Source organism: Dendrobates tinctorius, unplaced genomic scaffold (genome assembly GCF_039654945.1).
Source record: "Dendrobates tinctorius isolate UK_male_01 unplaced genomic scaffold, ASM3965494v1 ptg000034l, whole genome shotgun sequence".
Taxonomy (NCBI): domain Eukaryota; kingdom Metazoa; phylum Chordata; class Amphibia; order Anura; family Dendrobatidae; genus Dendrobates; species Dendrobates tinctorius.
In genome coordinates this window covers 22,588,475-22,732,653 of record NW_027361702.1, presented here as the reverse complement: position 1 = coordinate 22,732,653, position 144,179 = coordinate 22,588,475, and the positions used below count along the sequence as shown (strand labels likewise).

The window sequence follows — 144,179 nt, the reverse complement described above, 5'->3', positions numbered from 1 at the left end:
GATCCCTGTATTTCCCGTACAATATACACTATATACAGAGCTCTTGTGTATAATGTCACTGGTGGTCACTGTATTACCTGTACACTATATACATAGCTCCTGTGTATAATGTCACTGTTGATCACTATTACCTGTACACTAACACTATATACCGAGCTCCTGTGTATAATTTCACTGGAGATCACTGTATTACCTGTATAATGACACTACAGACAGAGCTCCTGTGTACAATGTCACTGGAGATCACTGTATTACCTGTATAATGACAATATAAACAGAACTCTTGTGTATAATATCACTGGTGATCCCTGTATTACCTGTACACTATACACTATATACAGAGCTCCTGTGTATAATGTCACTGGTGATCCTTGTATTATTTGTGCAGTAACACTATATACAGAGCTCCTGTTTATAATGTCACTGGTGGTCACTGTATTACCTGTACACTGACACTATATACAAAGCTCCTGTGTATAATGTCACTGGTGATACCACAATGTGGTGGTAATATGTGGTCTGGTCATGATGTGGTGGTATATGTCACTTATACATGGTATTATTCGATCACTATATGGTGATAATATGTGGTCTGGTCATGGTGTCACGGTATTTGCCTCTTGTATATGGTAATTGTCACGTGGACCTGTCCTGTGTGACACGACCTGCAGGTCGGTAACTGAAACAACAAGACAAGGCATGTGTAACTGTCCTGTGTGACACGACCCGCAGGCCGGTAACTAAAACAACAAGACACGGGGGAAGGGGAAACAGTTACAATGGTGGGCCCTGCGATAGGGAACGGGGACGTGGAGACCTCCTGCACTCCCCTGAGTCAGTGTCCCTCCACTCCTAACAATCCCTAGGCAGGTTCTGCACCGGGCAACGATCAGGATACCTGTCACCCTAGCACACCCTACACCTATCCCTTGCAAAGGAGCTAGGTGGTGCAGGCACTGGCCCCACCACTGTACTAATACACACCAGGGAAAAATACAAACAGGGGAAACGCAAAAAGACTTATCTTGCTCTGCTGCAGCACCAGGCAGCAGAGTGCATCACCAGATTAACTTTTCGCAGTGGCTCGACACCTCAGAGCCAACTGCCACCTTCACCATCTCACTCTGCTGCGGACACCGGGCAGCCAGAGTTCAACACTAGTTTCAGCAGTGGCTCCAACCTTCAAGCCAGCTGCTAACTTCACCAGGTTTCTGCTGTGGCTTCACACCTCAGCCAGCTGCTCCCTTCACCGTGGTTGGAATCCCAAAAAGACGCTATCACCAACACCTGCTCATGACCATGTGACCCTATATAGGAAAAGGGAATGGTCAAATGATCAGGGGCCAAAAACTGCTATAACCACAGTGACCACTGCGGGCTAAAGGCAAAGCAAAGATAACATCAAGTGCAATGACCCTAATGGCCACCGGGGTCAAAATTAGAACTGAAACCACCTCAGTGCAAGAAAAAAGGTTACTAGTGCTTTTATCGGTCATGATTCAGCATGGATCATGACAGTATTATTCGGTCACTATGTGATGCTAATATGTGGTCTGGTCATGGTGTTGTGGTATTTGTCACTTGTATGTGGTGTTATTTGGACACTATGCGGTGGTAATATGTGGTTTGGTCATAGTGTGGTGGTATTTGTCACTTGTATGCGTTATTATTTGATCACTATGTGGTGGTAATATGTGGTCTGGCCATGAGAGACAGTATTTGTTCCTTGTACGTGATATTACTCAGTCACTATGTGGCAGTAATATGTGGTCCGGCCATGGTGTGACGGTATTTCCGTTTGTATGTGGCATTATTGGCCATTTACAAAAAACGTATGTCACATATTCCCTTAACTAAAAATAAATAAAAATAGAATTGGATGTTTAAAGAAATGTTAATAGGTTAGAGTAGGGCCCGGGCCAAAAGCGTCTACATTGTCATGTTGGCAGATTAAAAAATCTTTTGTTCAAAACATAAGCTTATGGCTATGTAAGTGATCTGGCGAACTTGAATTATTGACAAAAAGAAGAATATTGCATTTTACCCTTTATTCACATCATCTTACAGTAGCATTTTTAGAGATAGGCAAGTTATCTTTTTCTTTTGCTTGTGGGTAAAGAAATAGAGTAGATTATCTATTATAGTAAGTGCTGGTAAAAAGCAGTCCTGTTGGAACTACAACAGTTTGGACTTTAAAATTGTTCTCCAAATCGTTTCTTTATGGTCTATTCTATGGATATCTGGTGCACCCCACAGGGCCTTAGGTTACTCGGTACTGGGCCGGTCAGGTTCTTTAAAGGGGGATGTGTCACGGTGGCAGTGACCCGGTCCGTGGCCCTGGGCATCTAGTAAAGATGGATGTTCAATGGGGGGATGATGATGGGAAAATCGTAAGAAAAGGGGAATCATGATGCCACTCGTGATATTCGGCAAGTGTAGCCGACGCTGCAATGAAGATCCACTGGGACGGTGTTAGGGCAGCAGAGATGGTAAAGCTCTCCACGGGTAGAGCTGTGTCCCAGGGCCCCCAATCATATATTGTCGGTGAGACAAGATGAAACACAAACGCAGGCAGAAAATAGACTGAGCAAATGATGGGGCCCGAAACTAACTAGATAGGATAGGAAAGGAAAGACACTATCTGCAATCACGCAAAAACCCTAAAAAATCCAACACGACTGATGTACCAAAAAATACTGAGGTCTCACGACCTCGCCCCCACTATATCAGCATTCTGGTATGAACTGGCAGCAAAGCAAAAGAGACTAATATATCAGGGGACTGAACAAATTGACACAAGCCGCAACACATGGAGCGGGGTCCAGCACTGCCCCCAGCAAGGAGCACGCTGAACCCTCAGAACAAGCAGAAAGAGGCAAAACCAGATCAGATGCAAAGGATTAGCAAATGAACAACTTAACTGAAAAATGCAGAATCAGGGCAGGAGACATCAGACCTCAGAATGCACAGGAAAACTAAGAACCAGCAGGGATTGAAGGAAGCCTGCTGTCTTAAATACTCCAATCAGTAACCCCAGATCTCCAATCATCCTCATCAGGTAGCAGACCTCCGCCAATCCGGCCAGCTCCACCACCCACAGCAACCACCAGAGGGAGCCCTGACTCAGAAGTAAGAATTCACAACAGTACCCCCCCTTGAGGAGGGGTCACCGAACCCTCATCCACACCCCCAGGCCGATCTGGGAGGGCCCGGTGAAAAGCACAAACCAATCTCTCGGCATGAATGTCAGAAGCAGAGACCCAAGAATTATCCTCCTGGCCATAACCTTTCCACTTGACCAAGTACTGGAGTCTCCATCTAGCCAATGAGAATCCAATATCTTCTCTACCTCATACTCCAAATTACCCTTAACCAATACAGGATCAGGGGGCGCCGCCATGGGAACTACTGACTCCACAAACCTCTTCAACAAAGATTTATGAAAAACGTTATGAATCTTAAACATAACTGGAAGAGCCAAACAGAAAGAAACGGTGTTAAGGATTTCCAAAATGTTATAAGGTCCAATAAACCTTGGCTTGAATTTTGGAGATGCAACCTTCATAGGAATATTTTTTGAAGACAACCAAACCATATCACCCACTTTAAACCAGGGACCAATGGTCCTATGCCTGTTGGAAAACCGTTGGGCCTTTTCCTGAGAGTGGGACAACTTATCCACTACTTGGTCCCAAATCTGCTGCATTCTCTCTACCACAGAATCCACACTTGGGCAGGCCAAAGCTTCCACCTGCCCTGAAGAAAATCGAGGATGAAACCCAAAGTTACAGAAAAAAGGACACATCAAAGTGGCAGAACTAGCCCTGTTGTTTAGCGAAAATTCGGCCAAGGGCAAAAATGAGACCCAGTCATCCTGATCAGCAGAAATGAAACATCTCAAATAGGATTCCAAAGTCTGGTTTGTTCTCTCAGTTTGTCCATTGGTCTGAGGATGAAATGCAGAGGAGAAAGATAACTGAATTCCCAGTTTGGAACATAAAGCTCTCCAAAATCTGGAAACAAACTGGACTCCTCTGTCCGACACAATGTTCTCAGGAATCCCGTGCAACCGAACCACCTGTTGTAAAAACAAGGGCACCAACTCAGAAGAAGATGGCAACTTTGGGAGTGGTACAAGATGGACCATCTTAGAAAATCTATCACAGATCACCCAGATAACAGTCATTCTCTGAGAGACAGGGAGATCAGAAATAAAATCCATTGAGATATGGGTCCATGGCCTCCTGGGCACCGGCAGAGGCATCAACAAACCACTAGAACGAGAACAGGGTTTGGACTGAGAACAAGTCCCACAGGACTGCACAAAATTACTGACATCATAAGATAAGGCAGGCCACCAAAAAGACCGACTCACCAAATCTCTAGTACCAAAAATACCTGGATGACTAGCTAATGCGGAGCAATGAATTTCAGACATTACTCTTCTCCTCCGCTGGTCAGGGACATACAGTTGTGGCCAAAAGTATTGACACCCCTGCAATTCTGTCAGATAATACTCAGTTTCTTCCTGAAAATGTTTGCGAACACAAATTCTTTGTTATTATTATCTTCTCAGTAATTCACTTGTAATCTAGCCTGATGAAGGGGCCTTTTGAGCCCTGAAAGCTTGCAAATATAATTTCTCTGGTTAGCCAATAAAGGTATCACACCTTGAATACTTTTCTCAATTTTTTGGGGGGGACATAAGTATTTACGTCTTAAATGAAAAAACACAAAAAGAATTGTCCTAAAGCCAAATTGGATATAATTCCACACCAAACATAAAAAAGAGGGTGGACAAAAGTATTGGCACTGTTCGAAAAATCATGTGATGCTTCTCTAATTTGTGTAATTAACAGCACCTGTAACTTACCTGTGGCACCTAACAGGTGTTGGCAATAACTAAATCACACTTGCAGCCAGTTGACATGGATTAAAGTTGACTCAACCTCTGTCCTGTGTCCTTGTGTGTACCACATTGAGCATGGAGAAAAGGTGACCAAAGAACTGTCTGAGGACTTGAGAAACCAAATTGTGAGGAAGCATGAGCAATCTCAAGGATACAAGTCCATCTCCAAAGACCTGAATGTTCCTGTGTCGTGCGCAGTGTCATCTAGAAGTTTAAAGCCCATGGCACTGTGACTAACCTCCCTAGATGTGGACGGAAAAGAAAAATTGACAAGAGATTTCAACGCAAGATTGTGCGGATGTTGTATAAAGAACCTTGACTAACATCCAAACAAGTTCAAGCTGCCCTGCAGTCCGAGGGTACAACAGTGTCAACCCATACTATCCGTCGGCGTCTGAATGAAAAGGGACTGTATGATAGGAGACCCAGGAAGACCCCACTTCTTACCCCGAGACATATAAAAGCCAGGCTGGAGTTTGCCAAAACTTACCTGAAAAAGCCTAAAACGTTTTGGAAGAATGTTCTCTGGTCTGATGAGACAAAAGTAGAGCTTTTTGGGCAAAGGCATCAACATAGAGTTTACAGGAGAAAAAAAGAGGCAATCAAAGAAAATAACACGGTCCCTACAGTCAAACATGGCGGAGGTTCCCTGATGCTTTGGGGTTGCTTTGCTGCCTCTGGCACTGGACTGCTTGACCGTGTGCATGGCATTATGAAGTCTGAAGACTACTAACAAATTTTGCAGCATAATGTAGGGCCCAGTGTAAGAAATCTGGGTCTCCCTCAGAGGTCATGGGTCTTCCAGCAGAACAATGACCCAAAACACACTTCAAAAAGCACTAGAAAATGGTTTGAGAGAAAGCACTGGAGACTTCTAAGGTGGCCAGCAATGAGTCCAGACCTGAATCCCATAGAACACCTGTGGAGAGATCTAAAAATGGCAGTTTGGAGAAGGCACCCTTCAAATATCAGGGACCTGGAGCAGTTTGCCAAAGAAGAATGGTCTAAAATTCCAGCAGAGCATTGTAAGAAACTCATTGATGGTTACCGGAAGTGGTTGGTCGCAGTTATTTTTGCTAAAGGTTGTGCAACCAAGTATTAGGCTGAGGGTGCCAATACTTTTGTGTGGCCCATTTTTGGAGTTTTCTGTGAAATGATCAATGTTTTGCTTTTTGCTTCATTCTCTTTTGTGTTTTTTCATTTAAGACAAATTAAATGAAGATAATAATACCAAAGAATTTGTGATTGCAATCATTTTCAGGAAGAAACTGAGTATTATCTGACAGAATTGCAGGGGTGTCAATACTTTTGGCCACAACTGTACAATTTTCCCATAGGGCATCGTTCAGGTTTGTCCTCCTAAAATTCCCCCAGGGCACGTCTCAAATCGGGTGAGATGGCGGAAAGAACTACACCCTCATTCAGAATGGCAGTAGGCTCGGTCACATCCAGAGAATCCGCAAATAAACTCCTAGAAAGGGCGTCCGCCTTAACATTCCTAGTGCCCGGAAGAAAGGAGACCACAAAACTAAAACGCGTGAAAAACAAGGCCCACCTAGCCTGTCTAGGATTCAAGCGCATGGCTGATTCAAGATAAATCAAATTCTTGTGGTCGGTGAGGACCACAATTTGGTGTCTAGCTCCCTCCAACCAATGTCTCCACTCTTCAAATGCCTACTTCATGGCCAACAATTCCCGATACCCCATGTCATAGTTACGGTCAGATGGGGAAAATTTTCGAGAAAAGAAGGCACAGGGATTCATCTTAGAGGTTACCGGATCTCTTTGGGACAAAACCTGCACCAATCTCAGAAGCATCTATCTCCACCTGAAATGGGAGTGAAACATCAGGCTGCTGTAGAACCGGAGCAGAAGTGAATCTCCGCTTAAGCTCCTGAAATGCCGAGGCCGCCTCTGGAGACCAATTCACAACATCAGCGCCCTTTTTGGTCAAATCCGTCAGTGGTTTAACAATACCAGAAAAATTACTTATAAATTTATGGTAGAAATTAGCAAAACCCAAAAACCTCTGGAGAGCCTTCAGAGAAGTGGGCTGAACCCAATCATAAATGGCTTGTACCTTGGCCGGGTCCATTTCAATAGCAGACAGGGGCAAAATGAATCCCAAAAATGAAATCCTCTGTACACCAGACATTTCGATCCCTTAACACAGGGTTCCCCAACTCCAGTCCTCAAGGCCCACCAACAGAACATGTTTTCATTATTTCCTTAGTATTGCTTAGGTGATAATTGCTTCATCTGTGCAATACAAAGGAAATCCAGAAAACATGATCTGTTGGTGGGCCTTGAGGACTGGAGTTGGGGAACCCTGCCTTAACATGCAAAATCCGGAACACAGTCCAGACATGTTCCACATGAGAATCCCAATCACTGGAAAAGATCAAAATATCATCCAGATAAATGATCAAAAACTTATCCACAAAGTCCCGGAAAATATCGTTCATAAAAGATTGGAAGACAGAAGGGGCATTAGTGAGCCCAAAAGGCATCACCAGGTACTCAAAATGTCCCTCCGGAGTATTAACCCCTTTCCTACAATGGACGTACTATTCCGTCCATCTGACCTGGGTCCTAAGTCCCAAGGACGGAATAGTACGTCTAGTGCGATCAGCGGCGCTCACGTGGCCGGGTGTCAGCTGATTATCACAGCTGACACCCAGCACAATGTGTCAGGGGCGGTTACGGACCGCCCCCGACACGTTAACCCCTTGCACACTGCGATCAAACACGATCGCGGTGTACTGGGGGTTAAAGGGAAGCATCGGCAGGGAGGGGGCTCCCTCCGTGCTTCCCTGAGCCCCCCACAGCAGCGCAATGTGCAGCACTGCTGCGGGGGTCTCTATCCCTGCAGGTCCCCGAATCCAAGATGGCGATGGGGACCTTTGGGTCCTGCAGGGAGCTGACTTCCTCAGTGCCTGCAAAGCGCAGGCATGAGGAAGTCTGCGTCTATGCCTGTGACAGATCGCGATCTGTGACAGAGTGATCTGTGATGTGACAGATCAGCGATCTGTCACAGGACAGTGATGTCCCCCCTGGGACAACCTAATAAAGTTAAAAAAAAAAAAGTGCAAAAATAATTTTAAAAAAATCGCTAAATAAATTAAAAAAAAAAAAATATTCCCTAATAAATTCATTTTTTGGAAATAAAAAAAAAAATAATAAAAGTGCACATATTTGGTATCGCCGTGTCCGTAACGACCCACCCTTTAAAACTGTCCCATTAGTTAACCCCTTTAGCAAACCCCTTAAAAAATAAAAATAAAAACGAAGTAAAAAATAATGATTTATTATCATACTGCCAAACAAAAAGTGCAACAACGCACGATCAAAAAGACGCATATAAATATCCATGGTACCGTTGAAAACGTCATCTTGTCCCGCAAAAAACGAGCTGCCACACAGCTTCATCAGCGAAAAAATAAAAAAGTTATAGCTCGCAGAATAAAGTGATGCAAAAATAATTATTTTTTATATAAAATTGTTTTCATTGCATAAAAGCGCTAAAACATAAAAAACGACATAAATGAGGTATCGCTGTAACTGTACTGACCCGAAGAATAAAACTGCTTTATCAATTTTACCGCACGCAGAACGGTGTAAACGCACCCCCCAAAAGAAATTCATGAAACGCTGGTTTTTGTTCATTCTGCGTCCCAAAAATCGGAATAAAAAGCGATCAAAAGATGTCACGTGCCCGAAAATGGTACCAATAAAAACGTCAACTTGTCCCGCAAAAAATAAGACCCCACATGACTCGGTCGGTCAAAATATGGAAAAATTATAGCTCTCAATATGTGGTGACTGGTGATGCAAAAACTATTTTTACAATAAAAAGCGTCTTTTAGCGTGTGACAGCTGCCAAATATAAAAACCGCCATAAATAGTAAATCAAACCCCCCCCCCCGTTATCACCCCCTTAGTTAGGGAAAAATAATAAAATTAAAAAAATGTATTTATTTCCATTTTCCCATTAGGGCTAGGGCTAGGGTTAGGGCTAGGGTTAGGGCTGAGATTAGGGTTAGGGGTGTGTTGGGGTTAGGGCTGGAGTTAGAATTGAGGGTTTTCCACTGTTTGGGCACATCAGGTGCTCTCCAAACGCAACATGGTATCTGATCTCAATTCCAGCCAATTCTGCGTTGAAAAAGTCACATGGTGCTCCTTCCCTTCCAGGCTCTGCCATGCGCCCAAACAGTGTTTCACCCCCATACATGGGGTATCAGCCTATTCAGGACCAATTGCAAAACAACTTTTGGGGTCCAATTTCTCCTGTTGCCCTTACGAAATTGGGGGTAAAAATATCTTTTTTTGTGGAAAAAAATATGATTTTTTTATTTTCACGCCCAGGCGTTATAAACTTCTGTGAAGCACTTGGGGGTTCAAAGTGCTCACCACACATCTAGATAAGTTCCGTGGGGGGGGTCTAGTTTCCAAAATGGGGTCACTTGTGGGGAGTTTGAATAGTTTAGGCACATCAGGGGCTCTCCAAACGCACATGACACCCGCAGACCATCCCATCAAAGTCTGCATTCCAAAACGTCACTACTTCCCTTCCAAGCCCCGACGTGTGCCCATACAGTAGTTTTCTCCCACATATGAGGTATCAGCATACTCAGGATAAATTGGACAACAAATTTTGGGGTCCAATTTCTCCTGGTACCATTGGGAAAATAAAAAAAATTGGGGACTAAATGATCATGTTTGTGGAAAAAATACAATTTTTTTTATTTTCACGCCCGGGCATTATAAACTTCTGTGAAGCCCTTGGGGGTTCAAAGTGCTCACCACACATCTAGATAAGTTCCTTAGGGGGTCTAGTTTCCAAAATGGTGTCATTTGTGGGGCGCTTTCGCTGTTTTGGTATATCAGAGGCTTTCCAAACGCGACATGGTGTCCAATCTCAATTCCAGCCCAAACCGTCAAATGGCGCTGCTTCCCTTCCGAGCTCTGCCATGCGCCCAAATAGTCGTTAACACCTACATATGGGGTATCAGCGTACTCAGGACAAATTGCACAATAACTTTTAGGGTCCTGTTACCCTTGGAAAAATAAGAATTGAGAGTGAAAAGATAATTTTTGTGGAAAAAATATGATTTTTTAATTGTACGGCTGTACGTTATAAACTTCTGTGAAGCCCTTGGGGTTCAAAGTTCTCACCACACATCTAGATAAGTTCCTTGGGGGGGTCTAGTTTCCAAAATGGTGTCATTTGTGGGGAGTTTCCACTGTTTTGGTACATCAGGGGCTTTCCAAACGCGACATGGAGTCCGATCTCAATTCCAGCCAAAAACGTCATATGGCGCTGCTTCCCTTCCGAGCTCTGCCATGCGCCCAAATAGTCGTTTACACCTACATATGGGGTATCAGCGTACTCAGAACAAATTGCACAATGACTTTTAGGGTCCTGTTACCCTTGGAAAAATAAGAATTGAGGGTGAAAAGATCACTGTTTAGGTACATCAGGGTCTCTCCAAACGTGGCATGTAGTTGTTGAGCGATACATTCCGATATAGAGAAATATCGGATCGGATTGGATTGGCCCGATACAAAAAAAGTATCGGGTATCGCCGATTCCGATACCAGAAGTCCCATTCAAGTCAATGGGACAAATAGGATACCTACCTCACGTCATTGGATTCCTGGAGCCCCGTAGAGAGCGGTCGCATCAGCTGATGCTGCTGTTCTCCACGGGAAATCGGCGTGGGACACGTGGATTTCTGCGGATCAGGGAGTATATGGCTTGTTTGTTATTTTCATATTTTTTCATAGATGATGCTGGCTTCGGGGAACAATGTGACAAGTATTGGTGAGTATGTACTCTATGTTATATGTACTGTACTGTATGTCTATATGTATGTATTGTATGAATGTTTTGTATGTAGTATGTATGTATTGTATGAATGTATGTATGTTGTATGTAGTATGTATGTTGTATGTCTGTAGCATGTTGTATGTATGTTGTGTGAATGTAGGATATATGTATGTTGTATGAATGTAGTATATATGTAGTATGTATGTAGTATGAATGTAGTATATATGTAGTATGTATGTAGTATGTACTGTGTCTGTAGCATGTTGTATGTATGTAGTATGTATGTAGTATATATGTAGTATGTATGTATGTATGTTGTATGAATGTAGTATATATGTAGTATGTATGTAGTATGTAGTATGAATGTAGTATATATGTAGTATGTATATATATATATATATTTTTTGCTTTACATTCAACACATTAGCCGGATGATGGGACTACTACTGTCCCATCATTGGCTAATGTGTCAATCACTGTCATTGTAGCAGGCATCGCCCGATGGGACTTGTAGTCCCATCGGACGATGCCTGCACACACACAAGACCCCCGGCAGGCCCGCACAGACCCCCGGCAGCTGGCACAGGCACCCGGCAGGCCCGTACAGACCCCCGGCAGCCGGCACAAGCCCCCGGCAGGCACGTACAGACCCCTGCACTTTCATCTGCACCTTCCTCTTTGTCACTGTGTAAGGTGGTATAGCATGCGGGAAGGGGAACCTGAGTTTCATCAGGGTCAGATTCTGGCTGTGTAGAGTGCGAGCGGAATGTAGTGGTCTGGGTCAGTGTACCAGCAGAATCATCTAGCAGTGGCTGGGCATCAGTGCACTTGTGGCGCCCTCAGGAGTACGGTCGCCACAGTGTCATTACCTTCCACCTAGGGAGTGTGATGTCATGCTTGGGAGCAACGAAGGATCTCTCTAGCAGTTAAACCAACACACAACACAGTTCCCACTCCAGGCCAGCAGGGAGACCTCTGAACCTGACTGCTGAGGAGCTGCTCTCTGTGGTCAGGAGGAGGGAAGTTAGGGCAGTCTGTGAAGGGAAGGGGAATTGTGTGGACATGAGAAGGGGAGCTGGACTTGTAGTCCCATCGGACGATGCCTGCACACACACAAGACCCCCGGCAGGCCCGCACAGACCCCGGCAGCTGGCACAGGCACCCGGCAGGCCCGTACAGACCCCCGGCAGCCGGCACAAGCCCCCGGCAGGCCCGTACAGACCCCCGGCGGCCAGCACAAGCCCCTGGCAGGCCCGCACAGACCCCTGGCAGCCGGCACAAGCCCCTGGCAGGCCCCCCCGCAGTCGGTACAGGCCCCAGCAGTCGGCACAGACCGCGCATCATGATGCGCACAGGCCGCGCATCATGATGACATTATTTCAGCAGCCAATCACAGCCACAACAGTGGCTTATTGCATTATGGGGACTTCTGATTCCGGTATCCGATATTGAAAAAATATCGGTACTCGGTATCGGAATTCCGATACAGTGAATATCGGCCGATACCCGATATTTGCATTATCGGAATGCTCAACACTAGTGACATGGTGTCTGATCTGAATTCCAGCCAATTTTGCATTGAAAAAGTCAAACGGCGCTCCTTCCCTTCTCAGCTCTGCCATGCACCGAAACAGTGGTTCCCCCCCACATATCAGGTATTAACGTACTCAGGACAAATTGCACAATAACTTTTGCAGTCCAATTTCTCCTGTTACCCTTGGTAAAATAAAAAAATTGAACCTGAAGTATTTTTTTTGTGAAAAAAAGTTAAATGTTCATTTTTTTTTTAAATATTCAAAAAATTCCTGTGAAGCACCTGAAGGGTTAATAAACGTCTTGAATGTGGTTTTGAGCACCTTAAGGGGTGCAGTTTTTAGAATGGTGTCACTTTTGGGTATTTTCTATAATATAGACCCCTCAAAGTGGCTTCAAATGTGATGTGGTCCGTAAAAATAAAATGGTGTTGCAAAAATGAGAAATCGCTGGTCAACTTTTAACCCTTATAACTTCCTAACAAAAAAAAATTTTGGTTCCAAAATTGTGCTGATGTAAAGTAAATATGTGGGAAATGTTACTTATTAAGTTTTTTGTGTGCCATATCTCTGTGATTTAACAGCATAAAAATTAAAATTTGGAAAATTGCAAAATTTTCAAAATTTTCGCCAAATTTCTGTTTTTTCACAAATAAACACAAGTTATTTGAATGAAATTTTACCACTACCATGAAGTACAATATATCATGAGAAAACCTTTGTCAGAATCACCGGGATCCATGGAAGCGTTTCAGAGTTATTACCTCATAAATGGACAGTGGTCAGAATTGTAAAAATTGGCCTGGTCATGAATGTGCAAACCACCCTTGGGGTGAAGGGGTTAAATGCCGTCTTCCATTCATCCCCGTGCTTGATGCGAATAAGATTATACGCCCCCCTGAGGTCAAGTTTGGTAACCAACAAGCACTTTTAACTCTGGAAAATAAATCAGAAATCAAGGGTAATGGTTACTGATTAGAGATGAGCGACTTTGCCTTTTTTCGGGTTGAGTAGGGTTTCATGAAACCCGACTTTCTCAAAAGTCGGGTCGAACGCAATTGGCCGACTATAGGGAAAAGTCGAAGGCCGACTGATACACGAAACCCAATGCAAGTCAATGGGGAACCAAGGTCGGCAGTGAGTGGAGGACAGGAAACACACCTACAGTGCCCATTTTAATGCCAAAAACATCAATTCTTATTACTGAAGCTTGTCAACCTTAATTTACTTTATAATAATAGTTAGGCATTGAAAACTGGGGGTTATTTGGCTAAAGTTGTGTGTGTGTGTGGGGGGGGGTATGGCTGGATCCAGATTTTCGTGGGCCCTGGGCCAAAGAGTGTCGCTGGGCTCCTTTAACACATGCCACAATTCATGATCCTCTGATACGGCAGAGAAATAGCGGTATAGTACAATGAAAAATACTTCACTTCTTACATCTCATGACTGATATCCATTTTAAATTCTCCAATAGCTCCAAAAACGGACATTATATTACTCCATACAGTGTTATGGCCACTGCATAGTGCGCTATACAGAGTTATGAGTCCCATATATTTCTCCATACAGAATCATTGGTCCCATATAATGGTCCATACAGTATATGATGAGCTCCACATAATGCTACAGTATATGTTGGTCCCCATGGATGAAGCTCCACTGTCTTATGGGCCAAAATAATGCTCCATATATAATTTGCCCCAATTTCTAATGCTCCAGTGTATAATGGGCCCTGTAAATGCTGCTCCAGTGTCTGATGTCCACCTTTGGAATGCTCCAGTGTATGGTGGGCCTCATATATCATTCTCCAGAGTATAGTGCTCCCCAAAAATAGCTGTCCCAACATTGAAAACAATTAAATAAGTCTCCTCGCTAGGGAATCCCTGTACTCTGGACACCTCATCGTCCCCATCTTCCATCTCTCTGCACTTGGACTGTTTAGGCAGAGGGCGTACAGTCGTGATGTCATCGCGCTCTTTGACCAGAATGTCACTGTCAGGAAAGGCGGAAGACGTCACGGCGGTGGAGCAGGGAGAGGTATTTCAACTTTGCAAGTGCTGTGATCCTGAGCAAGCAGGAAGGGCCCTCTTGTTGGCGACGGCTCTGGCACAGGGCCCCTCATAGTACGGCGGTGTGTCTGACGGCAGGTGGGCCCTCCCACCGGCAGAGACACTTTTGCGTACTATGAGGGGCCCTGTGCCAGTGCCATCGCCCATGAGTATGCCCCCCCACCTGCTCAAGGAACCTGCACTTTCATCTGCACCTTCCTCTTTGTCACTGTGTAAGGTGGTATAGCATGCGGGAAGGGGAACCTGAGTTTCATCAGGGTCAGATTCTGGCTGTGTAGAGTGTGAGCAGAATGTAGTGGTCTGGGTCAATTTACCAGCAGAATCATCTAGCAGTGGCTGGGCATCAGTGCACTTGTGGCGCCCCCAGGAGTACGGTCGCCACTGTGGCATTACCTTCCACCTAGGGAGTGTGATGTCATGCTTGGGAGCAACGAAGGATCTCTCTAGCAGTTAAACCAACACACAACACAGTTCCCACTCCAGGCCAGCAGGGAGACCTCTGAACATGACTGCTGAGGAGCTGCTCTCTGTGGTCGGGAGGAGGGAAGTTAGGGCAGTCTGTGAAGGGAAGAGGAATTGTATGGACATGAGAAGGGGAGCTGGAGAATGAGCAGCGTTAAGGCTCACTCCTAGCCGGAGAGCATGGTCCGGATTCCGGTCTCCGAGTTTGTAGGGACACTGACGGTCCTGCAGCAGAAACCGGAGGAAGTAGCAGCTGTAAATGCTCTGTTCCCAACTAAGGCTCGGAGGCCCCAGCAGCGACGTGTGTGAGCCAGAAGGAAAAGGCTATGGCTGCCTGCCATACGAGAAAGTTAAAAAAGAGAGTCAACTGGGGGAACTTCAGTGAACTCAGTACTGCGAGTACCTCAGATAAGCGCTAGAACGGAGGCCACACTACCTATCTGCAGAGAGAGAATTCCAAATTGGCTTCCAGGCTGACCAACTCCTTCTCCATCGGTACTCTGGGTCCAGGATGGCACTTACCAAGTACAGGTAAAGGAACTGCACGCCTGTGTCTGTCATATTTCTCCTGCGGCTGGCGCACGGCTCTGCTACATCCTGCACTGCACACCATCTACCAACTCTTTCATCTGCCCTGTGACTATGGCCCTACCTGTGCAGGGCTTCTATATCTTAGCTGCACCACAACATCTGTCCCAGAGAAGCGACACTGCAGAGCTGGTCAATCTAATCAGAAACCACAGGTGGCATCACGTATCATTCACCTATAAATGTTATTCACCCCTTTGCATGGACGCCCAGGGCCACGGAACGGGTCATCACCACCAACGTGACACATCCCTCTGAGACACCGGCCCGGTACCGATTAACCCCACTGCCCTGGCTGGCCACCCACACTCCGTGTCAGATTCATCTTGGACTGGGGAATTCACGATTTTACTTGATAACCCAGGCATGGTATGATAGAAAGAGCTACATGGACTAATGTGAAGTATGGCCGGCTGCATCATTCACTTTTGGTGGGGGTGAAGGACACAAGGAAAGGGATTCTTCCTGACCAGGAGCCAGCACTTGACAACTCAGTGCTTGAATTTTTTGAAACTTCAGAAGAGGAGGGCATATTTGCTGGAGTCTGTTTCGGTAATGTAAGCCAAAACCAGTTCCTGATGCTCCGGCTTTAAAAGCGGTTAACCTACTCCCAGAAAAGGTAGCCTTCCAGGCGTTCCAGAGCCAGACCATGACGCAGGCTCAACACCTCCTGTCTTAGCTGCTATTGTGCTTTTGCCACTACCAGAAGATGCACCACCACCATCAGCACCAGCTGGCCCCCCGCACCCACGCCCGCGGCCTCTTCCACCAAACTTCAAAATTTTGCAGAAAATGAACCCAAAATAACACCAGATATATGGTACTGTATCAGAAGCGTACAGCTCTATACAGTCAAAGGATAATTGTCAATCTCCCTATATATTCCATCAGTCACACAGACACTCACAGGCTCAGTATGGATTAGACAAGAATATAAAAAGTAGAAAAAGTGTGCAGTATCATCAGATAGCAGGTATATATAGTATAGTTTAAACATTCTAAATCTCCGTAGATACTTCAGGAGGCAGACACAGATGCTCTCAGGGTCAGTATGGATTACAACACAATATAAAAAGCCGTAAAACGGTAATGGATCTGAAGAGTACAGCTGTACACAGTGTAGTGGTCATTGTTGTCAATCTAAGTATTTATTTCCACAGTCAGAAAATAACTCTCACTTGGTCAGTTTGGATTAGACCAGAATATAAAAAGCAGGAAATGGGTAATGTATCACAAACATAGAGCTGTATACACTAGTGTTGGGGTAATTTTTAAATGTACATTTAAATTGCAGGAGTAACCCACAGACTGTCTCACACTCAGGATGGATCACACCACAGTATAACAAGAAGATCCGCAAGAAATAATCGTACATGTGGGACAATGTTCCAGGTGTCAATGATACACTTAGAGTGGTGGGTGGAGGAGGACTTCCTGGCAGAAAGGGTACAGTATCACCAGATACCAGGTATATATAGCATAGTTTAAACATTAAAAATGTACGTCTATATATCAGGAGTAGTGTTGAGCCACCCCGCTAGTGTTTGAGTTCGTTTTGGTTCGTCGAACAGGAGGCAAGATCGTCGAATGTTCGTCGAACACGTCGAACACCATTGAAAACAATGGCAGGCAAACACAAACACATACTAACACATAGAAAACAATTACAAAACACCTTAAAAGGTGTCTCAAAGCAGACAAAATGCTCAGAATACAAAAATAACATAAGGAAAAGGGCAACTAAATATAGAAAAGAGGTGGAGGAATAAAAGGAGGAGGAGGAGACACAGATATAGGCATGTCATGCCTTTATGAAGTCCAGAAAGGCTGGAATAAAAATGTAAAATACAAAAAAAAAATAAAAATCTGAAATCGAAGACGATCAAATACCGTCGGACTTTCAACCATAAATTATGCCAACTGCTGATTGGGCGGCGTTATTCCCACGAACCTTCGAACAGCGTCCATGAAGGCATAGTGTTTGGTTTCCGGGGGCAGTATGGTTGCAAAGCTGAACCTTAAAGGATTGTCCACTCCTGGTGGTGCCTGCGGCTTAATTCGACTCCACCCGGGAAATCTCAACCTTGCCAACTACAGAAAAGATGGACAGATTGCAAGCTTTGTCAATTCAGTGGGTGGTGGTGGATGTCCGTTTTTAGTTGTGCTAGCGATTTGTCAGCTTAATTCCGTTAACGAACGAGACTCCAGCATGCCCCCGCGGTACGCGTGAAGCTTACTAGAGGGACACGCGAGGCTCTGGCATGCGAGATGGAGCAATAACAGGTCTGTCATGCCCTTACATGTCTGGGGCTGCATACGTGCTACACTGAAAGGACCAGCGTGTGTCGCTTATAGGTGCAGATAACCCACTGAACCCCGTTAGTGATGGGGATCTGGGATTCCAATTCTTCCCCGTGAACGAGGATTTCCCAGTAAGAGCAGGTCAACCGGAATTCCGGAATTAGGCCTAACCGGCATTCCAGAAAGAATGAAAAAATTAAGTGTCCAAACCACAGGTGCTGTAGCTTACTTAACAGCTGGGCTCCTCTGCTGAGTAGACAGACAGTGCTTACATAAACAGGTGGCACAGCTTGGTTCACGGGTGGGCTCCTCTGATGAGTAGCAGACACAGTTACTAGGTCCAAAGTATTAACTGTGCTAAATGCAGTCAAAAACTGCTTCTTTCATAAACAGGCGGCATAGCTAGGTTCACTGGTGGGCTCCTCTGCTGAGCAGCAGACAGTGCTACAAGGCCCTAAAGGATTTTCTGGACAAGATGTGGTAAAAAATTATTAGAAACACACACGGTGTAGCTCCTTGACAGGTGCACTACACCGCTTGCTACCACACAACGCTACTATGCCATGAAACAGTCTATTAACATTGAAAACCATTATTGATGTGAAAATGAAGTTATGCTTTTGGTGAACGAACCGTTCTCGAACGGAACCTCGAACAGCCGAATTTTAAGCAAAGTGTTCGAGTTCGACGAACGGCTCGAACACCGCCCAAAACCGCTGGAATTTTAACTTGGCGAACAGGTCGACTCGAACGCTGCTCATCTCTAATCAGTAGGCAGACTCAGACGTTCTCAGGCCCAGTATGGATTCAACAAGATTGTAGAAAGTTGAGAAAGGGTACAGTATCACCGGATAACAGGTATATATAGCATAGTTTAAACATTAAAAATCTGCGTGTATATTTCCGGAGTCCGACAAAGACACTCACAGCCTCAGTTTAGATTAGACAAGAATATAAAAAGTAGAAAAAGGGTTATGCATTCGAAGCGTACACCAGTATACACTGTTGGGATATTTTTCAATCTTCATATATATTTCAGTCTCAGTAAGACAGTCCAGACTCTCCGCAAGAGGAAGTGAGATGGATACAAGTACAGACAGAAAGTCAAGTGATTGCAGAAATTTTGGAATTACTAATCACGGTAAAAACTCCCGGGAGAATTCTCAGAGGTGATGCTGACCCTCAATTACTTTGTCTGTGGAGACAGCAAAACAGTTCTTGTGAAGAAATGTTAGCTGTATCGCAGTACCGTGGAACCCATCACCATTACTCATCTCCATCAAATTGTGATCACAGGGAGAGATGTAGACATTGTCCTCACTGCCTATCATGATCTGTCAGGTAACTTTGGAGTGCAAAAGACACAAGACACAGGCCGTAGGCGATTCTAATGGATTGGCATGAGAGGACACATTTAACGGTCGGAAAACCGTGAAAGCTGATGATAAATCACCACTGCATCTCATTGTGAGTCGACATCCATAACAAATGGAAGCCATTGATCATCTGAAAATAGAGACCAGCAGGACAGGGCGTAGCTACGTCTTAACCATCATCTATCATTTCACCAAATTTGTATTGGCAGTCCCAGTGAAGTATTTAACAGGCCAGACTACACAGTGGTGGAGCAGGGAGAGGTAAGTATTGCAAGTGCTGGTGCCCTGAGCAAGCGGGGGGGCCCACTCGTGGCCGGCGGTACTGGCACAGGGCCCCTCATAGTACGCCGGTGTGTCTGATGGCGGGTGTGCACCCCCACCGTCAGAGACACTTGATTGTACTGTGAGGGACCCTGTGCTAGTGCCGTTGTGGGGGGAGGCAGCCCAGTTACGAAGGTGGAAAAAATGGCATATGTTGATGTTGGACATTCAGCAGCTGCAAATGGAGTAATTGGAGAAGTCCGCGGGAAGAAGGACAAAAGCGAGCCAATTTTCTGGCAACCTACGTGTCAGCAGGGGAGGGTAGGACAAAATCCTTTGAAACCCATGGATGGTTCATTTTAATGAAGGTTAGATCATCAACATTTTGGGTCGACAGATGGGTCCTTTTTTCTGTCAGGATTGATCCAGCAGCACTGAAGACTCGTTCAGATAACACACTAGCGGCAGGGCAAGCGAGCTCCTGTAAGGCATATTGTACCAATTCAGGCCAGGTGTCAAGTTTACTGGCCCAATAGTCAAAGGGGAATGACCGGTGAGGGAGAACATCGATATGGGAGGAGAAGTAGTTTGTTACCATAGTTGACAACTGCTGTCTCCTGTCACTTTCAATCGATGCAGTATTACCAGTCGTGTGAGCGGTACTTGAAAAATCAGTCCACAACATGGTCATGAAACCCCTGTGTCCAATGCCACTTCGGCTGTGTGCACCACAAACACCTCTTCCATGTTGCCCCTACGGCTCGTGGGAGAAACATCACCGCTGCTGTGTGCTGGGAATGCTTCTAACAAACGGTTTATCAGAGTTGCTTGTTTGTTATCCAATATAAGCTCTAGGTTCTCGTGTGGCATGATGTTTGGAATTTGCCTTTATAGTGTGGATCCAGGATGCTGGCCAACCAGTAGTCGTCATCGTTCATCATTTTGGCAATGCGGGGGTCCCTTTTTAGGATCTGCAAGGCATAATCAGACATGTGGGCCAATGTTCCAGGTATCAATGAGGCACTGCGAGTGCTGGGTGGAGGAGCACTTTCTGACAAATCAACATCCCTCCAGTCACGCACAAACCCTGTACCTGAGCTTGCCACGCCAACATTTTTTCTTGCCCCCTGAAAAGCATCCTCCTCCCCAAAATAATCATCCCCAACCTCCTCCTCCTCTTCATCTTCTTCCTCCACCTCGCCCAAGAGACTTCCCTGAGCAGACAATGGCTGACTGTCATCAAGGCTTCCCTCCTCCTCTTCCTCCTCGGCTGCAGATGCCTGCTCCTTAATGTGCTTCAAAGTTTGCATGAGCAGACGCATAAGTGGGATACTCATGCTTATGATGGCGTCGTCTGCGCTTACCAGCCGTGCGCATTCCTCAAAACACTGAAGGACTTTACAGAGGTCTTTCAGCTCGACCACTGCACACCAGACAACCCCATGTCTGCCCGCAAACTGCCTGACCGTGTATCCTCCCATAAATGAATTACAGCCTGCCTCTGTTCACACAGCCTCTGAACCATGTGCAGGGTGGAGTTCCACCTTGTTGCAACGTCGATAATTAGGCGGTGCTTGGGAAGGTGGAGCAATCGCTGCAACTTCTGCATACGACTGGAGTGTACGGGCGACCAGCGGATGTGCGAGCACAATCTTCACACCTTATGGAGCAGGGATGTTAACTCCGGATAATTATTGAGGAAGCACTGCACCACCAGGTTCAAGGTGTGAGCCAGGCAAGGTATGTGTCTGAGTTTTGCAAGGGCTATGGCTGCCACAAAATTCCAGCCGTTATCACTAACTACCTTGCCTGCCTCAAGATGTAGACTGCCCAGCCATGACTCTGTTTGTTGCTGCAAGTAGTCGGCCAGTACCTCCGCGGTGTGTCTGTTGTCGCCCAAACACATTATCTTCAACACAGCCTGCTGACGCTTACCACTAGCTGTTCGATAGTGGGACACCTCGTGAGCAACACTGGCAGCTGCGGATGGAGTGCGAGTGCGCTCTGTGGACGAGCTTTCGCTTCTGGAGGAGGAGGAGGGTCGAACGCCTACAGCCAACTGCTTCCTATACCATGGGCTAGGCAGCACTGTCCCACCACCGCTGTCCCCTGTGGACCCTGCATCCACCACATTAACCCAGTGCGCAGTGATGGACACGTAACGGCCCTGGCCATGCATACTGGACCATCCATCTGTTGTGAGGTGCACCTTTCCACTCACTGATTGCTTGAGTGCATAGACTATGCGGTCTTTCACATGCACGTGGAGGGCTGGTATGGCTTTTTGCGAAAAGAAGTGCCGACTGGGTAGGTCATAGCATGGTACTGCGTAGGCCATGAGCTCGCGGAAAGCTTTGCTTTCAACCAACTGGTAGGGCATCATCTCTAACGAGATTAGTTTGGCAATGTGGGCGTTCAAAGCCAGTGTACGCGGATGAGAAGATGAGTACTTTCTTGTCCTACTCAGAGTCTCTGGTAGGGTGAGCTGGACTTGAGAGCTGCATATGGTGGAACTAGCGGTGGACATGGCGGACTGAGAGAGTTTTGGTGATGGTGATGGTGGTGTTGCTGATGGCCTAGATTCTGTCTTTCGTAGCAAAAAAAGACATGGTGATTCCATGACTGCTTTGCCCTTGCGACGACACCTTGACATTTGCTGCTGGTGATGTGCTAGCTGGTGGGCTTACAGTGGGGGAAGTGATGTAGCGTTGCTGGCTACCTTCATTCGGAGCAGGTGCACATGTGGTACGTGAGGTTTGGTAGTCCGTCCACGCTTGCAAGTGCATGGTGGTTAAATGTCTAAGCATGCAACTGGTATTCAAATTTCTCAGATTTTTCCCTCGGCTAAAGGTCTTTGTGCACTTCTTACAGATAACCTTTGCCTGATCATTAGGATTTTGTTCAAAAAAGTGCCACACTGCACTCTTCCTACTATGGAAGACATTTTGAGGCCTTGCACGCTGTGCTAATTTGACCGTCTGGCCAAGCTGTCCTGCAACTCTTGGTTTTTGTAACCCATTTTTGGACTGCTACGGTCCTGCCAGATAACAGCTGTTGCGATGTCGTTGCCTGCTGCGGATCCTCCTCCTCCTCTTTTGAGCTATTGGCAGCGGCACCCTCTTCCCCCAATGGATGCCAATCTGGGTCAACAACTGCGTCATCCATCACCTCCTCTTCAATTTCATGTGCACCTTCCTCTGTGTCACCGTGTAAGGTGGTATAGTATGCGGGAAGGGGCACCTGAGTTTCTTCAGGGTCTGATTCTGCCTCAGTACACTGCAAGGACAATGTAGTGCTTTGAGTGAATGTACCAGCAGAAAAATCCAGCAGTGGCTGTGCATCAGTGCACTCCATGTCAGATTCATCTTGGACTTTGGAATTCACGATTTGACTTGATAACCCAGGCATGGTATGTGAAAAGAGCTCCATGGAGTAATCTGTAGTGTGGCCTGCCAAAGTCGCGTTTCAAAAGTTTGTTTTGCGCTCTTTTTCAGCCAATCAGGATCCACGGACACTGTGGGCAACGTGATGACATAGGCACGGGTCACCACCATCTTTCAGAAGGGCATGCAAGTGATTAGCTTGCTTTGGGGGGCGTCACAGGGGGTATAAAAGGGCGTGCACGCCGACCGCCATGTTACTCATGCTGATCTCAGAATAGGGAGAGCTGCTGCTGCTGATGATTTTGTAGGGAGAGCGTTAGGCAGGGAAGAAGACACCAAAAACTGCTTCTGCTGCTAGCGATTTTGCCTGTACAACACACCAGTCACTGTGCAGTGCAAGGGGAGGCTATATAGTGGTGTATCAGTGGTGTTGGTTGTTGGGCTGCCTTTTAAGGCTTCCTGACATTCCTGCATTGCTGTTTACCCACTGCTCCGCAAACTGCTTTTTTAAAAGCAATCACAATTTTTTTTTTTGTCCTGCTGAGAAGAAGAAAAAAAAACTGCTTCTGCTGCTAGCGATTTTGCCTGTACAACACAGCAGTCACTGTGCAGTGCAAGGGGAGGCTATATAGTGGTGTATCAGTGGTGTTGGTTGTTGGGCTGCCTTCTAAGGCTTCCTGACATTCCTGCATTGCTGTTTACCCACTGCTCCGCAAACTGCTTTTTTAAAAGCAATCACAATTTTTTTTTTTGTCCTGCTGAGGTACTGAGCGTGCATTTTTTCACACCATACAGCGGTGTACGCTCCTCACACAGTACCGTGTAACGGCTGTTATCACAGCCACAGTGAAGCTATCAGTGAGTCACTCTGTGAGAATAAGTCGAGGACATGTTCCGTTCTTACAGACCTGCACTCTAGGGAGATTCCAATTCTGCCCAATTCTACATACACCTTGTAGTTTGTGATACACTAGCCAATTTCTGCCTGTGACATAGCGCTCAGATATTCAGTGGGCCTCACACAATCCATAAGTGTCCAGTGTCCACAAGTGTGTGCAGAAATTCAAAATCTCCCTTATCCTCTAGTCACTTTGGTCACAGCTCTGCCATCGAGCCTGTGACAGAGCGCTCAGATACTCAGTGGGCCTCACACAATCCATAAGTGTACAGTGTCCACAAGTGTGTGCAGAAATTCAAAATCTCCCTTATCCTCTAGTCAATTTGGTCACAGCTCTGCCATCGAGCCTGTGATAGAGCGCTCAGATACTAGTCAGTGGGCCTCACACAATCCATAAGTGTCCAGTGTCCACAAGTGTGTGCAGAAATTCAAAATCTCCCTTATCCTCTAGTCACTTTGGTCACAGCTCTGCCATCGAGCCTGTGACAGAGCACTCAGATACTAGTCAGTGGGCCTCACACAATCCATAAGTGTCCACAAGTGTGTGCAGAAATTCAAAATCTCCCTTATCCTCTAGTCACTTTGGTCACAGCTCTGCCATCGAGCCTGTGACAGAGCGCTCAGATACTAGTCAGTGGGCCTCACATAATCCATAAGTGTCCAGTGTCCACAAGTGTGTGCAGAAATTCAAAATCTCCCTTATCCTCTAGTCACTTTGGTCACAGCTCTGCCATCTAGCCTGTGACAGAGCGCTCAGATACTAGTCAGTGGGCCTCACACAATCCATAAGTGTCCACAAGTGTGTGCAGAAATTCAAAATCTCCCTTATCCTCTAGTCACTTTGGTCACAGCTCTGCCATCGAGCCTGTGACAGAGCGCTCAGATACTAGTCAGTGGGCCTCACACAATCCATAAGTGTCCACAAGTGTGTGCAGAAATTCAAAATCTCCCTTATGCTCTAGTCACTTTGGTCACAGCTCTGCCATCGAGCCTGTGACAGAGCGCTCAGATACTAGTCAGTGGGCCTCACACAATCCATAAGTGTCCACAAGTGTGTGCAGAAATTCAAAATCTCCCTTATCCTCTAGTCACTTTGGTCACAGCTCTGCCATCGAGCCTGTGACAGAGCGCTCAGATACTAGTCAGTGGGCCTCACACAATCCATAAGTGTCCAGTGTCCACAAGTGTGTGCAGAAATTCAAAATCTCCCTTATCCTCTAGTCACTTTGGTCACAGCTCTGCCATCGAGCCTGTGACAGAGCGCTCAGATACTAGTCAGTGGGCCTCACACAATCCATAAGTGTCCACAAGTGTGTGCAGAAATTCAAAATCTCCCTTATCCTCTAGTCACTTTGGTCACAGCTCTGCCATCGAGCCTGTGACAGAGCGCTCAGATACTAGTCAGTGGGCCTCACACAATCCATAAGTGTCCACAAGTGTGTGCAGAAATTCAAAATCTCCCCTTTCCTATAGACACCTTGTACCTTGTTTTACATTACTATATAGTTTGTTGGATTTTGTCTACATTTCTACCAAAAATGAGGAAGGCTGGTGGAAGAGGCCATGGAATTGGGCGGGGGTTGGCAGCTGGTAATGATGGTGTTGGTGGTGGATCTGATGGTAGTGGCAAGAGCAAAATAGGACCGAATGCAGGAGGTGTTGAGCCTGCGTCATCGTCTGGCTACATAAGGCCTCGAACGCTTAGTTTTCTGGGAGTTGGCAAACCGCTTTTAAAGCCAGAGCATCAGGAAAAAGTTTTGTCTTACATTGCTGACTCAGCCTCCAGCTCTATCGCCTCCTCTTCTTCAGTTGTAAAAAGTAAAAGCACTGAGTCGTCATTGGAGGCTCATGTTCATGAACCACACCTTTCCTTGTGTCCTTCACCCCAACCAAGATTGAAGGATGACGCAGGCCATACTACTGATTACTCCATGGAGCTGTTTTCACATACCATGCCTGGATTATCAAGTGAAATGGTGAATTACCCAGGCCAAGATGAATCTGACATGGAGTGCACTGATGCACAGCCGCTGATGGATGATTCTGCTGGTACTTTCACTCAGAGCACTACATTGTCCTCGCAGTGTACAGAGCCAGATTCTGACCCTGATGAGACTCAGGTGCCCCTTCCCGCACACTATACCACCATACACGGTGACACAGAGGAAGGTGCACATGACATAGAAGAGGAGGTGATGGATGACCCAGTTGTTGACCCAGATTGGCATCCATTGGGGGAAGAGGGTGCTGCTTCCAATAGCTCAGATGAGGAGCATCCACAGAAGACATCGACATCGCAACAGCTGTTATCTGGCAGGCCCGGAGCACTCCAAAGACAGGTTCCAAACATCAAAAGAGTTGCTGGACAGCTTGTCCAGAGGGTCAAAAGATCACAGTGTGCTAGGCCGCAAAATGTCTGCCAAAGTAGGAAGAGTGCAGTGTGGCACTTTTTTGAACAAAATCCTCATGATCAGGCCAAGGTTATCTGTAAGAAGTGCGCAAAGACCTTTAGCCGAGGGAAAAATCTGAATAATTTGAATACCAGTTGCATGCTTAGACATTTAACCAGCACGCACTTGCAAGCGTGGACACAACACCAAACCTCAAGTGCCACACGTGCAACTGATCACAACGAAGGTATTCAGCAACGCTACATTGTTTCCCCCACTGTAAGCCCACCGGTTAGCACAGCAGCAAATGTTGAGGTGTCGGTGCAATGCCACAGCAGTCAGGGAATCCCACTGTTATATCAACGAAAGACTGATTCTAGGCCATCAGAAAGAACAACAACTCCATCACCATCATCAACCCTCTCTCAGTCCGCCATGTCCACCGCTACTTCCACCATATGCAGCTCTCAAGTCCAGCTCACCCTCCCAGACACTATGAGTAGGTCAAGAAAGTACTCAGTCTCTCATCCGCGTACACTGGGTTTGAACGCCCACATTGCCAAACTAATCTCGTTTGAGATGATGCCCTTTTGGTTGGTGGAAAGCGCAGCTTTCCGCGAACTCATGGCCTATGCAGTACCACGCTATGACCTACCCAGTTGCCACTTCTTCTCTCGCAAAGCCATCCCAGCCCTCCACCATCATGTGAAAGACCGCATTGTCCATGCACTCAAGCAGTCAGTGAGCGGAAAGATGCACCTCACAACTGATGCATGGTCCAGTCGGCATGGCCAGGGCCGTTACGTGTCCATCACTGCGCACTGGGTTAATGTGGTGGATGCAGGGTCCACAGGGGACAGCGGTGGTGGGACAGTGCTGCCTAGCCCACGGTATAGGAAACAGTTGGCTGTAGGCGTTCGACCCTCCTCCTCCTCCTCCAGAAGCGAAAGCTCGTCCACAGAGCGCAGTCGTACGAGCACTCCATCTGCAGCTGCCACTGTTGCACACGATGTGTCCCCCTATCGAGCAGCTAGTGGAAAGCGTCAGCAGACTGTGTTGCAGATGATGTGTTTGGGCGACAGACACACCGACGAGGTACTGGCCGAGTACTTGAAGCGACAAACTGAGTCATGGCTGGGCAGTGTACATCTTGAGGCAGGCAAGGTAGTTAGTGATAACGGCCGTAATTTTGTGGCAGCCATAGCCCTTTCAAAACTCAGCCACATACCTTGCTTGGCTCACACCTTGAACCTGGTGGTGCAGTGCTTCCTCAAAAATTATCCGGAGTTAACAGCCCTGCTCCAGAAGGTGCGAAGACTGTGCGCGCACATCCGCCGGTCGCCTGTACACTCCGTTCGTATGCAGAAGCTGCAGCGATTGCTCCACCTTCCCAACCACCGCCTCATTATCGACATTGCAACAAGGTGGAACTCCACCCTGCACATGGTGGAGCGGCTGTGCGAGCAGAGGCAGGCCATAATGCATTTGTGGGAGGATACACGGCCAGGCACTTTGAGAGCAGACATGGAGTTGACAGGTGTGCAGTGGTCGAAGCTGAAAGACCTCTGTAAAGTCCTTCAGTGTTTTGAGGAATGCACACGGCTGGTAAGTGCAGACGACGCCATCCTAAGCATGAGCATCCCACTTATGCGTCTGCTCATGCAAACTTTGACGCACCTTAAGGAGCAGGCGTCTGCAGCCAATGTTGATGAGGGGGAAGAGGAGGAGGGAATCCTTGATGACATTCAGCCATTGTCTGCTCAGGGACCTCTCCTGGACGAGGTGGAGGAAGAAGAGGAGGAGGAGGATGATGATGGGGATGATTACTTAGGGGAGAAGGATGCATCTCGTGGGGCAAGTGAAAATGTTGGTGTGGCAAGGTCTGGTACAGGGTTTGTGCGTGACTGGAGGGATGTGAATTTGCCAGAAAGTGCTCCTCCAACCAGCACTCGCAGTGCATCATTGACACCGGGAACATTGGCCCACATGTCAGATTATGCCTTGCGGATCCTAAAAAGGGACCCCCGCATTGCCAAAATGATGAACGATGATGACTACTGGTTGGCCAGCATCCTGGATCCACGCTATAAAGGCAAATTACAAAACATCATGCCACAGGAGAACCTTGACCTAATATTGGCTAATAAACAAGCAACTCTGGTAAATCGGTTGCTTGAGGCATTCCCAGCACACAGCAGCGGTGATGGTTCTCACATGAGCCGTACGGGCCAGGGGCAGCTTGGCAGAGGTGTTCGTGGTGCACACAGCAGAAGTGGCGTTGGAGACAGGGGTTTCATGACAATGTTGTGGACTGATTTTTCAAATACCGCTCACACAACTGGTAATACTGCATCGATGGAAAGTGACAGGAGACAGCGGTTGTCAACTATGGTTACAAACTACTTTTCCTCCCATATCGATGTTCTCCCACACAGGTCATTCCCCTTTGACTATTGGGCCGCTAAACTGGACACCTGGCCTGAATTGGCCCAATATGCCTTACAGGAGCTCGCTTGCCCAGCTGCAAGTGTGCTATCGGAAAGAGTCTTCAGTGCAGCTGGATCAATCCTGACAGAAAAAAGGACCCGTCTGTCAACCCAAAATGTGGATGATCTAACCTTCATTAAAATGAACCATGCATGGGTTTCCAAGGATTTTGACCCACCTTCCCCTGATGACACATAGGGTGACAGAAAAATGGCTTGCTTTGGTCCACCTCTTCCTGGGACTTCACCTATTTTGCCTTTTGCATCAGCTGAATGTCCAACATCAACATATGCCACTTTCTAAAACTCCCTAACTGTGCTGCCTCCCCCCCCATGGCCGGGGTCACCACCTAGTGCACGACACCGTGCGAGTGCCGTTGCCCTGGACAGGTGGGTAGGCCGACTCTTGGGCGCGGGCACTGGCACAGGGTCCCTCATAGTGCAATCAAGTGTCTCTGACAGTGGTGGTGCACACCCGCCGTCAGACACACCGCTGTACTATGAGGGGCCCAGTGCCAGTACCGACGCCCACGAGTGGGCCCCCCTTGCTTGGGCAGGGCCCCAGCATTTGCAATCTTTACCTCTCCCTGCTCCTCCGCTGTGTAATCTGGGCCGTCAAATCCATACTGTGCCTGACACCGTCTGAGCCTGCCTCCTGATGTATAGACATATTTTGAATGTGTACGCTATCCATACATGTTATCTGGGGATACGGTACCCTTTCTAACCTTTGTGCAATCACGTGCAATCCATACTGGGCCTAACACCGTCTGAGCCTGCCTCCTGATGTATAGACATATATTTTGAATGTGTACGCTATCCATACATGTTATCCGGGGATACGGTACCCTTTCTCACCTTTGTGCAATCACGTGCAATCCATACTGGGCCTAACACCGTCTGAGCCTGCCTCCTGATGTATAGACATATATTTTGAATGTGTACGCTATCCATACATGTTATCCGGGGATACGGTACCCTTTCTAACCTTTTTGCAATCACGTGCAATCCATACTGGGCCTAACACCGTCTGAGCCTGCCTCCTGATGTATAGACATATATTTTGAATGTGTACGCTATCCATACATGTTATCCGGGGATACGGTACCCTTTCTAACCTTTGTGCAATCACGTGCAATGCATACTGGGCCTAACACCGTCTGAGCCTGCCTCCTGATGTATAGACATATATTTTGAATGTGTACGCTATCCATACATGTTATCCGGGGATACGGTACCCTTTCTAACCTTTGTGCAATCACGTGCAATCCATACTGGGCCTAACACCGTCTGAGCCTGCCTCCTGATGTATAGACATATATTTTGAATGTGTACGCTATCCATACATGTTATCTGGGGATACGGTACCCTTTCTAACCTTTGTGCAATCACGTGCAATCCATACTGGGCCTAACACCGTCTGAGCCTGCCTCCTGATGTATAGACATATATTTTGAATGTGTACGCTATCCATACATGTTATCTGGGGATACGGTACCCTTTCTAACCTTTGTGCAATCACGTGCAATCCATACTGGGCCTAACACCGTCTGAGCCTGCCTCCTGATGTATAGACATATATTTTGAATGTGTACGCTATCCCTACATGTTATCTGGGGATACGGTAAACTTTCTCACCTTTGTGCAATCACGTGTAATCCATACTGGGCGTGAGAACGGCTGGCGAGCTGTTAAGCAAGCTACAGCACCTGTGGTTTGCACACGTAAGTTTTTAATTTTTTCAGGAATGACGGTTAGGCCTAATTCCGGAACTGCGGTTGACCTGCACTTACTGGGAAATCATCGTTCGCGGGTAATAATTGTAATCAGTGATCCCCATCACTAACGTTGTTCAGCGGGTTATCTGCACCTGTAAGCGACAAACGCTGGCCTTTTCAGTGTAGCGCACATGCAGCCACGGACATGTAAGGGCATGACACACCAGTTATTGGCCAATCTCATGTGCCAGAGCCTCACGTGTCCCTCTAGTAAGCCGGACTCGGACCGCGGGGCATGACGGAGTCTCGTTCGTTAACGGAATTAAGCTTGCAATGTGTGCATCTGTTCTGTAGCTGGCATGGTTGAGGTTTCCCAGGTGGAGTCGAATTTAACCGTAGGCTCCACTCCTAGTGGTGCCCTTCTGGACATTCCTTTAAGGTTCAGCTTTGCAACCATACTGCCCACGTAAAACAAACACTTTGCCTTCATGAACGCTGTTTGGATTGTCATGATTAGTGGGAATAACGCCGCCCAATCAGTTAACCTGCTAGAGAGATCCTTCGTTGCTCCCAAGCATGACATCACACTCCCTAGGAGGAAGGTAATGCCACTGTGGCGACCGTACTCCTGGGGGCGACACAAGTGCACTGATGCCCAGCCACTGCTCGATGAATCTGCTGGTACATTGACCCAGACCACTACATTCCCCTCGCACGCTACACGGCCTGAATCTGACCCTGATGAAACTCAGGTTACCCTTCCCATATACAGTTCCATCTTACACGATGACAAAGAGGAAGCTGCAGATGAAAGTGCAGGTTCGGCCCACCCGCCATCAGACACACCACCGTACTATCAGGGGCCCTGTGCCAGTGCCGTCGCCAACGAGTGGGCCCCCCCTGCTTGCTCAGGATCACAGCACTTGCAAGGTTGAAATACTGTGCAGTGAGATGGAAGATGGGGACGACGAGGAGTCCAGACTAGTCCAGGGATTCCCTAGCAAGGAGACTTATTTGATTGTTTTCAATGTTGGGACAGCAATTTTTGGGGAGCACTATACTCTGGAGAATGATAGATGGGGCCCACCATACACTGGAACATTCCAAAGGTGGACATCAGACACTGGAGCAGCATTTACAGGGCCCATTATACACTAGAGCATTAGAAATGGGTCCCATTATGTTTGGAGCATTATTTGGGCCCATAAGACAGTGGAGCTTCATCCATGGGGACCAACATATACTGTAGCATTATGTGGAGCTCATCATATACTGTTTCAAACATTATATGGGACCAATGATTCTGTATGGAGAAATAGATGGGCCTCGTCATGAGATGTAAAAAGTGAAGTATTTTTCATTGTACTATACCGCTATTTCTCTGCCGTATCGGAGCATGATGAGTTTTGGTATGTGTTAAAGGGGTGCTCTTTCGCCCAGGGCACATGAAAACCTGGAGCCAGCACCCCCCCCCACAACTTTAGCCAAATAACCCCCATTTTTCAGTGCGTAACTTGTATTATGAAGTTAATTAAGGTTGACAAGCTTAAGTAAGAAGAATTGATGCTTTTGGCATTCAAATGGGCACTGTAGGTGTGTTTCCTGTCTTCCTCTCACTGCCGACTTTTATTCCCCATTGACTTACATTGGGTTTCGTGTTTCGGGACGACCCCGACTTTTCCCTATAATCGGACGATCTTGCTCGACCCGACTTTTGGAAAAGTCGGGTTTCACGAAACGAAACTCGACCCTAAAAAAACAAAAGTCGCTCAACTCTACTGTAAGCCAAAACTTGTTCCTGAAGCTCCGGCTTTAAAAGCGGTTTACCTACTCCAAAAAAGGGAGCCTTCAAGGCCTTGTGGAGCCAGACGATGACGCAGGCTCAACACCTCCTGCCTTGTGCTTTTGCCACTACCAACAGATGCACCACCAACACCACCACCATCAGGACCAGCAGGCAACCCCTGCCCACTTCCACGGCCTCGTTCACCATACTTCCTCATTTTTGTGAAAATGTATCCAAAATACCACCAGCTATATGGTACTGTTAAACAAGGTAGAAGGTGTATATAGTATTGGTGAGAATTTGAATCTCACTAGAGATTTGAGGACGCTGAACTAGTATCTCAGCGCCAGTAGAGATTACACCTGAATGTAACAGGCTGAAATTGGATGGTGTATGACAAGGTGGAGGGTGTCTATAGGATTGGTGAGAATTTGAATCTCACTATAGATTTGAGGATGCTGAACTATTGTCTCAGGCCCAGTAGAGATTACACCTCAATGTAACAGGCTGAAATTGGATGGTGTGTGACAAGGTGGAGGGTGTATATAGTATTGGTGAGAATTTGGATCTCTAGAGATTTTAGGAGGCAGAGAATGATGTTCTCAGTCCAGGTATGGACGCAGGCAGCCTAATAAGCAGGACTGTTGCACACAAAAGGGTGGAAAAATGAACGCTTGGTAACTGTTCAGAAAAGAGGAAGAAAAGTATTTTTGCTTTTAAAAAAGCAGTTTGCACAGCAGTGTGCAAACAGCAATGCAGCTATCAGGGAGCCTTATAAGGCAGCCTAATAACCAACAGAGCTGATGCACAAAAATATAGCCTCCCCTGTCACTGCACACAAACTGTTGTGTTGTACAGTGGAAATCGCTAACAGCAGAAGCAGTTTTTTGGTTCTTCTTCCCTGCCTAACGCTCTCCCTTATTCGGAATCAGCAGCTGAAACCTCTCCCTAATGCTAAGATCGGCAGAAGTAAGATGGCAGTCGGCATGCATGCCCTTTTATATCCCCTGTGATGCCACACAAAGCCAGCCAATCACTTACATGCCCTTCTCAAAGATGGTGGTGACCGATGCCTATGTCATCGCGTTGCCGACAGTGTGCGTCCTCCATCATTGGCCAAAAAAGGGCGCTGGAAGCATAATTTGAAACGCGACTTTGGCGCTCAGGTCGACGACCTTGTGGCCGACCTCACGCTATGGTCGGGTTTCGTTTCATGAAACCCAACTTCAGCGAAAGTCGCCAACTTTTGAATTTGACCGACCCGTTTCACTCAACTCTAGTACTGATATTTAACAGTGATTTTGTTAAAGGAACGATAGTCAATACATGGCTACTAAGAACACGTTGACAACCCCTACTCACCACAGACACAGATTTCCAATCCAAAACAGGATTATGGGTTTGCAAAGAAGGAAAACACAGAACAATAATATCATGCAAATTGTGCAACACCAAAAATTTACAATTCTCTTGGTGGTCCGGGGCGACCCACATTATCACCTGGGTCCAAAACTGGGCTTTATTCTCCGCCAAAGGAGTAGCATCAATACCCCTCAAAGGGATAGGAGTCCTCTGCGGTACCAAGGGAAAACCACAACGTTTGGCAAAGTCAAAATCCATCAGATTCAAAGCTGTTCCTAAATCAACAAAAGCATTAGCGGAAAATGTAGACAAGGAGCAGATCAAGGTAACCACCAAAAGGAACTTAGGCTGTACACTGCCCACCGCAAATACGTGAGCAAAATGCTTTTCTCGTTTAGGGCAGACAGAAATAGTATGAGAGGCGTCCACACAAAAAAAACACAACTTATTACGCCTTCTAAACTCTTGATGTTGCTCCCTAGACAAAACCCTATCACATTGCATGGGTTCAGAAGTTCGTTCGAAAGGCGGCACCGCCTCTTGTGTAGTTTTACGTTCCTGTAAACGTCGATCAATTTAATGGCCAATGACATAGAGTCATCAAGACCAGAGGGGACAGGAAATCCCACCATAACATCTTTTACGGTTTCTGCCAGACCCTTCCGAAAGAGAGCTGCTAGGGCATCATCATTCAATTTAGTAAGGACCGCCCACTTTCAGAATTTTTGACAATATAACTCTGCAGAATCCTGACCCTGGTTCAATGTCAATAAGGTTTTCTCAGCTTGCTCAATAGCATTGGGTTCATCATACAACAACCCCAGGGCTTGAAAAAACGCATCCATATTAGCCAGAATACGATCTCCATGTGTCAAAGAAAAAGCCCAATCCTGTCGATCGCCGTGCAGCTGGGAGATGACAATTTTAACCTGCTGCACCGAGCTCCCTGAAGAGTTAGGTTTCAAAGCAAAAAATAGTTTACAATTATTCTTAAAATTCAAAAATTTAGACCGATCCCCAGAAAACACATCAGGAATAGGGATCTTTGGTTCTGCAGCAGATGATTGAGCAAGATAGGCAGAAATTCCCCTCACACCAGCAGCGAGCTGCTCAACATGATCAGACAATTGCTTAGTCTCCATTAGAGAAAAAATCCTCCTACGACCCCAGAGAAAAAGAGGAAAAAATATATATAAAAAAATTCTGACACTTTTTTTTTACAATTCTTTCCTTCTTTAGAGTACACTAGAGTCTACAGTATGGCTGGTGATTCTGTTATGAACAGGTCACCGAGGAGGATGGCAGGAATAGACTAGGCCACCAGGAAACCAGAAAGGTTGGTAACTTTGCGGATTGCAGACCCCTAATCCTAACAACACAACTAACAGTAGCCGTGGAGCGTACCTATGATGCCCTAGACGCCTCGACACAGCCGGAGAACTAACTAGGCCTAAAGCAAGAAAGATGAAATCTAAACTGCCCTGGAGTAGAACCCCAAAGAAATAGATAGCCCCCAAACATATATTGTCAGTGAGACAAGATGAAACACAAACGCAGGCAGAAAATAGATTGAGCAAATGTTGGGGCCCGAACTGACTAGATAGTGTCTTTCCTTTCCTATCCTATCTGCAATCACGCAAAAACCCTAAAAAAATCCAACACGACTGATGTACCAAAAAACACTGAGGTCTCACGACCTAGTCCCCACTATATCAGCATTCTGGTATGAACTGGCAGCAAAGCAAAAGAGTCTAATATAACAGGGGACTGAACAAACAGACACAAGCCGCAACACATGGAGCGGGGTCCAGCACTGTCCCCAGCAGGGAGCACGCTGAACCCTCACAACAAGCAGAAAGAGGCAAAACCAGATCAGATGCAAAGGATTAGCAAATGAACAACTTAACTGAAAAATGCAGGATCAGGGCAGGAGACATCAGACCTCAGAATGCACAGGAAAACTAATCACCAGCAGGGATTGAAGGAAGCTTGCTGTCTTAAATACTCCAATCAGTAACCCCAGATCTCCAATCATCATCATCATCATCATCAGGTAGCAGACCTCCGCCAATCCGGCCAGCTCCACCACCCACAGCAACCACCAGAGGGAGCCCTGACTCCGAAGTAAGAGAATTCACAACAGACACAGTTGGGTGCAGTTTCAGGGTTTTTACTCACAACTCTTGTGCACGCGATGACCCGCTTGGCACTGTGTCCTCTGGGGGAGGTGTCCAGCCAACTCCCAGGTAGATTGGTGACACCTTTTTAGGACTCCTCTTTATGTTCTCCTTTCTAGGCCATGTCTCTGCGCTGATCTCTCCTTTCCCTCCTGCCTTGCGCCTTCACAGCAGTGTCCCCAATCCAGCAGCCTCGGACCCTGTCGGGTGATGTTCTCAGTGTCCCCTTGCTCCTATTTTGGCTGCCTTTTTAGGGAATAACTGAGGCTGTGGCACCAGAAATTACCTCAGCCTGCAGCTTTCTAGCTGAGCCTCGTTTTTTCTTCTCCACTAGACTTAGGGGCCGGCTCCCGCACTGTGGCCTGGTCCTTCCACGTCTGGATACGGGGCCCACGGATGGCTTTCTGCACTATCTGTGCCCCAAGGACCCATTCTCTTCTCCTAGGAGCTTCCTTCCATCTAGATGTTTCTCTGTCCCTTACTCTTCCCACGTCAGTCCTGCTCCTCCGCTGTCCCATCACCAACTGAATCGTTCCAGATTGATCTTTTTACCTCAGCACTAACTCCTCCCACTAACTGTCACCTTACTTTCACTGATTGGATGTCATCAATCACTCCACTTCCTAAGCTCCTCCCCTTCTACCTACCTTCCCCACTCCCCAACAACTTCTCATGGCCAGCCTGGTGTGTGTTGGGTGCGAATTTTAGGAGTCCTGGGTGGTGTTCCCGCCTAATCTGAGGGTGGGATACCACACCTCTGGATGAGGTGCAGTACCTCTGTGGTGAGTGGACCCTCAGGGGTGCCACATATCATGTTTATAAGAGTGAATAGTGCAGTCATTGGAGCTTTCAAATCTCAGATAACAATTTTCCATTTTTTTACTTAAAGAGGAGCTTATACTTGATTTTTAAATTCAAGCTGAGTACCTCCTCCAATTGTTAATCTTCCACTGATTTTGGATAAGTTTTCCATTTTCTTCTGTGTCCCTCCATTACAAAGTTAACTTCCTGGTAATAATAGTGGAAATTTTCCCTGCAACTGACTAATCTTATACCAAATCATGTATAACCCCTATAACTTTGTTAGCAGCATTGTACACCCTTGAAATTTGCTCAAGCAGCTTCATTAGGTAGTCACCTGGAATGGCTTTCAATGAGAAAGTGGGCCTTGTCAAAAGTTTGTTTTCTGAATCACAGGCCTTCAGATGTATTTTGCAGCAGCCGTGTCAAAACATAACTATTCAGGGCTGAGTCTATTCATCAACTATTCTAAGCCAGATTATGATAAGAAACACTGAACTAGGAAAAGAAAAATGACAGTCCTTTATTTCTGTAAGACGTGAAGTTCAGTCAATACAGAAAATGTCTAGAATCTTGAGGTATCCTCAAGTGCATTCATTAAAACATCAATCGCTATGTTGAAACTGTTTCTTATGAAGACCGCCCGAAAAAAGGAAGACCAAGAGTTATCTCTGCTGCAGAGGATAAGTTCATCAGCGTTATAGCCTCAGAGAAAGCAAATTGTCAGCTCCTCAGATAACAGTCAGCTATCATAAATGATATGATCATCTTATCTCAAAATCAACTGTAAGGGAAGAATCACACAGCCGTATAACTTGGAGGAGCATGGCAGTAAAATTCTTGGACTGGTTGATGGCTCTCCTGACTTGTATGCATCTGTCACTCTCAAATTGGAGAGCCACCAGCCAGTGTGAGCATTGTGTGGCAATCCTCGTCTGAGTTATTTGCTGGTCTGACTCTTCCCTTAAGAGAAGACTGTGAGAAGCAGGCCTTTATAGTCAAATTGCTGCCAAGAAGCCACTAATGAGAACCGTAAACAAGAAAAGGAGACTTTTTTGGGCCTAGCAGCAGAAGCACTGGACATTAGATATGTGGAAATTTATACTGTGATTGGATGAGTCAAAATTTGAAATTTTTGGTATGAACCTTCATGTATTTTGAGATGTGGAAAAGGTGACCAGATGGTTTCCACATGTGTGGTGCCGACTGTGAAGCATGGAAGTGGAGGTGTGATGGTGAACAGGTGCGTCCAACCGTTTGACCAGTACTGTACATATCAGTAATTGCTTATTCTAGTATTACTATGATGTGTATCATTCCTAAAATTGATATATTTGTATTTTTTTTATCTTTATTAATGAGTTATTGCTCTAAAATTCTGAAACATTTTATAACTACTGGCTCATCGTTATATACAGTAGCTTTAGGAGCAGGATGCCATTTCCTCAAGTAGATAGATTCAACAGAATTCTTTTCCCACCACCTAATCTTTGGTAATTGCTGCATGCAATCAAGTTGGCAATCCTTCTGACGAGTGAGAAACTACTCATAATAACCCTGCTGTGATGAATTTAGGCTGTTTGGGGTCAAATACGTACACAGCAAAGGAAATAAGTTGCCACACCAATCATCTAAGCCCGTAATCCGTACATATGCGATACACGATGCCCTCATCCCAGCGGGAATTCAGCTTGTCAGTTTAATAAAGAGGCGAGCAAAGTAAATTATTTGTTTTATGCGCATCTCCTAAATGGATATGACACGGGCTAAAATATGAGTGTCTCACATTGACATTTGACTACATAAGCTGTATTTTCCTTTGACACTGAAGCTAAGTCTTTTGTTTGTTTGCCGCTCTTTGAATTTTTCGTAAAGGAAATTTAAGAATGCTATAAATAAAGATAAAAAAAAAAAAAAGAGATAATAATGAAAATTTTTGGGGTCTGCAAACATCAGAAAAAGCCAATTCAACAAACCACACTCGAGCTGTCAAGGTCTGATTGATTTATTTTATTAAAGACTGTGATTAAACACAGAATCTTTTTCACTAAGGTCAACAGAACAGGTTAATTTCAAGCAACATCTTCCTCCCGGGAAGAAGGTTTTGGATGCCGCTGTCATCCATCTCTGTACTTGCTGTGTCCTGCAATTAACCCCAGTGGCGGTGTTGACAAAATACTTGTCTTTTCCAGTTAGTCGCAGCCATGCTTTGCTTTCTTCCTACTAAAGCGTTTGCAATTTTTGTTGTATTTTGTGTCGTGTTGCAATGTTTCTTATGATACAATGTAGCTAAAGGTGACGACTGCAGCAAAATTTTCTCTCTGAGCATTGATATTGATATTATCAGGACCGGGAGATAATGATTGTGTCCTTTTACTTTCAGGCTTTTTTTTTTTTTAACCAAACTAGTTCTAAGAAGAAAATGTCCTGAAAAGTCTTGAAGGCAAACGATCATTATCTCATGAGTGACATGGAATTATTTGACGTCTCTGGATCTGCAGCTAGATTTCAAAGTTAAAGGTCATACAAGGTAACCTATGGTTAGGAAAAGAAGCAAGAGTTATTGCATACGCGGTAAAATGAAAATTCTTCAGCTTTGACACCATAGAGGAGGATGAACAGCAAAAGATTCAGATGTAGGATGTAAAGGTGGTTATGCCCAGGGATACCACTTGGGGCCACTACCCTCAGGATCTGCATGGCTGAGCTGGGGCATCTTCTTTTGGGGTCTTCTTTACTTCTGGTGCTGGGTTTTGTTCTGGGAGTTCATCTGTAAAATAATGTAAAGTCGACTGAGATATTGATTGTTATGCATCTGTGGCGCCCGTGTCTGTAGCGCCACAAAATGCCTGCATGTGTATTATACTTATATATGTATTGCCAGCTACATTTTACCTGATCCCTCACTTGAAGATTGGGGACTTTTGCATGAACGAAGTGTGCACGATCCCTCAGTGGGGAGGAGGTGCTTCTGAGAGATTGCAATGTGCAGAACATTGAAGATGTAGGAAGAAGAAGGACCATGGAGGTCCGCAGGCAGAGGAGAAGAGCGTGCTCTCCCTGTCAGGACAAGCTGCATGAGGTAGGGTATCAGTCCCTATAGCACAGAGACTTTCAGGGTCCGTGCTAAACTGAAAGACTGCTCGGTTTTCATACGAGCGGTTGTGTGCTTTTGCCCAGGAGCTCAGCAGCGCATAGAATCAGGGAAACTGCTGCAAGAGAAAGTGTTTTCCACCGGATTCGAACTGCCTGCTCGCTGGAAGGGATCACAGATCCAGCAACTGTTTACCTTGCACCCCTAGGTTCCCAAGAAATCATTTACCAGAGGTATAATTAGCAGCAGGAAGGCTACACAAACTCACAGCAGAGAAACTGAACTCTCACCATGCAGGTCTGACCAAAACCCTGTATGTGAATTGTATGGAAGCTTCTGCAACTGTTTTCAGAACTTCAGTACAAGGTACAAACTGATCATTACCCTGTTAATGCTGATTGGTCTCTGCTGCATCATTCCAGCTCCAACTCCCATGGGAGCCAGCCCTAGTTGGGAAGGGGTTAATCTGGCACTGTCCATCACCATACCAGGCCGAACATCCCAACTGGCATCACAAACCTTTTAATTATTTTTATTATTAACCTCACAATAAACAAAGACTGCCGGGCCCCCAGTCGCATTCGAGCAGCACTCAGAACCGCCGTAACACAGTACCATTACCGCAGTGGCCCGGCCGGGGCAGCACACATCTGCCAGGTAGTATGTGATGGATCTGTCCTGTTTTGTAGAAAATCTGCATGGTCCCATGGTTTTGCTGAACTCATACCCTACAACTTATTAAAACTGAATTACCGGTCTAATATATACAGGAACTGTCTCATGTTCTATAACTTTCCATCAACTTTTTCCAAGTGTTTTATTTTACTCTTTGTCATTCTACCAGCACTATAGATGCAGAATTTTTTTCCCTCATATCCCTGAATGTATTACTCCTGCCATTATCCAATGGCCTACCTGCCTTGAATATTAAGACAACTTTTCTGTATGCAGTTTGATAGATCCAACTGCAGGAGCAGAAAAACAAAGACCAGTCCCATTCCTGTAATCCATCTAGGTAAATCCGCTGTTGACCTTTCAAAGTAATTTATGCCAGAATTATGGCGAAATTTGCTTTGATGATGTCACACACCTGTCCCGTGTATCATAGGCTCCACTTCCTTCTCCTGCGTCTGCTGCACTCTGCTGTGCTCCACGCCGGATTTTGCAGGTTGCCTGGTGTGGATCAATGACAATCTCCCTAGACCTATTTAAGGCCTAATAACACACACTCCTGTGTTGGGAAGATTTTGGACTTGAAACTTGTTTGGCGTTCTTCATTATTTGTACTACTGTGTTTCAACTCGCATCCACCCCTGCCGGATTCCACTCTATCTATTGCTCCTAGTTGCCACGTTTCTATGTGTCCTCTGTAAACTGCACCAATGCCTGGGGTCCGTGTGCCCACCCAGACCAGAGGCTTGTCGGACCCACCTCATCTGGTGATTCCTTACAGATGATTTGGGACCTGCATGTTTTAGTTCGAGTGAACTCTTAGGATTGTTGCACATAAAATATTATTTAGGCAGGAAAGTTCCAGAACCTGCCTAAAAAATCTTTAAAAAGCTGATCTCTGTTTCATAAAAAAGAAAGAACAAAACAACAACAAAAAAAACAAGCCAGGTGCATGGGCAACAAAAACGATGCTTCAAGGAAAACACAGCTGGCAAAAAAACTCAGTGGGTTCGTCTTTGTCTAAAAGACGTCATGTGCATGTACCCGAAGTGATGAACTTATAACTAACCACCAAAAGAAAAACATAATATTTTGCACCGTCCACCTAGGACTGAACTCTGATGCTCCACTCATTTCCACTGCACGTGACCCAGCACGCCTCTGGGAACCTGACTGAGTTTACCATGAACTGTCAGATTGGATGCTGCACTTATATTGTATATTTTCATTTTCAACCATTTCTATGTTGCACCTGCTGCCAGTTTTTTGCTGTCTGACCTTTTATAATATGTCAGACAGCTCTGGGGTCTCATGGAAGCCAAGAATCTCAGTAGATACTTGAACTTTTCCTGACTCCTTGGCTGCTGTAATCAAGCAGTTTATAATAAAAGACAAAACCTAGAATAAACACTACATTGATATCCTGCAATAAGTAACTAAATAATAGTAATATACGTAAAAAACATAGGGTGCAAAACAAAACACAGACAGGCCCAGGTCCTGCTCTGCTCACCTCCTATTTTGAGGTCTGTGGGCACATAGTGGCGTGGGTAACTAGAGTTAGGGACTTTCCTGATTGGGTAAACGTTGTCTCGGTGGGATGACTTTTACCTACACATTGCACTTATGGCAACAATTATGCTGGCCAAGTTTTTTGGTTTTGTTATAATAAAGGATGTAAACATTTAATAATATAGTACATATGACTTAGCTTTTCTTTGTCTGATAGTGTAGGGAAGGTGACCTGACGGACGGACGGACTAGTCAGAGTGAAGAAAGATAGGTTTGCACAGTGTAGGTAGGAGACAGTGATTACAGTGGGGAAACAACTAGAAAAGTGTAGTGGACGTGCAGTACCTTGGGATGACCATTAGATGGCAGGGTGGAGTGTGAGCAAAGGACTTTACAGCAGCTTAGGGCTTTAGAAACCGTTGGTCATGGGGGGCGTGGTGACAGTTAGTGACAGTTTCAAGGAACCGGGGAAGTTATAAATTCTGAGGGAGGGTTCCAGAAGGTTCCAGTCCCCAGGGGGAGCCCAGGTGACAGGAGGACTTCGCCAGTCTGTGTGCCCTGAGGAGAATCCGACCAGGGGGACTGAGGAGAGGAAACGTCAGGGGGGTGGTCCTGACAGGGAAGGACCGCAGCAGAGACAAGGCTCTGGGTGGAAGACACCGTATGTGTAACGACGAGACTGATTAGTAAAGTGCTGTTGGTGTACGGGCCTAAGGCGGCCACAGTAACCGAGCTGTCAGGATTGTCACAGTGTGAGACGGGACGTGACGTGTAAGTACGTCCCTTGTGTAACATACGGTGTTGAAGCGGCCCTGGACACGGAGGGCAGAGAGAGATATCGCGGTGTGCCGCGAGGACCGTCAGTCGGACGGTGTGAAATAAACTTGGACCTGTTGCACCCAGAATCTGCCTCATCGTGTCTCTGTATCATCTCTGCGCGGTAAGAAGTGGGATCACCCCCTATCACCCCCCCAGCTTGGCACCCCACCACCGACACTACATTTGGCGTAGTCGGCAGGATCGCCGCCGCTAATACCCCATCTTCTGCGGCAGACCTGCCTCAAAGAATGGAAAAGGACTTGGACTACTCTGTTTGGATTACAATTACCTGTGGATTACAAATGACCTACCTGTGGAATACAAATGGGAAGCGCTGTGGCGGATCTGTGTGGCCAGCAGAGGATCCGGGGCGGTACCAGGTACTGTGCAGTATGGCGGTGTTGCTTCAGCGCAGAGGAGAGGTCCGGGTGTTTACAGTCGTGTTGAATGGACTGGGACCCCCTCCAACGTACCCCAAAAGGAAGCAGTATGTGCCTGGAAATCGACGCTTCCATATATTGGACCCTGACAGGATGGTGGAGAGGCCTGCCGACACCTCACCTCACAGAGGGAGTAGCACAGAAGAAAAACTTGGCTGCGGCTGTCTGATGCCATTCGAGTGCTGCCCAACGGACGGTATGAGACTCTGCAGGTGTCGGGGCATCGGCCGCCTAGAATGGCAGTGGCGGCAGGAGAACGAGCTGAGACAGAAGACGTCATCTTCGGGTCCATGGGCAAGAAGAGGAATCTGTGCGGAGCCCGTGCAGAACCAGAAGGAGCGGCCGCCATTGATACCGGCGGAGAGTCTCCCCGCGGAGCCCCTGAGTCTGGAAGCTAGGCCCGCTGAGCAGCGAGTTGGAGAGCGGAGGCTGCGGGATAAGCCGTGCGGTGGTGTGACGGAGGCCGTGGCGCCGGGGAAGGTGAGAGTTCCCCCGGCCCTGCCGGCGGCTTCACAAGCGGCCCCTATCATTTTGCCACAACACGCAGCCTCCAGTGTACCGGAAGGCCCGGCTGCGGAGGGCCCTATGCTATACGTGGAATTGAGCAAGGCCCTAGCTCCCGTTCCCGAGCCTTCCCGCCCGGAGTCACCAGGGCGGAGCTTATTTACAGAAGGCACGGTTGCGCTCCCTCGGCCGGTGTCAGCCTCATCACCCGAACCGGCCGTTACTCCGGCTTTGCTGGAAGTTGTGGATGCGGCCTACCCTGCGGCCGCGGTAATGCCAGTATTGGAACCGGCTAGGGTCTGTTTAACGGGCCCTGTGGACCAGCCCTCCGGAATCACGGCTGCTCCCATCCGCTACCCGGCCCCAGCGGCTGCTGGGCCACAGATATCATCGACCGCCTCTGCCCCGCGCCCCTTCTCGGCAAGGTCCCGCCCACCGGACTCTGGGACTGGCGCGGTACCCTCCGTTTGGGTTGCGGAGGTGGTAAAACAAAAGAAGGTTCGAGAGCAGGAGGTATGGAGCCTGCTTCATTCAAAAGGGGAGGCTGGCATGGCGGTGGAAAGATCCCGGGGGCGGCTGGTGTACACCAATGTGGCCCGGGGGTATGGCTTCATATGTGATCAGACTGGTCAGAAGGTATACGTGAACGTAGCCTCCATACGCCACGGCCGTGCCCTGGAAATAGGGGACTTTGTCTCTTATTATAAAGAATACTGCCCCCGCGGGTATTATGCGGTGGCGGTACTGGCGGTACCTGAGGAACGCGAACCCCCGTAAAGAGGACTGTATTGGACACTCCCTTCACCCCAGGAGTTCCACGGCTGTGGGCCCCTTGCTACCGGCTATCAGGAGATGGCCTGGACTGTCAGAGTCTGAAAGAACAGTTCTAGTTTTAAAAAAAAAAAATGTTTTATGTGATTAAGCTGTTTTTTTTTAGAATGTTCCTCTTACAGGATGTTATTTTACTGATTTGGAAACTTGACAGAACGGGGATACGAAGACAAGAGGGAGTGTTCATGTCCAAGGAAGGGGGAGGGAAAAGGAGTACTGGCGATGTTTATTGTTGAACGTTGAGTTTTAAAGCAAAAGAAAATGAAAAAAAAATAATATAAAAATGGGTACTTGTGCTATTATAAAGTTGTTTAATGTATAATATGCAAAAGTAAATGCAACAGGTCCGGGTAAGGGAAGGTCTGCGGGACCAAAGGAAAGTGTGAGATCCGGTAGGGATCTAAGAGTTGAGGAGGTCTGGGAGACCGGGACGCCGACCATGACATGTAATTGAAAGAAGGAAAATGAGTTGGAAGACGTGAGAAAGACAGCCGTCCTAGGTCAGGTCCCCAACACCACGGACACCCCTGAAGAAGGAAAGGCGGGCGCCGGCAATGATCTGGTAGGTGAGTGGCCTCGATCATGGCGTACCGGATAGTGAAAGGTAACAGTAGGGGAGAGTAGGGGAAAGATACACGCCGTAGAGAGAATACGGGTGTACCTTGCCCAATTTGAAAGACGTTGTCATGTGGCGTGCGCGCTGGTGAGTAGCAGTAGGCTGCTCAGAGCATAGTGCTCCCAGTGTGGTTCGGCCCCCGCAGATAGTGGGTTTGGCTCAACTTCTGGTCCGACAACAGAATGTAGGTGTAGATTCAGAACGACAAAGGCAGGGATGACGATTGTCAAGGACGACAATGGACAAAGGAAGGGGGAGTGTAGGGAAGGTGACCTGACGGACGGACGGACTAGTCAGAGTGAAGAAAGATAGGTTTGCACAGTGTAGGTAGGAGACAGTGATTACAGTGGGGAAACAACTAGAAAAGTGTAGTGGACGTGCAGTACCTTGGGATGACCATTAGATGGCAGGGTGGAGTGTGAGCAAAGGACTTTACAGCAGCTTAGGGCTTTAGAAACCATTGGTCATGGGGGGCGTGGTGACAGTTAGTGACAGTTTCAAGGAACCGGGGAAGTTATAAATTCTGAGGGAGGGTTCCAGAAGGTTCCAGTCCCCAGGGGGAGCCCAGGTGACAGGAGGACTTCGCCAGTCTGTGTGCCCTGAGGAGAATCCGACCAGGGGGACTGAGGAGAGGAAACGTCAGGGGGGTGGTCCTGACAGGGAAGGACCGCAGCAGAGACAAGGCTCTGGGTGGAAGACACCGTATGTGTAACGACGAGACTGATTAGTAAAGTGCTGTTGGTGTACGGGCCTAAGGCGGCCACAGTAACCGAGCTGTCAGGATTGTCACAGTGTGAGACGGGACGTGACGTGTAAGTACGTCCCTTGTGTAACATACGGTGTTGAAGCGGCCCTGGACACGGAGGGCAGAGAGAGATATCGCGGTGTGCCGCGAGGACCGTCAGTCGGACGGTGTGAAATAAACTTGGACCTGTTGCACCCAGAATCTGCCTCATCGTGTCTCTGTATCATCTCTGCGCGGTAAGAAGTGGGATCACCCCCTATCACCCCCCCAGCTCAGCACCCCACCACCGACACTACAATAACATGGGCCTCTGCGATGGGAATGGAGAAGCGAGTTTCTTCTCTGTAAGCCAAGCTTCCACCCGGTCACAGTTTACTCTTGTTTAGCTCTTTATACAAGTGATAAAATCTCTGCTCTTAATAGCCAATGCTGTCATTAATTTGCCATCTACTATATAGTGAGTGTAGTTTCTCTGAAAAAAATGCTGCATTTGTTCATACTTACTAATCTTTGCCTTTGCAGACATTGGGCATGAATATGGAACTGGAGGTTCCTCATCTTCCTTCTTTCGACAGAGATCTCCAATTTTCACTGCCACATAGTTGCAGGCTGCATGAAAAAATAAGTACTTTATACTAAACATGAGTACTTTATACAATACATGTGTATCTATTATCTATCTATTTATCTATCCATCCACCCACTCACCTATCCATCCACCCACCTATTCACCCATCCAGTGATCCATCCATCCATCCACCCATCCATCCATCCACCTATTCACCCATCCATCCATCCATCCATCCACCTATTCACCCATCCAGCGATCCAGCCATCCATCCACCCATACATCATTCTATGCACCCATCCACCCATCAATTTATTCATCCACCTGCCCACCCATCCATACATCTATCCATCTACTCATCCATCCATCTACCCATCCATCCATTCACCCACTCACCCACCCATCCATCCTTCCATCTACCCATCCATCCAGCCATCATCCATCAATCCACCTACCCATCCATCCGCCTATTCACTCATCCATCCACCCACCAATCCAGCCGTCCATCCACCCACTCATCCATGCATCATCCTTCCATGCACCCACCCATCCATCCATCCATCCATCCATCCATCCTTAATTTCCACACCACACTTAGGAACTGTATTTGGGACATCACAGTTTTGTATTCTGAGGGTATATTCACACTGCTTCTTTTACTGGTGGTTTTTTATGCTGGAAATTACGCAAAAGTGCTGAGACCATATGAAATGAACATATTCATTTCTATGTAAAAATGACTTGCTGTTAATATGTTGAAGTATTTTTAAATACTTTAGGCTTTCAAAAAACACCAAGCATTTAAAAGAAGTAAAGCATAATTTTCTCTGCTATTTTCCACTGAGAAGATGCTCAATAGTTAGTTTAAAAGTCAATGGAAAAGCTAAAAAGGCACACTGTCATTTTTTTGCATTGTATATTGTACAGTACAAGCACAGTGGATGAGATTAATAGGAATCCCATGCCAACTGTGCTTTTTTATGCTGCATAAAATCACGTGCGGTGAGGGTTTCCGAGCCGCAGCATGTCAATTTTTCTCGAGGGAATGCTCACTCTTCTTTGCGGATTACCCCCATAGACTTGTAACACGTGTGGTAAATCTGCATTTTAAAAAAGCAAATGCATTGTAAGTGCATTTACACAGGTGTTTTTAGCCTGGTTTAACCTAATAAATAAATAATTTTAAAAACTAATGTGGGGTTTTCCTATTTTTGATAACCAGCCAAAGTAAAGCAGACAGTTGGGGCTGATATTATCAGGCTGAGAAGGTCCCTGGTTATTGGACCCTTTGCAGCCTAAAAATACCAGCCCGCAGCCACACCAGAATGAGCGCATCACATTATAAGCGCCAATTCTGGCGATTTACCTGACTCTTCCCGATTGCACTGGTGCGGTGGCAATTGGGGTAATAGTAGTTGGAGTTGATGACAACTGTGATTTGTCAAAAATCACAGTTACCATCAACCCCTGGGGTTAGTAATAAAGAGGCGTCTATCAGACACCCCCATTACTAACTCAGTAATAAAAAATTAAAATACACACAGAAAAAAATTGTCTGTTTGAATAAAGAATCCCCCACACTATCCCTTGTTCACCAATTTATTGAAGAAAAAAAAAAAAGCTGAGCCCAACCATCCCTGTGCAAGAAACAGAAGTACACAGTGTTCAGTGCTCACAGATACCGCTGAGGTGAGGCGGCTGAGCCCGACCACCACGGAGCAAGACAGAAAAGTACATAGTGTTCATTGCTCACAGATATGGCAGAGGTGAGGAGGTTGAGCACGACCACTCCTGAGCAAGACACAGAAGTACAAGGTGTTCAGTGCTTAGAGACATAGCCGAGGTGAAGAGTCTGAACCCGACCACCACTGAGCAAGACATAGAAGGTGAAATGCCAAGACTGGGGCAGGGAATAACTGAAGACTGATTTTTCAAAGGTTTCATGGAATAATGAGTAGAGAATGACTCTTGACAGACCAGATGGATGGACCTGTGTCTGGATCAGTAACGTGCACAGATCTCCATTTTCATTCAGATGCCAGCAATGTTGAGGTGGGCATTGTTATGGGCTGGTATTATTAATGATGAGCTAGTTTGACCTTTTCAGGTTGAAGATGGACTCAAAATCAACTCCCAGTCTTTGGAAGACTCTTTAGTCAAGCACTGGTACAGAAAAAAATCTGCATCTTTCAAGAAAACCATGATTTTTCTGCAGGACAATGCTCAGATGCAGCATCAAAGTTTCCATCTGCACAGGGCCAAGAAAGGCCTTAAAGGTGAAGAATTATGACCCAACCACTTCCTTACCTGACAAAGGCCTTAAAGATGGAGAATTATGACCCAACCCCTTCCTTACCTGACCTTGGACTTAAAGATGGAGATTTATGACCTGACCCTTCCTTACCTGACCAAGGCCTTAAAAATGGAGAATTATAACCCGACCCCTTCCTTTCCTGACCAAAACCCTAATGACAACTTGTAAGCCCTTCTTAATCATGAGCTTTCAGGTAAAGAGAGTAGTTGGTGCTGCCCAAAAAGTGGATCATCAACAGATTAAGAAACTAGACAGACTCCATGGATGAAGTTAATGACTTATTGCAAAGAAGGGCGGCGATATTGGTCAATGATATTTTTATGGAAATGTCAGAAATATATTTTTGTATATTTTGAGTTGTTCTGTTATTATTGTCACTTTAACATCTCAATTGAGATGGAAAATTTACGTTTCTCATTCAGTTGGAAATTATTCTGCACACACAGATATTCTCCTAAGAGACAAAGCCTCACCTTTACTTTTTTAAATATTCAGGTTTCAGGTTTATTAACCTTTTGGATTGACTGACAGCGCTGTAGTTGTTCAATAATAGAATGAATCATCAAAAATACAAATTGCTAATAATTATGCACACAGTGTAAAAACAATAAAAATCTATTTTTTAGTGTCTTAATTGCTTCGTCTGTTATGCAGAAACTGGAGTTTAATCAATTATGCTAACTATGGTACACGGTGCAGCCCTGGTATGGCCGAGAGGCTAATGGCCCCATTCTGATTACTGGTTTAGTATGACTTCGCAACTGACAGCCCGGAGTCAGCACTGTGTGCACAGAAAGCTTATGCAAGCCAGCGCTATCAATCAGCTAGACTGCCACCGCCAACCTCTTATGCCCTTTATGAAATTCGTAACCATCAAGTATGTTATCCAACTGTTGTATGAAGATGGGAGAAGTAAAGTTCTTTTCTTTGAACCAATACAGATAATTTACCAATATGTCGTATTAACTGCTACATGCCAGCTATAAAAAATCTTATATTGTTAAATTCAGCTAAAGGAACAAGTTAGGTCTGCAGACATTGCTGGAGTATTCTGTATACATGTTTTCTAGATAAAATGTATGCACAGTGACCGCTTGTCTTGATGTATTTTGAGTCTATAGGTCTTAGAAAACCAATGCCTGTTTCTAGTTTGCTTGTGTTTAATTATTATTGATGTGCAACATTCTCTGATCTGCATGAGCAGGAAATCCATAAATGTGAGCCAAAGTTGTGACTTACATACTGCAGCTTTTTCAGCAGGTCAGATCTCTCTTATTTATAGAGAGCTCCATATCCACATCTTTTTATCTCATATCTTTAACCAACCCCTTTTTTTAACTCAAATCTGTGAAAAACAGATATTTGCTAGTATATAATTCATTCCATAATTCCATATCTGTCTATGATTTTTTTCCTCTAAATTTGACCATTTCCATGTTACACGTTGAATAGGTACCATCTGCTACTACATTTCCACTGAAGGTGAAACAGCTAGGTCTGTCCCTGCCTGACTGCAGAGGTTGGCACTCTACAATAATGTAATAGCGCCCCCACTCAATGGCAGCTTACCCTGAATGTCCTTAGCAGCTCTTCCCCTCGATGGCTGCTTACCCTGAGTGTCTTTAGCAGCTCTTCCCCTCGATGGCTGCTTACCCTGAATGTCTTTAGTAGCTCTTAGTATCGCTAAAGTAGCTGATCTCTAAGGAGAAAAGGAATCACACACAAAACAACTTCAGCCAACGCAAACTGCAGCACAGTGAATGAATTCAATAAAGTCTATCACCACTAGGAAACACGAATAGGGAGAGATATTTAAAGCTGCACCCAAAAGGTGATAGGGCAGACAAACAAAAAACACCTGTAACCCAAAACTGACAGCAATAAAGATAACAGAACTAAAACACCCAAAGTAAAGGTGCATCAGCTAAGGCTCAGCAGAAAGAGACCGAAGGAATAAAGGATTCGAATCTAGAAGCCTGACATCAACTTTTTATTGGCTGACAGCTATCTCTCCCAACTCCCCCATATTCCCGGTGTCAGTTATTGTCTGCAGTGCTGATGTCATGCCGATCAGTGTTGACGATGTGATGTCAGTGCTGCAGACAATATCAAATATCAGAAACCAGGAGGAGTCTTATCGCTGGACCCAGGGATGGTCAGTTTATTTTTTTTTTAAACAAAATTGCAGCAGTGGTACAGGATTTTTTTTTTAGACCAAAAAAAACCCTTAAGTACAAGAACAGGGTCTAATCATTGTCTCTTTAAAAAAAATACAACTTGCTTAATCTCAAAATATAGCAGTAAATTCAAACACAGTGAGCAATACCCATCCTAAATACTGATCGGGGATGGAGCACTGCAGGTAAGCCTCTTTACCGCTTCATTAATATTTATATATTTTATTAATTATATAAAAGCAGATTATGCTGGAAATGGAAAGCTGATGAATTTATATTACAAGGAAGAAAAGAAATGAATCTGGAAATGTCAACTTTTAATTGAATGAATGGCATTTTCATATAAAATGCTAAAGGGAAAAAAACTCAGAAAACAAAATTCTAATAGCAGCGAATGTATCGGGGGCTACAACTTGCGTTATTTCCTCGTATTTCGCGGTTTCTAATAAATTTAGATATCTATACTTATCATATGCAAATGGATGGCGCTGTGTGCAGAGATAAAAATACCCATTCTATTCTCCAAGGATCGTGTGTCCCTTACCTTTCAGTATTAATCAGACCATTTTGCCAGCTCGCCGTCTCTCCGCATTAGCTGCTCGCGCTGAGCATATGAACACAATGTGCAAGTGACAATCTGTCTCTCACCGGTGACAGGTACCTTGTTAAGGTGCCAGGTGTCAAATGTCTGTGGGAGGGACGGTAAGGAGAGCAAATAAGTGATGATTAGCGTGTTTACAATGACACCTGCGGTATATTCTGTGTGTTACTGACACATGGGAACGCTATGGTAATTTTATGCACTATCATTGTTTTCCAGTGAATTTACAGGTGATCCACATAGTAAAGCATTAAAGATAAGTTATCTGCTGCTAGAAGCGAGTTTACTGCTGATTTTAGCAAATTATTTTTTTTTCATGCACGCTGTAACTTACAAGCGACAGAAGTCTTTGATACACCATGAGAGTATCAGTGATTCTAAATATTTCAGTACCGGGGTCTCGCCAGGGTCAAACTGTGAAGTTACCAAGCTTATAATTACCCATGTTGTCAGATCACCTTCTTATGTGTATGTATAACAAAAGAAAAATCAAAACGTTTCTGTTTGCTATTATGGATAACCTTTCCCATTATGATAAGTGCAATGTTAGTGTAAGGAGACTTATAGGCAAATGCAATGCTCCTCTAGGATTTCAAATATCCAAACAGTTTCTTTGGAAGACATGGCACTCTCTATGAAGAGCAACTTCGCCCCTTAGATCTCCTGTCAGAGGCCTTTCACCCAGCCAAGCCGATTCTCCTGCTTTGCATTGATGAGCGGCAAACATCCGGAAACATGTGTCTGTAAAAGGAGTTTCTAGTTTGGCTTCTAATCTTAAATTATGGGGCATGACCTGCTGAAGGGTAAATATGGTGATTTCCTCTTAACTCAGCCATAACAGTTCTGCTTTGAACTGATGAGTGGAAAACATCCAGAAACATGTGTCTGTAAATGGGGATTCTAGTTTGGCTTCTAATCTTAAAATTACATTGCAAGGCTTTTTAAAGGGTTAATATGGTGATATCCTCTTACTCAGCCATGCCAGTTGTTCTGCTTTAAATTGATGAGGGGAAAACACCAGGAAACGTGTCTGTAAATGGATTTCTAGTTTGGCTTCTAATCTTAAATTTTGTGGCAAGGTTTGTTAAAGGGTAAATATGGTGATCTCCTCTCACCCAGTCGAACCAGTTCTTTTGATTTGCATTCATAAGTGGCAAACACTCTGAAAGATATTTCTGTAAATGGAATTTCTGATTTGTTTTTAATTTAAATTATTTGGCAAGGCTCGTTAAAGGAGTCGACTTTTAGCATTGCTACTTTCAAAAGGTGGCAAAATCCTCTTTTTCTATGACAAGGCTATTTGAATACTAAAAGAATTGCAGCGGAGTCTCCATACACTAACTTGGCACTCTGCATAAGGAAAACCATTTACCTTTAGATCTCTTGTCGGCGAGCCAAACCAATTCTCTTGCTTTGCACTGATGAAAAATAACACTTGGAAACATGTGTCTGTAAATAGAGTTACTAGTTTGGCTTCTTATCATGTCATGTGGCAAGGCTTACTAAAGGATCAATATTGTTGACTTTTAGGATTACTACATCCAATAGGTGGCACAAGTTTTCCTCCAATTCTCCTGATCTGCCCTGATGGGGAGCAAACACCACAAAATATGTCTCTACAAAATGATTATCTGGTTTGGTTTCTAATCTCTTGTCATTTGATGAGACAAGTGGCTTCTAATCTTAAATTATGTGGCAAGGTTTGTTAAATGGTCAATATATTGATCCCCTCTTACTCAGCCATACCAGTTCTTCTGCTTTGAACTGATGAAGGGAAAACAGCCAAAAACATGTGTCTGTGAATGGAGTTTCTATTATGGCTTCTAATTTAAAATTATGTGGCAAGGCTCATTAAAGGGTTAATATTATGTTCTTCTATTACTGAGCCATACCAGTTCTTCTGCTTTGAACTGATGAGCGGAGACTCATGTAAACATGTGTCTGTAAATTGAATTTCTAGTTTGGCTTCTAATTTTAAATTATGTGACAAGGTTTGATAAAGGTTCAATATCGTGATCTCCTCTTACTCAGCTATAGCAGTTCTTCTGCTTTGAACTGATGAGCGGAAACACCCAGAAACATGGGTCTGGAAATGGAATTTCTAGTTTGGCTTCTAATCTTAAATTATATGGCAAGGCTCATTAAAGGGTCAGCATGGTGATCTCCTCTCATCCAGTCAAATCAGTTCTCCTGATTTGTACTGAGGAGGGGCAAACACCCTGAAAGATATTTCCATAAATGGAGTTTCTGATGTGTTTTTTAATCTTAAATTATGTGGCAAGCCTCATTAAAAGGGTTGATATTGACTTTTAGCATGGCTACATCCAAAAGATGACACTAGAGTGTCTGTTCTCCTTAAGTATGACAAGGCTATTTGAATGCTAAAAAAAAGATATCGCAGCAGAGCATTGCATGGCATATCAGTCTCCAAATACCAACTTGGCACTCACCATACTGAAAACGTTTTACCCTTAGATCTTGTCACCGAGCCAAACCAATTCTCCTGCTTTGAACTGATGAAAAAAAAACCCTTGGGAACATGTTTTGTATATGGAGTTTCTAGTTTAGCTTCTTATCTTTAAATCATGTGACAAGGCTCACTAAAGGATCAATATTGACTTTTAGGATTGCTACATCCAGTAGGTGGCACTAGTGTTCCTCCAGTTCTCCTGATCTGCACTGATGAGGAGCAAACACCCCGAATTATGTGTCTGCAAATGGAATTTCTGGTTTGGTTTCTAATCTCACGTCATTTCATGAGGCTTGTTACATTGCATTTTAGAATTCTAACATTCAGTAGGTGCTGCTAGAGTTCCTGTTCTCTTTCTGTATAGGCTATTTGCCTATTTTCTATAATGAAACAGATGCCGCATTATAGGTTGTGTATAAAACTGGTGGAAACAGTGGAGTACAGTACCATCCTTGTCAGTACTGTACATGATGAGTACCTGAGTAACATCAAGCGTGATTAACCGTACCACTCCATTGGGTTATTAATGGCACTGAAGCTATTACTTATACATATATAACTTTTTGATTGGTGGGTCCGACTGCTGGGACCTCGACCAGTATTATGAATGGGGCTCTCAAATGCTACTAGAAAGGGACGGTGGCCACACATGGGCTAGAGAAAGCCTCCTCTCCATTCCAATAGGGCACGTCACTGCCCCTTTTTTGGCATTGCGATGTTCCCAGCGGTTGGACTGTCCATTAATTTCCAATGTTGGCTATAATAACCTTGAATTGAATAAGTGCGTGAAAATAGGATCAAGACTTCCATTTGAGTGATTTATTTTCTTTAAATACATGTAATTAGATCTAAGGCCTGTTTCACACTTGCTTTTTTTTGCAGCGCGTTTTTCCCGCAAAAAAACGCATTGAAAAACGCATACAAAAGCATACAACTGCTGCGTTTTTTTCAAGCATTTTTATGAGCATGCATGAAAAAAACGCAGCGTTTTTATGCGTTTGTATGCGTTTTTAGTGCGTTTTTACCGCGTTTGCATTTTTTTCCAACATTAGGTGGCCCCTCACACTAACCCAAACCATGACTTTACTAACCCTAACCCTGACCCTAACCCTAACCCTAACCCTAACCCTGACCCTAACCCTTAACCAAACCATACTTAACCCTAACCCAAACCCTAACTAACCTTAACCCTAACCCTAACCCTAACCCTTAACCAAACCATACTTAACCCTAACCCTAACCCCAACCCTAACCCTTAACCAAACCATACTTAACCCTAACCCTGACCCTAACCCTAACCCTGACCCTAACCCTGACCCTAACCCTGACCCTAACCCTGACCCTGACCCTAACCCTTAACCAAACCATACTTAACCCTGATCCTAACCCTAACCCTGACCCTAACCCTTAACCAAACCATACTTAACCCTAACCCTGACCCTAACCCTGACCCTAACCCTAACCCTAACCCTAACCAAACCATACTTAACCCTAACCCTGACCCTAACCCTGACCCTAACCCTAACCCTGACCCTAACCCTAACCCTAAACCCCCTTAACTAACCCTAACTCTAACCCAAACCCCTAAATTCCATGGTTAACAAAAAAAAACGCATGTGCAAAAAAACGCATACATAAGCATGCCAATGCGCACATATGCTCACCATAGGCTTATAATGGGTGTCTTGCTGTAAAAAAACGCATTGCGCGCGCATGCGTTTTTTTGAGGCAAATCGGACGCACAAAAAATGCAACAAGTTGCATTTTGTGCGCCCGAGCGCATACCGCAAAAAAACGCATGCGCGGTAAAACACGTACAAACGCATGTGTATGCGCACATAAGCGCATCCCATGCAAAGTATAGGAAAAAAAAAACGCATGCGCTATTTAGCGCTAAATTACCCCCCAAAAAAAACGCATATGTGAAACCAGCCTAAGCATAATTTTGTCATTTTGTATTCATTAAACACATTGCACCATAGATGGATGTTGCCTTATATAGCATCTGTATTGCAAAGCCTATTGCTGGCTGTAGAAGAAGTTAACCGAGTATCCATCAGTCAGTCCGCTATGATGACCTGACATGGAGTTTGTAACTCTTTTATCTGATTTGTTCGGAGTTCTTCTCAGCTGATTTGTGATCATAGATCGCATCAAAGTTGAATGTGCAGGGAAACAAATAGACTGTGAAAGACAACCAAGGCACTTTTTTTAATGAAACCCATTTAAATTTTTTTTATAGTCTCAAGTACATGAAGTAAACAAAGTCCTCAAAGGTAGACAATCCCTTTAAATATTGGCAAGAGTCAACTAAGTGGGATTACACGGAAAGAAATTAAGTGCAAATGTGGACTTTTCTGTTGTGAACTCATTTTCTGGTCTGCCAGTTGTGAGTTCTCCTTCCAGGCTCCCTCTGGTGGTAACAGGAGGTAGTGAGGCTGATTTAATCAGTAGAGATCTGCCACCTGATAGTGAGGATGACGATTGGATCTCAGGAGTCTCAGACTGGATTTAAGACAGCCGACGCCCTATTCTGGTGCTGGTGATTCCTTCTGGCTTGTCAGGTCTTGGTTTTCAGCTCTGTTCCAGTCATCTAAAGCTAAGTTTTTCTGCTAATGTTCACCGTAGATTTTGTTGGTCTATTCAGTTTCTTGTGTGGTCAGCCAGCCCCGGCTGGGGCTGTGCTGAATTTCCACTTTTATTTATCTGTATTTGCCAATTTGCTTTTAGTCCCTTATTAGATTGGCCTCTTTTTGCTCTGTCTCAGAATATTTCAGAGTGCTGATATAGTGGGAGAAGTCTAGTGACTTCAGGGTTAAATTTTGTTATCAGAAGTGTTGGACATTATTTTTGTAGGGTTTTTTGCAGATTGCAGACAGTGTCTTTCCTTTCCTATCCTTTCTAGTTAGTTTGGGCCCCATCGTTTGCTCAGCCTATTTTCCTGCCTGTGTTTGTTCTTTCATCTTGTTTCACCATCAATACATGTGTGGGGGCTGTCTTTCCTTTGGGGTCTGTTCTGGGGCAGTTAGTTTTCCCCTTTTCTTGCTTCAGGCTCATTTAGCCCTCTGGCTGTGACAAAGCGTCTAGGATCTTCGTACGTACGCTCCACGGCTGCTGCTAGTTGTGTGGTTAGGATCAGGGATCTGCTATCTGCATAGTTACTAAGCTCTCTGTTTTCTGTGACTTAGATTGTTTTGTTCTTTTCTCCAATGTGACCCATTCATAACAGAATCACCAGCCATACCGCAGATTCTAGGGTACTCAAAAGCAGGAAAAAGTTGTTAAAAAAAAAGTGTCAGAATTTTTTTTTATATTTTTTCCTCTTTTTCTCTGGGGCCGTAGGAGGATTTTTTTTTCCTAATGGAGATTAAGCAATTGTCTGATAGTGTGGAGCAACTTGCTGCTAAACTACAGGGAATTTCCACCTACCTCATTCAGTCACATGCTGCTGAACCTAAGATCCCTACTCCTGATATGTTTTCTGGGGATCGGTCTAAATTTCTGAATTTTAAGAATAATTGTAAATTATTTCTTGCCTTGAAACCTAACTCATCGGGGAGCTCTGTGCAGCAGGGAAAAATTGTCATCTCCTTGCTGTACGGCGATCCCCAGGATTGGGCTTTTTCTCTGACACCTGAAAATCCTATTCTGACTAATGTGGATGCATTTTTTCACGCCTTGGGGTTGTTGTATGATGAACCTAATGCTGTTGATCAAGCTGAGAGAAACCTGTTTGCAGAATCCTGACCCTGGTTTAATGCCGAGTTATACTGTCAAAAATTCTGAAAGTGGGCGGTCCTTACTACATAGAATGATAGTGCATTGGCAGCTCTCTTTCGGAAGGGTTTATCAGAGACCGTAAAAGATGTTATGGTGGGATTTCCTGTTCCCTCTTGTCTGGATGATTCTATGTCATTAGCCATTCAAGTTGATCGGCGTTTACGTGAACGTAAAACTACACGGGAGGCGCTGCCACCTTTTGAACAAATGTCTGAACCTATGCAATGTGATGGGGTTTTGTCTAGGGCGCAACATCAGGAGTTTAGAAGGCGTAATAAGCTGTGTTTTTTCTGTGGAGATGTCTCTCAAACTATTTCTGTCTGCCCTAAACGAGAGAAACGTTTTGCACACACATTTGCTGTGGGCAGTGTACAACCTAAGTTTCTTTTGGCAATTACTCTGATCTGCTCTTTATCCACGTTTTCCACGAAGGCTTTTGTGGATTCAGGAGCAGCGTTGAATCTGATGGATTTGGACTTTGCTAAAAATTGTGGTTTTTCCATGACGCCTCTGCGGACGCCTATTCCTTTGAGGGGTATTGATGCTACTCCTTTGGCGGAGAATAAACCTCAGTTTTGGACCCAGGTGATAATGCGAGTTGCCCCAGATCACCAAGAAAATTGTAAATTTTTGGTGCTGCATAATTTGCATGATACTATTGTTCTGGGTGTTCCTTGGTTGCAAACTCATAATCCAGTTTTGGATTGGAAATCTGGTTCTGTGGTGAGTTGGGGATGTCAGTGTGTTCTTAGGGACGCTCCTGTTTTCTCCACCTCTCCTCAGTCTCATGATATTCCTGATTATCTAGCCGATTTTTCTGATGTATTTAGTGAGAGCAAGTCTGCGTCTTTGCCTCCTCATAGGAGTTATGACTGTGCAGTTGAGTTGATGCCTGAGTGTAAATTTCCCAAGGGTCGGCTTTTCAACTTATCAGTACCCGAACATGATGCTATGCGATCCTATATTAAGGAGTCGTTGGAGAAGGGTCATATTAGACCATCCTCGTCACCTTTAGGTGCTGGGTGTTTTTTGTGGCCAAGAAAGATGGTTCATTAAGACCGTGTATTGATTATCGTTCCCTTAACAAGATGACGGTTAAATATCAGTACCCGTTACCTCTGATGTCTGATTTATTCTCCAGAGTTAAGAGTGCCTGCTGGTTTACTAAGCTTGACCTCAGGGGGCGTATAATCTTATTCGCATCAAGCACAGGGATGAATGGAAGACGGCGTTTAATACTCCGGAGGGACATTTTGAGTACCTGGTGATGCCTTTTGGGCTCACTAATGCCCCTTCTGTCTTCCAGTCCTTTTATGAATGATATTTTCCATGACTTTGTGGATAAGTTTTTGATCATCTATCTGGATGATATTTTGATCTTTTCTAGTGATTGGGATTCTCATGTCGAACACGTTCGGACTGCGTTCCGGATTTTGAGGGAGAATTCCCTGTTTGTTAAGGGATCGAAATGCCTCTTTGGTGTACAGAGGATTTCATTTTTGGGATTTATCTTGTCTCCATCGAATATTGAAATGGACCCGGCCAAGGTACAGGCCATTTATGATTGGGTTCAGCCTACTTCTTTGAAGGCCCTCCAGAAGTTTTTGAGTTTTGCTAATTTCTATCGTAAATTTATAGGTAATTTTTCTGGTATTGTCAAACCACTGACTGTTCTGACCAAGAAGGGCGCTGATGTGCTGAATTGGTCTCCTGAGGCTGTCTCAGCATTTCAGGAGCTTAAGCAGAGATTTAATTCAGCTCCAGTTTTACGGCAACCTGATGTCTCACTTCCATTTCAGGTGGAGGTAGATGCTCACTAATGCCCCTTCCGTCTTCCAATCTTTTATGAACGATATTTTCCGGGACTTTGTGGATAAGTTTTTGATCATTTATCTGGATGATATTTTGATCTTTTCCAGTGATTGGGATTCTCATGTGGAACATGTCCGGACTGTGTTCCGGATTTTGAGGAAAAATAATCTGTATGTTACGGCAGGGTTCCCCAACTCCAGTCCTCAAGGCCCTTCAACAGATCATGTTTTCAGGATTTCCTTTGTATTGCACAGGTGAAGCAATTATCACCTGAGCAATACTAAGGAAATAATGAAAACATGATCTATTGGTGGGCCTGGAGGACTGGAGTTGGGGAACCCTGTGTTAAGGGATCGAAATGTCTGGTGTACAGAGGATTTCATTTTTGGGATTCATTTTGTCCCCGTCTGCTATTGAAATGGACCCGGCCAAGGTACAAGCCATTTATGATTGGGTTCAGCCCACTTCTCTGAAGGCTCGCCAGAGGTTTTTGGGTTTTGCCAATTTCTACCATAAATTTATAAGTAATTTTTCTGGTATTGTTAAACCACTGACAGATTTGACCAAAAAGGGCGCTGATGTGGTGAATTGGTCTCCAGAGGCGGCCTCGGCATTTCAGGAGCATAAGCGGAGATTCACTTCTGCTCCGGTTCTACAGCAACCTGATGTTTCACTCCCATTTCAGGTGGAGATAGATGCTTCTGAGATTGGTGTAGGAGCTGTTTTGTCCCAAAAAGACCCTGTGACTTCTAAGATGAATCCCTGTGCCTTCTTTTCTCGAAAGTTTTCCCCATCTGAACACAACTAAGACGTGGGGAATCGGGAATTGTTGGCCATGAAATGGGCATTTGAGGAGTGGAGACATTGGTTGGAGTGAGCTAGACATCAAGTTGTGGTCCTCACCGATCACAAGAATTTGATTTATCTGGAGTCGGCCAAATGCTTGAATCCTAGACAGGCTAGATGGGCCTTGTTTTTCACGAGTTTTAATTTTGTGGTCTCTTTTCTTCCAGTCACTAAGAATGTTAAGGCAGACTTGCTTTCTAGGAGTTTCTTTGCCGATTCTCTTAATGTGACCGAGCCTACTACCATCCTAGGTGAGGGGGTAGTTCTTTCTGCCATTTTGCTCGATTTGAGATGCGCCCTGGAGGAATTTCAGGAGGATAAACCTGAGCGTTGCTCTATGGGAAAATTGTATGTTCCTGACCAGTGGAGAAAGAGAGTGATGTCTGAAATTCATTGCTCCGCATTGGCTGGTCATCCAGGTATTTTTGGTACCAGTGATTTGGTGAGTCGGTCTTTTTGGTGGCCTGCCTTATCTCATGACGTCAGGAATTTTGTACAGTCCTGTGGGACTTGTTCTCGGTCTAAACCCTGTTCTCGTTCTAGTGGGTTGCTGATGCCCCTGCCAGTGCCCAAGAGGCCATGGACCCATATCTCAATGGATTTTATTTCTGATCTTCCTGTCTCTCAGAGAATGACTGTTATCTGTGTGATTTGTGATAGATTTTTGAAGATGATCCATCTTGTACCACTCCCAAAGTTGCCATCTTCCACTGAGTTGGTGCCCTTGTTTTTACAACAGGTGGTTCGGTTACATGGCATTCGTGAGAACATTGTGTTGGACAGAGGAGTCCAGTTTGTTTCCACATTCTGGAAAGCCTTTTGTTCCAATCTGGGAATTCAGTTATCCTTCTCCTCCACGTTTCATCCCTAGACCAATGGACAGACTGAGAGAACAAACCAGACCTGGGAGTCTAATTTGAGATGTTTTATGTCTGCTGATCAGGATGATTGGGTCTCATTTTTGCCCTTGGCCGAATTTGCACTGAACAATAGAGCTAGTTCTGCCACTTTGATGTCACCCTTTTTCTGTAATTTTGGGTTTCATCCTCGATTCTCTTCAGGGCAAGTGGAATCTTCGTCCTGCCCAGGTGTGGACACTGTGGTTGATAGAATGCAGCAGATATGGGACCAAGTGGTGTATAAGTGGTCACTCTCAGGAAAAGGCCCAGCGATTTTCCAACCGGCATAGGACCATTGGTCCCCGGTTTAAAGTGGGTGATATGGTTTGGCTGTCATCTAAGAATATTCCTATGAAGGCTGCATCTCCAAAATTTAAGCAAAGATTTATTGGACCTTAAAAGATTTTGGAGATTCTTAATCCTGTTTCTTTTCGATTGGCTCTTCCAGTTACGTTCAAGATCCATAACGTATTTCACAAATCTCTGTTGAAGAGATTTGTTGAGCCAGTGGTTCCTATGGCAGCACCTCCTGACCCTGAGTTGGTTGAAGGCAATGTGGAATATGAGGTAGAGAAAATATTGGATTCTCGTTTGGTTAGACGGAGACTCCAGTATTTGGTCAAATGGAAGGGTTATGGCCAGGAGGATAATTCTTGGGTCTCTGCCTCTGATATTCATGCCAATAGATTGGTTCGTGCTTTTCACCGGGCCCATCCTGATCGGCCTGGTGGCGTGGATGAGGGGTCGGTGACCCCTCCTCAAGGGGGGGTACTGTTGTGAACTCATTTTCTGGTCTACCATTTGTGAGTTCTCCTTCCAGGCTCCCTCTGGTGGTAACAGGAGGTAGTGAGGCTGATTTAATCAGTAGAGATCTGCCACCTGATAATGAGGATGACGATTGGACCTCAGGAATCACAGACTGGATTTAAGACAGCCGACGCCCTATTCTGGTGCTGGTGATTCCTTCTGGCTTGTCAGGTCTTGGTTTTCAGCTCTGTTCCAGTCATCTAAAGCTAAGTTTTTCTGCTAATGTTCACACTAGATTTTGTTGGTCTATTCAGTTTTTTGTGTGGTCAGCCAGCCCCGGCTGGGGCTGTGCTGAATTTCCACTCTTATTTATCTGTATTTGCCAATTTTCTTTCTGTCCCTTATTAGATTGGCCTCTTTTTGCTCTGTCTCAGAATATTTCAGAGTGCTGATATAGTGGGAGAAGTCTAGTGACTTCAGGGTTAATTTTGCTATCAGAAGTGTTGGACATTATTTTTGTAGGGTTTTTGGCAGATTGCAGACAGTGTCTTTCCTTTCCTATCCTTTCTAGTTAGTTTGGGCCCCATCATTTGCTCAGCCTATTTTCCTGCCTGTGTTTGTGGTTTCATCTTGTTTCACCATCAATACTTGTGTGGGGGCTGTCTTTCCTTTGGGGTCTTCTCTGGGGCAGTTAGTTTTCCCCTTTTCTTGCTTCAGGCTTATTTAGTCCTCTGTCTGTGACGAAGCATCTAGGATCTTCGTAGGTACGCTCCACGGCTGCTGCTAGTTGTGTGGTTAGGATCAGGGATCTGCAATCTGCATAGTTACCAACCTCTCTGGTTTTCTGTGACTTAGGTAGTTTTGTTCTCTTCTCCTCGGTGACCCATTCATAACAGTTTTCACTAGTTCTTCCTTTACATGCCCCTTCCTCTCTGATTGCATTTGGTATTCCATGTCTCTATTCCAAGGATCCGAACAAATAACAAATGTGAATATTAAAGGGGTTGTCCACCTTAGGGGACATTTTTATTGTATTTGGGTTTCATTAAAAACCGTGCACCGCTTGTCTTTTACAGGCTTTTTGTTTTCCTATACATTCAACTCTGATGTGTTCTGTGGTCATAAATCAGCCGAAAGGAGATCAGAAAAAGATGGATAAAAGACCATCCACCAGACCATCATTGTGGACTGACTGACGAGCTCTCAGTTAGCTCATTGTATAGCTAAAATTAGGCAATGCAACACAGAGGCTCGTAGAATGTAATAATCAGTGGAAAACCAATTACAAAATTTCTTTTACCCCCAATTACAGACACTTAAAGACTAAGTATTAATTGTTATTTCATAAATCAATAGAACACAGATTGTTACATTATTAAGATAGAAGATGGATTAAAAACACATGTGACATGCACACATATGAACAAGTCGGTAGGACACTGTTCATACCACCCACTGACTAAAACACTGTTCATTTAGACACTGTTCACATGTTCAGGTTTTAAATACATTAGATAGGGACTGCTCCAATAGGGTTACCTTGACGCGGTGAGGCAGCTTGGTATACATTTTTTTGCAAAAAAAGTATCGACTAAATACCCTGTATTTGCCATCATCTTTTTATCAGCATTTGCTGACTACTGTTATATGTTTTACTGCAGGATATTTCTGCACAATTGTTATTCTGTGCTCTCGGTTTGTGTTTAAGATAGAAGATGGCAGCTTCTTTCTGCTCTTCCCCTCTCCATAGAACCTTATGAGCACCAACTGCCATCTCCTATCTTAGTAATATAACAATCTGTCTTCATTGAATACAGATTTTACCTGTGAATTTAAAATTCTGAGAATAAAAAATCCATCCAGGAGGAGAAAGAAGGAGAAAGAACATATATTACAAATTTTCTTATTTTCATGTGCACTATTGATTTATGAAATAAAAATGTAAACGATGATTACTATTTAAGTAAAAAAAAAAAATTGTCTCCAAAGGTGGTCAACACCTTTAATCTATATGACAAGTAAAATCTCACCTAATGTGCTCTGCCAAATTGGAACTTATAAATATAATCACATATGGCCTTATAAATATAGTGCACAATATACAGCCATAATGATTTATACCATGAAACAGGCAAAATTGGCCTCTGCACAATGAGTGTACAGTACGTACAGTATCTGTTCTACATATGCAGAGCAGTGGGGGGGGGGGGAGCCTCCTGCTGCAGGCCAGAACCGATTGGTGAGACGAGGGATGAGATACATATTCTCTTTACATATATTGTTTGTATTTTTACCTCATAGTTTTAGTAGTAATATAGGATAGCATATGGTCAAACGAGTAAGGCTTCTTTTACACTTCCCGTGTTTTTTGCGGCCCGTTTTTGCAGGCCGTATTGCCGTAATTTTCACTGCCTTCCGCAAAAACGGGACTAAAAAATTTTTGGATTGACTTCTATTTGGGATTAGGTTTTGAAAAGTTGTGTGAAAAAAATGGCGTTCTGCAAATACGTCTTCACAGTGTCCTGCAGAAACAAGTTTCCATTGTTTTTGTGGCACCATTGATTTCACTGGGGGCCGTGTCCATAAGCTGTGAAAAATATCGAGCAAGCTCGATATTTTTTCACGTCCGTAAATACGGCCCTCATGACCATACGGCATACAGCGCTCCGACTAATTTTTGCGGCCAGTTTTTGCAGCCCCGTAGAAATCTATTGGGGCCACAAAAAGGCCCGCAAAAACACAGCAAGTGTAAAAGGAGCATAAGGGAGAATATTGGAGAATGTACTGACATTCAGGGTCTATTGATTCTCATGTTTCCAGGTGGCTGAACAAAGACAATAAATGACAGAAAATCCCGAAAGAAATACGACTGGCACAGTTTTCTTCTATCTTGTCATCAATACATATAGGTTCATCACGGTCATATCTATTCTGTACACATGCGGATTCTAAAAACGATGTGTGATTGTATACGTAAAACTACCAATGTGACTGCTATATTGGCGTCTCAGTGACAGAAGGTATAGTGGGTACGGAAAGTATTCAGACCCCTTTACATTTTTCACTCTTTGTTTCATTGCAACCATTTGGTAAATTCAAAAAAGTTCATTTTTTTTCTCATTAATGTACAGATGCAGTAGGGAGATGGGAGAAAGTTCCACAAAGTCAACTATCACAGCAGCCCTCCACCAGTCAGGCATTTATGGCAGAGTGGCCTGACGGAAGCCACTCCTCAGTGCAAGACATATGAAAGCCCACATAGAGTTTGCTAAAAACACATGAAGGACTCCCAGACTATGAAAAATAAGATTCTGCGGTCTGATGAGACGAAGATAGAACTTTTTGGTGATAATTCTAAGCTGTATGTGTGGAGAAACCAGGCACTGCTCATCACCTGCCCAGTATAATCCCAACAGTGAAACATGTTGGTGGCAGCATCATGCTATGGAGGTGTTTTTCAGCTGCAGGGACAGGATGACTGGTTAGTGGTTACAATTGAAGGAAATATGAATGCGGCCAAGTACAGAGATATCCTGGATGAAAACCACTTCCAGAGTGCTGTGGACCTCAGACGTGGCCGAAGATTCACCTTCCAACAAGACAGTGACCCTAAGCACACAGCTAAAATAACCAAGGAGTGGTTTTAGAACAACTCTGTTACCAATCTTGACTGGCCCAGCCAGAGCCTTGTCCTAAACTCAATTGAGCATCTCTGGAGAGACCTGAAAATGGCTGTCCACCAACGTTCACCATCCAAACTGACGGAACTGGAGAGGACCTGCAAGGAAGAATGGCAGAGGATCCCCAAATCCAGGTGTGAAAAACTTGTTGCATCATTCCCAAGAAGACTCATGTCTGTACTATCTGAAAAGGGTGCTTCTACTCAATACTGAGCAAAGGGTCTGAATACTTATGACCATGTGATATTTCAGTTTTTCTAATAAATTTGAAAAAATTTCTACATTTCGGGGCTTTTTTCCGTCAAGATGGGGTGCAGAGTGTACATTAATGAGAACAAAAATTAACTTTTTTGAATTTACCAAATGGCTGCAATGAAACAAAGAGTGAAAAATGTAAAGGGGTCTGAATACTTTCCATACCTACTATATATAATGCGAATAGGATTAAAAACACATGTGACATGCACAAATGTGAACAAGTCGGTAGGACAATATTCACACCACCCACTGACTAAAACACAAACAAAGCACAGAATGAAAAATGTGCAAAAATACCTTTTTCTGCCAAGCTGCTCCACCTCGTCAAGGTAACGCCTATTCAAGCAGTCCCTATCTAATATATTTAAAACCTGAACATGTGAACTGTGTCTAAATGAGCAGGATTAAGACAGGCACTTACCAGTATGGGCTCGTGGTGTGAGACAGCTCCTTTTGTGCATGTCACACGAGAGGGGTGGGGTCTCTCAAATCATGCATAAGCACGAAAAAAACTGGATTAAAAACACACGTGACATGCACAAATGTGAACAAGTCGGTAGGACAATATTCACACCACCCACTGACTGAAACACAAACAAAGCACAGAATGAAAAATGTGCAAAAATACCTTGCAGTAAGACAGTCACGTGAGTGAACAAATTAAAAAAGTTATAGGTGCTGGAATGCAGAGGATAAAGTGAAACAAAAGACCCATCATTAATGCCTTTTCAAGCTTTGTAAAGTTTCAAAAGGGGATGGATAATGCCTTAGGCTTGGTATGTGATGTCTAATATGATCTTGTAGTATAAAATGGATTATTCATTAAATCAGTGGCATGACCATTTCTCTGAAATGTCTCAGTAGCCGTTTTCCAACACAATAGCTGTGTAAGGAGGAGGATCGGGCCGTGGGTACCTGTACCGAGCCGGGTCCAGAACTGTTGAGGCTGCCTCCCTTTTTGCCTGGGGGAATAAATGAGGAGCTGGACTGACCTCATGACCGGGGTAGCAGTTGTAGATTAAAGAGCAAAGTGTGCGCAGCCGTGGGCAGTTTTGCGCTAATTAGCAGCAGCACACAGCCAGGAGAGCAGCGTGCTCCGTCCTCTGAGCACCGACGCCGTGACAGGCTGCGTTGGTTGGTCCCTGCCGTCCCCAGCGGGACCGCTGCGGAGAGAAGCGCCATGCGCTCAGTAGCTGCCAAAGACAGAAATGACGTGCGCTCAGTGACTGTGAGTACCGCACACGTGCAGAGGAGAGAAGGCCGAGTACCGGACAGATTTTTGGGGCCTTTCCTGCCACTTGCCTCCCGCCCATTTATGTTGGACTCTGAGAGTGCCGTGGCCTTGTTTGCTTTGGCCGCACGTGTTTATGGACTAGGGGCTCAGCGGAAGGTACCAGAGACCGACCGCTGCCGCCAGAAGACAGACCATCATTTAAAGGACCCCATCTGAGGACATCACCCGACCACTGTCGATTCTACAACCACCCTGAGCTGAGGGATCATCTGCTGAAGAGGAGCATACAGGACACAATACAAGTTCTTTCATTGGACTGCTATTGCTTTACATTTGTTAACCTTAGTTTTCCTCCTTTAACCATTAACCTCCCTGTGAGGAGTGAATACCTTGTTCTATTAAATTGTTACATCTTGTTAACCCTTGCTCTGCCTCCTGTCTGTCACTGCATCCCGCAACCTGCTGCCAACTGCATGCTGCTCATGCTAACGTGAGCAGCCTGTGTGGCTTCATTGTGCTCCCATGTCCTGCAGAGACTCCAGACTTGTCTCCAGATGAGCAAATCTTGGACATAATTGTTTGAAAATTGCAAAGGAAGCTGCCAGAAGATCTTGATGATAAAACCAGTGTATTTAGAGCAGCAGAATATTCCTCAAAAAACCATTGATACCAGCCCAGGCTGTAAGTGCCGGGACTACGGTGTGTGGAGCTCATACTCGATACTGAATAAATCAAGATGTTTTGAAAATGTTGTTTGTTTTTTCATAATTTGCACATCAGTAACATATCTATCCATCCTGTGGTTTCCATTATTCCACAGCTTCTGCTTCTTGGTGTTATGGTTTTTTTTTCTGTAAAATAAGGTCAATTGGGCCTGATGAAGGCTCTATTGCTTCCCTTTCGATAAATATTACAGAATGGACTTATGTCTTGCTTCAACTATGGTATTACTCCAGAAAATTGGCCCTAGACTGTGTATGTGATTGAGAAAAGGTGATTAAAGGGGTATTCCCACTTTGGACCTTTGTGTATTTTCCAAGGATATTTCATAAAAGTCTAATAAATATTGTTGCCACCTATGGAAACTACATATTTTTTGGAGAACGTGTGTCTCCTGACCTCATACCTATCTGGTAAAGTGGATGATGGCTACCATATCAAGGCAAGGTATGGATGGGCAAATGTATTCCTTCTATGGAAATTAAAGAAGCACTCCTCTTCCTCTTTCCATCAAAGCTTTTATCCTCTTAATATATTACAATCATCATATTATATAGCACTGTGTACTTACAATTGCTCATTTTGTCTTTCTACCCAGATATTTCTTCCCTTTTCAATTAGGTCTATAACATCATGTGATCAAAACTGACTAGCTGAATCCTGCAAAGTTCTATGTAGAAACAGGAGTTCAATTTTCACCGCATGAGACATCACTGCAAAGTCCCTGGCAGGGGGAGCATCTGGGTCAGGAGTTGAAGTTGGGAATAACTCATACAGGAAAAAGAGACTTCTTGTTTCCACATAGAGCAGAGAAAAGAGAAGAATTAGCTGTGTAGAAAGACAAAAGAGCAATTGTATAAAAACTTTGATTGGAGTTCTTCTTTAAGAAAACCAAGCATAGCTGCAAATGCCTGGCCACCTCAATATTCCTGCTCTATTTAGAAGGCCAGCGACCACTTCACCAGGGACATTTTCTAGTTAATACGCATTTTCCTCGTCTTGGTGTATTAGCGAATAAAATGGGTGTTACAGGAAAGGCAATTTGGTTTTCCATAAAACCGGCATATCGTGATAATCTTTAACTAACCCTATCATAATAATGTCAGAATAATGTCACAGAGAAGACGTGGAATTACGCAGGCGACCTTATATTTGCTGCATTAAATCATAGCATGGCATGAAATGTGATTGCACAGGCGATGTTGTCTGCATGCACCAGCTCCTTTATGATCCCAGTGTGCTTCCCAATACGTTACAATCAGTGCATTATAGCAGCAACCCAGGGGTTAAATCAGTAAATGTAATAAAATGACTGTTGTGCATTCTCAGCTCAAGCAGTTTCCACATTAAATAACACAATTTATTATAATATTTTGAACAGCGATTCATCATTTTAGGGCAAATTCAACCTGGTACAGAACCATCTGTTCCGTACTTCAGGAGCAAGGCTTTATAATGGAATAGAATACTAATAAATGCTTATTGAATCAAATGATAATACTTACCTCTGCATAAATAAAACTTTGATTCATGGCTGCACTATTCATGGCCGCACCGTTATATGGCAAATATGCAGTTTACTGTGAAAATAAATAATATAGAATAAAGCTAATTATGCGTATCAGCATAGTACCAACCGTCACAACAAGCTTGGGAAGGGAATACAGATTACTTCCACATAGCACAGTGGCTCCTCTATAGTGAAAGGCAATGCAAATGCATCATGCTAAAAAGGTGACAAAAATGTGGGATACTCAGCCACCAGGTTTTCTAAGTACAACTTATACTCATAGAAAAAAATACTGAAAGAGCTACGGAAGAAAAAAAACTCAAATGATCATTGCTGAGAAATTAATACAGTGAGATGCTTAAAAAACGAGTGCCACAGAAAACAAAGGTGGCACACTCATGCTCAAGACTGTAGAACCTGCACCCCTGAAAGCTGCACCTCTCTGTCAACAGGGATGCCGACTCACTCACTGCCATGGCCCCCATCCCGCTCTTCCTCTTCCTTCCTTGTCTGCTGCTGGCCGGGGTGTGCGCATGGTGCGCAGATCCCTGGGCACTATGCTTATGGCACGCACGCGCTACCTCTTTAAAGGGGCTGCACTTGCCTTCCTAAAGTGTCCCCAGCCAATAGCTGGGAGTCCCATATTATTTAAGCATCTCCACCTGTATGGAGGTGCCTGTGTAACGTTATTAGTCTGTACCCAGTCTGCTAGTTCCTACTTGTATAAAAAACAAATCTGAACTGAGAAAGTAAGTTAATGTGTATGCACAATGTAAGTGCATATTAACACATGACCATTAACCAGAGAAAACAAAAAGCAAAAAACACAAATATCCTGAACTAAAAAGTAAAAAATATACTGCAAATAATGCATAAAGGTAATAATAATAATAATAATAGTATTTAGTAAACATAATTTTGATCAAAATAATGCACAAGCCATCCCGCCACGTCACGGCAACCCTTGTGGGACAGTCCCTACTCTAGTATTTAAAACCTTTTCACTTGCCAAGTGACGTGAATGTGAATAAGGATCGAGCGGCTGAACCACTAGTAACAGCTTAGGCAAGTGAAAAGGTTTTAAATACTAGAGTAGGGACTGTCCCACAAGGGTTGCCGTGACGTGGCGGGATGGCTTGTGCATTATTTTGATCAAAATTGTGTTTACTAAATACCCTTATTATTATTACTACCTTTATGCATTATTTGCAGTATATTTTTTACATTTTAGTTCAGGATATTTGTGTTTTTTGCTTTTTGTTTTCTCTGGTTAATGGTCATGTGTTAATATGTACTTACATTGTGCATACACATTAACTTACTTTCTCAGTTCAGATTTGTTTTTTATTCATTTCATTGTGCATATATGGGTGTGACCGCCCTCTTTCTGAGCTGGGAAAGCCATCCAGTCTGCCCTAAGATGTTACTAGTGGTTCAGCCGCTCGATCCTTATTCACATTCACATCACTTGGCAAGTGAAAAGGTTTTAAATACTAGAGTAGGGACTGTCCCACAAGGGTTGCCGTGATGTGGCGGGATGGCTTGTGCATTATTTTGATCAAAATTATGTTTACTAAATACCCTTATTATTATTACTACCTTTATGCATTATTTGCAGTATATTTTTTACTTTTTAGTTCAGGATATTTGTGTTTTTTGCTTTTAGTTCCTACTTGTGTCTGTCTGTTCGCAACCTGTTTGTGAGTACTTGCCTTGTCAATCTGTACTTCAGCCAGATCTGTCAGCACCTGCCACGCCAGTCTGTATATCAGCCGGACCTGCCTGTACCAGCCATGCCAGTCTGTATATGAGCTGGATCCGCCTGCACCTTCTGGGCCAGTTTGTATATCAGCTTGACCTGCTTGCACCTTCAATAGCAGTCTGTACATCAGTTGGATTTAGCAGCACTTGCCATGCAAACCTGTGTATCTGCCATGCCAGTCCGCTCCTGCCAGTGCCTGCCTGCATCAGCTGTCCTCACCTTCTGGGCCATGTGTCCGTGGTCTGTCCTGGAGTATCACCGGTTGCTCATCTGGAACCAAGCTTAACCCAACCATCAGGGGTTTTATTGAAGAGATAGGTGCTCAACTAGTTATTCCTGTCCAGGCTCTCCTCGGACCATGGCACAGTGGCACAGGCCAAAGAACCCAATGGCTCTCAGGTTACCTGCATCTCAGACCTGTATCAGGAAGTTTCCTGCCAGAAAAACCAGCAGGGTAAAATCTCTCCTACTTGCGGACAGTAACCATCTGTCTAGATATGCTGACTACTCTGGCCGCATCCGCACCTACATAAGCTGCTACCTCCTCGGCCGTGACCTATCAGCATGCCAGTTATGTGCCCGGTCCCGGACCCCATCTGTCAGCTGCTCCACCTTACAGCGGAGACTCTGCCCTTTGTTGGGGGTTTATTAATCAGTGTATACTGCACTTCGAACTCTTGGCCCATCAGTTTGTCTATGATCGAGCCAAAGTGGCTTTCATCATGTCCCATCTTTCTTAGGAAGCCCAGGCGTGGCTCAATGCCCTATGGGACAGAGGGGATCCACTAGTGTCAAACCTCCAGTCATTTCTTGACACATTCTGTAAGGTCTTCAATGAGCCTGGTCATGTCTCCTCCATAGCATCTTCTCTTCTCAGACTGTGCCAGGGAAACCTCATAATTGGTTAGTACGCTTTTTTTTTTCGTACACTATAGTCCAAACTTTCCTGGAATAATGAGGCTCTGGTGGCCAACTTCTGGGAAGGTCTTTTTGGGTGAATCAAGGAAGAGCTGGCTGGTTGTGATACACCCATCTCACTGGATGACCTGGTGTCTATGGCTACCTTTATTGACATCAGGTTTCAGGAGCGCTCAAATGAGGTGACCAGCAAGAGAAGACCTGTGCACCTGGCTCTTACCTTTAAAAGTCCAACCTTAGAGCAAGTCTCAATTAGGACATTCCCCCCGGAGTCCCTGCAAATAGACCAGGTGAAGATGGACAAGCATCATCAGGACTTCCATCATGCCGAAGGAAGATGCTTCTATTGTGGTAGTTCTGAGCATGTAATCCACTCCTATCCCAAGAAACCGGGAAACTCCAATTCTTAGGGTCAGTTGGAGAGGTCATCCTGAGCAAGAGTCACTCCTCTCCATCGCTGTCTCCGACAGTATCTGTTTCCTGTGGAAATATCCGTTTGTCGAGTTGACCTATCTGGACTCTGGTTCCACAGGTAATATCATCCAATAGGCCATTGTGGATTGGCATAAAATCCCAATCCAATGTCTACAGGATGCATTGGTGGTTTCATCGGTGGATGGAAAAACTCTTTCCGAGACCATCCTTTTCATTATTGAGCCTATGGAACTTCAGGTGGGAATACTACAAGCAGAGAAGATTCCTCTCTATGTGCTGTCGGTTCTGTCTCACCCTCTGCTCTAAGGTCTGCCATGGCTGTGGAGACACGAGCCTGTCTTGGACTGTAAGTCCAGAGAAGTACTTTGTTGGAGACAGGAGTGCCACGAGAATTGTCTGCTCCTTATTCGTCCTGCTTGACCTTCGGCTTCTCCATCTAATCTACCTGGCTTGCCTGCTGCATATTGGGCAGACTGTATCAATTATAGGGACTAAACTAAATTACGATAAAAAATAAATATTCCCTGCCTCTCATCTCCAAACTTTTTGATTGTCTCAAAGGTTCAAGAGTCTTCATGAAACTTTACCTCCAGGGGACCTATAACCTGTTCCGAATACGCCAGAGAGATGAATGGAAGGTGGTCTTTAATATCCACGATAGCCATTATGAGTATTGTGTAATGCCGTTTTTGTCTCTGTAATGCCCCTGCAGTTTTTCAAGAACTGGTCAATGACATCTTCCAGAATCTCCTCTACATGTGTGTTGTAGTTTATGTGGACGATATTTTGGTGTTCTCTCCAGATCTTCTGTCTCACCAGAGGGATGTTTGCCATATTCTGCAGAGATTAAGGAAGAACCATCTGTACGCCAAGTATGAAAAGTGCATCTTCTAGCAAACTTCTTTTCCACTTCTTTGGTACATTATCTCTGAGACCAGCCTGAAAATGTTCCCTGAAAAGGTGTCCACCATCTTGAAATGGGGCCCCGCCTTGATGGTCGGAAAGCTATCCAGCGGTTTCTCGAATTTGCGAACTACTGCCAGTTCATGCTGCATTTCTCCTCTCGGACCACTCTTATCTTTGTCTTGACCCGCAAAGGGGCCAACGCTAATATATTGACTCTTGAGGCAGAGAACACCTGTGTATCTTTAAAACAGGCCTTCTACTCAGCTCCTGTGCTGCATCGACCGGACAACAATAAGCCGTTCTTCTTCAAAATGGATGCTTCGTTCTCAGGGGCACTTGGTGATCATTTACACTGACCACATGAATCTGGGCTATTTGCAGTCAGCTGAATCCATGACAAGCCAGGAAGTCTCTGTTCTTTGCCTGCTTCAACTTTAATCTCCATTTCGGTCTGACTGATAAGAACATAAAGGCGGACTAAGGGTCCCGTTACACTAAGCGACGCACCAGCGATCCCGACAACAATATGACCTGGTCAGGATTGCTGGTGTGTCGCTACATGATTGCTGGTGAGCTGGTCAGCGGGAGACCAACAATCAAAAAATGGCCCAGGACACTCCTGCACGATCAGCGATACCCAGCAGGGGGGCCGGTCACTGATACGTGTCACACACATACGTGTCACAAAATCGGTGACTCATCAGCGATCTCGCTAGCGATCTCACTTAGTGTGAAGTACCCCTTACTCTCTAGATCTTTTTAGATCTTTTCTGTCTTCTTAGCTGGAGGAAGAGTCTCTACACATCATTGAACCCTTCAAAATAATTACTGTCACTCTGTTGGATTTGTTCTGGCTTCCTTCCGGAACGCATGTCTTTCTGTGGGGTCACTCGTCTAAGTTTGCTGGCCATGGTAGTCAGAAGAAAACGGCTCTCCTCATTTCGGTAGCCGACCCTGCACAAGGATATCACGGATTTCGTCTCTGCCTATCCCTTTTGTGCCCAGAATAAGACTCCGAAACAGTTTGACTGATCGACTACCTCTTTTGCCCATACCATCTGCTCCCTAGCAGTATATTGCAATGGATTTCATCATTGATCTTTCAGTATTGGCTGGGCGTACCATCAGCTGGGTGGATGTGGATCATTTCACTCCACTCTGCTATCTTACATCTGCTCCAGTGCTTGCAGAGAAGCTTATTCTACATATTTTCAACCTCCATGGTTTCCCGCTCCATATTGTCTTGGCTAGAGGAGTCTAGTTTACTTCTCGCTTCTGGAGGTCCACCTGCAAGCTACTGAATGTCACTCTGGAATTCTCTGCAGCCTTTCATCCTCAATCCAATGGTCAGGTAGATTAATCAAATCCTTACCAGCTTCTTGTGGCACTTTGTTAGGCTATGTGCACACAGTTCTTATTTTGTGCATTTTCACTGCGTGAAAATGGGCCAAAACACGCTATGGAATCCTTATGCAAGCTTATTCAATGACAATCCTTAAGGGATGTGCAGATGATCAGTAAATTTCTGTGCATATTTGCAGTGCGTTTTTTTCTGCAGTATGTCAATTCTTTTTGCATTTCTGCAGTGTTTCTGCACCCATTGATTTCAATTTTGTCAGTCAAATCCACAGCAAAAATACAGGTATAAAAAGGTTTGCGGATTTGCTGAGTTTTTGTTTTGCGTTTTACTGGCTTCTTATGGTGTTTCCCACGCTGTCATCTGTGTGACAGCATGGGAAACACTGGCACGGTAGTTCTTATCGGCAGTAACGTTACCGCTGGTAAGACCGCCGGTCAGAGCGCTGCAGGATCATGCTGGCAGATGTCAGCGTGCCCTCTCAGCTGTGACTGCGACCCACGGTTAAGCTACCGCAGACAGTCGGTCACAGCACTGCGAGATCATGCTGGTGACCCCACAGCTGAGACTGTGATCCACAGGCGGGGGACAATGAGACTACTGCTCCCATTGGGTTACGTCTGCTGTCACAGTGACAGCAGGTGCTACTGATGTGAAACGTAGTCTCATCTGCCAGTGCCTGTGCTCACAGTTTTAAAAAAAAGGAAAATTACGTACATATTCAAATAAAAAAAAAAATTATACTCACCTTAACATGCAATCCCTGATGCCCAGGTCTCCTAGAAATAATGTAAAATAATAAACCAACATAAGCTCACCTGTCTGCCGTAGTCCATGTAATCCAGAGTGTCCCACAGAGAACTCACCTGTAGAACAGTCACATCAGGAGATGCTCTACCCGGCCGCCGGCGATGCACTGACAGGAGGTACTTGCTCCTGCAGTTTATCACGGAGCTGCCGTGAGAGTTCACTGGAGTTCAACAGCTCCAGTGCGCTCACTTATGGCACCGCTGCATGAGAACTTTCCCACGTAGCAGTGATGCCTTAAGGGAGAACACCGGAGCTGATTAGCTGATGAACTCTGGTGAACTCTCTCACGGCAGCTCAGTGATACCCTATGGGAGCGATTAACTCCAGTCAGTGTATCGCCAGCTGTCTTTGAGAGCAGTCACATCACTGATGTGACTGCTCTCAAAGTGATCAGAAGTGATCACGATCATCGTGGGACATTATGGATTATCTTCTCTGCGGACACGTGAGGAAAATTGTGGTTTATTATTTTATTTTTGCTGCAGGAGACATTGGCGTTGGTGGATTAGACATTCGGTGAGTATGATTTAACCCCTTTCCGACATAGGGCATAATAGTATGCTGATGTTGGACACCCTCCCTTTGAGGTGGGCTCTGACGGTGAGCCCACATCTTACCCGGGACATGTCAGCTGAGATGTAGTAACCTAGCAGAAATTTCTGCACGCAAATACTGAATGTGCGCACATAGCCTTAATGTCCACCACAATGGCTTGGGCTAAATTCTCATACAACAATAGAATTAAGGTCATAATACAGGATGTACAACATATAGAATACAGGTGTTGAATGGTTTGGTAATAGTTTGTCAGTAAAGGTGGTGTAGCTTGACATTCTGCTACAACAATGAACTAGCTGTAAATTATGTGCCATTAATAAAATCATTCTTCATAGAACAAAGGTATGCTTATTATAGTGCAGGAGGCGGGCAGTAGCGGCACATACATATGGGCCCTGAGGGCTATTAGGGCTTGATAGCACCAATACCGCATAGAAAGATCCGAGCAGTATAAACGGCCCTATTGCAAAGCTTGCATCGCAACCAAAAAAAGAAAAGAAATGGGCTGAATGTGCCAATGAGGCTCTTACTTGGTAGCTCTCCACTCTTGCCCATGAAGAGGCCTGTGATCGGGAGACTTCTTTTTGTGATGTAATTTATGTACTTATAGGGTTTATGGACAGGGAAGAACTTTTCATTACTTGAACAGGAAGAGCGTTTTAGACTGTCTCATCAGCTACTCAATTCCATTTAAAGGGGCTACTCGGTCCTGCGGTACAAAGCTATCAGTCACTCTTTGTATTTTCCTGGCCACATTTCAACAAGATGTATCCGGCCATGCACATCTAGTACGCACTTGACTGCACGTATGTAATCACAAACTTGTGCCTTTTCTGGGGCGGCTGCAGGCTGCTATTTTTGGGGGGCCAATATCTATGATCCTTTACCAGCCTGAGAATACCAGTCCCCAGCTTGGCTTAATGACAAAAATGAGGGGGAACTCACGCCATTTATTAAAATGATTTATTTAAATAGATTTTTTTAAAAAGCGTGAGGACCCTTCTAGTCTTGAAAATCAGTCATGATAAAGCTGACAGCTGAGGGTTGCAGTTTTTATAACCAGCATCAGTTTTACCATGCTGGTTATAAAAATTAGAACAGACCCCATTTAAAAAATGTATTTATAGCACAGGCACTGGCTGATGAATACTCACATTAGCGGTACCTGCTCTCTGTTATCAGCGACAGCGGGCATAGGCTGATGGGAGTAGGACTCTCATCAACCAATGCCTCTGTGACCGGCGGTGAACTTTTTACCATCGGTCACAGCTGCTGGGTCAGGAACCACAGTTCTTTGACTGGAGATAATTTTACCGTCAATCAGAGCCACTGGTTTTTCTCTCGCTGTTTTGCAGATGACAGCACTGGAAATATCTGATGTTCAGGGTATTGAATGCGAGCAGTGACATAGAATTCCTATAGAAGTCCATGTTCGGGCTCCATGCTCAAACAGTAGGTGTTCGGTACAGTGTTGTGAGTTCATTTTTCCCTTCACCAGTGAGGTCTGATGAACTCCCTCTTCTGGCGAAGGAAGGTAGTGAGGCTGATTACCAAACAGATGAGCAGGTAGATGATGACTGGGTCACAGGAACTGATGACTGGATATAAGGCAGCTGACACCCTGCTGCCTTGCCGGTGGTGATTTTCCTGCTGGATTCTTGGAGACCAGTTTGATTTCTGCTTCTCAAAGCTAAGTTTTGCTCTGCCATTTGTACACTTTAGTTCTGGTTTTGTTTGCCTTGTTTTTTGGAGTTCAGCCATCCCCGGCCGGGGGTGAGCTGAATTCCATTTTTGTCTCTGATCTGTTGATCTCTGGCTCTGTCTTCAGAATATACCTGAGTGCTGATATAGTCTTTTTGAAGCCTAGTGACTTCAGGGCCTGTTTTTCCTATCAGTCTATTGGTTCATTTTTGGATAGGGTTTTTGCGGATTGCAGACAGCAGCTTTTCTATCCTGTCCTATTTAGTTAGCTTGGGCCCCATCATTTGCTCAACCTATCTTTTTATCTGTGTTAGTGTTTTTCATCTTGCTTCACAGTCGTTATATGTTGGGGGCTGCCTATTGCTTTGGGGTCTGCTCTGGGGCAGTTTAGATTTCCCCTTTGTCTTTAGGCTAATTTAGTTTTCCGGCTGTGATCGAGGGGTCTAGGGCACCGTAGGAACCCCCCACGGCTACTTCTAGTTGTTGTGGATAGGTTCAGGGGTCTGCAATCCGATAGCTTCCAACTTCTCTGGTTTTCTGGACTTAGCTATTATTTTTGTTTTTCCTCCTTCGGTGACTCATTGTCACGCGGCGGCTGCCGCGCACTCCTTCCCTTACCTCCCTCCGTCCCTGGCTCACCCGCTCTCCGCTGGTCTCCTCGCTTCCGCACCGGCCGATGCGGGCCTCGGCGCGGTCCCCCCCGGTCTTCCTTCCTCGGCCGGCGACCGCCTCTGTTCGGTCCCCTGGATCGTGCCTGGTGCGCGCCCCCGCTCCTCCTCCTCGGCGGGCGCGTCTCCACGCTATGGCTGGGCGCGCGCTCTCCTCCACCTGAGGACGCGTGCCTCCTCCTCCAGCTGGAGGTCATGACCCGGAAGCCCTTCTCTCTTCCTATATCAGGCCGCCTCCTCCTGAAGGCGATGCCTGACTATCACTAGATCCTGCTAGTGACTCTGGCCGCTCTCCTTGTGCTCCCCAGCTCTCTTCCCGTGCATTTACTCATTCCCTCTTGTGCTCTCTCCTAGGTTCTGTGTCTTCGGTCCTCGTCCGTCTCCCCTGTGTCTCCAGTCCTTGCACATCACTCCTGTGCCGCCAAGCCGTGCCGTCACTCCTGTGTCTCCAAGCCGTGCCGTCTCTCCTGTGTCTCCGAGCCGTGTCGTCTGTCCAGTGCCTCCTATCCGGATCTACCTGTCTGTCCGCTTATACGTTCCCGGGTACCAGCTGCCGTGGTGATAGTTACCCGCGGGCTTGCCCCATACACTCCCTGTATAGGGGGTGGTCCACCTGGTCAGCTCGCCCTCGGGAGGTTCGTTGCCACGGTCTAGTGGGTCCACCCCAGGAGTACCTTACAGGATAGTCAGGCCATGGATCCCGCTGGTACCTCGACCCCGACCCAAAAGGAACTTTTGTTCCTTCGTGAGAACTAGGCGAGGATCATGTCGTTCCTCAAATCGATGGAGTCCCGACTTTCGTCTTTGCAGACCTCCGATCCGGGAATTGCCTCCCAAATCTCCGGCTTGCAGCAGGAACTGGCTCAGCAGCGCGACACCCAGGCCCATATTTTGAATTATATTGCCTCTGTAGATAACCGCTTACTAGCTCTACAGACGGCAGCCGCTGTCCTGGCGCCTGTGGCTGTTCCACACTCCTCCCCCCGGTTGGCCAAACCCCCACGCTATAGCGGAGATCCCAAACTCTGTCGGGGGTTCATTAACCAGTGCCAGTTGCATTTTGAGTTGGCACCCCTACAGTATCCCTCCGACTGGGCCAAGGTGGCCTTTATGATTTCCCACTTTGAGGGTGAGGCACTGGCCTGGGTGAATCCCTTGTGGGAACGCGATGACCCGATAGTCTCCCAGCTCGCGACCTTCTTGGAGACCTTTCGTAAGGTCTTCGATGAGCCCGGTCGCCTGGTCTCAACCACCGAGTCTTTATTTTGCCTTCGCCAGGGTACTCTCTCTGTGGGACAGTACGCCATCCAGTTCCGTACGTTATCCTCTGAGCTGGGGTGGAACAATGAGGCCCTGGTAGGGGCTTTTTGGCGTGGCTTGTTGTCCCGAATCAAGGACGAGCTGGCAGGCAGGGATACACCCACGTCTTTGGAGGATCTCATCTCGCTGGCAACACGAGTTGATCTACGTTTCCGGGAGCGTTCCCGCGATGTCGCCAGGGAGAGAAGGCCCAATCGTTTTTCTCCTCCGACACACAGCCCCCCACACTCGCGGTCCTCTGCCTCGGCCACAGCTCCCGAACCCATGCAAGTGGACCGACTCAGGCCCGCGGAGCTACGCCGCCAGGACAGACTCGCTCATGGCCTTTGTCTTTATTGTGGCAGCGCCTCCCATCTCCTGCGTTCCTGTCCTGTGAGGCCAGGAAACTCCTCCACCTAGGACAGGTAAGAGAGGCCTCCCTAGGTGTCGTTGACACCTCTCTACCCTTGACCCTTTCTGTTGTGTTTTTCCTGAGCTCCAAACGTTTTTCGGAGATAGCCTATATTGACTCAGGGGCTGCGGGAAACTTCATCCAACTCGAAGAAGAAGAGATTAGGGATACCTGTCAGGTCCTTGGAGGTTCCCCGGCAGTTAGCCTCTGTCCACGGCGCTCCCTTGCGCGAGGCCGTTACACTAGTCACTGAAGAGCTGGAGTTACAGATCGGGGTTCTGCACCGTGAAAGGATAACCTTCTTCGTGCTGCAGTCTTTGTCCCACACCGTGCTCCTGGGCCTTCCGTGGTTGCGGATGCATGAACCTGTCCTGGATTGGCGGTCCGGAGACATTCTTCGCTGGGGGCACTTCTGCCAAACTAGATGTCTCCGCCCAGTACGACCCCTAAAATGCTCTTCTCCTGTCTCGGGCCCTGCGGAGTTGCCTTCGGCTTACTGGGCCTTTGCGGACGTCTTCGATAAAAAGGAAGCGGAGGTCCTTCCACCGCACCGGCAATATGATTGTCCTATCGAGCTTGTTCCTGGCTCGACTCCGCCCCGGGGGCGGATCTATCCGTTGAGTCCACTCGAGACCCAGGCCATGACCGAATATGTACAGGAGAATTTGGCCAGGGGCTTCATCCGAAAGTCTTCTTCCCCTGCTGGAGCTGGCTTCTTTTTTGTCAAGAAGAAAGACGGGTCTCTGCGCCCCTGTATTGACTATCGTGGTCTCAACGAAATTACCATTAAGAATAGATATCCTCTACCTCTCATCCCCGAGTTGTTCGACCGGCTACGTGGGGCACGAATCTTTTCTAAATTGGATCTCCGTGGAGCCTACAATCTCATCCGTATTCGCTCCAGAGATGAGTGGAAGACCGCCTTCAACACCAGGGATGGACACTATGAGTATCTCGTCATGCCCTTTGGGTTATGCAACGCTCCCGCAGTCTTTTAGGAATTTGTGAACAACGTTTTCCGAGACCTTCTGTATTCCTGTGTGGTTGTGTACCTCGACGATATCCTTGTCTTCTCTCCTGATCTGTCCACCCATAGAAGAGATGTCCGCCGAGTACTGTTCCGTTTGAGGGAGAATCGTCTGTACGCCAAATTGGAGAAGTGCGCCTTTGAACAGTCCTCTCTTCCATTTCTGGGCTATATCATCTCCGACTCTGGCCTGCGTATGGATCCTGAGAAGGTTTCGGCCATGCTTAACTGGCCACGTCCTCAAGGGTTGAAAGCCATTCAGCGCTTTCTCGGCTTCGCAAACTACTACCGGCAGTTCATCCCCCATTTCTCCTCTTTGACTGGCGCTATCTCGTCTTTGATCCGTAAAGGAGCCAACCCACACGTCTGGACCCCTGAAGCAGAGGGAGCCTTTCTATCTCTGAAATGTGCATTTGCCACGGCTCCCGTACTCCATCGCCCTGAGGTCAACAAACCATTCGTCCTCGAGGTAGATGCATCCGCAACTGGAGCTGGAGCTGTTTTGTCTCAGAAGTCTTCCTCTGGTAGGCTCGTTACTTGCGGTTTCTATTCCAAATCATTCTCCACCCCAGAGCGGAATTATTCCATCGGAGACCGAGAACTGCTTGCCATCAAGTTAGCCCTAGAGGAGTGGAGGTACTTATTGGAGGGCGCCGCACATCCCTTCACAATCTTCACAGACCATAAGAATCTAGCTTACCTGCGGTCTGCACAAAGACTCAACCCTCGGCAGGCCAGGTGGTCTCTGTTCTTCGGCCGATTCGATTTTGACCTGCATTTTCGTCCAGGTAACAAGAACCTCAAAGCCGATGCCTTGTCCAGGTCCTCTCTTTCCACGGATGTCGAGGAGGAACCCGCGCATATCTTGGACCCATCCAGGTTCATCACCATGGCACCGCTTTCTCTCCTCGCAACCCCATCTGGCAAGACTTTTGTTTCAGAGAAGGACCGAAGACGAATCCTCCACTGGGGCCATGCTTCTAAGCTGGCTGGTCATCTCGGCCATAAAAAGACACTTTTCCTGGTGTCCCGCTATTACTGGTGGCCGACTCTTTCCCAGGATGTCCGGGATTTCGTCGCCTCCTGTCTCTCGTGTGCCAAGATCAAGGTGCCTAGGCAGCTGCCTTCTGGTCTTCTACATCCGCTTCCAGTACCCTCGTCTCCTTGGCAACACATTGCCATGGACTTTATTACGGACCTACCCTCCTCTGCCAATTGTACTGTCGTCTTAGTGGTAGTAGATAGGTTCTCTAAAATGGCACACTTCATCCCTTTACCCGGCTTACCATCGGCCCCCGCCTTGGCGAAGATTTTCGTCCAGCACATCTTTCGTCTCCATGGACTGCCCCAACATATTGTTTTGGACAGAGGAGTCCAATTCACCTCTCGCTTCTGGAGAGCCCTATGCAAATTGATGGATGTCACTCTTGACTTCTCCTCATCTTACCATCCACAGTCCAACGGTCAGGCAGAATGGACGAATCAGAGTTTGGTGAACTACCTCCGGCACTTTTCTAATATCCACCAGAACGACTGGTCTGAATTACTCCCGTGGGCTGAGTTTGCCTATAATAACCACGTCAGTGAATCTTCTGGCAAATCCCCATTCTTTGTCGTCTACGGTCAACATCCTGGTGTACCTCTACCGGTTCCTCCCGCCTCGGGTGTACCGGCGGCTGATCTTCTGTCCGGTGAATTCTGCAGGATCTGGCAGGAGACCAAGACCGCTCTCGAGTTGGTACGTAACAGGGTTAAGAGATACGCAGACAAGAGGCGCCTGGATGTCCCGCCATATCACCCAGGTGATAAAGTTTGGCTAGCCTCCAAGTTTATTTGCCTCAAAGTCCCGTCCCACAAGCTGGGTCCCCGCTATATTGGACCTTTTGAGGTCTTGTCCCGTATTAATGATGTCTCCTACAAATTGCGGCTTCCCGCCTCTCTCCGCATCCCTAATGCTTTTCATGTGTCTTTGCTTAAGCCAGTCATTTTCAATCGTTTCCTTTCTAAAGCTCCTCACTCACCTCCGCCTGCCGCCGCAGACGATGTATTTGAGGTTAGAGATATTTTGGCCATGAGAAAGCAAAAAGGGAAAACCTTTTTTTTGGTTGATTGGAAGGGCTTTGGCCCTGAGGAGAGATCCTGGGAGCCCCAGGAGAATATCCAAGCTCCTCGAATCTTGGCTAAATTTTTGTCCGGTCTGCGGAGGGGGGCGCGTAAGGGGGGGGGTACTGTCACGCGGCGGCTGCCACGCACTCCTTCCCTTACCTCCCTCCGGCCCCGGCTCACCCGCTCTCCGCTGGTCTCCTCACTTCCGCACCGGCCGCTGCGGGCCTCGGCGCGGTCCCCCCCGGTCTTCCTTCCTCGGCCGGCGACTGCCTCTGTTCGGTCCCCTGGATCGCGCCTGGTGCGCGCCCCCGCTCCTCCTCCTCGGCGGGCGCGTCTCCACGCTATGGCCGGGCGCGCACTCTCCTCCACCTGAGGACGCGCGCCTCCTCCTCCAGCTGGAGGTCATGACCCGGAAGCCCTTCTCTCTTCCTATATCAGGCCGCCTCCTCCTGAAGGCGATGCCTGACTATCACTAGATCCTGCTAGTGACTCTGGCCGCTCTCCTTGTGCTCCCCAGCTCTCTTCCCGTGCATTTACTCATTCCCTCTTGTGCTCTCTCCTAGGTTCTGTGTCTTCGGTCCTCGTCCGTCTCCCCTGTGTCTCCAGTCCTTGCACATCACTCCTGTGCCGCCAAGCCGTGCCGTCACTCCTGTGTCTCCAAGCCGTGCCGTCTCTCCTGTGTCTCCGAGCCGTGTCGTCTGTCCAGTGCCTCCTATCCGGATCTACCTGTCTGTCCGCTTATACATTCCCGGGTACCAGCTGCCGTGGTGATAGTTACCCGCGGGCTTGCCCCATACACTCCCTGTATAGGGGGTTGTCCACCTGGTCAGCTCACCCTCGGGAGGTTCGTTGCCACGGTCTAGTGGGTCCACCCCAGGAGTACCTTACACTCACCCATAACAGTACAGACTCCAAACTTAAATGTTCAGGTTCGCCCATTGCTAGTCCTCAGTGTTCTCAGGTGACATTTTCCATTTTTTGTGGTTTTATTTTTTTTCTCCATCATTTCCAAAAGTCATGCCTTTTTTATTTTTCCACAGACATAACTGTGTGAGGAATGAGATGAAGTTTTGGTTGATGCCACTGACTAACATGTAATGTACTGAAAATAGAAAAATTCCAGGTGGTGTGAAATGTTGAAAAAAACCTGAATTTCAGCCTTGTTTTTTCCATTTCCTTTTTCAATAAGGTATGCACTAAAATTACCTGGTAAAAAGTCAGTACTTTTACAGCTATGACAAACTTGTATAGTTTTCTTACATTTTACAGCTTTTAAAAAAATCAGGACTTTGTAAAAACAATTTGCTGTGTCGCCATTTTCCTAGACCTATAATTTTTTAATTTTCCTTTAATGAAGCTATATGAGGGCTTGGTTTTTGCTTGTTTTATTAGTAATTTGGGGACCATATGATGCCTTGATCGCTTTTCTTCCATTTCTGGCTTTTCAATTTTTTTTTCTTTATTGCATTTACCATAAGGGTTATATTTTGAAAGGTCAGATTTTGACTGATGTGATGATGCCAATTATGCTTATTTTTGGAAGTTCTTTATTTTTGGATGATTTTTTGGATTGATTTAAACTTTTAAAACTTTTTAACTACTTTTTGAATACTTTTTAGGGGAATTGAACCTGTGATTATTTGGTCTCTTGTACTATACACTGCAAAACTTAAATTCTGCAGCATATAGTGAAAACAACAGACTATTTTAAAGCACAGCCACAAGCTGGGCTTCATAGGAGCACCAATATGATGGCAACGGGCACCTTCATTAACTCCCCATGAAAGGGCCGATGGGTGCCTAACTTCCACTCTGGTTAAAACCACTAGAATAGTGCCATCAGAAATTGTCAGAGACATTTAAGTAATAGACAGCAGAGATTAGAGCCATAACAATGCCCGAACCCATCCTATAGGGAAAGAGTTCAGATCCTAAGGCCTCGCCATATGCCTACACCCAATGTGAGATGTCCAGATACGTCACAGCTCAGGAAAGGGTTAAATTTGCAGTCCGATCTGCTGGCAGCATGTTGTAAACTGTAATGTAGAACGAAATAAGCCAGTTGGCCATTGCTCCACCCACTGGACTACTAAGCATAGAACAAGCTAGCCTGCAAGTTAGAGCTCAGTCACACCTCCGATTTTGATTATTTTGATCAGAGTGTGGTCTGAGATTCATCTGTTTTTTTATATATAGAAAAAGGAAAATAAATGTTCTCCACTTTCTCCATTATGACATTGCATGAAAATCGGATCGCACTCTGATGTCATCCAAGTGCAGTCTGATTTTTTTTCACTGACCCATGGACTTGCATTGACGATTTTGGGCTGACCCTCGGATCCAAATTGGATGATATTTTCCCGGACCACTTGGTCCTGGTTAAAAATCGGACATGTGCACAGCCCCATAGAATATTATAAGTATGAGTGTCATCTATAAAAACCACGGATAGAACTCATACACGACAATTGGAGGTGTGCACCATTTTCCATATGATGGTAAACCCTTTACTAGTTTATTATAAGCTTAGAATATTAACTAGAATTCGTACTATTTTTTCTGTTGTACGATGAAACTTTAAATAAGAAATATACAATTTCCTATAAACAGGAGAACATCCAAACTTTTCCACATAGGTTCATAATAAATGTATAATGCTACGGTAATATATAACGCTGATTATGGACAGAGTTCGGAATGACTCAACCACCAACCGAACATTTTAATTCAGGAGAAAAAAATCCAATAGTTTCAAATCTGGCGTGTAATGGGATCGCGCGCTGCAATTTACTGCAATGGGTAAAGAAATATAGACTTTGGAATTACATTTATTTTTTATAAAACTTCTGCTGCTGTGGATGTATTTTGGATGGCGACTAATTCCGACTCACAACCTGCAGATGTCACTGTGGTCGTTAGCATTTGGCTTCCTGCACGATCTTATATATAATTCATTTAATTGCTTTTACCAAGTAGCGACAGCTGTTGTCCAAGTGATACTGGCCGGCATCATACAATGTTAATTAACATGTGATCCATGCATGATAGACATTTGACTGTAGGTACGATGATGGGGTATGATTGACTGCTTGTAGTAATGTTCCTTTTTCTGAACTAAATTCGATATCTCAAAGCTTTTTTAGACCCAGTGTAGCATATGTTGTTTTTCACGAGTCAACGAGGCGTGCGCCTGGTGGGTAATGAGGCGCTGGCTGCTAAACAAAGCCAAGATAGAAGCGAAGGTAAAGCTTTATAAATCTTCCAAAAGTTTTCTACTATGACAAAACCTATGGCAAAGTGGTGAAACGGTAGGGCATGGCTGGAGAAGTGTGCCTGCTTTTTCGAAAAATGGATATCAGTATTGCCCAGAACATCAGTAAAAGTTAAGCTTACTTTCCAATCAAAGAGGTGATCCAGAGATATAGTCATGGAGGTGCAGAGGTAGTAGACCTATACGGGCAATAGTGTCGAAGACCTATCCACCACATGAAAATACAGTATATCAATAATGCTGTAGATAAGCCCCCGGTGCAACCTGAAAGAGAAGACCGGACCCCCGGGTGAGTATAATCTAACTCGTTTTTCTTCTTTCAGGTTACATCGGGGGCTTATCTACAGCATTTTCAATGCTGTAGATAAGCCCCTGATGGCGGTGGCCGCGGCTTATAGGGCAAAAATGAGGTGACAGATTCCCTTTAAGGGGAGTATGCAATTATTCAGAACATGCAGAGGATGTGCTGGAACAGCGACATCCTCTCGTGGAAGCAACTCACTGACACCAGAGTAGCAACAGAGTGGAGCAGATTGTGTCCGTGACCAGCACCAGTCCAGATGTGAGATTTCTGTAAGGAACACTGCTGAGAGACAGAAAAGCCCAGGGCCTAGCGTGAGAGGTGTTGGACACTGCTAAATCACAGTCATCAGTGGTACCGTTCTCCTGATGGAGGGATCCCGTTTCTTCTCATATACACCGATTGCTTGTCTGGAGTTGGTAAGAAAACTAAGGCAAACTGCGCTGGTGCACTAGGTAACGTGCACATATTTTACTACATTCTGGAGCCAAAATACTCAAGACTGAGTTAGGACCTGTAATTAGTTAGTCATATTGACTGTTTCAGATTATGGTTATTGCCAAAATCAGCATCCAGAACTTCTGGATATACTGTCACTAGAGTTGAGCGAAACGGGTCGAAAAATTTTGGCAAAGTCGGGTTTCATGAAACGAAACCCGACCCTAGGATGAGTTCGGCCACGAGGTCGGCGACTTACGTGCCAAAGTCGCGTTTCAAAAGTTTGTTTTGCGCTCTTTCAGCCAATCAGGATCCACGGACACTGTGGGCAACGTGATGACATAGGCAGGGGTCTCCACCATCTTTCAGAAGGGCATGCAAGTGATTGGCTTGCTTTGGTGGGCGTCACAGGGGGTATAAAAGGCCGTGCACGCCGACCGCCATCTTACTTCTGCCGATCTCAGTATAGGGAGAGGTTGCTGCTGATTCTGTAGGGAGAGCGTTAGGCAGGGAAGAAGACAAAAAAACTGCTTCTGCTGCTAGCGATTTGGCCTGCACAACACACCAGTCACTGTGTGTGCAGTGCAAGGGGAGGCTATATAGTGGTGTATCAGTGGTATTGGTTGTTGGGCTGCCTTCTAAGGCTTCCTGACATTCCTGCATTGCTGTTTACCCACTGCTCCGCAAACTGCTTTTTTAAAAGCAATCCCAATTTTTTTTTTTGTCCTGCTGAGAAGAAAAAAAAAACTGCTTCTGCTGCTAGCGATTTGGCCTGCACAACACACCAGTCACTGTGTGTGCAGTGCAAGGGGAGGCTATATTGTGGTGTATCAGTGGTGTTTGTTGTTGGGCTGCCTTTTAAAGCTTCCTGACAGGCTGGCATTGCTGTTTACCCACTGCTCTGCAAACAGCTTTTTTAAAAGCAATCCAATCTCCCTTATCCTCTAGTCACTTTGGTCACAGCTGTGCCATCGAGCCTGTGACATAGCGCTCAAATATTCATTGGGCCTCACACAATCCAAAAGTGTCCAGTGTCCACAAGTGTGTGCAGAAATTCAAAATCTCCCTTATCCTCTAGTCACTTTGGTCACAGCTGTGCCATCGAGCCTGTCACATAGCGCTCAGATATTCATTGGGTCTCACACAATCAAAAAGTGTCCAGTGTCCACAAGTGTCTGCAGAAATTCAAAATCTCCCCTGTCCTATAGACACCTTGTACCTTGTTTTACATTACTATATAGTTTGTTGGATTTTGTCTACATTTCTACCAAAAATGAGGAAGGCTGGTGGAAGAGGCCATGGAATTGGGCGGGGGTTGGCAGCTGGTAATGATGGTGTTGGTGGTGGATCTGATGGTAGTGGCAAGAGCAAAATAGGACCGAATGCAGGAGGTGTTGAGCCTGCGTCATCGTCTGGCTACATAAGGCCTCGAACGCTTAGTTTTCTAGGAGTTGGCAAACCGCTTTTAAAGCCAGAGCTTCAGGAAAAAGTTTTGTCTTACATTGCTGACTCAGCCTCCAGCTCTATCGCCTCCTCTTCTTCAGTTGTAAAAAATAAAAGCACTAAGTCTTCATTGGAGGCTCATGTTCATGAACCACACCTTTCCTTGTGTCCTTCACCCCAACCAAGATTGAAGGATGACGCAGGCCATACTACTGATTACTCCATGGAGCTGTTTTCACATACCATGCCTGGATTATCAAGTCAAATGGTGAATTACCCAGGCCAAGATGAATCTGACATGGAGTGCACTAATGCTCAGCCGCTGATGGATGATTCTGCTGGTACATTCACTCAGAGCACTACATTGTCCTCGCAGTGTACAGAGCCAGATTCTGACCCTGATGAGACTCAGGTGCCCCTTCCCGCACACTATACCACCATACACGGTGACACAGAGGAAGGTGCACATGACATAGAAGAGGAGGTGATGGATGACCCAGTTGTTGACCCAGATTGGCATCCATTGGGGGAAGAGGGTGCTGCTTCCAATAGCTCAGATGAGGAGCATCCACAGCAGACATCGACATCACAACAGCTGTTATCTGGCAGGCCCGGAGCACTCCAAAGACAGGTTCCAAACATCAAAAGAGTTGCTGGACAGCTTGTCCAGAGGGTCAAAAGATCACAGCGTGCTAGGCCGCAAAATGTCTGCCAAAGTAGGAAGAGTGCAGTGTGGCACTTTTTTGAACAAAATCCTCATGATCAGGCCAAGGTTATCTGTAAGAAGTGCGCAAAGACCTTTAGCCGAGGGAAAAATCTGAAAAATTTGAATACCAGTTGCATGCTTAGACATTTAACAAGCATGCACTTGCAAGCGTGGACACAACACCAAACCTCAAGTGCCACATGTGCAACTGATCACAACGAAGGTAGTCAGCAACGCTACATTCTTTCCCCCACTGTAAGCCCACCGGTTAGCACAGCAGCAAATGTTGAGGTGTCGTTGCAAGGCCACAGCAGTCAGGGAATCCCACTGTTATATCAACGAAAGACTGATTCTAGGCCATCAGAAAGAACACCAACTCCATCACCATCATCAACCCTCTCTCAGTCCGCCCTGTCCACCGCTACTTCCACCATATGCAGCTCTCAAGTCCAGCTCACCCTCCCAGACACTATGAGTAGGTCAAGAAAGTACTCAGTCTCTCATCCGCGTACACTGGGTTTGAACGCCCACATTGCCAAACTAATCTCGTTTGAGATGATGCCCTTTCGGTTGGTGGAAAGCACAGCTTTCCGCGAACTCATGGCCTATGCAGTACCACGCTATGACCTACCCAGTCACCACTTCTTCTCTCGCAAAGCCATCCCAGCCCTCCACCATCATGTGAAAGACCGCATTGTCCATGCACTCAAGCAGTCAGTGAGCGGAAAGGTGCACCTCACAACTGATGCATGGTCCAGTCGGCATGGCCAGGGCCGTTACGTGTCCATCACTGCGCACTGGGTTAATGTGGTGGATGCAGGGTCCACAGGGGACAGCGGTGGTGGGACAGTGCTGCCTAGCCCACGGTATAGGAAACAGTTGGCTGTAGGCGTTCGACCCTCCTCCTCCTCCTCCTCCAGAAGCGAAAGCTCGTCCACAGAGCGCAGTCGTACGAGCACTCCATCTGCAGCTGCCACTGTTGCACACGATGTGTCCCCCTATCGAGCAGCTAGTGGAAAGCGTCAGCAGGCTGTGTTGCAGATGATGTGTTTGGGCGACAGACACACCGCCGAGGTGCTGGCCGAGTACTTGAAGCGACAAACTGAGTCATGGCTGGGCAGTGTACATCTTGAGGCAGGCAAGGTAGTTAGTGATAACGGCCGTAATTTTGTGGCAGCCATAGCCCTTTCAAAACTCAGCCATATACCTTGCTTGGCTCACACCTTGAACCTGGTGGTGCAGTGCTTCCTCAAAAATTATCCGGAGTTAACAGCCCTGCTCCAGAAGGTGCGAAGACTGTGCGCGCACATCCGCCGGTCGCCTGTACACTCCGTTCGTATGCAGAAGCTGCAGCGATTGCTCCACCTTCCCAACCACCGCCTCATTAACGACATTGCAACAAGGTGCAACTCCACCCTGCACATGGTGGAGCGGCTGTGCGAGCAGAGGCAGGCCATAATGCATTTGTGGGAGGATACACGGCCAGGCACTTTGAGAGCAGACATGGAGTTGACAGGTGTGCAGTGGTCGAAGCTGAAAGACCTCTGTAAAGTCCTTCAGTGTTTTGAGGAATGCACACGGCTGGTAAGCGCAGACGACGCCATCCTAAGCATGAGCATCCCACTTATGCGTCTGCTCATGCAAACTTTGACGCACCTTAAGGAGCAGGCGTCTGCAGCCAATGTTGATGAGGAGGAAGAGGAGGAGGGAATCCTTGATGACATTCAGCCATTGTCTGCTCAGGGACCTCTCCTGGACGAGGTGGAGGAAGAAGAGGAGGAGGAGGAGGAGGATGATGGGGATGATTACTTAGGGGAGGAGGATGCATCTCGTGGGGCAAGTGAAAATGTTGGCGTGGCAAGGTCTGGTACAGGGTTTGTGCGTGACTGGAGGGATGTGGAATTGCCAGAAAGTGCTCCTCCACCCAGCACTCGCAGTGTATCATTGACACCGGGAACATTGGCCCACATGTCAGATTATGCCTTGCAGATCCTAAAAAGGGACCCCCGCATTGCCAAAATGATGAACGATGACGACTACTGGTTGGCCAGCATCCTGGATCAACGCTATAAAGGCAAATTACAAAACATCATGCCACAGGAGAACCTTGACCTAATATTGGCTAATAAACAAGCAACTCTGGTAAATCGGTTGCTTGAGGCATTCCCAGCACACAGCAGCGGTGATGGTTCTCACACGAGCCGTACGGGCCGGGGGCAGCTTGGCAGAGGTGTTTGTGGTGCACACAGCAGAAGTGGCGTTGGAGACAGGGGTTTCATGACAATGTTGTGGACTGATTTTTCAAGTACCGCTCACACAACTGGTAATACTGCATCGATGGAAAGTGACAGGAGACAGCAGTTGTCAACTATGGTTACAAACCACTTTTCCTCCCATATCGATGTTCTCCCGCACAGGTCATTCCCCTTTGACTATTGGGCCGCTAAACTGGACACTTGGCCTGAATTGGCACAATATGCCTTACAGGAGCTCGCTTGCCCAGCTGCAAGTGTGCTATCGGAAAGAGTCTTCAGTGCAGCTGGATCAATCCTGACAGAAAAAAGGACCCGTCTGTCAACCCAAAATGTGGATGATCTAACCTTCATTAAAATGAACCACGCATGGGTTTCCAAGGATTTTGTCCCACCTTCCCCTGATGACACATAGGGTGACAGAAAAATGGCTTGCTTTGGTCCACCTCTTCCTGGGACTTGACCTATTTCACCTTTTGCATCAGCTGAATGTCCAACATCAACATATGCCACTTTCTAAAACTCCCTAACTGTGCTGCCTCCCCCATGGCCGGGGTCACCACCTAGCGCACGACACCGTGCGAGTGCCGTTGCCCTGGACAGGTGGGTAGGCCGACTCTTGGGCGCGGGCACTGGTACAGGGTCCTTCATAGTGCAATCAAGTGTCTCTGACGGTGGTGGTGCACACCCGCCGTCAGACACACCGCCGTACTATGAGGGGCCCAGTGCCAGTACCGACGCCCACGAGTGGGCCCCCCTTGATTGGGCAGGGCCCCAGCATTTGCAATCTTTACCTCTCCCTGCTCCTCCGCTGTGTAGTCTGGGCCGTCAAATCCATACTGTGCCTGACACCGTCTGAGCCTGCCTCCTGATGTATAGACATATATTTTGAATGTGTACGCTATCCATACATGTTATCTGGGGATACGGTACCCTTTCTAACCTTTGTGCAATCACGTGCAATCCATACTGGGCCTAACATCGTCTGAGCCTGCCTCCTGATGTATAGACATATTTTGAATGTGTACGCTATCCATACATGTTATCCGGGGAAACGGTACCCTTTCTAACCTTTGTGCAATCACGTGCAATCCATACTGGGCCTAACACCGTCTGAGCCTGCCTCCTGATGTATAGACATATATTTTGAATGTGTACGCTATCCATACATGTTATCCGGGGATACGGTACCCTTTCTAACCTTTGTGCAATCACGTGCAATCCATACTGGGCCTAACACCGTCTGAGCCTGCCTCCTGATGTATAGACATATTTTGAATGTGTACGCTATCCATACATGTTATCTGGGGATACGGTACCCTTTCTAACCTTTGTGCAATCACGTGCAAGCCATACTGGGCCTAACACCGTCTGAGCCTGCCTCCCGAGACATATATTTTGAATGTGTACGCTATCCATACATGTTATCCGGGGAAACGGTACCCTTTCTAACCTTTGTGCAATCACGTGCAATCCATACTGAGCCTGACACCGTCTGAGCCTGCCTCCTGAGACATATATTTTGAATGTGTACGCTATCCATACATGTTATCTGGGGATACGGTACCCTTTCTCACCTTTGTGCAATCACGTGTAATCCATACTGGGCGTGAGAACGGCTGGCGAGCTGTTAAGCAAGCTACAGCACCTGTGGTTTGCACACGTAAGTTTTTCATTTTTTCAGGAATGACGGTTAGGCCTAATTCCGGAACTGCGGTTGACCTGCACTTACTGGGAAATCATTGTTCGCGGGTAATAATTGTAATCAGTGATCCCCATCACTAACGTTGTTCAGCGGGTTATCTGCACCTGTAAGCGACAAACGCTGGCCTTTTCAGTGTAGCGCACATGCAGCCACGGACATGTAAGGGCATGACACACCAGTTATTGGCCAATCTCATGTGCCAGAGCCTCACGTGTCCCTCTAGTAAGCCGGACTCGGACCGCGGGGCATGACGGAGTCTCGTTCGTTAATGGAATTAAGCTTGCAATGTGTGCATCTGTTCTGTAGCTGGCATGGTTGAGGTTTCCCAGGTGGAGTCAAATTTAACCGTAGGCTCCACTCCTGGTGGTGCCCTTCTGGACATTCCTTTAAGGTTCAGCTTTGCAACCATACTGCCCATGTAAAACAAACACTTTGCCTTCATGAACGCTGTTTGGAGGGTCATGACTCGTGGGAATAACGCCGCCCAATCAGTTAACCTGCTAGAGAGATCGTTCGTTGCTCCCAAGCATGACATCACACTCCCTAGGAAGAAGGTAATGCCACTGTGGCGACCGTACTCCTGGGGGCGACACAAGTGCACTGATGCCCAGCCACTGCTCGATGAATCTGCTGGTACATTGACCCAGACCACTACATTCCCCTCGCACGCTACACGACCTGAATCTGACCCTGATGAAACTCAGGTTACCCTTCCCATATACAGTTCCATCTTACACGGTGACAAAGAGGAAGCTGCAGATGAAAGTGCAGGTTCGGCCCACCCGCCATCAGACACACCACCGTATTATCAGGGGCCCTGTGCCAGTGCCGTCGCCAACGAGTGGGCCCCCCCTGCTTGCTCAGGATCACAGCACTTGCAAAGTTGAAATACTGTGCAGTGAGATGGAAGATGGGGACGACGAGGAATCCAGACAAGTACAGGGATTCCCTAGCGAGGAGACTTATTTGATTGTTTTCAATGTTGGGACAGCAATTTTTGGGGAGCACTATACTCTGGAGAATGATAAATGGGGCCCACCATACACTGGAACATTCCAAAGGTGGACATCAGACAGTGGAGCAGCATTTACAGGGCCCATTATACACTAGAGCATTAGAAATGGGGCCCATTATGTTTGGAGCATTATTTGGGCCCATAACACAGTGGAGCTTCATCCATGGGGACCAACATATACTGTAGCATTATGTGGAGCTCATCATATACTGTTTCAAACATTATATGGGACCAATGATTCTGTATGGAGAAATAGATGGGCCTCGTCATGAGATGTAAAAAGTGAGGTATTTTTCATTGTACTATACCGCTATTTCTCTGCCGTATCGGAGCATGATGAGTTGTGGTATGTGTTAAAGGGGCGCTCTTTCGCCCAGGGCACATGAAAACCTGCAGACAGCCCTCCCCCCCCACAACTTTAGCCAAATAACCCCCATTTTTCAGTGCGTAACTTGTATTATGAAGTTAATTAGGGTTGACAAGCTTAAGTAAGAAGAATTGATGCTTTTGGCATTCAAATGGGCACTGTAGGTGTGTTTCCTGTCCTCCTCTCACTGCCGACTTTTATTCCCCATTGACTTACATTGGGTTTCGTGTTTCGGGACGACCCCAACTTTTCCCTATAATCGGACGATCTTGCTCGACCCGACTTTTGGAAAAGTCGGGTTTCACGAAACGAAACGCGACCCTAAAAAACCAAAAGTCGCTCAACTCTAACTGTCACATTTCTTGTTTGTTCTGTAATTAGAATCCTAATCCACATCTACTCGTAAATGCCAACACAACATGCAATGGACTTTAACCTCTTTCCTACATTGGACGTAATATTCCGTCCATGTGACCTGGGACCTAAGTCCCAAGGACGGAATATTACATCACGCGCGATCAGCGGCGTTCACGGGGAGAGCGCCGCTGATCGCGGCTGGATGTCAGCTGATTATCACAGCTGACACCCGGCACTATGTGTCAGGGGCGGTCACGGATCGCCCTGGCACATTAACCCCTGGCACACTGCGATCAAACGTGATCGCAGTGTATTGTTGGCATAGGAGAGAAGCGCGCAGGGAGGGGGCTCCCTCAGTGCTTCCCTGCGACCCCTGGAGCGGCGCGATGTGCTGCGTCACTCCGAAAGCGCTCCTCCCTGCAGGCCCCCGAAACCAATATGGCCGCGGGGGGCCTTCGGGGTCCTGCAGGGAGGTGGCTTCCGCACTGCCTGCTGAAAGCAGGCATGAGGAAGCCTGCTGAAGCGCCTGTCAGATCGCCGATCTGACACAGCGCTGTTCTAAGTGTCAGATCGGCGATCTGACACAAGACAGTGATGTCCCCCCTGGGACAATATAATAAAGTAAAAAAAAAAAACACTTGTAAAAATAATTTTAAAAAATCCCAAAATAAATAAATAAAAAAAATATTCCCTAATAAATTAAATTTTTTTTTCTAAATAAAAAAAAAGTACACATATTTAGTATTGCCGCATCCGTAACGACCCGCCCTATAAAACTGTCCCACTAGTTAACCCCTTTAGTGAACCCCTTCAAAAAACAAACAAAAAAACAAGCAAAAAACAATGCTTTATCATCATACCGCCGAACAAAAAGTGCAATAACGCGCGATCAAAAAGACATATATAAATAACCATGGTACCACTGAAAATGTCATCTTGTCCCACAAAAAATGAGCCACCACACAGCATCATCAGCAAAAAAATAGAAAAGTTATAGCTTGCTGAACAAAGTGATGCAAAAATAATTTTTTTATATAAAATTGGTTTTATTGTATAAAAGCACCAAAACATAAAAAAACATAAAAGAGGTATCGCTGTAATCGTACTGACCCAAAGAATAAAGCTGCTTTATCAATTTTACTACACGCGGAACGGTGTAAATGCACCCCCCAAAAGAAATTCATGAAATGCTGGTTTTTGTTCATTCTGCTTTCCAAAAATCGGAATAAAAAGCGATCAAAAAATGTCACGTGCCTGAAAATAGTACCAATAAAAACGTTAACTCGTCCTGCAGAAAATAAGACCTCACATGACTCTGTGGGTCAAAATACGGAAAAATTATAGCTCTCAAAATTTGGTGATACAAAAACTATTTTTACAATAAAAAGCATCTTTTAGCGTATGATGGCTGCCAAACATAAAAACCTGCTATAAATATTAAATCAAACCCCCCTTTATAACCCCCTTAGTTAGGGAAAAATAATAAAATAAAAAAAAATGTATTTATTTCCATTTTCCCATTAGGGTTAGGGTTGTGTTGAGGTTAGGGTTGGAGTTAGAATTGGGGGGTTTCCACTGTTTGGGCACATCAGGGGCTCTCCAAACGTGACATGGCGTCTGATCTCAACTTCAGCCAAAAAAATCAAATGGCGCTGCTTCCCTTCCGAGCTCTGCCATGCGCCCAAATAGTGGTTTACCCCCACATATGGGGTATCAATCTTGTCAGTACAAATTGCACAATAGCTTTTGGTGTCCGGTTTCCCTTGGGAAAATAAGCATTGGGGATGAAAAGATCATTTTTGTGGAAAAAATATGATTTTTTAATTGTACGGCTGTACGTTATAAAATTCTGTGAAGTCCTTGGGGGTTCAAAGTTCTCACCACACATCTATATGTTTCTTGGGGGGTCTAATTTCCAAAATGGGGTCATTTGTGGGGAGTTTCCACTGTTTAGGCACATTAGGGGCTCTGCAAACGTGACATGGCGTCCGATCTGAATTCCAGCCAATTTTGCATTGAAAAAGTCATACGGCGCTCCTTCCCTTTCGAGCTCTGCCATGCGCCGTAACAGTGGTCCACCCTCACATATCAGGTATCAGTGTACTCAGGATAAATTGCACAATAACTTTTGCAGTCTAATATCTCCTGATACCCTTGGTAAAATAAAAAAATTGGACCTGAAGTAATTTTTTTGTGAAAAAAAGTTAAATGTTCTTTTAAACATTCAAAAAATTCCCGTGAAGCACATGAAGGGTTAAAAAACTTCTTGAATGTGGTTTTGAGGACCTTGAGGGGTTCAGTTTTTAGAATGGTGTCCCTTTTGGGTATTTTCTATCATATAGACCCCTCAAAGTGACTTGAAATGTGGTGCGGTCCCTAAAAATAAAATGGTGTTGTAAAAATGAGAAATCGCTGGTCAAATTTAAACCCTTATAACTTCCTAACGAAAAAAAATTTTGGTTCCAAAATTGTGTTGATGTAAACATGTGGGAAATGTTACTTATTAAGCTTTTTGTGTGCCATATCTCTGTGACTTAAGGGCATAAAAATTCAAAGTTGGAAAATTGCAAAATTTTCTAAATTTTTGCCAAATTTCCATTTTTTTCAAAAATAAATGCAAGTTATATCAATGAATTTTTACCACTACCATGAAGTACAATATGTGATGAGAAAACAGTGTCAGAATCACCGGGATCCATGGAAGCGTTCCAGAGTTATTACCTCATAAAGGGACAGTGGTCAGAAGTGTAAAAATTGGCCCAGGCATTAACGTGCAAACTACCCTTGGGCGTAAAGGGGTTAAACTAAACTTCTTTTTGTTTCAAGAGAGAGTTCCCGAGGAACCTTACAGTATGGGACAATTGTCCAGCTTCGATAGATTTAGTTCACGGCTAAATAGCCATTCTCAGTATAGTTGAGGACGGACTACTCCTCTGAGTTCATTGAAGTCACATGGAGATGGGAGAGGGACATTTGGTTGGAGGATAGAGGTAATTGATTGTAAGGTGGTAAACTGTTGTGCTGTACCACAGGCGAGCCCATACCTTACACTCATATAATTGTCCCAGTCCCAGGGTGTTAAAAGGTAACAGGCGGTCGGTTTATACAGGAATGCCAGTAGGTAGATTTATAGAAAGTGTAGTAGGTACAGATTGTTTGGGTGCCATGATGTACAGCACAAGAGTCTCAGCCTCCCAGTTGAATGTCTGTATAATGTTTTGAATGTTTTCTTTTTTCTGGCTGAGTCATTCACATAACTAAGTAAAATGATTAAGGAAAATCAACTAGGAGTCGGTTTTCTCGTTCGTAACTTCACGGTATCTTGAGCAACACACCCCATACACAACTTACACATATTAACATGGGGTATGATTTCAGGTCACAACAGTATCTGCAAAACTTACATACACAGAGAAAAAAAGCTAAACATTCTTTCAATTATCCTACAAGAGGATGTATATCAGTGTCTATAGTAGAATCCACGTAGTAATGCTAGATAGCAGAAAGTAAACAGCCCCAGACCAAAAAGCAGTTTACTAGCTACAGTTATATCTATGTACATATAGGTGCTAGGTAAAAAGTTATCTAGGATACAATGTCGTAGAGAACATAAAGTAAATAGTTTTTTTCCTGGAAAAAGTTGGATGATAAGTGGACAAAGTCATTTGATCCTGTGTGTAGTGTTATTACTACATGGAAATCAAAATGTCCTAGCTGGGCATGATGTTTCGAGAGGAAACAAGTGAAGTGGTCACCTAGTAAGAAGCACAACAGAGTTGATGAGCGGATCACAGCCCACCAAGATCTAGGGGGTAACTTTTGCAGGTCCCGCTGGTAGAGACAATAAAATTTAAACAGGCAGCTCAAGATTCAGCCACCTCACTGCTGACAGGTTGCTGCAAAGACACTCATCTTAATGTAGGAGGCACCTGATGTATCAACTTCATGGCTGCACAGTAATTCAGCTTTATATATGAGGCATCTGGTGTACCAACCTCATGGATGAAGTAGTAACTCATGTTAATCTAGGAGGTACCAGGCTCACCAACCTCATGGCAGAAACAATAACTCATGTTAATCTAGGAGGCACCTGGTACACCAACCTCATGGCTGAACAGTAACTCAGCTTAATCTAGAAGGAACCAGGTACACCAATCATTTGGCTGAAGAGAAACTCAGCTTAATCTATGAGGCACCTAGTACACCAACCTCATGAGTGAAACAATAACTCATGTTATGTCTCATATCTGAACAGAAACTCAGCTCAATCTAGGAGGCACCAGGTACACCAATTTCATGGCCGAACAGTAACTCATCTTAATCTAGGAGGCACCTGGTACACCAATCTCATGGCTGAACAGTAACTCAGCGTAATCTAGGAGGTACCTATTACACCAACCTCATGGCTGAAAATATAACTCATGTTAATCTAGGAAGTACTCAGATTCAACTATGAGGCATGTTGTATACAAACCTCATGCAAAAGCAGTAACTCAGTTTGGTTTATGAAGTACCAAGTGTACCAATGTTATATCTGAAACAGTAACACAGTTTAATTTTTGAGGCACCTGTTGCACCAACCTCTTGACTTAAAATGTTATGTTTAGAGACTGATTGCTCACTCCATACTCAAAAACTATATTAGTCATCGCCAGTTCAAAACTAACTTATTGCTCCATAGTTGAAGAACTGTCGAAGGCAGGAGACCCACCTGTAAAACATCTTTTTTTTACTGACCTAGTTGAAGACCGTAGAGCTGAGGTAGCCCCTTAAGGGGGTCATCTGGGTCTTAGGATAGGTCATTAATATCTGATTGGTGGGGGTATGACAAATGCCACAATTGCCGATCAGTTGTTTCAGCTGCCGGCAGCTGGAAGTTCTTAATTGTGGAGCTTCACAGCACACTTCCGGTGCTACAGGGTGTCCCACTCCAATCGATCAGATATTGATGACCTATGCCAAGGATAGGCCATCAATGTAATACTCCCCGAGAACCTCTTTAAATTGTATCTGCAAAAATAAAGTGAGAGGTCCACCTAATTAAATTGTATCAATCAAAAGTCTTTTATCTGTAGCCTATTGTCATCCTTCAGGGGGCAACATTTTTTCAATCTCTAGGGTCCAAACTGATCTTTCAAACTGCTATGACTGCAGTAAGTCTAAACTGTGAAAAAAATGTTTTAACTAAATTAATGTATGAAAAATGTATTTCTGTGCTTTGAAATGTGTTATATATTTGCATTTTGCTTAGTAACTGAACCACATCCCCCATTCCAGACTGTAGGCTAGAAAATTCAGCAACTGGATTAACATTTGATCTCAAAGGTATTTAGCCAAATCAAATAACCTCCATCTGTCTCACTGGTTCAGTAGCAGAATCGGCTTCTGTTCCTCCTGCTTATATTCCCATATTAATAATTTTCAATAATGACACATGCAGGACCCACATATGCTGGTTTAACCCAACAGACATAGTTACTACATGCACCCAGCAGACTTTACACTGCATGGCACTTGTTCCCTGCAAGTAAAGCAACGTGGCAATATAATTTTGGATTGGAGTGTAAAGTAACTTCTCTGGTAACTATGTGTTAGTATAAAACCCTAAATTGTTGTTATGCTGGCCAAACACATTAGAATAGAGATGTCAAACTCAAATACATCGAGGGCCAAAATTAAAAGAATGGACAAAGTCAAGCGCCAACTATATATATATATATATATATATATATATATATATATATATATATATATATATATATATATCATGGTTTGAAAAGAGTTCTTGCCCTGTACTCACAGGGTTAAGTGTTCGTGGCCTCTTTCTGGATCTGGGAGGGGTATTTATACTCACTCTTTACCAGGGTTCTCTGTCAGGTATACTGTTGTTCTGGTGTGTCTGACCCCTGGTGTGCGTGTATTCTGCATTGCTTGTTTGCTTCCCGGGTATGACCCGGTCCGTGCCCTCACTCTGTACTCCGTCTCTCGTTTTGGTACTATTGTCTTTTCTGGTTCTGACCTCCTGGTTTGGCTATCGTTACTCCATTACAGTTTGTCCCTATTGTACCGTCTATTGCCTGCTCTGGTTTTCTGATCTATTGCTACGTCCTGACTAGAGTTGAGCGACTTTTGCTTTTTTAGGGTCGCGTTTCGTTTCGTGAAACCCGACTTTTCCAAAAGTCGGGTCGAGCAAGATCGTCCGATTATAGGGAAAAGTCGGGGTCGTCCCGAAACACGAAACCCAATGTAAGTCAATGGGGAATAAAAGTCGGCAGTGAGAGGAGGACAGGAAACACACCTACAGTGCCCATTTGAATGCCAAAAGCATCAATTCTTCTTACTTAAGCTTGTCAACCTTAATTAACTTCATAATACAAGTTACGCACTGAAAAATGGGGGTTATTTGGCTAAATTTGTGGGGGGGAGGGCTGGCTGCAGGTTTTCATGTGCCCTGGGCGAAAGAGCGCCCCTTTAACACATACCACAACTCATCATGCTCCGATATGGCAGAGAAATAGCGGTATAGTACAAAGAAAAATACCTCACTTTTTACATCTCATGACGAGGCCCATCTATTTCTCCATACAAAATCATTGGTCCCATATAATGTTTGAAACAGTATATGATGAGCTCCACATAATGCTACAGTATATGTTGGTCCCCATGGATGAAGCTCCACTGTCTTATGGGCCCAAATAATGCTCCAAACATAATGGGCCCCATTTCTACTGCTCTAGTGTATAATGGGCCCTGTAAATGCTGCTCCAGTGTCTGATGTCCACCTTTGGAATGTTCCAGTGTATGGTGGGCCCCATCTATCATTCTCCAGAGTATAGTGCTCCCCAAAAATTGCTGTCCCAACATAGAAAACAATCAAATAAGTCTCCTCGCTAGGGAATCCCTGTACTTGTCTGGACAGGTGCTGTAGCTTGCTTAACAGCTCGCCAGCCGTTCTCACGCCCAGTATGGATTGCACGTGATTGCACAAAGGTTAGAAAGGGTACCGTATCCCTGGATAACATGTATGGATAGCGTACACATTCAAAATATATGTCTATACAGCATGAGGCAGGCTCAGACGGTGTTAGGCCCAGTATGGATTGCACGTCATTGCGCAAAGGTTAGAAGGGGTACCGTATCCCCGGATAACATGTATGGATAGCGTACACATTCAAAATATATGTCTCAGGAGGCAGGCTCAGACGGTGTCAGGCACAGTATGGATTTGACGGCCCAGATTACACAGCGGAGGAGCAGGGAGAGGTAAAGATTGCAAATGCTGGGGCCCTGCCCAAGCAAGGGGGGCCCACTCGTGGGCGTCGGTACTGGCACTGGGCCCCTCATAGTACAGCGGTGTGTCTGACGGCGGGTGTGCACCACCGCCGTCAGAGACACTTGATTGCACTATGAGGGACCCTTTGCCAGTGCCCGCGCCCAAGTGTCGGCCTACCCACCTGTCCAGGGCAACGGCACTCACACGGTGTCATGCGCTAGGTGGTGACCCCGGCCATGGGGGGGGAGGCAGCACAGTTAGGGAGTTTTAGAAAGTGGCATATGTTGATGTTGGACATTCAACTGATGCAAAAGGCGAAATAGGTGAAGTACCAGGAAGAGGTGGACCAAAGCAAGCCATTTTTCTGTCACCCTATGTGTCATCAGGGGAAGGTGGGACAAAATCCTTGGAAACCCATGCGTGGTTCATTTTAATGAAGGTTAGATCATCCACATTTTGGGTTGACAGACGGGTCCTTTTTTCTGTCAGGATTGATCCAGCTGCACTGAAGACTCTTTCCGATAGCACACTTGCAGCTGGGCAAGCGAGCTCCTGTAAGGCATATTGGGCCAATTCAGGCCAGGTGTCCAGTTTAGCGGCCCAATAGTCAAAGGGGAATGACCTGTGTGGGAGAACATCGATATGGGAGGAAAAGTAGTTTGTAACCATAGTTGACAACTGCTGTCTCCTGTCACTTTCCATCGATGCAGTATTACCAGTTGTGTGAGCGGTATTTGAAAAATCAGTCCACAACATTGTCATGAAACCCCTGTCTCCAACGCCACTTCTGCTGTGTGCACCACGAACACCTCTGCCAAGCTGCCCCCGGCCCGTACGGCTCGTGTGAGAACCATCACCGCTGCTGTGTGCTGGGAATGCCTCAAGCAACCAATTTACCAGAGTTGCTTGTTTATTAGCCAATATTAGGTCAAGGTTCTCCTGTGGCATGATGTTTTGTAATTTGCCTTTATAGCGTGGATCCAGGATGCTGGCCAACCAGTAGTCGTCATCGTTCATCATTTTGGCAATGCGGGGGTCCCTTTTTAGGATCCGCAAGGCATAATCTGACATGTGGGCCAATGTTCCCGGTGTCAATGATACACTGCGAGTGCTGGGTGGAGGAGCACTTTCTGGCAATTCCACATCCCTCCAGTCACGCACAAACCCTGTACCAGACCTTGCCACGCCAACATTTTCACTTGCCCCACGAGATGCATCCTCCTCCCCTAAGTAATCATCCCCATCATCCTCCTCCTCCTCCTCCTCCTCCTCCTCTTCTTCCTCCACCTCGTCCAGGAGAGGTCCCTGAGCAGACAATGGCTGAATGTCATCAAGGATTCCCTCCTCCTCTTCCTCCTCATCAACATTGGCTGCAGACGCCTGCTCCTTAAGGTGCGTCAAAGTTTGCATGAGCAGACGCATAAGTGGGATGCTCATGCTTAGGATGGCGTCGTCTGCGCTTACCAGCCGTGTGCATTCCTCAAAACACTGAAGGACTTTACAAAGGTCTTTCAGCTTTGACCACTGCACACCTGTCAACTCCATGTCTGCTCTCAAAGTGCCTGGCCGTGTATCCTCCCACAAATGCATTATGGCCTGCCTCTGCTCGCACAGCCGCTCCACCATGTGCAGGGTGGAGTTCCACCTTGTTGCAATGTCGATAATGAGGCGGTGGTTGGGAAGGTGGAGCAATCGCTGCAGCTTCTGCATACGAACGGAGTGTACAGGCGACCGGCGGATGTGCGCGCACAGTCTTCGCACCTTCTGGAGCAGGGCTGTTAACTCCGGATAATTTTTGAGGAAGCACTGCACCACCAGGTTCAAGGTGTGAGCCAAGCAAGGTATGTGGCTGAGTTTTGAAAGGGCTATGGCTGCCACAAAATTACGGCCGTTATCACTAACTACCTTGCCTGCCTCAAGATGTACACTGCCCAGCCATGACTCAGTTTGTCGCTTCAAGTACTCGGCCAGCACCTCGGCGGTGTGTCTGTCGCCCAAACACATCATCTGCAACACAGCCTGCTGACGCTTTCCACTAGCTGCTCGATAGGGGGACACATCGTGTGCAACAGTGGCAGCTGCAGATGGAGTGCTCGTACGACTGCGCTCTGTGGACGAGCTGTCGCTTCTGGAGGAGGAGGAGGAGGAGGAGGAGGAGGGTCGAACGCCTACAGCCAACTGTTTCCTATACCGTGGGCTAGGCAGCACTGTCCCACCACCGCTGTCCCCTGTGGACCCTGCATCCACCACATTAACCCAGTGCGCAGTGATGGACACGTAACGGCCCTGGCCATGCCGACTGGACCATGCATCAGTTGTGAGGTGCACCTTTCCGCTCACTGACTGCTTGAGTGCATGGACAATGCGGTCTTTCACATGATGGTGGAGGGCTGGGATGGCTTTGTGAGAGAAGAAGTGGCGACTGGGTAGGTCATAGCGTGGTACTGCATAGGCCATGAGTTCGCGGAAAGCTGTGCTTTCCACCAACCGAAAGGGCATCATCTCAAACGAGATTAGTTTGGCAATGTGGGCGTTCAAACCCAGTGTACGCGGATGAGAGACTGAGTACTTTCTTGACCTACTCAGTGTCTGGGAGGGTGAGCTGGACTTGAGAGCTGCATATGGTGGAAATAGCGGTGGACAGGGCGGACTGAGAGAGGGTTGATGATGGTGATGGAGTTGGTGTTCTTTCTGATGGCCTAGAATCAGTCTTTCGTTGATATAACAGTGGGATTCCCTGACTGCTGTGGCCTTGCAACGACACCTCAACATTTGCTGCTGTGCTAACCGGTGGGCTTACAGTGGGGGAAACAATGTAGCGTTGCTGACTACCTTCGTTGTGATCAGTTGCACATGTGGCACTTGGTTTGGTGTTGTGTCCACGCTTGCAAGTGCATGCTGGTTAAATGTCTAAGCATGCAACTGGTATTCAAATTTTTCAGATTTTTCCCTCGGCTAAAGGTCTTTGCGCACTTCTTACAGATAACCTTGGCCTGATCATGAGGATTTTGTTCAAAAAAGTGCCACACTGCACTCTTCCTACTTTGGCAGACATTTTGCGGCCTAGCACGCTGTGATCTTTTGACCCTCTGGACAAGCTGTCCAGCAACTCTTTTGATGTTTGGAACCTGTCTTTGGAGTGCTCCGGGCCTGCCAGATAACAGCTGTTGCGATGTCGATGTCTGCTGTGGATGCTCCTCATCTGAGCTATTGGAAGCAGCACCCTCTTCCCCCAATGGATGCCAATCTGGGTCAACAACTGGGTCATCCATCACCTCCTCTTCTATGTCATGTGCACCTTCCTCTGTGTCACCGTGTATGGTGTTATAGTGTGCGGGAAGGGGCACCTGAGTCTCATCAGGGTCAAAATCTGGCTCTGTACACTGCGAGGACAATGTAGTGCTCTGAGTGAATGTACCAGCAGAATCATCCATCAGCGGCTGTGCATCAGTGCACTCCATGTCAGATTCATCTTGGCCTGGGTAATTCACCATTTGAATTGATAATCCAGGCATGGTATGTGAAAACAGCTCCATGGAGTAATCAGTAGTATGGCCTGCGTCATCCTTCCATCTTGGTTGGGGTGAAGGACACAAGGAAAGGTGTGGTTCATGAACATGAGCCTCCAATGACGACTCAGTGCTTTTACTTTTTACAACTGAAGAAGAGGAGGCGATAGAGCTGGAGGCTGAGTCAGCAATGTAAGACAAAACTTTTTCCTGATGCTCTGCCTTTAAAAGCGGTTTGCCAACTCCTAGAAAACTAAGCGTTCGAGGCCTTATGTAGCCAGACGATGACGCAGGGTCAGCACCTCCTGCATTCGGTCCTATTTTGCTCTTGCCACTACCATCAGATCCAACACCATCATTACCAGCTGCCAACCCCCGCCCAATTCCACGGCCTCTTCCACCAGCCTTCCTCATTTTTGGTAGAAATGTAGACAAAATCCAACAAACTATATAGTAATGTAAAACAAGGTACAAGGTGTCTATAGGACAGGGGAGTTTTAGAATTTCTGCACACACTTGTGGACAGTGGACACTTGTGGATTCTGTGCGGCCCACTGATATCTGAGCGCTATGTGACACGCTCGATGGCACAGCTGCCTGTGACCAAAGTGACGAGAGGATAATGGAGATTTTGAATCTCTGCGTACACTTGTGGACAGTGGACACTTGTGGATTGGGTGCGGCCCACTGATATCTGAGCGCTATGTGACACGCTCGATGGCACAGCTGCCTGTGACCAAAGTGACGAGAGGATAATGGAGATTTTGAATCTCTGCGTACACTTGTGGACAGTGGACACTTGTGGATTGTGTGCGGCCCACTGATATCTGAGCGCTATGTGACACGCTCGATGGCACAGCTGCCTGTGACCAAAGTGACGAGAGGATAATGGAGATTTTGAATCTCTGCGTACACTTGTGGACAGTGGACACTTGTGGATTGTGTGCGGCCCACTGATATCTGAGCGCTATGTGACACGCTCGATGGCACAGCTGCCTGTGACCAAAGTGACGAGAGGATAATGGAGATTTTGAATCTCTGCGTACACTTTTGGACACTTGTGGATTGTGTACGGCCCACTGATATCTGAGCGCTATGTCACACGTTCGATGGCACAGCTGCCTGTGACCAAAGTGACGAGAGGATAATGGAGATTTTGAATCTCTGCGTACACTTTTGGACACTTGTGGATTGTGTGCGGCCCACTGATATCTGAGCGCTATGTGACACGCTCGATGGCACAGCTGCCTGTGACCAAAGTGACGAGAGGATAATGGAGATTTTGAATCTCTGCGTACACTTTTGGACACTGGACACTTGTGGATTGTGTGCGGCCCACTGATATCTGAGCGCTATGTGACACGCTCGATGGCACAGCTGCCTGTGACCAAAGTGACGAGAGGATAATGGAGATTTTGAATCTCTGCGTACACTTGTGGACAGTGGACACTTGTGGATTGTGTACGGCCCACTGATATCTGAGCGCTATGTGACACACTCGATGGCACAGCTGCCTGTGACCAAAGTGACGAGAGGATAATGGAGATTTTGAATCTCTGCGTACACTTGTGGACAGTGGACACTTGTGGATTGTGTACGGCCCACTGATATCTGAGCGCTATGTGACACGCTCGATGGCACAGCTGCCTGTGACCAAAGTGACGAGAGGATAATGGAGATTTTGAATCTCTGCGTATACTTTTGGACACTGGACACTTGTGGATTGTGTGCGGCCCACTGATATCTGAGCGCTATGTGACACGCTCGATGGCACAGCTGCCTGTGACCAAAGTGACGAGAGGATAAGGGAGATTGGATTGCTTTTAAAAAAGCAGTTTGCGGAGCAGTGGGTAAACAGCAATGCCAGCGTGTCAGGAAGCCTTAAAAGGCAGCCCAACAACCAACACCACTGATACACCACAATATAGCCTCCCCTTGCACTGCACACACAGTGACTTGTGTGTTGTGCAGGCCAAATCGCTAGCAGCAGAAGCAGTTTTTTTGTCTTCTTCCCTGCCTAACGCTCTCCCTACAGAATCAGCAGCAACCTCTCCCTATACTAAGATCGGCAGAAGTAAGATGGCGGTCGGCGTGCATGCCCTTTTATACCCCCTGTGACGCCCACCAAAGCAAGCCAATCACTTGCATGCCCTTCTGAAAGATGGTGGTGACCCGTGCCTATGTCATCACGTTGCCCACAGTGTCCGTGGATCCTGATTGGCTGAAAAAGAGCGCAAAACAAACTTTTGAAACGCGACTTTGGCGCGTAAGTCGCCGACCTCGTGGCCGACCTCATCCTAGGGTCGGGTTTCGTTTCATGAAACCCGACTTTGCCAAAAGTCGGCGACTTTTGAATTTTTTCGACCCGTTTCGCTCAACTCTAGTCCTGACTATCCATTCTGTCTAACCCTTTGGTACTGTAGTGCTATCACGTGCTTTGACCTGGCTTGATCTGGTTTCTGTCTCTATCCCCTTGGTAACATTGCCCTGTGGTTACCTTTCTAGGAGTTTCCCAGCAGCTCCTGGCTCTATGGAGCTGAGGCCACGCCCCCAGCAGTCATGTGCTTCAGGTCCTGTGAGCTTGGAGCATGCATCGTCACCACTGAGACCCCGCTCCGCAGGTATCTTTGTGCACAGTCTTTGTACTCAGGACACGCACACTGGCTCAGTGAGCAAGTGCAGTGCGGTGTTCCTGACATTATAGCTGACCATTTCAGTTTTTTTTCCTCTGAAGAGAAAAAAAAAAGGTTTTTATCCTCATGGATCCCATACAAGCTTTGGCTGATCAGGTCAAGCACCTGACCCAAATGTTCCACAAACTTAATGTGGAACAGCGCACGATGGCCGATACCCAGCAACAGTTGGTGGATACTGTGCAGGGGGCTGTCGCTGCAGGGACTCCTAGTGTTGGGGATAGAGATGTGTCATTGGCATCCCCTGAATCTCCGGTCAAATTGCCAGACCCTTTCTCAGGGGATAAAAGGTGAGTTCAAGTCATTCAGAGAAGGATGCAAGCTTTTTTTTCTCTGAGGCCCCGCTCCTCCGGGGATGAGTTCCAGAGGGTGGGGGTCGTCATTTCCCTACTACGGGGGGCTCCACAGGCATGGGCTCTCTCTCTCTCTTCCTCTGCTCCAGAACGTATGTCTGTGAATTTGTTCTTTGAGGCTCTGGGGAACATTTATGATCAGCCTGATAGAGTGCGTCTTGCAGAGGATATGTTGATGAGTGTGACACAGGGGAGGCACTCTGCTGAATGGTTCTGCTGTGAGTTCAGACACTGGGCAGCGGAGGTCTCCTGGGATGATGCTGCCGTTCGGGGTTTGTTCTGTAGAGGCCTGTCCGAATGTATGAAAGATGCCTTAGCCCTTCATCCTCCACCGGATTCTTTGGAGGACGCTATGATCCAAGCTGTCCGCATGGACCGTAGGCTGCGGTCAAGAGGGGTCATGCTGCAGGCGACCCCTTTATTCTCCAATCTGAGAGACTCTGCATCTAGTCCTGAGCCCATGAAGGTTGGTGCCACGTCATTGGAGGAAAAAGAGAGGAGACGCCGTAGAAACAACCAATTGAGCTTTTACTGTGGATCCGCTGGACATTGGAGAAGGAACTCCAGGAGGTTGCCCAGACTCCCAGGTACCCTTTTCCTCACTTACTAAAATTCTTCTTCCGGTGGAACTGGAACATACAGGCGGTCCGGTTGGGACTACCGCCTTTGTTGACTGTGGTTCTTCTATTAATCTGATCGATGCCAAAGTTGTGACTTTTCATAAGATAGGGACAGTCAGGTTAAAAGATCCTGTTAAAATTGTGGCAATTGATTCTTCTCCTATCACCCAGGAGGGAATTTGTTTCATGACTGATAAGTTTTCCACGTGAGTGGAACCCACTTTCAGCGAAAATGTAAGGTGTTTTGTTCTAAATAATCTGCCGGCTGGACTAGTACTGGGTATGCCTTGGCTTCAACGTCACAATCCTACTATTGATTGGGTCACGGGGGAGATCATTCAGTGGGGTTGTATGGCTAACGGTCTATGTTGTAACTTGACAACGCTTCTCACCCCAGTAAAATCTGTGTCAGCGTCGTCTGTCGATCTGGAATGTATTCCGGAGTACCTGAAAGATTTTGAAGACGTATTTTCTGAAAGTGAGGCTGAGGCGCTACCACCACATAGACCCTTTGATTGTGCCATTAATCTAGTCCCTGGAGCCAAGTTACCCAAGGCTCGCCTGTTCAATTTGTCCGGGCCCGAACGTCTAGCCATGAAGGAGAACTGGTATGAACTCATTTTCTGTTCCACCAGTTGAGAGTTCTCCTTCCGTTCTCCCTCTGGTGGTGACAGGAGGTAGTGAGGTTGGTTTAAGTGGTAGTGATCTGCCACCTGATGAGGAGGATAACGATTGGATCTCTGGAGTATCAGACTGGATATAAGACAGCCGACGCCCTATCCTGGTGCTGGTGATTCAGTCTGCTTCTCAGGTCTTGGACTTCAGCTCTCTTCCAGTCTTCTCAAGTTAAGTTTGTTTTTTGCTAATGTTCACACTTGCGCTTGTTGGTCAATTCAGTTTCTTGTGTGGTCAGCCTGCCCCTGCTGGGGCTATGCTGAACTTCCACTCCTATTTTTCTGTATTTGCCAATTTGCCTTTTTTGTCCCTTATTAGATTGGCCTCTTTTTGCTCTGTTTCAGAATATTTCAGAGTGCTGATATAGTGGAAGAAGTCTAGTGACTTCAGGGTTAATTTTGCTATCAGAAGTGTTGGACATTATTTTGGTATGGTTTTTTTGGCAGATTGCAGACAGTATCTTTCCTTTCCTGTCCTTTCTAGTTAGTTGGGCCCCATCGTTTGCTCAGCCTATTTTCCTGCCTTTGTTTGTGTTTTTATCTTGTTTCACCGTCAATACATGTGGGAGGCTGTCTTTCCTTTGGGGTCTGCTCTGGGGCAGTTAGTTTTCCTCTTTTCCTGCTTTAGGCTTATGTAGCTCTCCTGTTGTGACGAGGTGTCTAGTGTTATGATTGAGTCACCGTAGGAGGCAAAAATAGTAATGCTAGCTAAGTCCAGAAAACCAGAGAAGTTGGCAGCTATCGGATTGCAGACCCCTGAACCCATCAACACAACTAGCAGTAGCCGTGGGGGGCTCCTACGATGCCCTAGGCCCCTCAATCACAGCCAGAGGACTACATAGCCTAAAGACAGAAAGGGAAATCTAAACTGCCCCAGTGCAGACCCCAAAGTAAAAGGCAGCCCCCCACATATAATGACGGTGAAGCAAGAAGAAAGAACAAAACACAGACAGAAAGATAGACTGAGCAAAGATGGGGCCCACGCTAGCTTAGATAGGAAAGGACAGGAAGGCTGCTGTCTGCAATCCGTGAAAAACCCTATGAAAATAAGAGCCAACAAACTGACAGTAAAAAAGGCCCTGAAGACGCTAGGCTTCAAAAAAGCTATGTCAGTACTCAGGAATATTCTGAAGACAGAGCAACAGGCAAAAGGAGATTCAGCTAACCCCAGCAGGGAATGGCAGAATCCAGAAAAGCAAGGAAAACAAAACACTAATGCAAAAAGGCAAAGCAGAAATCTTAGCTTTAGATGAGCAGGAATCAGACTGGTTTCCTAGAAGTCCACAGAGAAATCACCCGCAGGCCAGAAGGGCGTCGGCAGCCTTATATCCAGTCATTAACTCCACTCAGCCAGTCATCATCATCAGCCCCAGGTGTTTGACAATCAGGCTCACTACCTTTCTTCACCAGAAGAGGGAGTTCCTTGGGCCTCAGTAGTGAAGAGGAAAATGAACTCACAACAGTACCTCCCCCTTGAGGAGGGGTCACCGAACCCTCAACCACGCCACCAGGGCGATCAGGGTGAGCCCGATGAAAGGCACGCACCAATCTTTTGCCATGAATATCAGAGGCAGAGACCCAGGAATTATCCTCCTGACCATAACCCTTCCACTTAACCAAATACTGGAGTCTCCGTCTAGCCAGACGGGAATCCAGTACTTTCTCTACCTCATATTCCATGTTACCTTCAACCAATACAGGGTCTGGAGGTGCAACCCCCGGAACAACAGGTTCAACAAACCTCTTCAACAAAGATTTATGGAACACATTATGGATTTTAAATGTGACAGGAAGAGCCAAATGAAAAGAGACCGGATTAATAATCTCCAAAATCTTGTAAGGTCCAATAAATCTAGGCTTAAACTTAGGAGAAGCCACTTTCATAGCAATATTTTTTGATGATAACCACACCATATCACCAACCTTAAATTGGGGACCAATGGTCCTATGTCGGTTGGAAAACCGCTGGGCCTTTTCCTGGGAGAGAGATAACTTATCCACCACTTGGTCCCAGATCTGGTGCATTCTCTCCACCATAGTGTCAACCCCTGGGCAGGCAGAGGGCTCCACCTGCCCTGAAGAAAATCGAGGATGAAACCCAAAGCTACAAAAAAAAGGAGACATCAAAGTGGCAGAACTAGCTCTATTATTTAAAGCAAATTCGGCCAAGGGCAAAAATGAAACCCAATCATCCTGATCAGCAGAAATAAAACATCTCAAATATGACTCCAAGGTCTGGTTTGTTCTCTCTGTCTGCCCATTGGTCTGAGGGTGAAAAGCAGAGGAGAAGGACAACTGAATTCCCAGCTTGGAACAGAAAGTTCTCCAAAATCTAGACACAAACTGGACTCCTCTGTCAGATACAATGTTCTCAGGAATCCCGTGCAAGCGAACCACCTGTTGCAAAAACAGAGGCACCAATTCAGAGGAAGACGGCAACTTAGGGAGTGGTACAAGATGAACCATCTTAGAGAAACTATCACAAATCACCCAAATAACAGTCATCCTTTGAAAGACAGGCATATCAGAGATGAAATCCATTGAAATATGGATCCATGGCCTCTTGGGGACAGGCAAAGGCATCAACAACCCACTAGAGCGAGAACACGATTTAGACCGGGAGCACGTCCCACAGGACTGCACAAAATTCCTGACATCACGAGACAAGGAGGGCCACCAAAAAGACCGACTCACCAGATCTCTAGTACCAAAAATACCTGGATGACCAGTCAAAGCAGAGCAATGAACTTCAGACATCACTCTCTTCTTCCACTGGTCAGGAACATACAACTTTCCACTGGGACAACGCTCAGGTTTGTCCTCCTGGAACTCTTCCAGAGCACGTCTCAAATCGGGCGAGATGGCAGAAAGAACTACCCCTTTGCCTAAGATGGTAGCAGGCTTGGTCACCACAGGAGAATCAGCAAAGAAGCTCCTAGAGAGGGCGTCAGCCTTGACATTCTTAGTTCCAGGAAGAAAAGAAACCACAAAATCAAAACGTGTAAAAAAACAAGGCCCATCTAGCCTGTCTAGGGTTCAAGCGCTTAGCCGACTCTAGGTAAATCAAATTCTTGTGGTCAGTGAGGACCACGACTTGATGCTTAGCTCCCTCCAACCAATGTCTCCACTCCTCAAATGCCCATTTCATGGCTAACAGTTCCCGATTCCCCACATCATAGTTACGTTCAGATGGAGAGAACTTTTGGGAAAAGAAAGCACAGGGATTCATTTTAGATGTTACAGGATCCTTTTGGGACAAAACAGCTCCTGCACCAATCTCATAAGCATCCACCTCTACCTGGAACGGAAGTGAGACATCAGGTTGCCGAAAAACCGGGGCGGAGGTGAATCTTCGCTTCAGCTCCTGAAAGGAAGAAACAGCCTCCGGAGACCAATTTAACACATCAATACCCTTCTTAGTCAAATCAGTCAATGGCTTGGCAATACTAGAAAATTTTGCTATAAATTTCCGATAAAAATTAGCAAAACCCAAAAACTTCTGGAGGGCCTTCAAAGAAGTGGGCTGAACCCAATCGTAAATGGCCTGTACCTTGGCCAGGTCCATTTCAATAGTTGACGGGGACAAAATAAATCCCAAAAAAAAAATCCTCTGTACTCCAAAAAGGTATTTAGATCCTTTGACATACAGGGAATTCTCCCTCAAGATCCGGAACACAGTCCGAATATGTTCCACATGAGAATCTCAATCCTTGGAGAAGATCAAATTATCATCCAGATAGATAATCAAAAATTTATCGACAAAATCTCGGAAAATATCGTTCATGAAGCACTGGAAGACAGAAGGGGCATTAGTGAGCCCAAAAGGCATCACCAGGTACTCAAAATGTCCCTCCGGAGTATTAAACGCCGTCTTCCATTCATCCCCATGCTTAATGCGAATAAGATTATACGCCCCCCTGAGGTCAAGCTTGGTAAACCAGCAAGCACCTTTAACTCTGGAGAATAGATCAGAAATCAGGGGTAACGGATACTGATATTTAGCAGTAATTTTGTCGAGAGCACGATAATCAATACAAGGTCTTAATGATGCATCCTTTTTGGCTACAAAAAAAAAAACCGGCACCTAAGGGTGACGAGGATGGTCTAATATGACCCTTCTCCAACGCCTCCTTAATATAGGATCGCATAGCCTCGTGCTCGGGTACAGATAAATTGAAGAGCCGACCCTTGGGAAATTTACACCCCGGGCTCAGTTCAATAGCACAGTCATAACTCCTATGAGGAGGCAGAGACGCAGACTCATTCTCACTAAATACATCATAAAAGTCCGCCAAATAATCAGGAACATCATGCGACTGAGGAGAGGTGGAAAACACCGGAGCGTCACTAAAGGCACACCGACAACCCCAACTCACCACAGACACAGATTTCCAATCCAAAACTGGATTATGAATTTGTAACCAGGGAAACCCCAGAACAATAGTATCATGCAGATTATGTAACACCAAAAACCTGCAATTTTCTTGATGGTCTGGGGCGACCCGCATTACCACCTGGGTCCAAAACTGAGGTTTATTTTTAGCCAAAGGAGTAGCATCAATCCCCCTCAAAGGGATAGGCGTCTGCAGAGGTGTTATCGGAAATCCATAACGTTTAGCAAAATCCAAGTCCATTAGGTTTAGGGCTGCTCCCGAATCCACAAAAGCCTTGGCGGAAAATGTGGACAGGGAGCAGATCAGAGTAATAGCCAGAAGAAACTTAGGTTGAACACCACCAACAGAAAACGTGTGTGCAAAGCGTTTCTCGCGTTTAGGACAGACAGAAATAATATGCGAGGCATCTCCACAGAAAAAACACAACTTATTACGCCTTCTGAACTCCTGACGCTGCTCTTTGGAAGAAACTCTATCACATTGCATAGGTTCAGACATCTGTTCAACAGGTGGCAACACCTCTCGTGCAGCTCTGCGTTCGCGTAAACGCCGATCAACCTGAATGGCTAAAGACATAGAATCATCAAGACCAGAGGGAACAGGAAATCCCACCATAGTATCTTTTACGGCTTCTGACAACCCCTTCCGAAAGAGAGCAGCCAAGGCACTATCATTCCAGGTAGTAAGTACCGCCCACTTTCAGAACTTTTGACAGTACAACTCTGCAGAATCACGACCCTGGTTCAATGCCAGCAGGGTCTTTTCAGCCTGATCAATGGCATTAGGTTTGTCATACAACCACCCCAAGGCCTGAAAAAATGCGTTCACATTAGTCAGAATAGGATCATCTGGTTTCAAAGAAAACGCCCAATCCTGGGGATCGCCACGCAGCAAAGAGATGACAATTTTAACCTGCTGCGCGGAGCTCCCTGACGAGTTAGGCTTCAAGGCAAAAAATAATTTACAATTATTTTTGAAATTCAAAAATTTAGACCGATCCCCAAAAAATACATCAGGTGTAGGAATCTTTGGTTCAGCAGCATGTGAATGAGCAAGGTAGGCGGAAATTCCCCGCACTTCCGCAGCGAGCTGCTCCACACGATCAGACAATTGCTTTATCTCCATTGAGAGAAAAAAAAGAAATTCCCCCTACGGCCTCAGAGATATAGAGGAAAAAATATACACACTTTTTTTTTTTTATACAATTCTTTCCTGCTATTGAGTACCCTAGAATCTGCGGTATGGCGGGTGATTCTGTTATGATTGAGTCACCGTAGGAGGCAAAAATAGTAATGCTAGCTAAGTCCAGAAAACCAGAGAAGTTGGCAGCTATCGGATTGCAGACCCCTGAACCTATCAACACAACTAGCAGTAGCCGTGGGGGGCTCCTACGATGCCCTAGGCCCCTCGATCACAGCCAGAGGACTACATAGCCTAAAGACAGAAAGGGAAATCTAAACTGCCCCAGTGCAGACCCCAAAGTAAAAGGCAGCCCCCACATATAATGACGGTGAAGCAAGAAGAAAGAACAAAACACAGACAGAAAGATAGACTGAGCAAAGATGGGGCCCACGCTAGCTTAGATAGGAAAGGACAGGAAGGCTGCTGTCTGCAATCCGTGAAAAACCCTATGAAAATAAGAGCCAACAAACTGACAGTAAAAAGGCCCTGAAGACACTAGGCTTCAAAAAAAGCTATGTCAGTACTCAGGAATATTCTGAAGACAGAGCAACAGGCAAAAGGAGATTCAGCTAACCCCAGCAGGGAATGTCAGAATCCAGAAAAGCAAGGAAAACAAAACACTAATGCAAAAAGGCAAAGCAGAAATCTTAGCTTTAGATGAGCAGGAATCAGACTGGTTTCCTAGAAGTCCACAGAGAAATCACCTGCAGGCCAGAAGGGCGTCGGCAGCCTTATATCCAGTCATTAACTCCACTCAGCCAGTCATCATCATCAGCCCCAGGTGTTTGACAATCAGGCTCACTAAGTTTCTTCATCAGAAGAGGGAGTTCCTCGGGCCTCAGTAGTGAAGGGGAAAATGAACTCACAACAGTCTGGGACCATCGAAGGAACGCTCCACGACTGCTGCTAGTTGTGTGGTTAAGATCAGGGATCTGCAATCTGTATATTTACCAACATCTCTGGTTTTCTGAGACTTAGCTTGTTGTTTTTTTCCTCCTCGGTGACCCATTCATAACAGAGTACTTTACCGAGAGTCTCCACAAAGGGCATATTAGCCCTTCTGTTTCACCTGTGGCGGCGGGCTTCTTTTTTGTTAAGAAAAAAGATGGTTTGCGGCCGTGCCTCGACTTTCGGGAATTAAACAAAATTACTGTGAAAAATACATACCCTCTCCCCCAATTCCTGATCTATGTAACCAACTCACCGGGGCCAAGTGGTTCTCTAAACTGGATTTACGTGGGGCATACAACCTTATAAGAGTTCGGGAAGGGGACGAATGGAAAACAGCATTCCTGACGACTAAAGGGCTGTTCGAAAACTTGGTTATGCCCTTTGGTCTCACCAACGCTCCTGCTGTTTTTCAGAATTTTATTAATGCAATTTTCTCTGATTTAATTGGTCGTTTTGTGGTCATCTATTTGGATGACATTCTGGTGTACTCGGTGGACAGTCAATCTCACTTGCACCATTTGCGGATGGATCTCCTGAGACTGAGGGAGAATCATTTGTATGCCAAGTTGGAAAAATGCTCATTTTTCATGCAAGAAGTATCCTTTCTGGGGTTGATTGTGTCAGGGTAGGGGTTCTGCATGGATCCTAAGAAGGTCCAGGCTGTTACAGATTGGGTGAAGCCTCATGACTTGAAAGGGTTGCAGCGATATTTAGGCTTTGCTAACTTTTATAGGAAATTTATTAAGGGCTTCTCGCAGGTGGTAAAGCATCTAACGGACCTCACTCTCAAGGGAGCTGATGTAAAAAATTGGTCTGTAGCTGCAAAAAATTCTTTCATGACATTAAAAAAGTGCTTTTCTTCAGCCCCTGTATTGGTACACCCCGACCCGTCAAGACCTTTTATCGTGGAGGTTGACGCCTCGGAAGTAGGGGTGGGGGCAGTTTTGTCTCAGGTCCCTCCTACCCTTACTAATCTGAGGCCTTGCGCCTTCTTCTCTAAAAAATTTTCCTCTGCCGAGAGAAATTACGATATCGGCAATAGAGAGTTGTTGGCGGTAATATTGGCTTTTGAAGAATGAAGGCATTTCCTGGAGGGGGCTATTCATCCCATTACAGTCATCACTGATCACAAAAACTTGGCCTATATCGAGTCTGCCAAGAGATTGACCCCCTAAAAGGCTTGTTGGATACTTTTTTTTTTTCTCGATTTCAGTTTACCATCACATTCCACCCGGGATCTAAAAACAGCAAGGCTGATGCCTTATCTTGAAGCTTTGATTCCCCTCCAGAACCTCCCTCCTCCATTCTTCAGCCAGGAGTAGTGGTGGCCGAAATCTCATCTGAGTTACAGAGAGAGATTTTAGAGGCCCAGGCTTGGGCTCCGGGTGGTAAACCCCCGGGTAAATTATTTGTACCGGAACGTTTTCGTCTCGGACTTATGCAGGAATTTCACGATTCTATGTTGACTGTTCACCCTGGGATTGCAGCTACCCAGGGGGCAATTGCATGGGGTTTCTGGTGGCCCTCTATGGTAACAGATATTAAAAAGTTTGTGACTGCATATGGGGTGTGCGCTCGTTCTAAATGTTCTCAGGTCCTGCCGGCCAGGGAGTTGGTGCCTTTGCCAATTCCGGATAGACCATGGACACATTTGTCCATGGATTTTATCACAAATCTTCCTCCTTCCAGGGGCAACTTGGTGATATGGGTGGTGGTGGATAGGTTTTCAAAACAAGCCCACTTTGTACCTCTCCCCGTATTACCATCTGCTGAAACCCTGGCCCGCTTATTTATGCAGCATATAATTCGGTTGCATGGAGTGCCTATGAATGTGGTGTCAGACAGAGGGGTACAGTTTGTAGCCAGATTCTGGAGGGCTTTTTGCAAAAAGCTGGGGATTTCGTTGTCCTTCTCCTCTGCCTAAAACCTAGAGTCTAATGGACAGACGGATGCTTGGCCTCTTCCAGGCAGGAGGACTGGTGTGAGGTATTGCCCATGGCAGAGTTTGCATTCAATGGTCGTGTGAGTCAATCTACTGGGAAGTCTCCCTTTCAGATCAACTATGGGTTTAACCCACATTTTGGAGAGTTTTCCCGCATGGATTCAGGATGTCCTGGAGCTGAGAGTGCAACACAACGTGTTAGAATTCTTTGGAGGGAGGTTCAGAGGAATATTTCCAAGGCCCAGGAAAACTATAAGCGGTTTGTTGACAGGAGAAGGGGGTCAGGTCCAGCATTTGCAGTAGGGGAGAAGGTGTGGCTATCCACCCGCAATATCAAGCTTAAGATATCATCTATAAACCTGGGCCCCAAGTTTATTGGCCCATACAAAGTTGTGGAGGTTGTTAACCCAGTAGCCTACCGACTGCAGCTGCCCACCTCCTTTAAAATTTCTGATGTATTCCACAGGTCCCTGTTAAAGCCTGTGGGGATGGTGAGAGAGGATCCCTCATCAAATGCTCTGCCAGGGCTGGTAGAGGGGCAGCTGGAGTATGAACTAGGGCACATTGTCGACTCCCGGTGGGTGCGTTGGAGACTCCAGTATCTGATACACTGGAATGGGTACTCTTGGAGGATCGGTCATGGGTTCCGCCCAGTTCAGTGCATGCCGATCGTCTGGTGCGGGCTTTCCACGCCAGATACCCAGACAAGCCTGGGGGTCCAGTGGCCCCCCGTTAAGAGGGGGGGTACTGTCATGGTTTGAACAGGGTTCTTGCCCTGCACTCACAGGGTTAAGTGTTCGTGTCCTCTTTCTGGATCTGGGAGGGGTATTTATACTCACTATTTACCAGGGTTCTCTGTCAGCTATACTGTTGTTCTGGTGTGTCTGACCCCTGGTGTGCGTGTATTCTGCGTTGCTTGTTTGCTTTCCGTGTATGACTCGGTCCGTTCCCTCACTCTGTACTCCGTCTCTCATTTTGGTACTATTGTCTTTTCTGGTTCTGACCTCCTGGCTTGGCTATCGTTACTCCGTTACAGTTTGTCCCTATTGTACCGTCTATTGCCCGTTCTGGTTTTCTTATCTATTGCTACGCCCTGACTATCCATTCTGTCTAATCCTTTGGTACTGTATTGCTATCTCGTGCTTTGACCTGGCTTGATCTGGTTTCTGTCTCTGTCTATGCCTGTTGGTAACACTGCCCTGTAGTTACCTTTTTAAGAGTTTCCCTGCAGCTCCTGGCTCTGTGGAGCTGAGGCCACGCCCCCAGCAGTCACGTGCTTCAGGTCCTGTGAGCTTGGAGCATGCATCATCACCACTGAGACCCCGCTCCACAGGTATCTTTGTGCACAGTCTTTGTACTCAGGACACGCGCACTGGCTCAGTGAGCAAGTGCTGTGCGGTGTTCCTGGCAATATAATTGCCATAAATTGTCTGTCACCCACTTCCCTCTGGATGTCCCCGAATCCCACAATCCACTGCGCCGTACCGGATGTACGCCGACCGCCATATTGGAATACCCAAGTGATGCCTCTTGGAACCAGGACGTAGCTGCGATCCCGAATCTCAGCTGCCGCTCGGATCCAAGCCAACGCTGTGATTCTAACCGCTGCTGGGATCCCAGCTGCCGCTCGGATCTAGGCTGCCGCTGCGATCCAGAACGCTGCTGCTATGCCGACCACTACTGGGATCCCGGCCGCTGCTTGGATCCCGGCCGCCACTCGGATCCCAGTTTCAGCTCGGATCCATGCCGCCGCTGCGATCACAAGGCTGTGAAAGGGGTATAAAGAGGGGGTATAACAAGAGGGGTGTAATGAGAGGGTGTAATGAGAGGGATGCCACCGCCGGACCCCCGCCAGGACCCACCGCCTGACTACATGTGCCGGATCCCACCACTGCCTGCCCACCCACCTCCATGCAGTCACAGCCCGCAGGAAAGACCGCAGCTTGAGGCCTGTGCTGGAGATTGAGTGCGGCCACCCTCTTGTGGCGCCGCACACCATCTCCAACACAGGCCGCAAAACAACGTCTTTCCTGCCTGTTGTGAGAGGGGTATAATGAGAGGGTGTAATGAGGGGGGAGTAATGAGAGGGATGCCGCCGCCAGACCCCCGCCAGGATCCATCGCCTGACTACACGTGACGGATCCCGCCGCTGCCTGCCCACCCACCTCCATGCAGTCACAACCGGCAGGAAAGACCGCGGCTTGAGGTCTGTGCTGGAGATTGGGTGCGGTCACCCTCTGGTGGCGCCGCACACCATCTACAGCACAGGCCGCAAAACACCGTCTTTCCTGCTGGATGTGATTGCACGGAAGTGGGTGGGCCGCCACCCCCAGTGCCACAAAGCTGCCTCCATCATGATGTTACTGCCCGGGAACACATCTGGTCTACTATATAATCGTCTAATTCTGTCTGTCTGTCTGTAACGGAAATCCCATGTTGCTGATTGGTCACGGCCGGCCGCGGCCAATCAGCGACAGGCGCAGTGTGCAGGCACAGTCCAGAATTCGAAGGATGCACACCACCGCTACCATCGGGAGATCAGCGGCGGTTGCCGCGTGTCATCTCCGGCCGCACTGACGTCAGCAGCGACACAGTCGGGAGTTGACCGGCGCTAGCTGGTACCCAGGGTCTGGAGGAGAGGAGACTCGTCTGGACCCTGGGTACCATAAACCTGTTAAAAATAGAATTAAAATAAAAAATAGTTATATACTCACCTTCCGACAGCCTCCGGACTCTTTCTTTTCTCTCACCCCATCACAGTATGATTTTCCGACTGTAATCCCCATCACAAAGTGCTCCATACAGAATAATGAACCCCATATATTGCTCCATCTAATATATAATTGCCAATCGGCTCTGTCACAGCTTCAGGTGACTGTGCCGCTATCCCACAATCCACCGCGGCTGGAAGCTGTGACAAAAACAGCACCGCTATTCCGTCTGGAGATCAGCAGCGCTCGCATCGGAACTACGCCGACTGCCATATTGGAACACCCAAGTTATGGGTATTCCGATATGGCGGCTGGGATTCAAATCCCCTGCCAAAGCCACGCGGCATCGCTCATTGGCTGAGCCACCCGCCGGCTGAGCTAATGAGCGGCCCAGGATTCAAATCCCCCACCCCGCCGGCTGAGCCAATGAGTGGTGTCACGTGGGATTTGAGTTCACCAAACTCCCGATGCAATAGCATCGGGCCTATTTCTAGTACAGTATAATGGGCATCACATAGTGCTCCATACAGTATATTGATCCCCATATATTGCTCCATACAGAAAAATGGGCACTACATATTTCTCCATACAATATAATGAGCACTACATAGTGTTCCATGCAATGTAATGGACCCACATAGTGCTCCGTACAGTATGATATCCCCATGTAGTGCTCCATACAGTATAATGGCCCTGGGGAAGAAAAGGAGGAGAAAAATGATATTGTGGTCCGAATATATGAACAAAAATAAAGTTTATTGAATAAACTATTGCACAACAGGTGTAAAGGGGAAGGGAGTGACACACATCACAAGAAGTGCTGTAAAAAAACTGGGTCACACAAACATGGGCATAGCTGCATATATGATGATCCCATCACGTAATCTGACTCTGATGACATTTGCCTGGGGTGTATAGGGGGACTATACAAGTATATACACTGCAAAAAAGGACAGCAGTATTTACCTGCCCAGGTCTCAAAACTAATGCATCAGGATGCAGCAAACCCATGTAGTTTACATTTTGTATGTCAGACATTGTTGCCCTTTTTTGCTGTGTTTATTCTTGAATTTTGGGGGAATTTCAATTCCTCTTACTGTGGTTTTTACCATTAATTTATAGAATATACAAGTAACTACAAAAAAAATCCTTGATAATATGGAATGGCCTATATTGGCAGGTTCATGATATTCATCTTCTTTATGTGACTGTGTTTTTAGGGTGTGTAAGGCAGCGCTCACTGAGTGCATTGGGGAACGCCAGCTTGGCAGCGCTATAACATACAGGAAGATTCAGTTTCCTTAAAAGTTCTCCTGGGTTTATTGCTCCATATCCCCAGCAGCACAAACACAGAGTAGTCAGTCTTTAGGTCCAGCAACATAAAATAATAATGTCCATAAACAAGGCTTTGCTCCCTCAGACCCTGTTCACACACAGGCCAGGGCAATGTTCGTTAAACACTCAGTTCCATAGGACAGTACGGTCTCTTACTGACCGGGGTCAGTGCCACTCACGGTTGTGCGATCGTCCACTCTGGAGGTATCTCACAGACCTCGTTCCTCTGGTTCAGGAAAGCCAGCACTGCTTCCCCAGGCTGTGCGATATCCAGCAAGCAGGGTTGGCCTGGAGCCACATACACAGGAGGCCTTCTACCTCCCAGGTCACAGACAACTCTGTTGTGTCCCACCTGGACATATAGAAGTCTGTGCACAAACCAGACTCCCAACACTCTCTCATGTGCGAAACACACCTTCATTATGTAGTTTGCCATCGAGCCTGTCACATAGCGCTCAGATATCAGTGGGCCTCACACAATCCACAAGTGTCCAGTGTCCAAAAGTGTGCGCAGAGATTCAAAATCTCCATTATCCTCTCGTCACTTTTGTCTCAGGCAGCTGTGCCATCGAGCCTGTCACATAGCGCTCAGATATCAGTGGGCCTCACACAATCCACAAGTGTCCAGTGTCCAAAAGTGTGCACAGAGATTCAAAATCTCCATTATCCTCTCGTCACTTTTGTCACAGGCAGCTGTGCCATCGAGCCTGCCACATAGCGCTCAGATATCAGTGGGCCTCACACAATCCACAAGTGTCCAGTGTCCAAAAGTGTGCGCAGAGATTCAAAATCTCCCTTATCCTCTCGTCACTTTGGTCACAGCTGTGCCATCGAGCCTGTCACATAGCGCTCAGATATCAGTGGGCCTCACACAATCCAAAAGTGTCCACTGTCCACAAGTGTGTGCAGAAATTCTAAATATCCCCTGTCCTATAGACACCCTGTACCTTGTTTTACATTACTATATAGTTTGTTGGATTTTGTCTACATTTCTACCAAAAATGAGGAAGGCTGGTGGAAGAGGCCGTGGAATTGGGCGGGGGTTGGCAGCTGGTAATGATGGTGTTGGTGGTGGATCTGATGGTAGTGGCAAGAGCAAAATAGGACCGAATGCAGGAGGTGCAGACCCTGCGTCATCGTCTGGCTACATAAGGCCTCGAACGCTTAGTTTTCTAGGAGTTGGCAAACCGCTTTTAAAGCCAGAGCATCAGGAAAAAGTTTTGTCTTACATTGCTGACTCAGCCTCCAGCTCTATCGCTTCCTCTTCTTCAGTTGTAAAAAGCAAAAGCACTGAGTCGTCATTGGAGGCTCATGTTCATGAACCACACCTTTCCTTGTGTCCTTCACCCCAACCAAGATTGAAGGATGACGCAGGCCATACTACTGATTACTCCATGGAGCTGTTTTCACATACCATGCCTGGATTATCAAGTGAAATGGTGAATTACCCAGGCCAAGATGAATCTGACATGGAGTGCACTGATGCACAGCCGCTGATGGATGATTCTGCTGGTACATTCACTCAGAGCACTACATTGTCCTCGCAGTGTGCAGAGCCAGATTCTGACCCTGATGAGACTCAGGTGCCCCTTCCCGCACACTATACCACCATACACGGTGACACAGAGGAAGGTGCACATGACATAGAAGAGGAGGTGATGGATGACCCAGTTGTTGACCCAGATTGGCATCCATTGGGGGAAGAGGGTGCTGCTTCCAATAGCTCAGATGAGGAGCATCCACAGCAGACATCGACATCACAACAGCTGTTATCTGGCAGGCCCGGAGCACTCCAAAGACAGGTTCCAAACATCAAAAGAGTTGCTGGACAGCTTGTCCAGAGGGTCAAAAGATCACAGCGTGCTAGGCCGCAAAATGTCTGCCAAAGTAGGAAGAGTGCAGTGTGGCACTTTTTTGAACAAAATCCTCATGATCAGGCCAAGGTTATCTGTAAGAAGTGCGCAAAGACCTTTAGCCGAGGGAAAAATCTGAAAAATTTGAATACCAGTTGCATGCTTAGACATTTAACCAGCATGCACTTGCAAGCGTGGACACAACACCAAACCTCAAGTGCCACATGTGCAACTGATCACAACGAAGGTAGTCAGCAACGCTACATTGTTTCCCCCACTGTAAGCCCACCGGTTAGAACAGCAGCAAATGTTGAGGTGTCATTGCAAGACCACAGCAGTCAGGGAATCCCACTGTTATATCAACGAAAGACTGATTCTAGGCCATCAGAAAGAACACCAACTCCATCACCATCATCAACCCTCTCTCAGTCCGCCCTGTCCACCGCTACTTCCACCATATGCAGCTCTCAAGTCCAGCTCACCCTCCCAGACACTATGAGTAGGTCAAGAAAGTACTCAGTCTCTCATCCGCGTACACTGGGTTTGAACGCCCACATTGCCAAACTAATCTCGTTTGAGATGATGCCCTTTCGGTTGGTGGAAAGCACAGCTTTCCGCGAACTCATGGCCTATGCAGTACCACGCTATGACCTACCCAGTCGCCACTTCTTCTCTCGCAAAGCCATCCCAGCCCTCCACCATCATGTGAAAGACCGCATTGTCCATGCACTCAAGCAGTCAGTGAGCGGAAAGGTGCACCTCACAACTGATGCATGGTCCAGTCGGCATGGCCAGGGCCGTTACGTGTCCATCACTGCGCACTGGGTTAATGTGGTGGATGCAGGGTCCACAGGGGACAGCGGTGGTGGGACAGTGCTGCCTAGCCCACGGTATAGGAAACAGTTGGCTGTAGGCGTTCGACCCTCCTCCTCCTCCTCCTCCTCCTCCAGAAGCGAAAGCTCGTCCACAGAGCGCAGTCGTACGAGCACTCCATCTGCAGCTGCCACTGTTGCACACGATGTGTCCCCCTATCGAGCAGCTAGTGGAAAGCGTCAGCAGGCTGTGTTGCAGATGATGTGTTTGGGCGACAGACACACCGCCGAGGTGCTGGCCGAGTACTTGAAGCGACAAACTGAGTCATGGCTGGGCAGTGTACATCTTGAGGCAGGCAAGGTAGTTAGTGATAACGGCCATAATTTTGTGGCAGCCATAGCCCTTTCAAAACTCAGCCACATACCTTGCTTGGCTCACACCTTGAACCTGGTGGTGCAGTGCTTCCTCAAAAATTATCCGGAGTTAACAGCCCTGCTCCAGAAGGTGCGAAGACTGTGCGCGCATATCCGCCGGTCGCCTGTACACTCCGTTCGTATGCAGAAGCTGCAGCGATTGCTCCACCTTCCCAACCACCGCCTCATTATCGACATTGCAACAAGGTGGAACTCCACCTTGCACATGGTGGAGCGGCTGTGCGAGCAGAGGCAGGCCATAATGCATTTGTGGGAGGATACACGGCCAGGCACTTTGAGAGCAGACATGGAGTTGACAGGCGTGCAGTGGTCGAAGCTGAAAGACCTTTGTAAAGTCCTTCAGTGTTTTGAGGAATGCACACGGCTGGTAAGCGCAGACGACGCCATCCTAAGCATGAGCATCCCACTTATGCGTCTGCTCATGCAAACTTTGACGCACCTTAAGGAGCAGGCGTCTGCAGCCAATGTTGATGAGGAGGAAGAGGAGGAGGGAATCCTTGATGACATTCAGCCATTGTCTGCTCAGGGACCTCTCCTGGACGAGGTGGAGGAAGAAGAGGAGGAGGAGGAGGATGATGGGGATGATTACTTAGGGGAGGAGGATGCATCTCGTGGGGCAAGTGAAAATGTTGGCGTGGCAAGGTCTGGTACAGGGTTTGTGCGTGACTGGAGGGATATGGATTTGCCAGAAAGTGCTCCTCCACCCAGCACTCGCAGTGCATCATTGACACTGGGAACATTGGCCCACATGTCAGATTATGCCTTGCGGATCCTAAAAAGGGACCCCCGCATTGCTAAAATGATGAACGATGACGACTACTCGTTGGCCAGCATCCTGGATCCACGCTATAAAGGCAAATTACAAAACATCATGCCACAGGAGAACCTTGACCTAATATTGGCTAATAAACAAGCAACTCTGGTAAATCGGTTGCTTGAGGCATTCCCAGCACACAGCAGCGGTGATGGTTCTCACACGAGCCGTACGGGCCGGGGGCAGCTTGGCAGAGGTGTTCGTGGTGCACACAGCAGAAGTGGCGTTGGAGACAGGGGTTTCATGACAATGTTGTGGACTGATTTTTCAAATACCGCTCACACAACTGGTAATACTGCATCGATGGAAAGTGACAGGAGACAGCAGTTGTCAACTATGGTTACAAACTACTTTTCCTCCCATATCGATGTTCTCCCACACAGGTCATTCCCCTTTGACTATTGGGCCGCTAAACTGGACACCTGGCCTGAATTGGCCCAATATGCCTTACAGGAGCTCGCTTGCCCAGCTGCAAGTGTGCTATCGGAAAGAGTCTTCAGTGCAGCTGGATCAATCCTGACAGAAAAAAGGACCCGTCTGTCAACCCAAAATGTGGATGATCTAACCTTCATTAAAATGAACCATGCATGGGTTTCCAAGGATTTTGTCCCACCTTCCCCTGATGACACATAGGGTGACAGAAAAATGGCTTGCTTTAGTCCATCTCTTCCTGGTACTTCACTTATTTCGCCTTTTGCATCAGCTGAATGTCCAACATCAACATATGCCACTTTCTAAAACTCCCTAACTGTGCTGGCTCCCCCCCATGGCCGGGGTCAACACCTAGCACACGACACCGTGCGAGTGCCGTTGCCCTGGACAGGTGGGTAGGCCGACTCTTGGGCGCGGGCACTGGCACAGGGTCCCTCATAGTGCAATCAAGTGTCTCTGACGGTGGTGGTGCACACCCGCCATCAGACACACCGCTGTACTATGAGGGGCCCAGTGCCAGTACCGACGCCCACGAGTGGGCCCCCCTTGCTTGGGCAGGGCCCCAGCATTTGCAATCTTTACCTCTCCCTGCTCCTCCGCTGTGTAATCTGGGCCGTCAAATCCATACTGGGCCTAACACCGTCTGAGCCTGCCTCCTGAGACATATATTTTGAATGTGTATGCTATCCATACATGTTATCCAGGGATACGGTACCCTTTCTAACCTTTGTGCAATCACGTGCAATCCATACTGGGCCTAACACCGTCTGAGCCTGCCTCATGCTGTATAGACATATATTTTGAAAGTGTACGCTATCCATACATGTTATCCAGGGATACGGTACCCTTTCTAACCTTTGTGCAATCACGTGCAATCCATACTGGGCCTAACACCGTCTGAGCCTGCCTCATGCTGTATAGACATATATTTTGAATGTGTACGCTATCCATACATGTTATCCAGGGATACGGTACCCTTTCTAACCTTTGTGCAATCACGTGCAATCCATACTGGGCCTAACACCGTCTGAGCCTGCCTCATGCTGTATAGACATATATTTTGAATGTGTACGCTATCCATACATGTTATCCAGGGATACGGTACCCTTTCTAACCTTTGTGCAATCACGTGCAATCCATACTGGGCCTAACACCATCTGAGCCTGCCTCATGCTGTATAGACATATATTTTGAATGTGTACGCTATCCATACATGTTATCCAGGGATACGGTACCCTTTCTAACCTTTGTGCAATCACGTGCAATCCATACTGGGCCTAACACCGTCTGAGCCTGCCTCCTGAGACATATATTTTGAATGTGTACGCTATCCATACATGTTATCCAGGGATACGGTACCCTTTCTAACCTTTGTGCAATCACGTGCAATCCATACTGGGCCTAACACCGTCTGAGCCTGCCTCATGCTGTATAGACATATATTTTGAATGTGTACGCTATCCATACATGTTATCCAGGGATACGGTACCCTTTCTAACCTTTGTGCAATCACGTGCAATCCATACTGGGCCTAACACCGTCTGAGCCTGCCTCATGCTTTATAGACATATATTTTGAATGTGTACGCTATCCATACATGTTATCCAGGGATACGGTACCCTTTCTAACCTTTGTGCAATCACGTGCAATCCATACTGGGCCTAACACCGTCTGAGCCTGCCTCATGCTGTATAGACATATATTTTGAATGTGTACGCTATCCATACATGTTATCCAGGGATACGATACCCTTTCTAACCTTTGTGCAATCACGTGCAATCCATACTGGGCCTAACACCGTCTGAGCCTGCCTCATGCTGTATAGACATATATTTTGAATGTGTACGCTATCCATACATGTTATCCAGGGATACGGTACCCTTTCTAACCTTTGTGCAATCACGTGCAATCCATACTGGGCCTAACACCGTCTGAGCCTGCCTCCTGAGACATATATTTTGAATGTGTACGCTATCCATACATGTTATCCAGGGATACGGTACCCTTTCTAACCTTTGTGCAATCACGTGCAATCCATACTGGGCCTAACACCGTCTGAGCCTGCCTCATGCTGTATAGACATATATTTTGAATGTGTACACTATCCATACATGTTATCCAGGGATACGGTACCCTTTCTAACCTTTGTGCAATCACGTGCAATCCATACTGGGCCTAACACCGTCTGAGCCTGCCTCATGCTGTATAGACATATATTTTGAATGTGTACGCTATCCATACATGTTATCCATGGATACGGTACCCTTTCTAACCTTTGTGCAATCACGTGCAATCCATACTGGGCCTAACACCGTCTGAGCCTGCCTCCTGAGACATATATTTTGAATGTGTACGCTATCCATACATGTTATCCAGGGATACGGTACCCTTTCTAACCTTTGTGCAATCACGTGCAATCCATACTGGGCCTAACACCGTCTGAGCCTGCCTCATGCTGTATAGACATATATTTTGAATGTGTACGCTATCCATACATGTTATCCAGGGATACGGTACCCTTTCTAACCTTTGTGCAATCACGTGCAATCCATACTGGGCCTAACACCGTCTGAGCCTGCCTCCTGAGACATATATTTTGAATGTGTACGCTATCCATACATGTTATCCAGGGATACGGTACCCTTTCTAACCTTTGTGCAATCACGTGCAATCCATACTGGGCGTGAGAACGGCTGGCGAGCTGTTAAGCAAGCTACAGCACCTGTCCAGACAAGTACAGGGATTCCCTAGAGAAGAGACTTATTTGATTGTTTTCAATGTTGGGATAGCAATTTTTGGGGAGCACTATACTCTGGAGAATGATAGATGGGGCCCACCATACACTGGAACATTCCAAAGGTGGACATCAGACACTGGAGCAGCATTTACAGGGCCCATTATACACTAGAGCATTAGAAATGGGGCCCATTATGTTTGGAGCATTATTTGGGCCCATAAGACAGTGGAGCTTCATCCATGGGGACCAACATATACTGTAGCATTATGTGGAGCTCATCATATACTGTTTCAAACATTATATGGGACCAATGATTCTGTATGGAGAAATAGATGGGCCTCGTCATGAGATGTAAAAAGTGAGGTATTTTTCATTGTACTATACCGCTATTTATCTGCCGTATCGGAGCATGATGAGTTGTGGTATGTGTTAAAGGGGCGCTCTTTCGCCCAGGGCACATGAAAACCTGGAGCCAGCCCTCCCCCCCCCACAACTTTAGCCAAATAACCCCCATTTTTCAGTGCGTAACTTGTATTATGAAGTTAATTAAGGTTGACAAGCTTAAGTAAGAAGAATTACATAGTAACATAGTAACATAGTTATTAAGGTTGAAGGGAGACTTTAAGTCCATCTAGTTCAACCCATATCCTATCCTAACTTGCCCTAACATGTTGATCCAGAGGAAGGCAAAAAAACCCCATGTGGCAACAGTAAGCTTCACATTGGGGAAAAAAATTCCTTCCCGACTCCACATATGGCAATCAGACTAGCTCCCTGGATCAACGCAATATTAAGGAGACTAGTGTATATACCCTGTAATATTATACTTTTCAAGAAAGGCATCCAGTCCCTTCTTAAATTTTAGTAGTGAATCACTCATTACAACATCATATGGCAGAGAGTTCCATAGTCTCACTGCTCTTACAGTAAAGAATCCGCATCTGTGAGTATGCTTAAACCTTCTTTCCTCCAGACGTAGAGGATGCCCCCTTGTCCCCGTCACAGGTCTAAGAGTAAAAAGATCATTAGAAAGGTCTTTGTATTGTCCCCACATATATTTATACATTGTAATAAGATCACCCCTAAGCCTTCGATTCTCCAAACTAAATAACCCCAAGTGTAATAACCTGTCTTGGTATTGCAGACCCCCTAGTTCCCTAATAACCTTGGTCGCTCTTCTCTGCACCCGCTCCAGTTCAGCTATGTCTTTCTTATACACCGGAGACCAGAACTGTACACAGTATTCTAAGTGTGGTCGCACTAGTGACTTATATAGAGGTAAAATTATGTTCTCCTCATGAGAATCTATGCCTCTTTTAATGCATCCCATTATTTTATTTGCCTTTGCAGCAGCTGCTTGACTCTGGCCACTAAATGTGAGTTTGTCGTCCACCCATACACCCAGGTCTTTTTCAGTGACTGTTTTGCCCAGTGTTTTACAATTAAGCACATAATTATACAACTTGTTCGTTCTACCCAAGTGTATGACCTTACATTTATCCCCATTAAAGCTCATTTGCCATTTATCAGCCCAAGCTTCTAGTTTACATAAATCCTCCTGTAGTATAAAATTGTCCTCCTCTGTATTAATTACCCTGCAGAGTTTAGTGTCATCTGCAAATATTGAAGTCTACTCTCTATGCCCCCTACAAGGTCATTAATAAATATGTTAAAAAGAAGCGGGCCCAAAACTGACCCCTGTGGTACCCCACTGCTAACCGTGACCCAGTCCGATTGTGCTCCATTAATAACCACCCTTTGTTTCCTATCCCTGAGCCAGCCCCTAACCCACCTACACATATTTTCCCCTATCCCCATTGTTCTCATTTTATGTATCAACCTTTTGTGTGGCACCGTATCAAAAGCTTTTGAAAAGTCCATGTACACCACGTCCACTGCATTCCCTTGGTCCAGTCCGGAACTTACCTCTTCATAAAAGCTTATCAGATTAGTCTGACAGGAACGGTCTCTTGTAAACCCATGTTGATATTGGGTCATAAGGTTATTCTTCTCCAGATACTCCAGTATAGTATCTCTTAGAAAACCCTCCAGGATTTTACCCACAGTTGAGGTTAAACTTACTGGCCTATAATTTCCAAGTTCAGTTTTTGTCCCCTTTTTGAATATTGGCACCACATTTGCTATATGCCAGTCCTGTGGTACAGACCCTGTTATTATGGAATCTTTAAAGATTAAAAATAGTGGTCTATCTATGACTGTGCTTAATTCCTGCAGTACTCGGGGGTGTATCCCATCCGGGCCCGGGGATTTGTCAATTTTAGTGATTTGTAGATGCCGCCGTACTTCCTGCTGGGTTAAGCAGGTGACATTTAATGGAGAATTTTTATCCCTGATCATGTTATCCGTCATGGGATTTTCTTGTGTAAATACTGTTGAAAAAAAGTTATTTAGCATATTGGCTTTTTCCTCATCCTCATCCACCATTTCACCCAGACTATTTTTAAGGGGACCAACACTATCATTTTTTAGCTTCTTACTATTTATGTAGTAAAAGAATATTTTGGGATTATTTTTACTTTCTCTGGCAATGAGTCTCTCTGTCTCAATCTTTGCTGTCTTGATTTGCTTTTTACAGAATTTATTTAATCTTCTGTATTTATTTAATGCCTCATCACTACCTACTTGCTTTAATTCTCTAAATGCTTTATTTTTATCTCTTATTGCGCCCCTTACAGCTCTATTTAGCCATAGTGGTTTCCTCCTATTTCTCGCATGTTTATTCCCATACGGTATATATTGTGCACAGGTCCTATTCAGGATGCTAATAAACGTCTCCCATTTTCTTTGTGTATTTTTATGTCTCAGGATATCGTCCCAGTTAATTGCACCAAGATCATCTCTCATCCGTTGGAAATTTGCCTTCCTGAAGTTTAGTGTCCTTGTAACCCCTCTACTACACATCTTATTAAAGGATACATGAAAACTTATTAATTTGTGATCACTATTACCCAAGTGACCCTCAACCCTTACATTTGATATGCGGTCTGGCCTGCTTTTGGCATTCAAATGGGCACTGTAGGTGTGTTTCCTGTCCTCCTCTCACTGCCGACTTTTATTCCCCATTGACTTACATTGGGTTTCGTGTTTCGGGACGACCCCGACTTTTCCCTATAATCGGACGATCTTGCTCGACCCGACTTTTGGAAAAGTCGGGTTTCACGAAACGAAACGCGACCCTAAAAAAACAAAAGTCGCTCAACTCTACTAGGAAGCCCACATAGCGCCCCCTAGCAGTCACAAAGAGTCACTGCATTACAGGTGTTATCCACAGAAAATATACAATGTAAAATGTACTGGTTTATCTCCAGCCTTCATTACTTCTCCAGCATGAACAACATTAGAATTGTGCACATAATATAGTATTAAGTGTTTTATAATAATTTGTTTTAACATCCATATTTTTTCCCTTTTCTATGCAGAAGGAGAGCATTATTCCTGAAAGAATGTCTATATTGAATTTATAGTGATTTGCTAATGCACTTTTTACTGCTGTAAGAAATATTGGATGCATCCAAGTAGCAACATGTTTGCAAAAATCATTGCAGAACTGAAATCTAAAAATCCAGCCATAGTGATTTTTGTTTTTTATAGCAAAGGTCTTCTGAGAGTTTATTACTGTAGGGTTCATCTCCACCCAAAAATATAGATGATGATCGAATACTTAATGGCTTATCAATTGCAGACCTTTGAAAATGTGTCAAATCTGTGTTTCTCCTGGTCCCCTACATACAAGAAAGCACAAGTAAACTTTACAACATAGTAGTAACTTTCAGCATTGATGGAATGGGTTACTGACCACTAAGACCATGGAGGGCTCCTGTGTGCTGCTGTGTTACTGATCAATATTAGAGATTCATGGCATGCCGCCTGCTATGAGCCAATACTAACGTTTTGTGTGTTCCTCTGATTTTCAACTCACATGTAAAATAACTTGTTTACTTGCATGGAATCCCCAAAATGTAAAATGGTTCTTAACCCCATTCCGACATGTGCCCTTCCCGGGCACATGGCAGCTGATCTATACCGCTGATATGTGCCCACAACAGCAGCCGGTGGAATCGCTATCCATCTGTGGCTGTTAACTAGTTAAATGCCACTGTCAATCTCTGACAGCGGCATTTAACTTGCGCTTACAGGAAGCGCATAACTGGCTCTGCCCATCGGCAACCACGACAAATGATCACCGGTCACCAATTGGTCAGCATTAGACCGAGATATCTGCAGCAGACCTCTGTGGTTGTCATTGCCAGATTGTTATAAGCGCTACCCTGTGGTCGGTGCTAATAGCAAGTGAGCATTTTTGCTACACACAAGCTCGTGTTTCCTTTAGCCTTTGGCTCAAACTCGAGCCATGGTGACTTGATGGATGAACCATCTGAAGGAAGATCGATCTTGTGCAAGCCTAGATAGGTCCAGCAAGGTCTTCTCCACCGTTATCTTGATAGTATAAATCCATCGGGTTGCTGGTCTTCCTCTTCACCTTGTTCCTTATATTCGTCCCACCATGATGTCCTTCTCCAGTGATTTCTCTCTTTGTATAATGTGTCCACAGTAGGCAAGTGATAGTGTGGTGATCCTTGCATCAAGTGACATGTCTGGCTTAATTGGTTTCAAAATTGATTTGTTTGTTCTTCTTGCTATCCACAGAATTGATAACATCCTTCTCCAGCACCACTTTTCCAAGGCATCGATTCAACTTTTCTCTTGTTTCTTTATCGTCCGGGATTAGCATCTGTATGTCAACACAGAAAAGACCAGACTATGTACGAGCCACGTCTTCATCGACAGGGAAATGTTTTTTTAATTTGAAGACCTTGTCCAGGGACTTCATTGTTGATTTTCCCATAACTATTCTCCTACTGACTTCTGGAGTAATTGTTGCATCTTGAGTGATCACGCTCATATTTGCTAAAAAAAGACCATGTGGCTGCCACCGAGCATTAATTGATCCTTTTCCCTTTACAGTACTTGTGCAGTGCTCCTGTCTTCAGAGGAAATGCATTGTTAGCAAGCGTGAGGCTTAGTAAAGTCAAGTCCCGAATTGGGTGATCCTAGGTTGTTTTCCTTGGGTGGAGCTTAGTTGACTTGGATTTTGCTTTCTTACTGTTGGTAAATATGCTTTTCTGTCCCGGGGAGCAAAAATGATTACAATAATGCGGGGTCTTCTTTCTTCTATGTAGGTTGCTGCAGGTCCTGATATCAATTTCTGAGACTGTAACATCGAACGTTTTTCTTGTTTGTTTGTTTTTTACTACTAAGGGAACTTATAAGGAAAACTTTTCTGAAAGCCACCAAATCTTTTTCATTTTTGCATTGCCATTAAGACAATATTGCAGAATTAAAATAAATATAAACACATAACCTGTCCGAATAAAACATTTAAAAACTGCACGTGATGTGCAAAACATTTACCTTGTGTGACTCTAAATCCAAATCAGTTCTAAGTGAGAAAAATTCATCTAAAATAGAAAATTATGATCTGGGGAGTGGGCACTAACCGAGCCGTGAATCTCAGGATGTTTGCATATTTCATTTAGGCAAACTCTATCAAGTGATTGCTTGCAGTAGTAAATCCAATGTGAATTAGCTAATTGAAGTCAGGCGCGTGCACATATTTTTCTTGGTTGATGCCCCACTCCTGTGTTCTTATTAATCTGAGCAGTGTGTAAATTATAGAAATCAAATTTATTTTACTGGGTTTAAAAAAAATAAATAAAAAATCATGTTTACTATGCATGGTGCTCTGTAAGACCTTATTCGGACATCTGTTTTCTTCATGTATGGGGAAAAAAAGGACCACATTTCATCAATGTTTTTTATCCTAGTTTCAGAGTTGTGTAATTATAGTTTTGTTCAGGTTTCTTTAGTTTTTTTCAGATGAGAAAAGACAAAAAAAAAAAAGTTTTTCCAGCTCCTCCTATCTGGAAAAACTTGGACAAAATGGACAGAACTTCCAGAACTGAATGCTACATGTCTTTTCAACTTATGCAAGCTTATAACTGGTATATAGTTTTTTCAACTTACTCTGCTTGTCCCCTTATGTTGTGAGGTCAAGAAACTTTTCAAAGTGGTTTATGATGCATGTAGGCTTGGACACTGGTTTATCTGAGCCCAACATTTATTGTGCCCTGATGTCTTAGTTTAGTTTGATTGTTAATGAGAAGAGAGGGGAAAAAAAGAGATCGAAGCCTTAGGCTCCTATATATTCAGACCTAGCTTGGGGAAGGCATTTATGGCGGGGGGCATTTATGTACATTTAATTGAAGTACATTTGATCAAAGTATGAGGCAGTTATAACATGGCAGTTAGACAGGGCAGGAGACAGGTAAGACATTTATATACAATTGTTCCCTGTACATTTAGATTACAACAAATATATACCATATGCATGTGTATAATTTATATCCTGGCTGCTGCATTCATACACATCCACCAACCTGGTATTAATTCTTTACACTCTATCCATATCGGCCCCTCAGTCCTTTCCTCTCCTATGTATAGCACTCATGCTCTTTTCACATTGCTAAACAGCACAGATCCATTCAGTCCCACAATTCAACATCAGAGACGCTCTCACAAATCACTTAACCATCTGCTCACTCTTTCTATCCTCCTTCTCCTAGTCGCAGGAGACATTGCTCCCAACCCTGGCCCTCTAATCTTATTAATGTTCCCTGCATGCCTTATGTCTCTCTTACTTGTGCCCATTGGAATTCTTGCTCAGTGTGTAATAAACTCTCCTTCATCCATGACCTTTGCAATTCTCTTAACCTTCTGGCTCTTACTTAAATCTGGATCCTGCAGTCAGACACTACCGCTGCTGCTGCTCTTTCATATGGGGGACTACACTTTTCTCATACCTCAAGATCAGACAATAGAGCAAGTGGAGGCGTTGGTCTGATCCTATCACCAGAATGTACATTTCAGGTTATCCCTCAAGTACCCTCACTTGTCTTCCCTTCTTTTGAGGTCCATGCTGTCAGACTCTACACTCCCTTCTCCATGCAAGTTGTGGTGGTGTATCGTTCTCCCAGCCCCTCCCATCAGTTCCTGGATCATTTTGCCACCTAGCTTCCACATTTTCTCTCCTGTTACATCCGTACCCTCATCATGGGCAATTTCAACATCTCCATTGCTCTTCCCCTCTCCCCATCTGCTACTCACCTTTTATCTCTAACCTCCTCATTTTGTCTCTCGCAGCTTACTAACTCTCCAACGCATGAAGACGGAAACTCCCTCGACTTGGTCTTGACTCGGCTTTGTGAAGTGTTTGATTTCGCAAACTCCCCTCTCCCGCTTTCTGACCACAACCTTCTTTCATTCTCTATCAAGAACTGCCATCTCGCTCATGTCACCCCCACTGTCCATACTTATAGAAACATACAGGCCATTAACATCCAGAAACTCTCTAAAATGCATGCTCGCAAACGCCAGAAACCTGACAAACAAGATGGAAGAACTAGAAGCAGAAATATCTACAGGTAATTATGTGGGAATAACTGAGACATGGTTAGATGAAAGCTATGACTGGGCAGTGAACTTACAGGGTTACAGTCTGTTTAGAAAGGATCGTAAAAATTGGAGAGGAGGAGGGGTTTGTCTTTATGTAAAGTCTTATCTAAAGTCCACTTTAAGGGAAGATATTAGCGAAGGGAATGAGGATGTCAAGTCCATATTGGTCGAAATACATGGAGGGAAAAATAGTAACAAAATTCTCTTTGGGGTCTGTTACAAACCCCCAAATATAACAGAAATCATGGAAAGTCTACTACTAAGGCAGATAGATGAAGCTGCAACCCATAATGAGATCCTTGTTATGGGGGAATTTAACTACCCGGATATTAACTGGGAAACAGAGACCTGCGAAAGCCATAAAGGCAACAGGTTTCTGCTAATAGCCAAGAATAATTATCTTTCACAATTGGTGCAGAATCCAACCAGAGGAGCAGCACTTTTAGACCTAATACTATCTATCTAACAGACCTGACAGAATAACGAATCTGCAGGTTGTTGGGCATCTAGGAAATAGCGACCACAATATTGTACAGATTCACTTGTTGTTCGCTAGGGGGACATGTCAGGGAGTCACAAAAACACTGAACTTTAGGAAGGCAAAGTTTGACCAGCTTAGAGATGCCCTTAATCTGGTTAACTGGGACAATGTCCTCAGAAATAAGAATACAGAAAATAAATGGGAAATGTTTAAGAACATCCTTAATAGGCACTGTAAGCGGTTTTTACCTTGTGGGAATAAAAGGACAACAAACAGGAAAAACCCAATGTGGCTAAACAAAGTAGTAAGAGGGGCAATTAACAGTAAAAAAAGAGAATTTAAACTACTAAAGCAGGATGGCACCGTTGAAGCTCTAAAAAACTATAAGAAAAATTCTTTATCTAAAAAAATAATTAAAGCTGCCAAAAAGGAAACAGAGAAGCACATTGCTAAGGAGAGTAAAACTAATCCCAAGCCGTTCAACTATATCAATAGTAAAAGAATCAAAAGTGAAAGTGTAGGCCCATTAAAAAATTGAGAGGAAAGTATGGTTGTAGATGATGAGGAAAAAGCTAATATATTAAACACCTTCTTCTCCACGGTATTCACGGTGGAAAATGAAATGCTAGGTGAAATGCCGAGAGACAAAGAAAATCCTATATTAAGGGTCACCAACCTAACCCAAGAAGAGGTGCAAATCCGGCTAAATAAGATTAAAATAGATAAATCTCTGGGTCTGGATGGCATACACCACGAGTAGTAAGAGAACTAAGTAATGTAATAAACAAACCATTATTTCTTATATTTAGAGACTCTATAGCGACGGGGTCTGTTCAACAGGACTGGTGCATAGCAAATGTGGTACCAATATTCAAAAAAGGCTCTAAAAGTCAACCTGGAAATTATAGGCCAGTAAGTCTAACCTCTATTGTTGGTAAAACATTTGAAGGGTTTCTGAGGAATATTATTCTGGATTATCTCAAATATAATAACTGTTTAACGCCATATCAGCATGGGTTTATGAGGAATCGCTACTGTCAAACCAATCGAATCAGTTTTTATGAAGAGGTAAGCTATAGACTGGACCAAGGTGAGTCATTGGATGTGGTATATCTTGATTTTTCCAAAGCGTTTGATACCGTGCCACACAAGAGGTTGATACACAAAATGAGAATGCTGGGTCTGGGGGAAAATGTGTGTAAATGGGTAAGTAACTGGCTTAGTGATAGAAAGCAGAGGGTGGTTATAAATGGTATATTCTCTAACTGGGTCGCTGTGACCAGTGGGGTACCACAGGGGTCGGTGTTGGGACCCATTCTCTTCAACATATTTATTAACGATCTGGTAGAAGGTTTGCACAGTAAAATATCGATATTTGCAGATGATACAAAACTATGTAAAGCAGTCAATACAAGAGAAGATAGTATTCTGCTACAGATGGATCTGGATAAGTTGGGAACTTTGGCCGAAAGGTGGCAGATGCAGTTTAACAATGATAAATGTAAGGTTATACACATGGGAAGAAGGAATCAATATCACCATTTCACACTGAACGGTAAACCACTGGGTAAATCTGACATGGAGAAGGACTTGGGGATCCTAGTTAATGATAAAATTACCTGGAGCAGCCAGTGCCAGGCAGCGGCTGCCAAGGCAAACAGGATCATGGGGTGCATTAAAAGAGGTCTGGATACACATGATGAGAGCATTACACTGCCTCTGTACAAATCTCTGGTTAGACCGCACATGGAGTACTGTGTACAGTTTTGGGCACCGGTGCTCAGGAAGGATATAATGGAACTAGAGCGGGTGCCAAGGAGGGCAACAAAATTAATAAAGGGGATGGGGGAACTACAATACCCAGAGAGATTAGCAAAATTAGGATTATTTAGTCTAGAAAAAAGACGACTGAGGGGCGATCTAATAACCATGTATAAGTATATAAGGGGACAATACAAATGTCTCTCCGAGGATCTGTTTATACCGAGGAAGGTGACAGTCACAAGGGGGCATTCTCTGCGTCTGGAGGAGAAAAGGTTTTTCCACCAACATAGAAGAGGATTCTTTACTGTTAGGGCAGTGAGAATCTGGAATTCCCTGCCTGAGGAGGTGGTGATGGCGAACTCAGTCGAAGGGTTCAAGAGAGGCATGGATGTCTTCCTGGAGCATAACAATATTGTATCTTACAGTTATTGTTAGGTTCTTTAGAAGGACGTAGATCTGGGGATTTATTCTGTCAGAATTTTATAGGCTGAACTGGAGGTTCTATGTTACTATGTTATGAAGTCATCATTGGCTTCCAGTACCATCTCTATGCTGATGACACCCAATTATACACTTCTTCTCCAAACATCACGCCTGCCTTTTTAGAAAACACCAGCGATTGTCTAAACGCTGAGTCTAACATCATGTCCTCACTATATCTGAAACTGAACCTGTCAAAGACTGAACTCCTTGTGATTCCTCCCTCTACTAATGTACCTACGCCCGACATTGCCATTTCTGTGTGTGGTTCCACTATTACTCCCCAGCAACATGCCCGCTGTCTTGGGGTCATACTTGACTCCGAGTTTTCATTTGCCCCCCACATCCGATCGCTGGCTTGCCCTTGTTATCTGCACCTCAAAAACATTTCTAGAATTCGACCTTTTCTTACTATTGACTCCATCAATAGTCAATCAGAACCTCCCACTCTCCTCTCCATGACTATACACATGCTGCGCAATTCTGTGGAATGCCCTTCCCAGGTCTATACGACTAGACCCCAATGCCTACAATCTTAAGCGTGCCCTAAAAGCGCATAAATTCAGACTGGCCTACTGCCTCAACACATTAACCTAATCTATCCCGTCTGGCACAGTCAAAAGTTATACCATAACCAGGTTCCCCGCATCATGTTTCCACATGCTTTATGCATCTATTAGCCCTCCGTGTCTGTACTGTTACACACTTAACATTATGGCGGGTCCGAACAATGAAGGCAACTGTTACCACCCACCTTTCGTGTCTACCTTTTTTTTTCCTCATAGATTGTAAGCTTGTGAGCTGGGCCCCCATTCCTCTTGGTATCTGTTATGATCTATGTGATTATTGTTATACTGTAATGTCTATTGTCTGTACAAGTACCCTCTGAAATGTAAAGTGCTGCGGAATATGTCGGCGCTATAGAAATAAAATTATTATTATTATAATGGCATCAGATAAAAAATAATTCACCATACACTGCTTCTGTGCAAGAAAATGGACGAGAAAATAAAAACGGATAAGAAAAAGAAACTGAATGCAACTAGGATGACACCTGAGAAAATAAAATCCATCCATGGTAACACTCACATATGTGAGAATTTATTAGATGTCTGTCAGACAAACTATGCTTCAGATGATCATTCGGAGGCCAAGTGCTCTCGTGTTCTCTATGAGAAAGCCGCCAACTGACCCATTGGTCAATGGCTTATCTAAAGGAGAACAATCCAAAATCGACATCTCTCCCAACCATCAGTCAGACAATGTCCTCATACACACGAGACCATCGACCGTACCTGTTGACATTAGACTAATATGAATTGAGGCCTTATGGTTTTTGCAATGTGGGAAGAAGCCATTATATTCGGCATGCAGATGTTGTCCTTGGCTGGGACACTTTCTCATCACTAGAACGAGAGTAGAATTGCTATTCACTGTTGGCTTTAAAATAAAAAAAAACTCTCACAGAGATCTTTTAACAATTTTATGATCTTGGACATATAGATACATCGAAGGTCGTGTCCCTGCATTTCATGCAGGATCCAGTGCTGAGCCCGCATCTTTCCCTGCACATAACAGCTGATCTGATTAGCCATCATGGCCATCTAACAGTGGCCACTCAAGGCTGTTAACAAGTTAAGTGCCGCTGTCAATCTCTGATAGTGGCATTTAACACGTGCCAAGCAGAAGGGAGTCATAAGACACGCCCATCAGCACCCCTGTCATGTGATCGCGGGGTGCTGATGGGTTATCATGACAGCCGGGGAGTCTGCAGAAGACCCCCGTGCCAGTTTTTGTAAATCTCCTATGTTCCATGGTGGCATACATAGGAGATCATGATTTACGCTAAGCCCTGCTATGTATATCAGTAAACGACATAATAAAAAAAAAATCAAAGCACCAGAATTACATTTTTTTGACACTGTAACATTGCAATAAAATGCAATAAAAGGTGATCAAACCATCGTATCCACCCCAAAATGATACCCCAAAAAGAATTAAATGATTGCTAAACAGCGTAAAGAGAATAAAAGTCAAAACGCCTGAATTATGTTTTTTTGGTTGCCGCTACATTGCAATAAAATGCAATAACCGGCGATCAAAAGATCGTATCCACATCAAAATTGTAACATCAGCTTGGCACTCAAAAAATAAGCCCTCAACCAGCCTCAGATCATGAAAAATGAAGACGCTACAGGTCTCGGAAAATGGCAACATTTTTTTTTCTTATAAACTTTGGATTTTTTTTTCACCAATTAAAAAAGAACCTATAGATGTTTGGTATCTGCAAACTTGTACTGATCTGAAGAATCTTAATGGCAGGTCAGTTTTAGCATTTAGTGAACATGGTAAATAAAAAAAAATCAAAAAAACAGTTGTGGAATTGCACTTTTTTTTGCAATTTTACTGCACTTGGAATTTTTTTTCCAGTTTTCGAGTTCACAATATGTTAAAACCAATGGTGTAGTTCAAAAGTACAACTCATCCCGCAAAAAACAAGCCCTAATATGGCCATATTGATGGAAAAATAAAAAAAGTTATGGTTCTGGGAAAAAAAGGGAGAAAACAACAAAAATGAAAAACAAAAAAACGCAAAGTGGTGAAGGGTGAATAAACAGTGAATAAAGTATACTAGAAAGTTGGTTAAAGAGAAGAAATGGTTATACAACTGCAGCTTACAAAAGTTGAATAATGTTTTAATTGTATTTGCTTTAAATAAAATAGGCAAAAGTCTGGAATATTGTTGAAATCCTGAGATTAATACAGTCATGGAGTATGGATTGCTTTGTGTGTATTTGCCTCCTTATTTATGTCTGGATTGAATCCATTTTGAGATTGGTGTTATGTCAATATTCTTTGTGTTTTCTTCTCCGCTGTGTTTCCTCCCATCGCTCAGCTACAAATATAGATTAAAATAAGAGGATAAGTATTTATATTCTCAGATTCCATTGACTCCTCTGGGGAGAAATGCGGCACCAATATGGAAAATCATAGGACGTGCTGTGCGTTCGAAATACAGATGTAAAAAATAAGGTCATGTGAACAGCAGCACTTGGGCAAACAAGCAAGATGCACTACCCTCGCACAGATCCCCTAGTTTAACCCCCCATTGTGTGCAGTTTATTATCGACTGAAACAACTGCTCAAAACCAAGAATAAAAAAAATCATAAAAATTGAAGAAAACTAAAACATTAGGCAATAAACATAATAAGAATATAAAGGGAGGAAACAATAGGCGTACTAAGGCATTTTAAAAAAATCTATTACAGGTTTATTAAATTCTGAATTTAAATAAGCATAATAAAAATACATGTAAAAAACATTGACGTCATAACACGAAGGGCAGGGGGAATTCAATTAGACTGGTGTTTTTTACGCCAGTCGAAAACTGAAGCCCGCTGGAGGAATATCTATCATATTAAATAAGAGGTTCAAATTTGCTGCATCTTCAGTTGTCCGGGTGCCACAAATGGAATTATAGGACAGTTACAAGCTGCTATAACTGTCACTAAATTGTGGCGGAAATTTAGTTGGACCGCCGGTGGCCTTGCCAATCCTTACTAATCCCTGTGCTACTTTAGAAAAGGTTCAAGAGGTGGTGTAAAATGGAAATAAAAATGCAAATTTGTGCAGGAAAAATAGCATAATTAATAAGTCTACCCCAAAAGTTTTTTTTTTACATAGTGGTGAATGGTTCTCTAAAAATTTGCTTCACGCAGATTCACTAAATCGGCTGGCAGATTTGTTTCGGTCTGAACAAAATTTGGTTCTGATTGAATTTGCTCCGAATTGAAGTTTACATCCATCATGTACAATTTACAATACTGGTGTCATCTTATACAGGAAAAACTGCAGGTGCTGCTTCACCGGAAGAAGAGTTTCACTAGAATAAAGACGTTTTAAGTAGCCTTTTATTTACATACCGTGTGATGTGCAACATACGTAAGATGCTTCATCAGGCACCTTAACCTGTGCCCAAGGACCTGCATCTGTACACTTTAGGATGTGAATGTGTACAAAACATTTAGCTCCAGAAACCACCTGAATAAGCTCTAGCTAAACGCCCAAAAGAAAAAGTAACTTGCTGCTCAAAGTTTTCACCTTTTAAGAGTCCTTTAATGGCTTTCAGTTTACAAAGAAATGAGTGAACCTTTCTTTAGGCATTTTGCACTATGAAGACGCTTTGTACTTTATAATATAAAGTCAAT

General features: G+C 45.6%; 1 long non-coding RNA gene across 4 annotated transcripts; it reads right to left on the bottom strand.

Annotated features, from left to right (window-relative positions):
- Nucleotides 1-38,324: 38,324 nt before the first annotated feature.
- On the bottom strand, nt 38,325-123,034 carry LOC141087561 (uncharacterized). Of its 4 annotated transcripts, none has more exons than XR_012231693.1 (5): nt 122,790-123,034; nt 69,174-69,248; nt 51,166-51,309; nt 46,067-46,171; nt 38,325-39,099 (listed from the first exon to the last, which is right to left on the bottom strand). It is a non-coding gene; the product is annotated as an uncharacterized lncRNA (long non-coding RNA). The 4 variants fall into 4 exon arrangements; XR_012231692.1 differs by having other exon boundaries at nt 122,809-123,033; XR_012231695.1 differs by lacking the exon at nt 69,174-69,248 and having other exon boundaries at nt 122,790-123,032.
- Between the last annotated feature and the right edge of the window lie 21,145 nt (nt 123,035-144,179).